Source organism: Melospiza melodia, chromosome 7 (genome assembly GCF_035770615.1).
Source record: "Melospiza melodia melodia isolate bMelMel2 chromosome 7, bMelMel2.pri, whole genome shotgun sequence".
Classification (NCBI taxonomy): domain Eukaryota; kingdom Metazoa; phylum Chordata; class Aves; order Passeriformes; family Passerellidae; genus Melospiza; species Melospiza melodia.
Window position 1 is genome coordinate 8000108 of NC_086200.1, and position 144179 is coordinate 8144286.

Genomic DNA, 144179 nt, shown 5'->3' on the forward strand with positions numbered 1-144179 from the left:
AAAAAGGAAACCAAATCCCCAGAGAAGAAAGAAGCCAAAGCATCAGAGAGGAAGAAAACCAAAATCCCAGAGAAGAAAGAAACCAAAGCATCAGAGAAGAAGGACACCAAAGCATCAGAGAGGAAGAAAACCAAAATCCCAGAGAAGAAAGAAACCAAAGCATCAGAGAAGAAGGACACCAAAGCATCAGAGAGGAAGGAAACCAAAATCCCAGAAAAGCAAACCACAATCCCAGAGAAGAAGGAAACCAAAGCCCCAAAGAAGGCGGAACCTAAAGCCTCAAAGAAGGGGGGGACTGAAATCCAAGAGGAACCACCTGAGCTGGAGAACTCTTTGGTTTTTATTCACACAACTAATTTTACACAGTTTGACAGACCTTGTATGCAACTTTAGTTAGTTCATAGATTTCTTTCCAGTTATTTTATTATTGGTTAATAAAATAGATTTTACTTGTGCATCAAATCTCTCTATTGTATTTTTTACCTCTTCACTGATTCTCATGGGACAAATCCCTTGTTGTTGCAGGTGCATTTGTTTTTCACCCTCAGAATAGATTGTTCACAAAGTCTCATTCTCAAAATAGCTTCACACGGGAACTTGTAACTGCTTAGCTGCACTCAGAAGAGATGACAGGCCACCTATTAATATGGCAGAACAAGGCCTGATTTCAAAAGGCCTTTCTTTTATCATTATTCTACCTGTCTATGACATCTCCCCCTTTTCGTTCATTTAAAAAAGGCTCCTATGTTCTGATGTTGAAACAGCTCACTCTTGTGAGGGTATTATCTCATCAAGGTTATCATTGGTTATCTGTTAGATATGGGATGAGACAGATAAAAGACCAATTACAATCAACAAAACCTACCAAATTCTATCAAGTCATTGACACAGGGTTTTGCAGCATGAGAAAACAAAAGAATAATGTCCAATGTCTCTTAGGGAAATGGAAAGAAATGACCATTGTTTCCAATGAGTTGAGAAGGATGAGAAAGTCTGTGAGCTGGAAATGTTAATCTTTGACATCACTGAATGTCCTCCTGGGAGCTGGAACAGGGAATAACTGCAGAAGGTTCATAGGAGCACTGTACCATGAGGATGCCATGAGGTTTTTGTTGGCAAATTGCCTCTGTCAGTTTGCAGCCACAGCCATGTCTTGGCAGTCCTCCTTCTGCTCCTGCTCTGGCCACAAAGGCTGCAAGGTGATGAGGTTATTTCTCCTTTCACTGGGCCTCAATTTTTCAGAGCTGATCAGTATCTGATGGAATGAACAGGTGACTGCTTTGAGCTGCTGATGATAAAACACAGGCACATCTTCTCCTGAAGTTAATGAATCAATTAGGCTTCACTGTGGTACAGCCAATTGGGATTTAGATGTGATGATCTTTTTTCCAAATTTCTAATGTAAATATTGCATTATTCAAAATGATTATTTGTCCAAACTTCTCTTGTACATATTGAATTACTTGAACGTTCTTATGGCGATCATTCCTCTTCTTTTTTGTTTTTTAAGAATGAGATGCATGTCTTTTGTTACAAGTATGATGAAACATCATAGCAAAATAATACATGCAGTGAACAAGAAACTTACAGCAATTAGGAATAATTTGGATACAACAATCAGGAATATTTCAAGTAGCAAACAAAGCTAACAACATAGGTAGAATTAGGTAAATAGCAATCTCTGCAATAACGTAACAACATCCCAGAGTCTGCAAACAGCTGACAAACCTCGATTCAGTGGAGACTTGGATCATTATTTCCAGATAATAATTCCCAAACTCCCTTTCAAAACAGTTCAACTGTCATGTCTAGAGGGTCAAATTGCCAAGTCAAAGCAACTCAAATCTAGCTTTGATGCAGAAAACATCTGGGTCTGTTGGCAAATTCCCATCCAGGTAGAGCTAAGGTCTGGCCACCACCCAAGCTCTAAGTGGGAGAGAATTCCTTAAACGTAATTTAAAACAAGGATCTTGGGAATAGCACTTAGGAGTAAAGGTCTAGGGGTGACAGACTAATGAACCATCCAAGAGCTGTCTCCTCCAAAATTTCCTCAGCACAGAGATGCTTTAAACCCAGCAAACTGTTGGAGTGGTTCTGTAATAATAATTGGGGCTGCATCTGATTACTGAGAGTAGATGTCACAATACCATCAGTTTAGAGGAGGCTTTCGACAAAGCTGAGATCTTATTTCTTGGAACTCTGAAAAATACTTAAAAATGATGAGACAGCACTGGATCAAAGCATAAAGCCACAGTGTGAAGCCCAGCTAGAGGGGTAGTCTGGTCTGAGAGATACATAAGCAGCTAGTGAACAAAAGGAGGATTCTGAAATGACACGTGTCTTGTAGATAATTACACCAAAAGGTGGTAAGGCATATGAAAAGCCGGCTATAAAAACAGTAATACAAACATTTATGTATTTATGACAGAATAAATGCATCAAAGGAAACCACTGAACAGCTCACTAGTAAAATTGATGATACTTCAGATTAAATAACACTCAAACCTGATAGAAATTTATTTGGACAGCGCTAGAGCTTAACAAGAGGAACTTAAACTCAGCCCTAAAAGGATTTCAAATTAATAAACATAATTTCATAATCACCTTGGTAGTACAAAAAACACACTCAAGAGAACTCAAAGTTAATTCCTATTTAATACCAAACATACCTGGATGCATAAAAACTGGAATAGAACATTGTTCAAACTTAGTAATACTGAAACTTAACAGAAATAAAATCTACCAAAATTAACCAAATAAAACTTTGCCTTATTTAATTTAACAGAAGGTAACTGAGCATCAAAATATTGGGCTTTAATTTAACAGAATTAAAATAAACATCCTTAAAAGTTATAGATTATGACATGATGTAATTTTGTCCAAGGTTATTAACACAAAAAGACTACTTGAAGGTGAATGAGCACAAAGTGAAATAACCGCATGATGATGTACTGGAGGGATTCAAGTTGTAACAAGCATATTAGAATTATAAGTAAATCATTTATGAGAAAAACCCATGGTAACTGCAAATTCCATGGAAAGAGAAATTCAGTAAGACTTTTTAAAGTGCAGGTTTACTGGAAAATAAACATAATAACATGCAATTTAGCATATTGCTTAACAGCCCAACAGCTTTTTGTGACTGCATCTGGCATCATTTTATATGGCAAACTTGTTAGCATTCTTGTTAAAGAAATCAGACCATGTTAAAATTTGATAGGTAATGAGGCATTGCATTTACCGCTTTTCAGTATAGTTGATAGTTATCCATAGGGATAGTTACAGGCTTTGTTAATTGCTGATATGTCTTTTTGGTATGTGTTTTGTGTCCGGTCAATTTCTGGCCAATTGTTTTTCAGATGTCTAAAGTAAAATTTGACATAGGATGTGGCCTTGGAGGACCCCAACAGGTCCAATTCTTCGGATTCCTCTACAGCATTGGGCAGTATTTTTGTCCACCTGTCCCAAGTATCTGCCAGGTTGGCTCTCTTACCTGTGGTGCAGAGGAGCTCTGAGTTATAGACGGGCCAGGCGTCTGCTAAAAAGGTGTCCCGGTTTGACGCTGACACAATGCCAGTGCCCCCATGAAAATACATTCTCCCTGGTGTCTGCTGTGAGACGTGACCAGGAATAGGGCAAAGCAGGCTCCAGCTTAGGAATAAAAGGGGAAAAAAACCACTTTATTAACTTGGAATATATAAAAGAAACACACAGAACTCAGGATTAAAACCTTCCAAACATTCCTCCTCCCCTGACCAAATTCCCAATACATCACAGTAAGCAACACCTTGGACTCTCAATTCAGTTACCACCCCTCAGATCGCCAACTCTCAGTCCATCACCACCCTTTAGATAATCAATTCTCAGTTCATCAAGAGGAGAGGAGTCCCTCTTGTGCCATAGGCTTCCCCTGGAAACACAGTTGAGACCTCTTGTGTTTCCATGTCACATGTAGCACCACCCAGAGATCATTTGCCATGGTGACATCTTCTTTCCATGCCCAGTGCTCTCACCACTGCACATGGACCAGAGCTGCTTCTAGGGCTCCTCTTTTAAGGATGCTTTGCCCAGTTCCAGAAAAAGCACAGTCTCTCACTTTGGGACACCTGCCCCCCCCCATCCCCAAATTCACCCCCCGGGGCTGAGGGGTCTTGAGAACAGAGATCTCTTCCCTGAAGACGGAGGGCACCACCACCCTCCTCACCCGTTGCCTCTGTTCACACACTCCTTCACATAACACCACCATACTCTCTTGGCTCCAAGGCATTCCCTCCCCCTAAATGCAGTCTCTGTGTCACAAGAAAAATGGTTCTGTCCATGGCTATACAAGAGAAGTCCAGCCAAAGGCCATTCCATCATCTCCTCCCACCTAGGATTCTTCTCAACTTTCCTGATATCTTTCACTTGCATGGACTTTCATCACACTTGTCTATTTCCTTCTATTTCATCTCAATCTCTCATCATTCAGATCCAGAAGGATCTGTATTTGTAAGGTTTCATCATCCAAGAAAAGGGTTCAAATCTCAGGCTCTGCCTGTCCAGGACTCCCACGCTGGCCCTGCCGGGCACCTGCTCCCCGCACCCTTGCTCCCCTTCTCCTTCAGCCTCACTGCCAGCACATGATATCAAATTTCAAGGTGGCACAAGCACAGGCACAGGCTCGCTCTTTCTCTGTCTCGGGGGCCAGGGGGCTGCCTGCTGCCTCTCAGTCCTCCTCCACCCTTCCATCCTGCAGGAGCATTCACCTCCTTTCTCTGTCCAAGGCCTCGGCCTACCTCACCCGGCCCCATGGCTTCCCCTTCCCCACCCAGCCTGCAGCTGGGCAGGGGAGCTCTGACCTCTTTCACCCACCGGAACCAAAAGAAAGTTTTCTTGGCAGTTCTCTGCTTTTAACCCCCTGTGTTCTCAGAGGCGTATCCATGCCCTCAGTGGCCACACCACGTGCCAATATTCAAATCTAAGCTCCTATTAGTTTGACCACAGCATCCCAAAATCTCACTTCCTTTTCAAACCAGGACACCAGGATAAACAACCCCAGTTCCCTCAGTTGCTACTCACAGGACTTGTGTTCCAGACCCCTCACCAGCCTTGTTGCCCTTCTCTGGACACAATCCAGCCCCTCCATGTCCTTCCTAAATTGGGGACCTAGAACTGGACACAGCACTCGAGGTGCTGCCCCAGCAGTGCTGAGCACAGGGAAAGAATCCCTGTCCTCCTCCTGCTGGCCACACCATTCCTGATCCATAGAAGTCCCAGAGCTTGGACGAGGGAAATGGTATGGAGGGGTTAGGCATAAAGTGTGATTCATTGTCAGCCATGAAGGGTTTTGATTTTCATGTCTATTCAGACTGCTTTAGGAGGTTCTGGAGGTCAATATCAATTGGACATTGCTGGCATCAGTCTATAAACTAGAAAAGAATACAGGACAAGACAATTCTCTCTGTATTGTTTTCCATAGTGTATTTTGCAGTGTCAAAATGGTCTCCTTGGTTCCACAAGGTCCTGCAGAGCCCCTTGGTTCAATGAGGCTTTGAAATGTCACAATGGGCTCCAGTATTCCATGAGGCCTTGCAATGTCACAATGATCCTTTTGTTCCTTGAGCCCCACATTGTTCCATCAATCCTTAGTTCCATGGAGCCCTGTAGTGTCACAATTTTCTCCTTGGTTCCAGGGTGCCACACAGTGCCACAATTGCCCTTTAGCCCAACCGGGCCGCATAGTGTCACAAGGATCTCCTTGGTTCCATGAGGCCTTGTACTGCCCCAATGGACTCCTTGGTTCCTTGGGGACACAAAGTGCCGCAATGCCCCTTTGGTTTCACAAGGCCTCAAAGTGTAAAAATGGCCTCCATGGTTTCACGGGGCTGTGCTGTGTCAAAATGGACCCTTGACTCCATGATGCCCCAGAGTGTCACAACGGTCTCCTTGGTTCTGCACTTTAAGAATGCTCCTTTGGTCCCTTGGAGCCCCACAGTGTCACTGTTGTGCCCTTCATTCCATGAGGCCCTGCAGTGCCAGAATGGTTCTTTGGTTCCACATGGCCTCATGTGTCACAATGGTCCTTTGGTTCACAAGGCCCCATGTGTCACAATGGCCTCCTTGGTTCCATGAGGCCCTGAAGCATAGCAATGGTCTCCTTGGTTCCATGGTGTCAGAATGGTCCCTTTGTTCCATGGAACCCCACAGTGTCACTGTGTTCCCCTTGGTTCCATGAGGCCCTGCTGTGCTACAATGGCCCCTTCGTTCCAATGGGGTCTGAAGGCTCATAATGGTCTCTGTAGTTCCATGAGGCCCTGCAATATCCCAATGGACCCTTGGTTTCAAAGGCTCTGCAGTGTCACAAGGCTGCCTTAGTTCAATGAGGCCCTGCAGTGTCGTAGTGGCCCCTTGATTCCATGAGGCAAAGCAGAATCAGAATGGCCCCTTGGTTCCATGAAGCCCCTTGGTTCCAAGGAGCACCACGGTGTCACCATGGTCCCTTTGTTCCATGCAGCACCTCTATTTGTAATACCAAATTTTATAATTAATTTATAAAGTCCATACCTTTATAGCAAGCAAAAAATTTATTGGTCATTGTTTCTAAGTAACACGATTCCCTTCATTAATTAATTGAGCAGTGTGGCTATTGATTTTTCCTTCTTTATGCTAATCAGTCCTATATTAAACCCTTTTGTTATCTTTTATATCATTTGAACAGACAGGGTAAAAGAGGCCACTTTGGGGTCCCTGGTGACATTTCTGGGGCCCATTTGGGGCAGTTCTGGGTCTGCCACCAGTTTTAAGAGACAGAAAAACTAAGATTAGTATTAATACCAATGAGAGATATGCAAAAAGTCCCCGTATTGAGTGGGACAGAAGAGGAAGAGCTCCTCAAAACAGGAGAGAAGAAAGATAATGAAGGGAAGTGGAGATTAGCAGATGGGAGCAAATGTTGAATAAACCCTTTGCCAGGAAAATGCTAGAAGGCATACATGGAACAACACATTGGAGTACAGAAGTGCTAAGTGATTGGTTTCTGAGAGACTGGGGATGCATAGGAATTTTCAGAATAGCTAAGCAAGTAACTGATCAGTGTGTGATAATCAACAAGAGAATAAGAAAATCATGAGGAAAACACCCAGAGGAGGGTGAGAACTGCCTTACAGCCCTTTCAAAACATCCAAGTAGACTTTACTGAGCTTCCCCAGGTACAACGGGGAAAGTTTTTGCCAGTGATAGTAGATCACGCGACTCATTGGGTAGAGGTGGCAGCCACTGTGAAAGCCAATGCCAGTGTTGTGAGTAAAACACTTCTAGAATCAATCATTCCCCAATATGGGATGGCAAACAGGATTGATTCAGACCGGGGAACTAATTTCATATCTACGATATTTCAAAAAGTTATTCAGGCCTTGGAAGAAAATTAGGAATTACACACTCCACGGCATCCACAGAGCTCTGGTTGGGTTGAGAGAATGAATCAAACTCTTAAAAGAGCTCTAGTTAAGCCAAAGATTGAAACCCAAATGTCATGGATAAAATGTCTCCCTTTGGCCTTATTAAGAATTAGAACCCAACCCCAGTCAGATCTGGGGGTGTCACCCTATGAAATGATGTTTGGGTTTCCCTTCCTGACCTCACCCCAGAAGGTTGCCACCTATGAGGAAAGGGAAGCCAACGCCAAGAAATAAGTGATGTCTATAGCACAAACCTTAGAAGGGCTAAGACATAAAGGGACAATTCCTCAAATTACCACCCTGGATTTCAGAATCCATAATATTAATCCTGGGACTGGGTGATGATTAAGCCATGGAGAGATCAGCCTCTAACTCCTCAGTGGGAAGGTCCCTTTCAGGTACTGCTCACCACCGAATTGGCCGTATGAACTGCAGAGTGGGGATGGACTCATGCCAACAGAGTCAAAGGCCCAGTAGAAGAACTCAAAGAATGGAGTATAACATCCAGGCTGGGTGAAACAAGATTGACTTTCAAGCAGAGACTGAAAGACAACCAGAAAAAAACACCAAGATGCCCAAAAAGTAGAGTTAAGCTTCCACCAAACAGCTCAAGAACTGTCTTCCTGTTTTAGTGGGTGAGAATTACCAGCATCTGTTGAGAAGTACACAAAGGACTGTAAAACATAATGGGGCAGCATCCTTAAGAAGTAAGACAAGGAATAGAGGGCAAGATCAGGTTGGCCCCTTTGTTCACTACCAAGAAGGCTCCATAGCCCTGCTGTGGGTAGGAACCCCTAAGGCATGGTAAGGAAGGGACTAAAGGCCATACCAGACCTCTATCATTGCTCAGTTGCCTTTTAATTCAACAGGGACTGGAGGGCAGGACCGAGTTGGCCTCTGTACTCACCCCTAAGATACACCAACTATGGGTAGCAGCCACATAGGCACGGTAGATGGGAGTCAAAGCCATACTGGACCTCTGTGATGCCCTTTTGTCCATTCCAAATAAGTGTGTCTAAGGAAAACCTGAGATTTTTTCTCCTGTCCCACTGTCCTTGCCCACATCAACAGATGCCGGTATGACTCATTCAAGAGAGAGAGAAAGTTTTTACCTAATTGTTCAAGCAAAAGGACTTACAGAAAAAGAAAAGGGGAGCTTGTTATAGATGAGTAATTCTATGGTTGACTATCACAATTAAGGGGTGAATATTAAATATATGTTAAGAAAAGTTTTTTAGATGTATAGTTATCCTTCCCCTCCCCCTTGCATTGTTATCACAGGATGGCCTCAGTAGTCGGGGCATTTGGGAAGGTTGGCTTGTTACTATGGCAGCCCCTGACCTCCAATCAAGATGTTAGACAGTGATCTCCACCACTGGACAGTGAAGAAGGAGTCGATAAAAAGACCTTGGGAGGGGCTAGGGGTGTAAAAGACAGAACATAGATTTTGTAGATGAGCACACAGTGACTGAATCCTTTGCTCCTGGTGCTGTATTCTTTTCTTTATTCAGTCTTCTGTTGTATTTTGATATGGCCTTGATAAACCATTTAAAATATTTGAAATTAAAAATTGTTTCTCACATGGGGTTGGGGAATGTGGGGCAAGGTTGTCCACACTCGGTCAGCTCCAAGGTACAACTTCCCTGATCTGGCCAGACCAACTTAGGAGGCACCCTGGATCAATATCAATCACAGAATGCTGCAATCACCTCTTGTATAGTAAGAACAGCAATAAAAGACACCCTTTAAGACAGGAATACATATTTCTTAGAAGCTGTTTAAAATAATTCTCCATAACTGTAAAAGGAATACTTCCTAAAGAACTGCTCCAGACCAGGAAAAAATCAAGGCAGAGCCATGGTTTGTCAGCACAGGCTCGATCCTAATGAGCCCCGTGGTGCATTTGGAGCTGAGCCCTTGAACATCAGGGCTTGAGAGGAGATTGCACGAACCTTTCCAGGAGTCAAAGTCAGAGAAAAACCCCAAAGTGTCTCAAAGCATGAATAGGTCTCATTGAGGTCCATCCCCAACACAGGCTCCTCATGGACTCATTGGAGGAGAGAATTGGAGGCCAGGATGGCAAAAAAATTCTCTGAGAAATTCAGTGTAGAAAGGAAAAATCCATACTACCTTAAAAACCTTGATTATCTCAAAGCATTAATGAGCCCCGCTGAGTGTCAGTACAAAGCTCTCAAGGGACTCGCTAAAGCAGATAATTGGGGCCATGATTGAACAAACCTCTCACAGAGTCTGTATCAAAAGGGAAACACCAAGTACCTTAAAAAAACTGAAGTACCTTGAAGCATTAATGAGCCCCACTGAGTGTTGTTACTCATAAAGCCTCTCCAGGGACTAATTACAGCAGATAATTGGAGGCCATGATTGCACAAACCTCTCAGAGACTCCAAGGCAAAAGCCAAACCCAAAGTCCTTTCAAAAACCTGCAGTCCCTACAGGGAGCATTCAGGAGCCCCCAGAGCAATTGCTGAGCAAGGCTCCCCAGGGACTCCTTCCAGCAGATCCTTGAGGCCACTGGGATGTGGGCTAGGGGGGAATGCTGAGGGCAGGACAAGGTGCTGACAGTGCCCAGCCTGGCTGGGGCAGTGCTAGGAGACCCCAGTGCCTCAGCACAGGGTGTCTCCTCCCAGCCCTTGGTGGCACAGACCCTGCTGTGCCCCAGGACACAAAGACTTGGCTTCTCCTTGTCCTCACCTGTCATCACTGCCTCCAGTGCTCTGCCTGGGGCCTGGGGACACTTTCTCAGTTGTGTCCCTCAGTGGGACCCATTAAAAGTCCATGGAACTTTGGAGTTGGATTCTGACTTGGAGTTCTGGTGAGGTTTCTTCAGCTCCCTCTCAGGGACTGATGTTTAGGGCCTGAGCACAAAGCCCCAGAGGCTCATTAAAGTCCTGGTTCTGTGTCTGTGCTGCTGAGCTGGGCTGGGCTCCTGGCACCTGGTAACCAAGAAGAGCTTCAAAAGCACATTTCTCTTGATGAGCAGCTCTTCTGCCAGCCCAGCAGGGCTGGGGCACTGCCTGCAGCCACCCGGGGCACAGCACAGAGGCACAGAGAGCTTCAATCAGTCAGGGCTGGGAAGGTGCTGAGAAGTGCCTGGGGCAGAATCACTGCCAGCCCTTGGCACAGGAACCTCTGGCTGCAGGACAATGCAGCTGCAGCTCCTGGAGCCATCTCCTGCAGCTGGAACATCCCAATCCCTGCAGACTCTGTGAGTCCATTCTCTGATTGCCTTTTGTGCAGAGCAGCCAGGGTGCCCAGAGCTGGGTCCTGCAGAGCAGGGTCCTGCAGCCCAGGGCGCTGTGCTGGGGCAGGGACTCTGCTGCCTGCCAGGGACAGCTCTCAGCCAGCCCTGGCAGCTGCTCCCAGCACTGGGGGACAAGATCTGGGTGGGAGGAGACAGCTGGTAAGGCTTGGAAGTGTTCTCCTTGTGTGTGGAGGTTGCTGCATTGTTCAGGACTGCTCCCATCCCGGCATTTAACTGCAGAACATTTCCAAGTCGATTATACAGGGAGCACAGCAAGGCAGGGGCTGCATAAAAGGGAAAAATTTATTAATCTACTGCTTTGGGTTGCTGGGATGGAAAATTGCACGTAGATAGTCATCTCTTGGTTCATGTTTAGAAAAAATAAATAATTTGACCTCAGCTCTGAATAAAGCAAGCAGTGACAGAAATCAGCACAGGACCCCTCACAGGCAGTGTCAATATCACTTCTCCAGCCTCCTCAGGGTTGCTCTGACGATGCCATCAGAGCCTGCAGAGCCAGAGCTGCCCCTGGGCAGTGCCAAAGCTGGCAGGGGTCTGCAGGGCAGAACTGAGCCCCCAGGGCTGGGCTGGGCTTTGGCAGCACTGGCAGGGCCCAGCCCTGGGCACAGGGCCCTGGCAGGGACTGCTCCAGACAGCAGCGCCCTGAGCAGGCAGAGGGGGAAAGTTCCCCCAGGCTGTGCTGGGATATTAAAAGTCCTCTCCAAACCAAACTATTCCATGGTTACTATTTTTACAGATCCCCATGCCAAGACACAGAAAATGTCCAACAGCAGCTCCATCAGCCACTTCCTCCTGCTGGCATTGGCAGACACGCGGCAGCTGCAGCTCCTGCACTTCTGCCTCTTGCTGGGTATCTCCCTGGCTGCCCTCCTGGCCAACGGCCTCATCATCAGCGCCGTAGCCTGTGGCCACCACCTGCACACGCCCATGTTCTTCTTCCTGCTCAACCTGGCCCTCACTGACCTGGGCTCCATCTTCACCACTGTCCCCAAAGCCATGCACAATTCCCTCTGGGACACCAGGAACATCTCCTACTCAGGATGTGCTGCTCAGCTCTTTTTCTTTATGTTCTTCATTGGAGCAGAGTTTTATCTGCTGACCGTCATGTGCTATGACCGCTACGTGTCCATCTGCAAACCCCTGCACTACGGGACCCTCCTGGGCAGCAGAGCTTGTGCCCACATGGCAGCAGCTGCCTGGGCCAGTGGCTTTTTCTCTGCTCTTCTGCTCACAGCCAATACATTTTTCCCTGCCCCTTTGCCATGGCAATGCCCTGGGCCAGTTCTTCTGTGAAATCCCTCAGATCCTCAAACTCTCCTGCTCCCAATCCTTCCTCAGGGAATATGGGCTCATTGTTATTAGTGCCTGCTTATCATTTGGCGGTTTTGTGTTCATTGTTTTCTCCTATGTGCAGATTTTCAGGGCCGTGCTGAGGATCCCCTCTGAACAGGGACGGCACAAAGCCTTTTCCACCTGCCTCCCTCACCTGGCCATGGTCACCGTGTTCATCAGCACTGGTACTTCTTTGTACTTGAAGCCCCCCTCCCTGTCCTCCCCATTGCTGGATCTGGCCCTGTCAGTTCTGTACTCGGTGGTGCCTCCAGCCCTGAACCCCCTCATCTACAGCCTGAGGAACCAGGAGCTGAAGGCTGCAGTGTGGACACTGATGACTGCATGGTTTCAGAAGCATTAAACTGCTGGCAAATTTCTGCAAATCACTTCTAATAAAATCATCTTTGATCCTTCGTGTTGGTTTCATTTTGGAGGTCATTTTATTTTTTTTTAGAGTTTTAATATTGTCAACCAAAAAATGTCATTCCTTGTGCCATTTCTCATTTTGTGTCTCTCACCATCCTTGTTCTCAAAGACTGTCAATAAAGGGCTGCGCTCCAATAAAGGGCTGCGCTCTCAGTAGCTTTAAAGGAACTAAAGGATCTCCCAGCCGAGTTTTCTGCAGAGATGCCCTTTTGTTGCCCTCTCTGGAGCTGCAGCAGCAATGTCTGTGTGCAGAGCTGGGGGCAGATCAGTGCTGGCCCAGCAGCTGTGCCCAGCAGCAGCAGCAGAACTTGGTGTTGCCAGTGCTGCTGCTGTGGCCCTGCCCCGCTGCCCTGGTGGCCCTGGTGTTGCTGCAGGGCCTGAGTGCTCTCGGGGCCGGGCACAGCCCTGGGGATGGCAGTGCCGGGGCTGCAGCAGGGACAGGCCATGGGCACTGCTGGGGCAGCGCTGACGCCTCAGGCCAGGCCCTGGGGGCTCCAGGCTCCTTGCCCAGGCTCTCTCAAGAACACACCCAGGCCAATGCTCAGCACAGAAAAACCCCCGTGAGCAGCCCCAGGCTGGCCGTGTGCAGGCTGGGGGCAAACAGCATGGCTGGGGCTCTGCAAGGGCCCTGGGGCAGACGGGAAGGAGCAGCAGAGCAGGGTCTGATCCATCCCCAGTGCACTGCACAGCCCAGGGCAGCGTCCCAGAGCATCCTGATGGAGCGGCCAACAACATCCCCCCTCTGAAGCCCTGGCCTCTCCCCCAGCTCACACAGGTGCCCCATCCTTGCAGGCACAGACACTGCAGCACTGGCTCAGCAGCCCCTGTTTGCATTGCACAGAGCAGGGGGAGCACCCCCATGCTGTTGGTGTGGGGACATGAAGCTGAGGGAGCACAAATGCCATCAGCCCCTGGGGCCAGCAAGGGCTGGGGGACACCAGGGAAACCACTCAGCTTTGTCCGGGCCTCTGCAGTGAGCCAGAAAGTTTGTTCCCATCAGCTGGGAGTTTCCTGTGCCACTGCAGACGCTGTTGCTCAGAGCCAGGGCTGCCTGGCAGCCACCCCCAAACTGCCCTGAGCATTTCCTCTGCTTCACATTTGCTTGCTTTATACCCCCTGCTTCACATTTCTTCTAATTGCTCACCCCAGGGGGCCCACAACTGGACACAGCACTCAGGGTGCTGCCCAACCAGTGCACAGCACAGGGGAAGAATCCCTGCCCTGCTCCTGCTGGCCACACCATTCCTGAGCCAGGCCAGCAGCCCTTGGCCTTCTTGCCCACCTGGGCACTCTGCTGGCTCATGCCCAACCTGCTGTCCATCAGTCCCTGCAGGTCCCTTTCTGCCTGGCTGCTCTCCAGCCACTCTGTCCCCAGCCTGTAGCACTGCAGGGGTTGTTGTTGCCAAAGTGCAGGACCTGACACCTGGATTTGTTAAACCTCACCTTGTTGGATTTGGGCCCTGTATCCAGCCTGTCCAGGGCCCTTTACAGAGCACTCCTACCCTCCAGCTGATCCACACTCCCAGATATCTTGGTGTCACCACGGTTGCATTGGGCCCCAGAGTGTCCCAATTGTCTCCACGATTTCATAAGGCCTCCCAGTGTCACAATGTCCCTTTGGTTCCATGGGACCCCATGGTGTCACAAAGTCCCTTGGATCCTTGAGCCCCACAGTGTCACAATTGCCCTTGGTCCCCCAAGGCCCTGCAGTGTCACAGTGGATCCTTGGTTCCACGAGATCTGGCAGTGCAGCAATGCTCTCCTTGGTTCCATAGTGTCACAATGGCCTCTTGGTCCCAAGGGCCACCACGGTGTCAAACATGTTTCCTTCATTCCAGGAGTCCCTGAGGAGCTGCACTGGCCCCTTGCTTCCATGGGGCCCTGCAGTGTCACAATGGCCTCATCATGACACCAGGTCCAGCTCCGTCACAATGCTCTGCATGGTTCCACAAGGCCCTGCAGGGTCACAGTGGCCTCTTGGTCTTACGAGGCCTCCGATTGCCACAATGAATTCCTTGGTGCTGCAGTGTCACAGTGGAGCCCTGGCGACACAAGATCCTGCAGTGTCACCAGGGACCCTTGGTCCATGGGGCATCACAGTGTCACAATTGTTCCCTCAGTTCCCAGAGTCCTTGCAATGCTGCAATGTCTACTTGATTCCATTGTCCCCACACTCCCCCAAGGGTCTCCTTGGTTCCACAGTGGCACAATGGCCCCTTGGTTCCACAAGGCCCCGCAGGATCACAGTGGTGTCTGTGGTTCCAGCAGGACCCAGACTGTCACCATGGACTCCTTGCTTCCATTCAGCCCCACAGTGTCACAGTAGCCCCTTGGCTCTGTGCTGCCATGTCACACACAGTGTCACCATTGTCCCCTTAGTGGTATCAAGCCCCTTGCTTAGGGTCACAATGGCCCCTTGCTTCCCCAGGGCCCTGCAGTGTCACAATCATCAGAGAATCAACCAGGCTGCGAAAGACCTTGGAGAGCATCAAGTCCAACCTGGAATCCAACATCACCTTGTCACCCAGACCATGGCACTGAGTGCCACATCCAGTCTTTCCTTAAACACTTCCAGGGATGGTGTCTTACCTGTTCCTGATCCATAGGATTCTCAGGGTTTGGATGAGGGAAATTGTGGATAAGTGGTGGGGACAAAGCATTACTGATCATCAGCTTTAAAGCTCTTGATTTTAATATTTATTCAGACTGCATTAGAAGGTGCTGGGGTCAATATCAATTGGACATTGCTGAAATCACTCTATAAACAGGAAAAGAAAATTTAACAGGATAAATCAGTTCTCTCTTCATTGTTTTCAATACAGTATATTCAGTTTGAATACACTTCAGAAATGTGTCTAATTAACCACGAAAGAATTGAAAACCTGGAGTATTCCCTGTGGCTTTTCTTGTTCAGGTGTTTTGAACAAATGTTTATGAGCCTTTTCCCTTGAACTGAGGAGCTCAAGAAAGAAGAGGCCTCTGCAGGAGGAAAATTCATCAACAAACTCTGAGTGGCTGAGAACCAATCCCCATCAGAGCAGCAATGAACAGAAATGGGCACAGCTTTGTAGCTGCCCCAGCTTTGGCATGGGCCCTGGGCCTGCGGCAGGACCAGCTCTTGAGGGCCCCAAGGCCGGGGCTCTTGTGCTGCCCTGGGCAGATGGGATGACAGCAGGGGCTGTAGAGCTCTCAGCACCTCAGCCCGAGGGGAGCAGGGCAGCCAGGGAGCCTCCTTTGGCCTTGGCCAAGCACCTTCCCCCATGGCTGGGGCTGAGTCCTGTGGCAGCTGCAGCTGCTGCTGTGCCCTTGCCAGGGCCTGAGGTCGTGGGGCAGCGCCCAGAGCAGACTGGCCTGAGCAGAACTGTGGGGCAGAGCCGGCTGGGCTGGGGAGAAGCCCTTGGTGCTGCCCAGAGCTCAGGGCAGCTGGCAGAGCTTGCAGGGAGCTGGGCTGGGCTCAGAGAGCCTGGCCCAGAAACCATCAGTGTCCATCTCAGCCTGGCTGAGCGTGCAGGGGCAGGACTCAGGCCAGGCCTTGTGGGGCAGGGCCAGCGCCTGTGCAAGGCATTGCAAACAGGCAAGTGGCCCAGAGAGGAGGCTACTCTGTGCCCTTGGTGGCATGGACAGAGCAGGGAGGGGGCCCAGGGCTTTTGTCAGAACAAACCTCTGTGCCCATGCATTGGCAGGCCTGGTTGCTGAGCCAGGCTTTGGCCTGGGCTGAGTTTGGCTGTGGCCCAGTTCCATCCTCCTGCAGGGCTCAGGGCCTGTTCCTGGCCATGGCCAGCCCTGGCTGCCTCTCTGCTGGCCCAGATGGTGGCAGAGCCCGGGGCAGGGCTGTCTGTGCAGCTCCACAGGTGCCACGGGCTCTGCAGGAGCTGGCAGAGGCTGCCCAGCAGGGAGGCCATGGGGCACAGACCCCCAAGGCTGCTGTGGGCACCACGGTACAGGGGCCGTTCCCAGCCGCAATGCTCCTGGCATGGGCTGGGCCTGCACAGGGCCTGGGCCACCATGGCTGGGCCAGCACAGGGCCACAAAGGGGCCACGCAGCCGCTGCCGGGGCTGACAGCAAGGCCAGACACACACAAGCAAATGCTGAGCATGGCTGAGCTAGAGAGCAGACCTCTGAGTATTTTAGATGATGCCATTGCTTTTTCTTCTCTTCTACACAGACAGGAAGGGTGAGTTTGGCTCACATCTCCACTGCATGGCTCACAAGGCGCACAAGACTTGTAGTTAGAAGAGTTTTGAAGGATTTCTTGACCAAGAAGACACTGCCAACAAGGATATTGATATTTTGCAGGGAGTCCTTCAATATTTCGTCTTATGGACTCATGCTACAGTGTAAGCTTCCTTAGCCAATCATGTTATGACACACAAACCTACAGCACTGCATCCTAAACTTCTTGTTTACCATTGTAACTACTTTTATATTTTCTAGATCTTGAGCCCTATAACTCTAAACTTTCCTCCACTTCAACCTTCCTCCCCGTGTCTCTGCTATAATGAACTAGAAATCCACATTCTCGTTTCTAGCACTTAAGTTTGGAAGCCCTTTCCAAGGTTTCCGATCAAATCCTGTGTTTAATTCTAAGCTTTGCTGACAAGACCAAAGCTCTGAGATTTCCCTACATTTGTGTTTCCCACAACACCGATGCTGTTAGTTCCACAGTGCCCAGGGTCCGTCTTGCAAGTCAACTCTGGTCGGAACAAGGCGGCTGCCAGTGGGCTGCTTGTGGCCTCGGACAGCCCATTGCCCAGGGCTTGCCAGTGCCCCAGCCCCTCAGGGGCTGCCCCAGCCCGGCCAAGCTGCTCAGCACCAGCACCGCAGCCTCAGAGCAGCTCCAGAGCAGCCCCATCCAGAGGCAGCTGGGAGCCCTCAGCAAGGCAGCCAGCAGCACATGGGCAGGAGGACACGGATGGCGCTTCCTGCCTGGCACAGGGCTTGTGGCCATCTCCAGGCACCGCTCTGGCAGGGATCCCCGCAGCCCTGGCCCCTGCCCACTCGCTCTGTCACAAGCACAAAGGCTTCAGCAGAACCACCAAAGGCCAAGGGGCCATTTTCCCTTGCCCACTGCACAGTGGGCAGCTGGCTGAGCACAAGCACCCTTCTCCCCCTTCAGGGCCTCACCTCCTCTCAGCCTGCTGTGCTGCTGAGCACAAGCTCCCTTTTCACCCTTTCCTGCCTCTTGCCCTGAAGACCCTGGGCAGCAAAGGAAAGCTGCTGGCAGTGTGTGTATCATAACGCATTCTAGAATTTATTTATTTACAGTAGTCTACAATATATATTAATTGATAGAATTATGTATACGCTGTAATTTATTTATTTACAATAGAGATAAAAAATTGAAAAAAGAAAAGAAAAATCTTAAGGAAAAGGCAAATTCCCGTCTGTCTCAGGTGTCCCCAGCAGACAGAGCCTGCAGGATCAGCTCTTTGCAGACCTCCAGCAGCACAGCTGGCCGATCCTCGACAGACAAGGCCATTGTCCTCCATGCCCTGCGGAGCTGATCTTGCAACCTCCGGAAGATGGAATATCACCCACACGGTATTGCCCATAGGACATGCAGTGTTTCAAGTACCAGCTGTGACATGTGTCAAATAGAAAGCTGTGTTTCCTATCAGGTACAAACAGGCAACGTGTGTATTTATGACTGCGATATGTGTAGAGACCAACAATGGGACACTTGGGAATTCTAATAATAACTGGGGAAAGTAAAGCATTGAAGAAGGCCTTTGAACCTATCTTTTGTATGCAATTAACCTTGGTATATTGAGGAGCATTTGAATTAAAGCGTTATGGATGTTACTCTTTGCTTGTAGTTAATCCATAAAGAGTTCTGGAATAATAACCTTTTGAAGTATAATTTTACAATATTGCTTGTATCCTTGAAACTATAGCTTTGGAATATAGATAAAGGAAACATGCTTATCCCACACCTTCACAAAACAGAGAAAAGGAGCTTGAGAAAGGAAGATGAACATCAACTCAAGGATTTATATTTTCAACCAAGGGCAGCTGGACATCATTGTTATGAAATTTATAGTCCTTGCAATTAAAAGGTGGACACACATCTGGGGAGCTGGATTTCACCAGATGGGATTCGTCTTTCTTCTTTTGGAAACCGGACCACCACTGCCTGGGGATACTCCTTTAGGGATACATCCTGAGAAAAACTAAATCACAATAGTGTATAGAATTGTGATGTAAAAAATTGGGAATAGAAACTGCTAATGAGTAAAAATTGGAATAGAAACTGCTGAGAAAGCTTATAAGGACCCCTATAAATACCTGTAACCCTCAACTGTTGGTGTGCAGTTGGAGGGAAAACTTCCCCCACTGTACCCAGTGCTGTATTGCTCATACATTACCATATTAAATAATAAATTGATTGCTGCTTAAATATTGGCCTAGTCAAACTTCCTATTTATAAGAGGAGCAGGGCATGGACACTGTAGCACAGCCTGGGCTGCACAGGGATGGGCAGCAGCTGCAAGACAGCCCTGCCAGAGCCAACTTGGGCAGCACTTTGGCCATGGCTGCTGGCCCTGGGCCTGAGGCAGGAGCAGGAGACAAGTGACCCTTGCAGGCCTGGGGCCTCATTGCCTCCTTGTCCTTGCTCAGCAGCCCGGCAGGGGCCGCCCCATGCTCCTGCCCTTGCCATTGCACATCCCCACATGCCAGTGCCCATCCCGGGAAGAGCCCTGAGCAAGGAGGGAGGGACAGGATCTGCCTGCCCAGGGGCTGGGGCTCAGGCCTTGGCCCTTGGCATTCCTCAAACACATCCAGCTTTGCTCAGCACCAGAGACACCTTTGCATTGCTTGTCCCCAGCTGTCATCACTGCTTTCAGTGTTCTGCTCTAACTGGAACCTGGGGACACTTTCTCAGTTGTGTCCATCTGTGGGAATCATTAAAACTTCAAGAAACTTTAGAGTTCCAATTTAAGTTTGAGTTCTTGAGAAATTTTTTAAACACTCTCTCAGGGACTGAGTCTGATGTAAACAACACCATAGTCCCAAGAGGCTCATTAAAGTCCTTGTGCTGTGTCTGTGCTGCTGAGCTTTAAAGGAACAGCTCTTCCCAGCACCAGCTCCTCTCCCAGCCCAGCAGGGCTGAGGGCTCTGCCTGCAGGCACTGAGGGAACAGGAGCCAGGCAGAGACAGGCTGAAGGCAATCAGGATTGGGAAGACATTGAGCTAAGACTTCACTTGGGGAAAGATCTTCAGAGCCCTGTGCATGGTGAGTGTGTGGGTGCAGGGCAATGTCCCCTGTGCTCCTGGAGTGATCTCCTGAAGGCAGCACATCCCACAGCCTGGGGGATGTGTCAGGAGGACTCTCCCAGTATCTTTGTGCCACAGGAGCAGGAGGAGGAGGATGTGCTGCAGGACGGGGCTGCCCTGGGTACCATCAGAGGGACAGGGCAGGACGGCTCCTGCTGCCAGGGACAGCTGCAGGGGGTGAAGTTGGGGCTGCAGCCAGGGCTGCCCAGGGCTGTCCTGCCTGGTAGCTCCTGCAGCCCTCCGGGCTCTTGGCCAGCCCAGGGCATGTGCCACCTTCCAAGGGCAGCTCTCAGCCTGCCTGGCAGCTCCCCATGGACACTGCAGGGGAGAAGTTGGAGGTGGAAGGAGCCACCCCCATGAGGGCAGATTCCTCCTGCTGTGGAGATGGTGCTGCATGGCCAGGGTTGCTCTCAGCTTTCTCCTAAAGGGAAGGGAAAGGGGCTGTCAGCTTTGGCTGTGTCACTGAGACTCCTGCACTGTCACCCTGGGCATCAGCAGATGGGCCTCAGATCTCCCTCAGAAAGTGCCTCCTCAGCCTCCTCTCCCTACAGACAGCAGCAGCAGCACCTTGGCTTGCAGCATCTCTGTTTGTCTGCCCTGCCCTTAAGGCCCTGCAGCCAGGGAGATGCCCCTGGGCAGTGCCCTGTGCTGGGAGGTGTCTGCAGGGCAGAGCTGAGCCCCCAGGGCAGGGCTGGGCTCTGGCAGCACTGGCAGGGACAGGGCTTGGATAGAGAGAAACAGCTCCCAGTAGGCACAACTCGAGGCAGCAGAGAGCCAGGCCAGCCCTTGGTCTCCCTCCATGTCCAGCTGCATAGGTAGAGAGAGAAGAGTTGGAAAGATTGATTTTGAAACTGGAGTCTTCAAAAAAAGCCACTTTTTGTTAAGTGCAATTTAAAATTGTACATCCTGTAGTAGAGTGAGGGGAAATGAGCAAAGGGCAATAGTGTTGGCCCAGCAGTTTTGAGTGCAGTGGGGCACTGGGAGCCTTGTTTTCCCTCGGGGCTCCCCAGTGTTCAGCCTGAGAGCAATGCTAAGAACAGGACTTCTGTCCCTTCTAAAAAACACACAGTTACTTTGTAGCCCAAAGCTACACAGAAAAAAAAAAAAGGTAAATGAAATTTCCCCAAAGAGAGAGAAGCAATTTTGAGTTCCTGTGTAAGAAAATAGCATAGCATTGACTCAAGGTATTGTGTCCAAATTGTCAATGTTGTATTTGAACAGCTCAAAATGTCCAGAATCAAGAAATGTGCAACAGCAGCTCCGTCAGGCACTTCCTCCTGCTGGCATTGGCAGACACGTGGCAGCTGCAGCTCCTGCACTTCTGTCTCTTGCTGGGCATCTCCCTGGCTGCCCTCCTGGGCAACGGCCTCATCATCAGCGCCGTAGCCTGCGGCCACCACCTGCACACGCCCATGTTCTTCTTCCTGCTCAACCTGGCCCTCACTGACCTGGGCTCCATCTGCACCACTGTCCCCAAAGCCATGCACAATTCCCTCTGGGACACCAGGGACATCTCCTACACTGGATGTGCTGCACAGCTGTTTCTGTTTTTGTTTTTCTTCTCAGCAGAGGTTTCCCTCCTGACCATCATGTGCTACGACCGCTACGTGTCCATCTGCAAACCCCTGCACTACGGGACCCTCCTGGGCAGCAGAGCTTGTGCCCACATGGCAGCAGCTGCCTGGGCCAGTGCCTTCCTCAATGCTCTGGTGCACACAGCCAATACATTTTCCCTGCCCCTGTGCCGTGGCAATTCCCTGGGCCAGTTCTGTGAAATCCCAGAGATTCTCACACTCTCCTGCTGCAAATCCTACCTCAGGGAACTTGGGCTCCTTGTGCTAAGTGCTCTTCTATTCTTTGCTTGTTTTGTTTTCATTGTTTTCTCCTATGTGCAGATCTTCAGGGCCGTGCTGAGGATCCCCTCTGAGCAGGGACGGCACAAAGCCTTTTCCACCTGCCTCCCTCACCTGGCTGTGGTCTCCCTGTTTCTCAGCACTGGGTTTTTTGCCTACCTGAAGCCCCCCTCCATCTCCTCCCCATCTCTGGATCTGGCCCTGTCAGTTCTGTACTCAGTGGTGCCTCCGGCCCTGAACCCACTCATCTACAGCCTGAGGAACCAGGAGCTCAAGGAGGCCCTGAGAAAATTGATTGTACTGTATTTTCAGAAGCATTTCAGAACCATTTTCTGATGCAGAGCCTTCAGAATGTAACTCTTTAGAATCTCATCCTTTTTTCCCCTATGTCTCTGTTTTTATTTTGTAACTATTTTCTATTGTTGGTATGTTTTTTACAAAATACTGCAGTATTGCACTTAGCATTTCTACATTAATATCTACCTTCTTTTGAAATATGAAGACTTGCAAGAGGCTTTTTCCCTTGAGATTTAAATAAAAACAAGTGCTTGCCCTGACCTGTGTGCCCGGAATTCTTCCTGAGCCCTTCTCTTTCCCTGCAGGGGCAGTGCCTGTGAGCAGAGGTGGAGGGTAGAGACTCCCAGCACAGCAGCACAGCCAGGGACAATGGCCCTGGCTCTTTCCACATCTGCTGTGCCCAACTCCAGCCTGTCCTTGCCAGCCCTGCTGTGGCTGTAAGGCCGGAGTGCTCTAGCAGCTTGGACACTGTCCTGATGCCTGTCCCTGCTGTGGCCACAGGCAGGGCCAGGTCGTGGGCACTGCTGGGACACAGCTGGGCTCCAGCACAGGCAGCTCCAGCAGCAAAGGGCATCTCCTGAGGGCAGGGCAGGGAGGCTTCACTGCCCTCCAAAGCTGCTGTCAGCAATGTGCTCCAGGAATGCCCTGGCACAGCAGAGCCCAGTGGCTGGGGCAGGGGGGGAGTGTGCAGGGGGGCTCACAGCAGTGTCCTGGCACAGCCAGAGCTCCTGGCATGGACCTGAGGCAGCAGCAGAGCAGGGCCTGGGCTGTGTCTTTGTTCTGGGGCAGCCTGGGAAGGTGGCCCAGGGCAATTGTCCCACACCAGCCCCTGCAACCACCATTGCCAGCACTGGCCTCTCCCCACCTGCAGGAGGTTGTTTGTCCCTGCATGGAGGGACACCAAGTGACCAGGCCAGCAGGCCATGTTTGCTCTGTGCTGAGGAGATCTCAGCAGTGCATCGTGTGTGTGTGTGGGGAGATGAACCCCAGTGAGCACAAACACCATCAGGAGCACCCGGGAGTGGCACAGTTCCCATGGCACAAACAGGGCCTTGAGGCCACTTCACTCTGAGAGTAACGGAAACCACCTGAATTCTTTGCTGGGTTGTGGTGAGGACTGCACAGAGAGAAATATCCCAGGCAGGGAGGCTCCCGGGAAAAAAATGCTCAGGGCAGCCATGGAGTGCACAAAGGGACATTGGATAGAGTGAGGGTCTGTGGGGAGAAATCAGAGCTGCCTCCCTTCTGAACCAGCCCGAGGACCTGACAGGGCTGTGCTGTTTTATGGGCACTGAGCTGGAACTGAGGGATGTGGAAAAGGCCTTTGGTGTCAGGGCTGTTGAGGAGGCTGGGCAGCGTCACTGTGGGACCTCTCTCAAACCCCTTGGAAAGGCCAGAGCCATCCCAGAGGTTCCTGAGCACTTGGGAAAGGGAGACATTGAACCAGTCTGCACACAGGGCAGGGAGGGGCACTGGGAGAGTCACAGCCTGGGCAGGCTCAGCAGGGAAGGGGATGTGGCAAATCCTCCTGCAGCCATTCCAGGCACTGGCAGGACAGGGCAGGGACAGCAGAACCCACGTGGGAGGGAAAAGGAGGGGATGTTGTGTGCCCAGACTTCAGCCAGTCTTGGGACACGGTCTGCTGTGGTCTCCTCAGAGCCAGACTGGAGAGAGCTGGGCTGAAGGAGTGGAACATGGGCTGAGTGGGAGTTTGGCTGAAAAATGAGGGTCAAATATCATCCATGGTACAGAGTCCTCTTGGCAGCCATGCCCTGGTGACATCCCTCAGTGGCCAGCCCTTGGCCGCCACTGTGGAATATTTCTATTGTCTCTACAATGCCATGAAATGTACTTTCAATTCCTTTGTGGATGCTGTGAAATTGCAGGGAGTCTGTGACTGAAGTCATCTAGTAAATGGTGACAGCAAAATGTAATTGGGCAAGCTGACTGAGTTGGGTAATTTTATCTTGCCATCAGGTGCCAAGCAAGCCACAAGAAATGGCAGAAAAAACTCATGCATCAGAAGAAAGGCAATTCAATAGGGAAAAACCCAAATCACACCAAAAACTAAAACCCCCAAACCTAATCAAAAAACCCAATGCAAGATCCAACCACAACAACAAAAAAACCTTACAAACAAACCAACCACTAAAAGAAAAAGGCCACAAAGAAAAGAAAAGCAAATTCACAGGAAATCTCCTATCAGCAGAAAGGCTGTTTAACCACCTTGTGGCAGGACAGGGTTCTGTAAGTGTAGGTGCTGTTTTGAAAGAAAAATGTCTGAAAAAAAAAATTAATCCCCTATTTCCCTTGTCCCCCTGCTTCTCTCAGTTGATTGCTGATCATGATGTGACATGGAATGGAACATCCCTTGGGTCCGTCCAGCCCAGCTGTCCCATCCCTGTTCCCCAGGAACACTTGTCCACCCCAGGCCCATAGGTTCGGGGAGTTGCAGACACCTCATGCAGGGCGAGCACTGAGACGGGGACAGGAGAACAGAACAACATTTACTCTTGCCAAGGACAGTAGAACAGAACAGCCCAGCCTTGGAGAAACTGATTAAGGATGTACCTCTGGCCAACAGAAGTCCCAAGAAATGCAAGCACAATGCCAGCTCAGCTCTGCAAGGCTGACAAAACAGAAGTTATGCAAAACAATAATATTGCCCTTACTCAAAAGGGGATCAAGGAACAGCCATCTAAAAATGACTCCAGATGTTGAAGACAAAACCCAAAGAACCATAAAAGGATTTGTGATAAGGGGTGCAACTATGTCAAATAAACGCAAAGGAAGTGGGGATAGCTAATGAATACATAATCAGTGTGTGAGATAAAAACTCTGTTCATTCAATGCTTAATGCACTCCAATGGAGGAGGGATGGCCCAAGTGATCACCATGCTGTAGTAAAGAATACCTGCTTTCAAATACTCAAAACTGTGTTCAGAAGTGTCTATCCAGTGGATTTCAGTATCAGTGGTGTCCTTGACTCCATTATGCCCCACACAATTGTCCCTTGGTTCCAGGAGGCCCTGCTGTAGAAGAATGGACCCTTGGTTCCATTGGGTTCCAAACTGTCAAAATGGCCTCCTTGTTTCTGCACTGCCACAATGCTCTCCTTGGTTCCACCAGGCCTTGGTGTGTCACAATGGACCCTGGGTTCCATGAAGTTCTTCAGTGTCACAATGGCCCCTTGGATCCATGAGATGCCACAGTGTCTCCATGGTCTCCTTGGATCCACACAGCAATAATGGACCATTGTTTCAGCTGGAATAGCTGCTAATAAAGCCCAGGGTAGGGAAGCAAAAAGGGCATTTGCATGGTATCCAAAAATGTTTAATTCAGCCGTGCAGTGAGATGTTCAGGGTCACAAGGCAGGACTCCTGAGGGGAATCCAGGTTTCTGTATCTCGAGAGGAAGGGGCTGATCAGTGCCATGGGGGCAGTACAAAGATGGGGCCAGTGGGAGAATAGGGAGGGAGTGGCTGAGGGACAGAGAACAAGGTGATGGAGCCAATGGGGTCAAACAGCTTTCGAGGGAAGCTTCTTGTGTCTCCCTAACCCAGGGAATGCCTCTCAGGGTCTCCACAGCTGCAGAGTGTCAAAATGGCCCCTTGGTTCTTTTGGGTTCCTCAGGATTCCAGTGGCCCCTTGGCTGCATGAGGCCCAACTGTGTCACACTGGCCCTTGCTTTCATTGGGCCCCACAGTGTCATAATTGTCCCTCCCCTTAGTTCCATGAGGCCTTGCAAAGTCACAATGGACCTCTGGTTCCATGAGTCTTACATTGTTCCATGAATCCTTAGTTCCATGGGGACGTAACATCCTTAGTTCCTGTAGTGTCACAATGGTTCCTTGGTTCCATGGTGCCACACAGTGCCACATTTGCCCAACAGGGCCTCATAGTGTCGCAATGGACTCCTTGGTTCCATGGAGACACAAAGTGCCACAATGGCCCTTTGGTTTCACAAGGCCTCAAGGTGTAGAAATGGCCTCCATGGTTTCCTGCAGCCATGCTGTGTCACAATGGACCTGTGGTTCCATGATGCCCCAGAGTGTCACAATGGTCTCCTTGATTCTGCACTTTAAGAATCTCCCCTTGGTCTCATGGAGCCCCACAGTGTCACTATTGTGCCCTTGGTTCAATGAGGCCTTGCTGTGTCACAATGGTCCTTTGGTTCCATGAGGTCCCCTGTGTCACCATGCTCCCTGGCTTCCATGAGGCCTGGCAGTGTCACAGGGGTCTCCTTGGTGCTGCAGTATCACAATGGACCCTTGGTTCCATGGGGCCTCACAATGTCAGAAGGGTCTCCTTGGTTCCATGAGGCCCTGGAGAGCCCCTTGATTCAACAAGGCCTCAAAGTGTCATCATGGCCTCCAGGATTCCATGAGGCTCCGCAATGTCCCAACGGACCTTTGGTTCCATGGGTTCCTGCACTGTTCCATGAATCCTTCTTTCCATGGGGCCCTGGAGTGTCACAATGGCCTCCTTGGTTCCATGGTGCCACACAGTGTGACAACTGCCCCTTGGCCTGCCAAGACCCCACAGTGTCACTATGGTTCCTTGCTTCCATGAGGCCTTGTAGTGTCAGAATGGTCTCCATGATCCCATAAGGCCTTGCAGTGTCACAACAGACCATTGGTTTCATGGAGCCCCACGATGTCACTATAGTCCTCTTGGCTTCACAAGGCTCTGAAGTGCCACAATGGCCCTTTGGTTCCACAAGGCCTCCAAGTATAAAATGGCCTCCATGGTTCCATGAGACCCTGCTGTGTCACAATAGACCTTTGGTTCCATGATGCCCAAGAGTGTCACAATGGTATCCTTGGTCCCACGGTGTCAGAATGGACCCTTCATCCCATGGACACCCACAGTGTTCCCTGCAGTCCCCTTGATTCCACCAGGCCCTGCCATGCTCTACAGGCCCCTTGGTTCCATGTGGGTCCCAGTGTCAGAACAGTCTCCATTATTCCATAAGGCCCCACAATGTCCCTATGCTCCCCTTGTTTCCACAGGGCCCTACAGTGGAACAATGGATTCTTCGTTCCATGAGGTTCCTCAGTCCCAATGGTCTCCTTGGATCCGCATGAGCTCTCACACTGCTAGCAGCAGTCTCCTTGGTTCTGCAGTGTCACCATGGACCCTTTGTTCCATGAGGTTCCGCCGTAGAACACAGTCACCTTGGTTCCGTGAGGTTCTGCAATTTAACAACGGACCCGTGGTTCCACCAGGCCGTGCTGTGTCACAATGGCTCCTTGGTTCCAAGAGGTTTCTCAGGGTCACAATGTTCTCCTTGGATCTGCAGTATCACAATGGACCATTGCTTCCATGTGGCACCAATGTGGCAAAATGGATTTTGGTTCCATGGGGTTCTGCTGTGTCACAATGAACCTTTTGTTCCATGAGTTTGCACAGTGTCACAGTTGACTCCTTGTTCTGTGAGGCCTCGCCATCACCAAATCTCCAAAATATCAGAATAAGACCCGTTAACACTAATTTGCTTTTTAAGAGGGGATCATTTTTTCAGGCCTGAGGTCTAGTGAGGGATAACTTCAAACCTTATGTGGACATGTGATTCTACCAGCATCAGTAAGTGTGTATTACAATTTACTCACTTCCATAAAACCCACCCCAAGTTCCCAGACTCAGTCCTTCGATTTTCTGTTGCTACATTTTTGACAGAGATGTCTTCTCTTCCAACCATCCTTGCTGTGAAAGCAGCCCCTGCATGCCTTGTTCCTGTGCTAAAAGTTCACAGGCACAGTAAAAATTGAACTAATCCTTTTGATATCAAGGCCAAGGCTTTGTGTGACGAGGCAGAGGCAAGCAGGAGGCAGAGCTGTCAGCACAGGAAGGGCCCAGCCAGGTGGGGCAGCCGGGGGATGCCGACAATCTGCAGGGACAGCGGCGCAGGGCAGGGACACCGTGGGACAGCCTGGGCTGCACAGGGCACAGGGATGGGCAGCAGCTGCAAGACAGCCCTGCCAGAGCCAACTTGGGCAGCACTTTGGCCATGGCTGCTGGCCCTGGGCCTGAGGCCACGAGGGCACAAGTGACCCTTGCAGGGCTGGGGCCTCATTGCCTCCTTGTCCCTCCTCAGCAGCCTGGCAAGGGCCGCCCCATGCTCCTGCCCTTGCCATTGCCCATCCCCACATGCCAGTGCCCATCCTGGAACGAGCCCTGAGCAAGGAGGGCGGGACAGGATCTGCCTGGCCAGGGGCCGGGGCTCAGGCCTTGGCCCCTTTGCATTCCTGAAACACATCCAGGTGTGCTCAGTACCAGAGACACCTTTGCCTTCTTTGTCCCCAGCTGTCATCACTGCCTCCAGTGTTCTGCTCTAACTGGAACATGGGGACACTTTGTCAGTCTTGTGCCTCACAGGGATCTATTTAAAGCACAAGAATCTTCAGTGTTTCAATCTCACTTTGAGTTCTTGAAAAAATTTTAGAGCCCTCTCTGAGGGACTGGGTCTGATGCAAAGAGCACCAAAGCCCCAGAGGGTCATTAAAGTCCATGTGCTGTGTCTGTGCTACTGAGCTGGGCCGGGCTCCTGGCCCAGAGGCAGCTTCTGGCAAGGGCAGCGCTGCAGAGAAAGCTCTGGCCAGGAGCAGCTCCTGTGCACAGCCCAGCAGGGCTGGGGCACTGTCAGGGCCCCTCAGGGACACCAGCAGGGCACAGACAGAGCTCACAGGGGCTCAGCCCTGGCAGGGGCTGTGGGATGGCCCAGAGGGGGCTGTGTCACAGCAGCACCTCTGTGGCTGTGTCATAGAGGCACAGAGCAGCTGGGATGTCAGCAAGGGGCTGTGTGACAGCGCAGAGTAGGCTGTGAGATCATGGTATGACTGTGTGGCATTAAAGAGTGGGCTTTGAGGCCAAAGTGTGTGCTGTGACATTACAGAGTGGCAGAATGACATCACAGAGAGGCTTTTGTGGCATCACTGAGAGGGTTGTGACATAGCAAAGTTGGCTGTGACATCATAGAGTAGGGTGTGAGGCCACAGAGCAGATCCTACCATTATGGAGGGTGCCTCTGTGATGTCAGAGAGTGGGTTGTGACATTACTGGGTAGCTGTGTAAAATCATAGAACAGGCTGTGACATCACAGAACAGACAGTGACATCACATTGTGATTTTTTGACATCAGCATCTTCTGTGTCGTCGCAGGATGCTGTGTGACATCACAGGGGCTGTGTGACATCACAGAGGCTGTGTGAGGTCACTGGGGAGGTCACTCTGCCCCGCCCCCCTCACAGTTCCCCCCAGAGCAGTCCAGCCCTGCTCGTGCACAGCAGGGTCCCCTGTCCCCCTGGGTTCCCCCACCCCCAGCCCCTCAGCCTCCCCCAGAGGATGTTCCATGAGATCGACCTCAGAGCCTGACACGGGGATGGGGGGCTGGGGCCCTGGGGGTGGGACAGGGGGATAGGGACCCTCCGGCAGTGTCCCTGTGTCCCCCAGGGCCAGAGCCTGGGCCAGGGCTCCTTCACCCTGTTAGGAACGAGGCCTTGAGAGCGCTGAAAAAATCCCCAGCAAGGGATCAGCAAAAACCGGATTTAATATTAAGGGACAGCAGCACAAAGTTCCTTGGCAAGAGTCACTCTGCTCCTGACTGGACACTTCAGGTACACCAAGGAAACAAAGCAACAACAAAACCAAACAAAACCCAGGCAATCAAGCCAGAAATTAACCCAGAACTGTCCCTGTGTGTGTGTGTGAGACCACAAGGACAGTGAGGGCAAGGATAAATGGAATATGGCCTAATAGCTTAACAGGACTTAACTGATACCTTAGACTTCAGCATTAAGCAAAAGAACAGCACTTAACACTATTTAACCTAACTTATAATCAATTACTTAATGATGTAAGAGTGGAATAACACTAAAAATTATTCAATTTCTTTTATAATTTATATTAAATTTAACAACTTAGCAAAAGAACAACTCTTCGGAACATTTAACTTAGCTTGCCACTTATGACTTAACCTCACTTATAGCACTAACTCAGCTATCCAAGGCACTCCAACCCCTCAGAGAGCAGCATTTCTGCCACATTTCCCCATCACAGGCACTCCTGTGTGCACACAGACACAAAGAGTCAGCGCAAGGCACCTGTGAGCAATTCCCCTGAGGGCAGGGAATGCTCCCTGTGGATCTTTGGTATCTCCCCAGCGGGCAAAGGGCTGAGCCTGGAGGAGTGGGGAGATCGGCCCAGGCTCCATCGTTGTTGGGAATCCCCAAGTGCAGCAAACGGGAGAGTTCCCGGCTGGGAGAGGCCCCACTCAGAGGGAGTCGCTGGCCCAGGAGAGCTCCAAGGGCTCCTGTTGGAGCGCTGTTTGCAGGGCCCCAAGAGAGGGGCTTCAGTCCCAGCAATGGCTCATCCTGGCCACACTTGGCACCAACAGCTTTCTTTGGCAGGGTAAGAACAGGGTGTGTTGTGCCACTGAGGGAACAAAAACAGTTCCCAGGGCTGCTGCTAAAGGAACCAGTAGCTGGTTGGGCAGCAGCAGTCGCTGGAGCAGACAGTGTTTGTGATGAGCTGCAGAGGAGCTGAGCCCAGGGGCTGCTGGCCAAGGCCGAGGCCCAAGGAGCATTTCTCAGCTGGCAGAGCGGCCTGAGAAGGGGAGGGGGGAATGCAGCAGTACAGGGCCCATGGAACCAAGGGACCATTTTGACACTGTGGGACCCTGTGAGACCAAGGGACCATTTTGACACTGTGGGGCCCTGTGAGACCACGGGACCGCTGTGACACTGTGGGACCTCATGGAATCATGGAGAGCACTGTGACATTGCTGAGCCTCATGGAACCAAGGGGACTGTCCTGACATTGTGTGGCTCCATGAAATGTAGGGTTCATTGTGACACTGAGAGGCGCCATCAAACCAAGGGTCCATTGTGGCACTGCGGGGAGTCCTCAAACTGTGGAGACCATTATGACACTTTGGGGTGTCATGGAACCAAGGGACCATTGTGACACTGCAAGACTCCATGGAGCCAAGGGTCCAAACTGTGACATTGCAGGGCCTCATGGAACCGTGGAGATACCATTAGGACACTTCACAGCCTCATGGAATGAAGGAGACCATTGTGACACTGAGGGGCACCATGGAATCATGGAGACCATTATGACACTTTGAGGCCCCATGGACTAACCAAAACATTGTGTCACTGTGAGGCCTCATGGAACCAGTGAGACCATTGTGACCCTGGTGGTCGCCACAGAACGAAGAGGACCATTGTGATACTGTGGGGCCTCGTGAAACCAAGAGGTCTTTGTGACATTGCAGGGCTGCCTGGAACCAAAGGTCCAGTGTGACATTGCAGGCCCTCATGTCATCAATGGTCCATTGTGACATTGCAGGCCTCGTGGAACAGAGGAGTCACACGACATTGTGGGGCCTGGGGAACCATGGAGACCACTGTGACACTGCAAGTCGTCATGGAATCAGTGGGACCATTGGGAGACTTCAGGGCCTTGTGGAGCCGAGGGGACATTGTGACACTGCTGGACCCCATGGAAACAAGACACCAATATGTCACTGACATTTTTTCATAAAAATCCTTTCTTTGGGATTTTTCCTCTTCTGGGAAGCTGAGGCCCCAGAAGAAGAATGTAAACAATTGTTATCTGCTGGTGTGGAATGTAGCAGGTGCACCTGTGATTGGCCCATGTTCCATGTTTACAATTAAGGGCCAATCAGGACCAAGCTCTCTGGGACAGATTCACAGAGAGCTCTCTTGTTTATTGCTATTCCTATTCTTTTCTTAGCTTAGCAGCTTCTCAACTTTTCTCTCTATTCCTTTTAGTATAGTCATAATGTACTATATATCATGAATTAATAAATCCAGCCTTCTGATCATGAAGCCAAGATTCTCGTCCATCTCTTCACCCCTGAGGAACCCTTGCAAAGCCATGTAACAGCATTATGGCACTGTGGGGCCTCATGGATCCAAGGCACCATTGTGACACTATGGGGCCCCACAAAACCAAGGGAAGATGGAACAGGTCTTGCTGGTTTGGCCTCCCAGGGGCCACCTGACTGGTCCAACTGACCTTGGAACATTAAGACTCTCTTGTCATCTGCTTCTGAAACACTGGTACTCCGTGCTTTCCTTCCCAATGGAAACGAACTGTTCTTTTCCGCCAGGCACCCATGGCCAGAATTGGGATTTCACCTTCAAATTTCCCTATATCCAGAGATTGTTCCAATAAGGAATATTGCCAGGACAAGTCTAGCTGCCAGTGATTTCATAAGGGTCACTTCCCATCTGTCCCCAAAATACTGGGGAAGGCTCCATGCTTTCCTTCCTGTGGAAAGAACTGTCCTGCTTCTCCAGGTGCCCATGGCCAAGACTGGCCTTCCACCTCCAAAATTCCTTCAATTCAAAGACTGCTCCCAGACAAAATCTGCCCTTATTGACAAGTCTGCCAGGCCTTGGCCTTGTGAGGCTCTCAGCTGCCTTCCAAACACTGGAGCCCTGTGTTTTCCTTCCTGTGGAATAGAACTGTCCTTCTCCTCCAGGCACCCAAGGACAGAATTGGGATTTCACCTCCAACATTCCCTGTTGTGAGAGACTGGAGGAGACTGTTGGCTCAAAATATTTTTGCACAGGGGAGGAAGGGGCAGATCCAGCCTTGCCCTGACCTGGAACTCCAATGCTGCTGTGCCCTGGAACCCCAATCGCCCCAGAGCCTCCATCCCAGCCCAGCAGTGTCTGCCAGTCCCTGGCACAGCACGGGCAATGCTCCACAGCCACCTCTGCAGCCCCAGCCCAGAGGGACCAAATGAGCCCAAGTCCCACCAGGGGGAAGGGCGCAGGGAAACCAAGGGGTATTGAAGGCTGACCACAAGGCAAGCACACATCTTGACCCTACCTCCTCTTGGAATTTCCATCTGAACACTCCCGGAATCCAGGAGTTGGTAGCAGTGTGGGTGCTTCTGTATATGTTTTTTGTTTTTCTCTTTCTGTGTATATTTCTTCTATTTCTGTTCTCTTGCAAATCTTGAGTAACTTAAAACTGCACAGGCTTAGAGTTTGTGAAGGTGAATGGTCCAATTTAAAGCTTTGATAAGTGTTTTTTTTTTTTTCATTGAATGTCGTATTAAACCATTTGCCAAGTTTCCATAATTTTCTAATATAACTAGTAAAAGCTGTCTTGTTCTTTTGAGCTCCTGATGATCTCTTGTCAGAATTTCTGCCCTGCGTCCAACTCAGAGGAAACAAACAATTGCAATTCCTTTTAAATCTCTCATTGAGAAAGTTTTTTAGTGGATGGGAGTCAGGGCTTGTGTGTCCTGATTGGCACAGCCCAGGCAGGGCTTTCCCAGCCACATTCCACACTCCATTTCCCAGCTGGAGCCGCTGCTGCCTCTGAGTTGTGCTGCCCCAGCCCCAGGGACGCTCTCCTTGTCTGCCCATTCCCCCACGGTCTCTGGGCAGGGATGGCCTCAGTGGGGGCTGCTGACATCCTCAGCAACTTGGAGGCTGCTGCTGAATTTTCCTGCTCCAGAGGCTTGTTCAGCCTTCAGCTCTTCAGTGCAGCAATTCAGTGTCCCAGGGCTCATTAACATCCAGAACACCTTAACAAGCCAAGCCTCTGGGAATAATTTGATTTCAGTTTCCAAATCTTGTGTGGTTAAAAAGAGAGATTTCAGAAGTGCATTCAACTGAATATGTTCTTTTTAAAAAGACAGTGAGAAAACATTTTTTAGGACCTGTTTATTTTTTTTTCCCTGTTAGTAGCAATCTCCACTTGACATTGAAACCAAGTACCTCCTCATGCAGTTCAAAGATATAAAAATCAACACTATTCATGGCTGACAATCAATCAGACTCTGTCCCTACCCCCACCCCACCATTTCCCCCATCCCAGCCCTGGCACTCAGAGCAGCCTTGTGCAAATCTGAGCTCCCTCCAGCCCAGGCTGCACCTGCAGCTTTCAGCTCCTTGGCTCCAACTCCCACCTGCTTTCCTTGGAGAAGGAGCTGCCCGAGACACAGAGGGATGTTCATTTGTTGCCAGCCAACAAAGCCAGGGGAAGGCACAGCTCCATCAAGTGCAAAAGCCATTCTTCTCCCTGGCTCTACCCTGCCCCTGATCCCCACAGCCTGTCCTGTTTCCATCATCCCTCCATTGCCAGGGACTTTCTGGGACAAGGGAGCTCTGCTCTGGCTACAGAGGGAGGTGGAAGTGCCACTACTGGAGTGGGAAGCACAGCTCATCAGGGTTTGTGCCCTTTGGGGGTCAGGAACTGATGAGACTCAGAGGCACAGAAAGTTTCTCTTCATGGCCAACAGACCATAGTTGAACAGGATACAATTTAATAACAATCACAGCTATGTGCAACCTCCCAGCAGTATCTGATGAGTCCACCATTCACAAGTGATTTCCATACTAAAATTATTTAGACAAACATGGTTCTATGATCAATGCAAACACAATCAAGTTCTTGGATCAGGATGCTCATCCTGGAGTGGGTGTAAAACAGCTCGAATGATTCCTGATTTGCAAAGCTGTCAGTGGTGGATGGAGAAGGGAGGTCAGGCTGATTTTGGTCTTGAGGAAATGCTGAAACCAGCCTGACTCATTTCATCTCCTCCTGTCCCAGGTGGGTGTCCTCTTTCCCCTTCCACCCATTGGCTTTTGTCTCCCCCCAGCCCCCAGTGAAGAGCCTGGCTCTGTGTTCTCCATCCCCTCCTTGCTGGCACTGCCAGGCTGGGATGAGGAGCCCCTCAGCCTTCCCTGCTCCAGGCTGGACAAGCCCAGCTCCCTCAGCCTCCACTCACAGCCCAAGGGCTCCAGCCCCACCTTGGAGGCCCTTCCCAGACCCTGCTCCAGCTGCCAGACATCTTTCCTGCCCTGGGCAACCCAATCCAGGCCACAGTGACTGGAGAACCCACGTCCTTGATGTCCTGGTCACACAGTCCTGGCCCCTTGTCCCCATGTCAGGCTCTGGGGTGGATCCTGTGGAACATCCTTTGGTGGAGGCTGTGGCCCCAGGTGGGCTGGGGGGATCCCGGGGGACAGGGACCCTGCTGGGCATGGACAGCATTGGACTTGTTGGGAGAAACTGTGAGGGGAAACTGGGGCAGAGTGACCAACCCAGTGACCTGACACAGCCCTGCTGGGATGTCACACAGCTCGTCTGTGACGTCACAGCCTGCTCTGTGATGGCACAGCCCATTCTCCAATGTCACACAGCTGATCTCTGATGGTTGGTCACAGTGGTCACAGCCAACTCTGTGATGTCACAGTCTGCTCTGTGATGTCAGACCTCTGCCCTCTGATGTCACAGATGGCTCTGTGATGTCACAGGGGCAGTATATGATGTCAGAGCTGCACAAACACCTCACATAACCCGCTCTGTGATGTCAAAGCCCACTCTGTGACCTCATGTTACAGATGATAAATTGTCTCTACCAGGTGAGCTGACACCTGGACCTTGTTCTCCAAAACCCCAGGCCTATGGAAGCCACACAATGCCCATTGTGTGAGAAAGGGAACTGGAAGTTCAGCAGCCTCAGTGTCCCCCCAGCTCAGCCAGGCCCTCTGGAACATTGGGGTCCATGACCACCAGGGAGCACCAGAGAGACCCCAAGACAGAACAACACTTGGGTGAAGGGGAGGGGAAACAACAACCCCTGCAGCAGTACAGGCTGGGGACAGAGTGGCTGGACAGCAGCCAGGCAGAAAGGGACCTGCAGGGACTGATGGACAGCAGGCTGGGCATGAGCCAGCAGTGTGCCCAGGTGGCCAAGAAGGCCAATGGCTCCTGGCCTGGATCAGGAATGGCGTGGCCAGCAGGAGCAGGGCAGGGATTCTTCCCCTGTGCTGGGCACTGGTTGGGCAGCACCTCGAGTGCTGTGTCTAGTTCTGCGTCCCCTGGGGTGGTGAATTAGAAGAAATTTGTATCAGGAAGAGTAAAGAAAGCAAAAGTAAAGCAAAGGAAATGCTCAGGGCAGTCTGAGGGTGGCTGCCAGGCAGCCCTGGCTCTGAGCAACAGTGTCTGCAGTGGCACAGGAAACTCCCGGATGATGGGAACAAACTTTCTGGCTCACTGCAGAGGCCAGGACAAAGCTGAGTGGTTTCCCTGGTGTCCCCCAGCCCTTGCTGGCCCCAGGGGCTGATGGCATTTTTGCTCCCTCAGGTTCATGTCCCCACACCAACAGCTTGGGGGTGCTCCCCCTGCTCTGTGCAATGCAAACAGGGGCTGCTGAGCCAGTGCTGCCATGTCTGTCCCTGTAAGGATGGGGCACCTGTGTGAGCTGGAGGAGAGGCCAGGGCTGCAGAGGGGGGATGTTGTTGGCAGCTCCATCAGGATGATCTGGGACGCTGCCCTGGGCTGTCCAGCACACTGGGGATGGATCAGCCCCTGCTCTGCTGCTCCTTCCCTTCTGCCCCAGGGCCCTTGCAGAGACCCAGCCATGCTGTTTGCCTCCAGCCTGCCCACGGCCAGCCTGGGGCTGCTCACAGGGGTTTCTGTGCTGACCATTGGCCTGGGTGTGTTCTTGAGAGAGCCTGGGCAAGGAGCCTGGAGCCCCCAGGCCCTCAGCTGAGGCGTCAGCACTGCCCCAGCAGTGCCCATGGCCTGTCCCTGCTGCAGCCCCGGCACTGCCACTCCCAGGACTGTGCCCGGCCCCGAGACCACTCAGGCCCTGCAGCAACACCAGGGCCACCAGGGCAGCGGGGCAGAGCCAGCACTGATCTGCCCCCAGCTCTGCACACAGACATTGCTGCTGCAGCTCCAAAGAAGGCAACAAAAGGGCATCTCTGCAGAAAACTCTGCTCACAGATCCTTTACTTCATTTAAAGCCACTGAGAGCACAGCCCCTCATTGACAGAGTCTGTGGTCACAGGGAGGGTGCAAAGAAACAAAAGGAGAAATGGCACAAAAAATGACGTTTATTTGTGGACAATATTTAAAAAGTAAAACAAAAAGAAATAACCCTCAAAATGATACCAAGAAGAACAATCAAAGATAAATTGTATTACAAATGGTTTGCAAAAATTTGTTAGCAGTTTAATGTTCCTGAAACCATCTAGTTATCAGTCTCCACACTGCAGCTTTGAGCTCCTGGTTCCTCAGGCTGTAGATGAGGGGGTTCAGGACTGGAGGCACCACCGAGTACAGAAATGACAGGGCCACATCCAGGGATGGCGACGAGATGGATGAGGACTTTAGGTTGGCAAATATGCCAGTGCTGATGAACAGGGAGACCACGGCAAGGTGAGGGAGGCAGGTGGAAAAGGTTTTGTGCCGTCCCTGCTCAGAGGGGATCCTCAGTACAGCCCTGAAGATCTGCACGTAGGAGAAAACAATGAACACAAAACAGCCAAATACCAAACAGGAACTTACAGTAATGAGCCCAAGTTCCCTGAGATAGGATTTGGAGCAGGAGAGCTTGAGGATATGTGGGATTTCACAGAAGAATTGGTGCAGGGCATTGCCATGGCACAGAGGCAGGGAAAATGTATTGGCTGTGTGCAACAGTGAATAGAGAAAGCCACTGGCCCAGGCAGCTGCTGCCATGTGGGCACAAGCTCTGCTGCCCAGGAGGGTCCCGTAGTGCAGGGGTTTGCAGATGGACACGTAGCGGTCGTAGCACATGACAGTCAGCAGATAAAACTCTGCTCCAATGAAGAACACAAAGAAAAAGAGCTGAGCAGCACATCCAGTGTAGGAGATGTTCCTGGTGTCCCAGAGGGAATTGTGCATGGCTTTGGGGACAGTGGTGCAGATGGAGCCCAGCTCAGTGAGGGCCAGGTTGAGCAGGAAGAAGAACATGGGCGTGTGCAGGTGGTGGCCGCAGGCTAAAGCGCTGATGATGAGGCCGTTGCCCAGGAGGGCAGCGAGGGAGATGCCCAGCAAGAGGCAGAAGTGCAGGAGCTGCAGCTGCCGCGTGTCTGCCAATGCCAGCAGGAGGAAGTGGCTGATGGAGCTGCTGTTGGACATTTTCTGTGTCTTGGCATGGGGATCTGTAAAAAAAGGAACCATGGAATAGTTGGGTTTGGAGAGGACTTGAAATATCCCAGCACAGCGTGGGACAGCTCTGCTCTGCAGGCTCTGATGGCAACATCACAGCAAGCCTGAGGAGGCTGGAAAAGTGACACTGATGCTGCCTCTAAGTGCTCCTGTGATTATTTCTGCATTGCCTGGTTTATTAAGATCTGAGTGAAAATATTTTGATTCTTCTCCGCATGAAATGAGAGATGAATACCTATGGGCAATTTCCTATAATGGCCACCCAGAGTAGTAGAATATAAAAGCAGGATTTTCCCTTTTATGCAGCCCCTGCCTTGCTGTGCTCCCTGTATAGTCTACTTGGAAATGTTCTGCAGTTAAATGTCAGGCTGGGAGCAGTCCTGAACAATGCATCAACCTCACCACACAAGGAGAACACTTCCAAGCTGCACCAGCTGTCTCCTCCCACCCAGATCTTGTCCCCCAGTGCTGGGAGCATCTGCCAGGGCTGGCTGAGAGCTGTCCCTGGCAGGCAGCAGAGTCCCTGCCCCAGCACAGCGCCCTGGGCTGCAGGACCCTGCTCTGCAGGACAGCCCTGGGCACCCCTGGCTGCTCTGCACAAGAGACAATCAGAGAATGTACTCACAGAGTCTGTAGGCATTGGGATGTTCCAGCTTTAGGAGATGGCTCCAGGGGCTGCCACTGCATTGTCCTGCAGCCAGAGGTTCCTGTGCCAAGGGCTGGCAGTGATTCTGTCCCAGTCACTTCTCAGCACCTTCCCAGCCCTGACTGATTGAAGCTCTCTGTGCCTCTGTGCTGTGCCCGGGGTGGCTGCAGGCAGTGCCCCAGCCCTCCTGGGCTGGTAGAAGAGCTGCTCATCAAGAGAAATGTGCTTTTGAAGCTCTTCTTGGTTACCAGGAGCTGCCTCTGTGCCAGGAGCCCAGCCCAGCTCAGCAGCACACACACAGCACAAGGACTTTAATGAGCCTCTGGGGCTTTGTGCTCAGGCCCTGAACATCAGTCCCTGAGAGGGAGCTGAAGAAACCTCTCCAGAACTCCAAGCCAGAATCCAATTCCAAAGTTTCTTGGACTTTTAATGAGTCCCACTGAGGAGCACAGCTGAGAAAGTGTCCCCAGGCCCCAGGCAGAGCAGAGAACTGGAGGCAGTGATGACAGGTGGGGACAAAGAGAAGCAAAGTCTTGGTGCCCTGGGGCACAGCAGCAGGATCTGTGCCACCAAGGGCTGTGAGGAGACACCTTGTCCTGAGGCCCTGGGGCCTCCCGGCACAGCCCCAGCCAGGCTGGGCACTGTCAGCCCCTTGTCCTGCCCTCAGCATCCCCCCCTAGCCCACATCCCAGTGGCCTCAAGGATGGGCTTGAAGGAGTCCCAAGGCTCCCTGGGGAGCCTTGCTCAGGAATGGCCCTGGGGGCTCCTTCATGCTCCAAGAGACTGCAGGTTTTTTAAAGAAGTTTGGGTTTGGCTTTTGCCTTGGAGTCTCTGAGAGGTTTGTGCAATCATGGCCTCCAATTATCTGCAGTAATTATTCCCTGTAGAGGCTTTGTCAGTAACAACACTCAGTGGGGCTCATTAATACTACAGGGTACTTCAGTTATTTTAAGGTACTTGGTGTTTCCCTTTTGATACACACTGTGTCAGAGGTTTTACAATCATGGCCCCAATTATCTGGTTTATTGAGTCCCTGGGGACCTTTGTACTGACACTCAGTGGGGCTCATTAATGGCTTGAGATACTCAAGGTTTTTAAGGTACTTTATGGATTTAAGTATGCTTTTAGGTAATTTTAAGGAATTTCCTTCCAAAATTGAGTGTCTGAGAGGTTTTTGTGCCATCCTGACCTCCAGTTCTCTCCTCCAAAGAGTCCATGAGGAGCCTGTTGGGTATCTTCCCTCTTTCTGTTTTACAACAATGACAAAACTGAAAGAATTTTGTAAGACTTTCTAAAAGCATCTAAACAAACATGAGACAATTAACAATACAACAACAACTGGGAAAATTAAATGTCCTGTTTTAGATAGACATCATCCAACCCTTTTATCCCTTAGATTGGAAGAGTTTATTGAACCAGTCTTTGTTTTCCACTTGAAGCTTCTTGTACTCTTCATTCAGTACTTGAATGCTCTTGTGGATTGACTCGCTGTAGCTGGAGAGGTTCATGCAACACATGCCCTCAGAGTCTACACAGCCATGCCCATGTGCCCAGAGTTAAAACTCTATCACTGTTCTGCAGGATGGCATGTCTGATGGTCTCTATGTCTGAGAGCAGGCCACTCAGTGTGAGGGAGTTAGCATTGGTTTGCTTACTTAACAGGCACCCAGGAAGGTCTGAGTGTCCTAAAGCTTTAGCTGCAGGCACCCAAGGTAGTCCAAATTGGGGGTGCTGCCATCGAATACCTGGATTAAAGCTTACAAAGCCATCTCTTTGATATCATCCAATACTTCTCTGGGGATTCCTGCTACTTGGTCATCTGGTAGGCTGTGTTGTCCTTCTCCAGCTAGATGGTTGATTGTCAATTCCGCCCTTGCCTCATTATTAGCATACTCATTGCTATTAGCATAATAAACACTTCCATCCCTCTTCCCACAGGGTGTATTCTGTAAATGACAACAACATAATATATTTTAAATCATAGGTTTCAGAATTTTGAAGCACCCTCGGGGTTCACGTCGGTGACCTGAGCCATACGTGCTGCCGGAAGCCTGGAAAGCTGCAAGAGCGCTCACGAAAGAGGTATGAAAAGGCAAGCAGCATATAAGTTATCCACCGCGCATCTAGAATGGCGAGGGGTAAAGGGGATAGATTTGTTATTAGCCTACGGATTCGCTGAAGAAACTTTCCTTAACCCACATGAACTCTCAGAATGGAGAAACTGGGGATATACTGTGGGAAGCAGTGTTAGAAGATGATAAGTCAGCAAAGAAACCGAGCAAGCCATGGCGGGTGATACACAATACACTTTAGCATGTCTCTGAGTGCACAGCAGCAGCTGCGGCTCGGGACGCCTGCGAGGCTGTGCTGCTCCGAACTCAGCATGGACGCTACGCCATGGGGAGCAGCCGTGGCGGCCTGAAATGCTGCGCTGTAGCGGCGGCAGCAGCGGCAGCCGCGGGGGGTTCGCCCCCTCCAACACAAGCGCCGCGGGACCGGAGCGCTTCTTCCAGCGGGAGCGCTCTCCCTCCGCCCTGCAGCCGGCAAAAGCTTCAGTGTGAGACCTAACAGCATAATAAATGTGACTCTTGTCAACAAAAGAAAGATTTCTACTGCAATTAAGAAGCCAGTGATAATAAACAAAGGACACCGAAGACCATTATGGTCAAGACGTTTTTCACCTAAGTTAAAAGGACTTTTTGTTTTTCCTAGCAGAGACTGTGAAAGAGACTTTAAATATCAGAAGCCCAACTAACTCAGTCAGTAGAACATTAAACTCTGAAATTATATTTTGAAAAAATTTAAAAATATTAAAAATGTGTTAAAGTGGTTGTAGAAGTAAGATGCAATGAGTGTGGTTTTTGTATTTTTCATGCTTTGTTTAGATGTAATAAAAGTAAAAGCAAGCACTGAATTTAAAAGCATTTTTCCACAGGTATACCTTGAACAAACTTCTTATGTCTAAGTGCATTCAAGTATAAAAATGCTGCAGCAAATATGTGAAGAAACTTGTTTAATTTAGTATTTTAACATCAGGCCTGTAAGTAAGTTATAGTAAATGCTATATTTTATTTCTATAGTAAGTATTATCGGTTGCTAAGTAGTTTAAGTTAAATTATCTATTAAGTGCCATTAAATGTTAAATACTGTTAAGGTTTAGTTTTGTTAAGTTTATCTCCTGTTAAGTTTAAGTGTTATTAAGTTTAAGTAGATCTAGATTCTGTTTAAATTATATTAGGTTTAAGTTATGTAGAATTTAAAGTCAGTTAAGTTTTGTTAAAGTTTTGTTAGATTTAAGTGATTTTACATGTAAATTCTGTTGATTTAAAAATCTGTTAAGTTTAAGTAAAGATAAGTTTAAGTAATGTTAAGTTCTATTAAGTTTAAATATTTTAGGTTTAAGTATTTTAAGTCTAGGTACTATTCAGTTTAAGTGATGTTAGATAGATTTATCCTTTTACGATAGGCGTTTATTTTTATGACTTGTGTGCAAAGTGTTGTTGTGAACATCAGAAAAACTCTAGTTAAAAAAGGACAATCAGAAGCATTTGTGAGTAGAGCCATTCCTGTTTGAAGTATATCTGCTGTTTGAGAATAGAAAGCAAACTGACCAGACAGTTGACATGGGTGAAACCTGCACACATGTTACTCCTTTGGCATAGTTTTGTAGGTTGTATTAGCACACCTGAGTTCTGTTTGAGCCTTGTAGCACATAGAATCCTTTTTGTATCTGTTATATAGCATATCCTATAAATAGTGACAGCCTTTTTGGTTTGTTTCCCTGGCTTAGATCTCTTGCAAGGGAGAAACTTTGCTAGCTGAGAATACTGTTTGAAATACTGTTTAGTTGTTAGAATTTCCTATTTTTTGTTGCAAAGAGTGTGACACAGTTAGCCCATAGAATTTTGCTTTTCATAAAAAATAAAAACAAGGGAAGTGTTGGGAAATTTAGGAGGCTGGAGACTGGAAAAGTACAAAGCCGTGGCTAATTCCAAGTCCTGCACCTGTGAGATAGTGTGTCCTTGGGCCTAGCTGTAGTAGGATAACAAATAGTAAAAGAGACATGAGAAAAGAGAGATGCAACCCCTAAGGAATGAGGAAGAGTTCATGGTATAGTTTAATCAATAGATTGCTTGGCTTACAGAATATTCATAAGCTTATTATTTGCTGTATAAGTGTTTGATGCTTTCTTCAATAAACTGGACCTGTGATGAACCACCTGGTGTCCTGGTCTCCTTCCTACGACACATGGTGACCCCTAACGCTGACCCCTCGTCTCGACTAAAAGAAAAAGGGGGAAAGAACGTCCCACGGTCGAGGAAGTTGGAGCTGGGTCCTGTTTGCAGCCGGGACGGTGCTGGAATTTTGAAGCACCCTTGGGGTTCACATCGGTGACTCAAGCCATTTTCGTGCTGCCGGAGCCTGGAAAGCTGCAAGAGCGCTCACGAAAGAGGTATGAAAAGGCAAGCAGCATATAAGTTATTCACCGGGTATCTAGAATGGCGAGGGGTAAAGGGGATAGATTTGTTATTAACCTATGGATACGCTGAAGGAATTTTCCTTAACCCGCATACGGTCTATGAACTCTCAGAATTGAGAAAATTTGGGGATATACTATGGGAAGCTGTGTTAGAAGATGATAAGTCAGCAAAGAAACCGAGCAAGCCATGGCGGGTGATATACAATACACTTCAGCAGGTTTCTGATTGCAAAGCAGCAGCTGTGGCTCAGGGCGGCTGCAGGGCTGTGCTACTCCGAACTCAGCATGGGCGCAGCGGCGGTAGCGGCGCCAGCTGCAGGGGGAACGACCCGACCAGTGGTGGCTGCAGCGGAGTCAGCCTGCCGGCGAGTAAACAAAGAGCCCAGCGCGGGGGGGTTCGCCCGCTCCGACACACCCGCCGCGGGACTGGAGCGCTTTTTCAAGCGGGAGCGCTTCTCCCTCCGCCCCGCAGCGGGCAAAAGCTACAGTTTGAGATCTAACAGCCATAATGAATCTGTCTCTCGTCAACAAAAGAAAGATTCCTACTACAATTAAGAGACCACTGATAATAAACAAACGACACCAAGGACCATTGCGCCAGCGTTTCTCACCTAAGTTAGAAAAACCCTTTTGTTTTTCCTAGCACAGACTGTGAAAGACAAATCAGCGAAGTGAATGCAGGAGTCAAATTTGGGCCGAATTGGCTCAGCATTCGTTATGCTGTCTTAAAATCACCTGTATTAACAGAGACTTTAAACATCAGAATCACAGACTTTAATCAGTGGAACATCAAACTCTGAAATTATATTTTGAAAAATTTAAAAATGTTAAAAATGTGTTAAAGTGGTTGTAGAAGTAAGATGTAATGAGTGTGCTTTTGTATTTTTTAAGCTTTGTTTAGATGTGATAAAGGTAAAAGCAAGCACTGAATTCCAAAGAATTTCTCCACAGGTATACCTTGAAAAAAAACTTCTTATGATTAAGTGCATTTAAGTATAAAAATGCTGCAGCAAATACGTGAAGAAACTTGTTTAATTTAGTATTTTAGAATCAGGCCTGTAAGTAAGTTATAGTAAATGCTATATTCTCTTTCTATAGTAAGTTTTATTTGTTACTAAGTAGTTAAGTTAAATTATCTATTAAGTGCCGCTAAATGTTAAATATTGTTAAGGTTTAGTTTTGTTAAGTTTAAATGTTTTAAGTATTTTAATTCTAGGTACTATTAAGTCATGTTAGATAGATTTATGCTTTTATGATAGACGTTTATTTTATGACTTGTGTGGAAAGTGTTCTTGTGTTAACATCAGAGAAACTTTAGTTAAAAGAGACAATCAGAAGCATTTGTGAGTAAAGCTGTTCCTGTTTGAACTATATCTGCTGTTTGAGAATAGAAAGCAAACTTACGAGACAATCAATGCAGGTGAAACCTGCGCACATGTTACTCCTTTAGCTTATTTTTGTAGGTTGTATTAGCACACCTGAGTTTGGTTTGAGCCTTGTAGCACATAGAATCCTTTTTGTATCTGTTCTATAGCATATCTTATAAATAGTGGTAGCCTTTTCTGTTTGTTTCCCTGGCTTAGATCCCTTGTAAGGGAGAAACCTTGCTAGCTGAGAATATTGTTTAGTTGTTAGAATTGCCTATTTTTGTGTTGCAAAGAGTGTGACACAGTTAGCCCATAGAATTTTGCTTTTCTAAAAAAATAAAAACAGGGGAGATGTTGGGAATTTAGCTGCTAGAGATTGGAAAATTACAAAGCTGTGGCTAATTCCAAGTCCTGCACCTGTGAGATAGTGTGTCCTTGGGCCTAGCTGTAGTAGGATAACAAATAGTAAAAGAGACTTGAGAAAAGAGAGATGCAACCCCTAAGGAATGAGGAAGAGTTCATGGTATAGTTTAACCAATAGATTGCTTGGCTTACAGAATATTCATAAGCTTATTATTTGCTGTATAAGTGCTTGATGCTTTCTTCAATAAACTGGACCAGTGATGAACCACCTGGTGTCCTGCTCCCCTTCCTATGACACCCCCAGACAGAAGAAGATCCCTCCCCCAGAGGTTGGGAGGAGTTGAAGTAACATGAGGCCTAACCCAGGCTGTCTGTCCCTCTGGGTTCGCCACCAGCATGGGCCGCAGGCTCACGTAGCATTGCGCTGTACCTCCCAGGCCCGTGACAGACGTCCCCACCGGATCCAGGGGCCACTCTGGAGGCCAGGCAGCAAGGGAGAGAACCATGACGTCAGCACCGCTATCGAGAAGCCGGCAGAGGTGGATTTCCGATGGTGTCGCACCAGGAACAGACAGGGTACACAGCATCTAGGGACAGTCCTTGGTCAGGACAGCAGTCCAGCAAACTTGAGGCAGCCCAGTGTATCCAAACCCACCAGCTACATGCAACCGGTCAGCTGTTCTGCGAACAGAGATCTTAAAAGGCACAAGTTGAGCAAGTTGCCTCCCTTTCGGGATCGTGACGGGAGGGGGTGGGTGTGGAGACCATGGCACTAATCTGCCCTGTGAAATCTGCATCAATGAGCCCCAGGGGCACAATGATGCCCTGAAGGGTGGCACTAGATCTCCCCATCAGGAGCACTCATGGCCCCACCCAAGGGATCAAAGGAATCCAGGGGAACCTTGTGTATTTTACAAGATTCTAAGACAACTGTTGCTGTGGTGCAGACATCCAGACCTGCTGATCCATGGGTGCTGGCTACAAGCTGGCAAAGGAGACCTCCATCATCTTCGGGGTCTGGAGAGAAGCTTGTGTCTGGGCACGTGCCTGCTGCGCGCTCTGCTTCACATTTGCCGAGCCTGGTAAAGCCTGGCCATTAACGTGAACAGTCCCCTTGCAGATATTGGACATGTGATTCGACCTACCACACCGACCACATAAGAACATGGGAAATCTGAACTTCTGTGCTTTCTTCCCCTGCTTCTTGCCAGCCTGCGCAGTCCCCTGCTGTGGCCGCCTGCCCTGCGGTGCTGCCCAGACTGGCTGCACAGTGGCAGCCACGGCAGCAAACTTCTGACCCGAGGGGATGATGTCCGCACAGGCCTCCGCCATCTGAGAGACAGTAGGAAAACCAGGCAGAGCCACTATGACCCTCCTACAAGCTTCATTCCAATTACACCTCACATGGTTTGCAAACACAATCCTCTTTGCCACAGGATCAGGAACCTGCCTCTCCACAGACGCAGTCAGCCTTGCTGCAAATGCCATGAAAGGCTCATCATCCCCTTGGACAATGGTCGCAAACGGCTGCCTCGGAGCAGCCATTTCCAGGGTCTGAACAATCGCTGCCATGCCCAGTGTGGGGCACTGGTCAAGCACAAGGGGATCGAAGCCAACGTGCCCCTGAGCATTTTCATAAAGCCCTGTGCCCAGCAGCATGTCAGTGACATCCACACGCCTGGGGTCCTGTGGCGCCAATGCAGCATTCGGCAGCACCGCTTGCGCCACCAAACGAGCCCACTTGGTCTCAAAAACATCAAACTACACAGAGTCAAAAAGCGAATGTGCTACACAACAGAGGTCATGAGGTGTCAGCACATCCATAACAACCCTCCCGAGAGTCTGCATAACCTCAGCAGACCCCAAACCATGCTGAGCGACCGCATCATGGACTTCCCTCTCCAGCTTATACAAAAGCAGTTCATGGGTGTTATGAGTAACACCCCTGAGCATAGGGAAAGCCTGGGGACCTTCCGACAAAGCCACAGCACCTGCTGTGTCCCAGTCCTTGAGCCCCACAGGGACAAAAGGAGATGATTGACTGGGAGCCAACTCAACACCACTCGCCCCTGCACCCCTTGCAGACAGAGGAGCCCCCTCCATGACCCTGCAGATGCTGTGAGGTGGCAGGCTCAGACATCTCATCAGACTTGGTTTTGGCTTCTTGCCAGAAACATTCGGGGTTTCTCGGACACACGGTCACCTGGAACGAGGAAAAGGTCCACAAATTCAGTGAGGAAGCACCACGGCCACGGGCACCAACCGGCCTCCCGCTGGCCGTGTTGGCATTCACACTAAAGGTAAATACCTCAGCGCCCTGTCGTGCCACAGCCCTGGCAGGGGGCGCCTTGGTGGGCACAGGTGCCAGGATGACCTGCAAACCCAGTGTGGACTGGGACAATGTGATGGTGGTCACAAGGGTTTTCAGGATGAGAGAGAGACAAGATTGTTGACTCCATGATCAGAAGGTTTGATTTATTATTTTATTATATATATACTACATTTTAACTGTACTAAAATGTAATATAAAGGAAAAGGTTTCTCGGAAGGCTATGCTAAGAATAGAATCGAAAAGAATGAATAACAAAGATCTGTGTCTCATCAGAGAGCAAGAGCAGCTCTGCCGTGAGTGGTCAGTAAATCCAAACATCCACAGGAGACTAATCATGGATCCACCTGTTGCATTCCACAGCAGCAGATAACCATTGTTTACAATTTGTTGCTGAAAGGTCTCAGCTTCGGGAGGAAAACTCCTAATGGAAGGATTTTAATGAAAAGATGCCTGCGACAGGACGAGACCAGCGTGGGGCCCTGTCCCCGACATGGAGGAGGGGAGGGGTGCCGAGAGAGGTGCAGCCTGTGGAGCCGCATCACTGCAGAGCAGCACAAGGGAGCCTGGCACAGCCAAATCCACCCCGTGGGAAACATCGCCATCCGCCGGGTTGGACCCGTCCCTCAGCACACCGTCCCAGGGTGAGGAGAGAGCTCCACATTGCACAGAAACTCAAACTTCCCCTTGACCATGTCCGAGACAGACAGGTTCCACTGGGAACTCCAAGGGGTACAAGAACCAGACCCCCGCCAAAGATCCTCACACTTTTTCCACTGCACCAGCAGTGATCCCACGTCTATGGTGCAATCATCAAAGAGGGCCTCCATGAGGCAGACCCCCACAAGAGACCACTCATCCTTGGAGAACGGCTTTGCAGAGTCTGAAAACAGCCCTCGCTCTCGGGCCCACAGAAGCAATCATTCAAATTCATTCCAGGAAATAGAAACCTGTTTCCACTCCAGGGCCCCCCCTCCAGAGATCCAAAATGAGGGAATCCTCCTTGAAACCCACAGCAGTTGCCATTACCCCAAGAACAGCAGGCAAAGCACCAAAGAGGGGTGACAATAAAACCTCACCGTCAATCCGGACTCTGTCTCAGCCTAGGCTGCAGTACACTTTGGCACTCCCCTGATGTCACTAGAGGACAGGAAAGAACAGAAGCACACATGGCTGTTCTCAAGGTGAAGAAAAAATGTGAAGTTTCTTTTCTGACTCCAACATTTATAGTTTTCCAAAAGTGACAGCGGATTGGAGGGTGACAGTGCCACCTCTCCAATGACACTGATCAAACCAACAGCCCTTCAACTCTCTCCTCCTCCATAAAGGAATGCGAAACAATGAGTTACTTACAGAAAGTGTGTGATAAAGTTCACTACAAGAATGTCAATATCAGAAGGCTTAGAAAATCTTAAAAAACCAGGATGAAACAAGTTGGGCTAAACTTGACCTCTGGTGACTGCTTCTCTGGTGACTGCCCCTGCACAACTGGGGCTCACTTGTGTCCTTCCTATGGAGACCATTTTGAAACTGCAGAGCATTGTGGAACCAATGGGCCATGGTGACACTTAGGGACTTGTGGAACCAAGAGGAACATTGTGACCCCGCAGGGTGCCATGGATCCCAGGGGCCACTGTGACACTCTGGGGCCTCGTGGAACCAAGAATATTTTTCTGTTCTCTTCGAACCAAGAACATGTGGCCCAGTTAGGCCTCACAGTCCCAAGGGGCCAGTGTGAAGCAGCAGGGCTTTGTGGAGCCAAGAGGCCATTGCTACATTTCAGGACCTTTTGGAGCCAAAGGGCCATTGTGATCCTGCAGGGCACTGTGGATCCATGGAGAACATTGTGGCATTGCAAGGCCCCATGGAATCAGGGAGACCATTGTGACCCTGCAGGGTCTCATGGAAGGAAGGGGCCATTGTGACACTATGGGAAGTTGTGGAACCAAGGGAATCATTGTTGCACTACTGGGCCCCAATGGAAACAAGGGGCCATTGGACACAGCGGGACTTCATGGAACCAATAGACCATTATGGCACTGTGGGGCCTTGTGGAACCATGGAGACCATTAAGATCCTTAAGGACTTGTGTAATCAAGTGACTGTTATGACACCTGGGGGCCTCATGGAAGCAAGGAGCCATTGTGACACTGCAGGGCCCTGCGGAACCAAGGGAACATGAAATAGGCCCGGCTGCCTTGGCTTCCCAGGGGTCACCTGACAGGTCTGCCTGACCTTGGAATGCTGAAGGCCATTCCCATCTGCCCCTGAAACATTGGGACTCTGGGCTTTTCTTTTTATGGAAAAGAACTGTCCATTTTTTCCAGGCATCCATGGCCAAAATTCCGATTCCACCTCCAAATATCTGTGTATTCAAGGATTGCTGCCAGACTAAAGTTGCCAGGACAGACAAGTCTGGCTGGTCATTGACTCCTGAGTGGCAGCACTCATCTATTTTCCAAACACTGGAAAGGGCTCGCTGCTTTTCTTTGTATGGAAAAAAAAATCCCTCTTTTCCAGGCACAAATGTGCTAAATTAGGACTCCGCATTTGTAATTTCAAATATCCAAGGGTTGCTCCAAGGAAACCTGACAGAACAGACAGGTCTGGCTTACCTTGGCCTCTGATGGCTTCCGTTCATCAGCTCCTGAAACACGGGGGCTCTGTGGTTTCCTTCCTATTGATGCCGAATTTTGCCCCAAAAGGCGAGAATAACTGCTTAAGAGACTCAGTCTAGGTCAGATAAGCAGGAGGTATTTATTACGATGCGTCGGAGAAATCACAAAATGGATTTCTGAGTTCACATAGCAAAAGCAAGCCTTATATACAATTTTGGGTATAGGATTACATCAGATCAGATACATAATCATGCATATTCATATGGGGCGTGGTGTAGGCGGAGCGTGGGCGGAGCGTAGGTGGAGGCATCTCTTTTGGGGGATTTTCAGGTGGTCGTTCCTGTTGCCTTCATCATAGACGGGGTCTTTCCGATGAGTCTTCCTTTTTAAACTTTTGAACTCCTTTCCTAATCTGGTCAATTCCCGGTGTACTTGGCTTAGATCCCGTGGCTTGGCAAAACCCTTAGGGTCATTTCGACATTGCTGGCCCTAAACCTGCTTAGCCCCTTAGTTTCTCCTATACTTATCTCTTCCCCTGTCATGATGCTCTACCTCTTATCTAATTTATTGCTCTGTTTTCCTAGTGCTGTGCTTTCTCTGTGTGTTCTAGTGCTAGGCCCTGCTTTACATGCCTCACATTCCATGTTTTAACCCATTACTTCTGGAAGGCTATCTGCTTTAGGGCTTCATTTCCCCCCTTTTCTTGTAACTTACGAATTCTTTCGTCAAGTTCTGGTCCCACAGGACGCTGATAGGCTCGTACCATTGCCCAAATCATTTGGGTCCTTTTCATTATGCTCCTTAGTCTCCACCACAAACAAATGTTTGTAAGAGTTAGTAATAACAAAGCTACAATTACTACTAGCATTGGGTGCACCAGGTAATGGAAGACCTGTGTAGCTGTTGGGGAATATCCTGTAAAGATGTCCCACCAGTGATGCTGGCCTACTTGTTCTACTTCGGTCAGGACATTCTTTATTCTTTCTGAATTGTGTTCTATCTGCCATACCATTCGTTTAGTTGTTTGATTCACCTTTTGCACCAATTTCTTTATTCAGGGTGTGCAAGCATTGCTTTGAGAATCTTGACGTCCATCCCTATTTGTCCATCTCTATTTGTAATTTCGGTATTTCTTGATATAGGTTGAAATTTGCGTTAATTAGCTGTTGGATAGTTATTGGGACAGTGTAATAAAAATCACAACCTACGATCTTGGTAAAGTTACATACACAAAAGTTAGTATTGTTAGTCTCTTCTTGGCAATTATCTATAGTGACGTTGTCACAAGCTGTCCTTACGCAAGCACACCCATTTCCTATATAGTAAACTTGTGATTGTGTTCTATCATGCGGAAGCATTTCTAAGGTACATACACTATTTTCAGCATCTAAGCATAAATCTTCGGCTTCTACTACAGCATTTTCGCAAACATAGCCTAATTGTCCTCTAGGGATACATGCTTCTGTGCTAACCAATTGCCACCTATTTTTGGTGTAATCATAACTGGCCCAGACGTTATGGTTTATTGGCCTGACAATGACATCTTGGTGTATTGTCCCTAGAGTGAGGATGGGAAAGATAGCTCTTTCCTCAGCCGCACTAATGGTGAGGACATAAGCTTCAATGTGTTCTTGTTGAGGCTCATAAGTGAAGTTCACTAATTGCCACCAAGCCTGATGGTCCTTCTCAAATTGTGTAGTATGATTGTCCTTTAATATTGTTTCCCTTATTTCTTGAGGTAATATACCTGACGTTCCTTCTCTCATTATTCCTGCCGCTACTGATTGTACCCATTGTTGCGTCTGAGAGCATTGGATAGCGAGTGCAATGTCTCTGCTAAGTTCCCCTGTGTAGTCAGTTAGTTTTACAAAATCCTCTGCAGTATGGTTTGCTACCATGGTTAGTAATTTCACCACTAGCGATTGTGTTTCAGCTAATGTAAGCATGGATGAACTGAGGGGCATCTTAAGCTTTCCTAAGCTCGACGTGACGGTACTTAATTTGTTTACTAATACCTCTTGATCTATTGTGTTTACTATGCCAAATCCGGTGCCAATCCACCCACTTAGATCTCTTCTTGTTCTTCTGTGATGAGACCTTGTCGCTAGCCATGCATTCCATCCCTTAAGGCTTTGCTGTATAAATGGTCGGCAATCCTTTTGCAAATAAGTAATATCGGTGTGAATGTTCATTTGCACCTTTTTCAGGGAATAAGTGGGGTCTAACAATAATTTTAGTTCGTTAGATTTTCTTATCACCTGAGGCCCTATAAAGGTTAGGTTATGTACCGCTTTACATTCCACTGGTAGGGTGGTTTCTTGGGGCAAGTCTAGATCTGGATACAATGGGATCACGTCTCCTAGTAATTCTATCCTATATTCGACAGCACGCCCGGGGAAGCTAAAACCCCGTATCAGTGTTTTCAACTCCCTTTCACATGTGAACGTCATTGACTGATCCAATCTAAATGCCATCTCACACTGTGCTTTTCCTTCCTCAGGACCACTAGATGCTACGATCTTTCCCACAGGGTAGAGAAGGGGGTGAGGGTTATAGGTTATGTTTTGAGGGTGTAGCTCCCCAAGTGAATCTTCTCTATAAATCACCGAGTTTCGGGGTTGTGATCCAGGTGGATCTTCCCTGAAGTCACTCCACTGACATGAAATTGGGCCCTTTTGCTGAGTCCAGGCAGTGGGCTTGCCCATTTTCACTAGACTAAAGGTAATTAGGTTATGTTCAGAGGCTGGCATCGAGGGTTGAATTGTTAATACCAGCCGCCTTGTTTTTTCTTTTCTTCCCTCTACTGGGTCAAGCTCTCGACACCCAATTTGGATTTGGTCTCCCTTGTATGCTATCATGGAGGGCTGATCCCATACTTCACTTGCGTATGGCTGATTATTACGTAAGGCATAAACCTCGAAATAGGGTCCGCTCATTCCCAACTCCGGGTGGATACACTGGTGTGCATGAGACCATGGGTCGATTGGGGCAGAATCTTGGGGAAGAGTTATACTTATCGAGAGTCCAATGATCAGAGTTGTAAAGGTTTGAGGTGGAGTCGGGGTCATGATGTCTGGCTGTCAATTTTGTTTCTTTTGGCGCTCTCGTTGCTTGATGTGAATTTGTTTTACCCGTAAAATAACTCTTTCTAGGTCAGTGTCTAAATCTCTTTGTTTTTTAAAGGGTCCAATTTGGTCATTTGTTAGTGGATGTCGAGGGACAGAGGAATGGCAACGGGTCGATAAAACCTTAGAACGACTAAGTTTCAAAAAATATTGTAACCAGCAGTGTATTTTCCAATAGCACCACCCTAATACAATTTGTTCGGGAGCTTCAAACAATTCCCTAGCCTCTAAAATGGGTCTGTTGGCGAATTTTTCTAAGGCCAAATAGTGGTCGTTTTCCCTTACTTCTTCGCAGCTACACTCATAGCATTGGAGGTCCTGTAAACAACTTTGTACGTTCCAAAATTTTCTATCACAACCTCCACAAAGAAATCCAATTAGTCCCACACAATTTCTTTTCCCACACCCAAAACACGGCTGATCGTGAATAGGGTCCTGTGGGTCAGGTCCTTGTTGACTGTACGTTTCAACCCACCCTATCCACTCTATTGGCGTGCTACGCAATGCAGCTCTAGCTTCGGCATTAAATTCTGCTATGAGAGATAAAGGTTTTGGCAAAGTCAATGTTAGTTTATGTTGGATTCTCACGTGATCCTGCGGAGACAGCTGGCTCAGAAGTCTGTACATCTAGAGCAGGTTTAAGCTCCTCTTGTTTGTTTTCCGGAACTTTCTTGACCCGTGAATAGTGGATCCACGTAGGTCGTTCCTTGATCCAAACCGCGGTGAAGGTAGTCAGCAGCACTTGGAAAGGTCCCTCCCACTTTTCTTGTAGGGGTTTTCCTAAAAGATTCTTAACATACACCCAATCACCGGGATTAAACGGATGCAACTTACAATCAGGTTGTTTAGGTTGGTGCCCTATCACCACAGTAGCATTCTTATCAAACTGTTTCCCCACCGTAATTATATAATCATAAATGTACTGATTACCGATTTGGTCTATTGCATCCCCATTTACAATTTGCATGGCATAGGGTCTACCATACAGAATTTCAAATGGACTTAACTTTTCTTTTGATCTTGGTTTGACTCTCAGTCTGAGCAGAGCAATAGGCAAAGCCTGATACCACTGCAAATTAGTCTCCTGGCATATTTTGGCAATTTGCTGTTTGATGAGATGATTCATCTTTTCCACTTGCCCACTGGCCTGTGGACGATAAGGTGTGTGTAGTTGCCATTTGATTTGTAATGCTTTGCTTATTGCTCTCACCACTTTTGCACAAAAATGTGTACCTCTATCCGAAGAAATGCTTTTCGGTACCCCAAACCGTGGAATAATTTCATTCAACAGTACTTTAGTCACCTCTCTTTCCTTATTTGTCCTACAAGGGAATGCTTCAGGCCACCCAGAAAATGTATCAGTTAATACCAACAAATACCGAAACCCCCCTTTTCTTGGGAGTTCAGAAAAATCAATTTGCCATACTTCACCTGGAAATTTACCTCGATTTATGGCTCCTTGGTGTACCTTGGTTCCCGTATTCGGGTTATTTTTCAGACACCGCTCGCACTGGGATGTAACGTGTTTTACAGTAGTAAATAATTTTGGTCCTGCTATCCTAGCTCGCAAATGTTGGTAAAGTGGATCTAGGCCCCAATGGCCTTTTCATGCTCTGTTTTCACAATCTGCCACATTAGGTTCCCTGGTATTATCAATTGTCCTGTCTCTAATTGTCTCCATCCACTGTCTAACAGTTTACCTTTATTCCTTTGGATCCATCTGTGATCTGATTCCTGGTATTCTGGCTTGATATCAGTATCCAGCTCTCCCGGTATTAGGGCTACTATTTCTACTTCTCTAGTCCTAGTGGCAGCCAATTTAGCTTCCGTATCTGCCTTCCTGTTCCCTATTTCTGGGATAGTGTTACCTTTCAGATGTCCTTTACAATGCATTATGGCCACTTGTGCTGGGAGTTGGACCGCCTCTAGCAATCGCAAAATCTCTTTAGCATGTTTGACCGTTTTTCCTTGTGTAGTCAATAGTCCTCTTTCTTTCCAGATGGCCCCATGAGCATGAACAATGGAGAAGGCATATTTAGAGTCTGTCCATATATTAATTTGCATGTTCTCCTCCAATTCCAGGGCTCGGGTCAGAGCTATCAGCTCTGCCTTTTGGGCTGAAGTCCCTGCAGGCAAGGGGTTTGACTCGATTACCCTTTCTGTAGTAGTGACTGCATTGCCAGCCATTCTTACTCCTTGCTTCACGAAGCTACTGCCATCTGAAAACCAGTTGTCCGCACCTTCGAGTGGCTCTTCTTTGAGATCTGGGCGACTGGAGTAGACGGCTTCAATTGTTTCCAGGCAGTCGTGTTCGATGGGTTCTGACGGGGCTCTCCCTTCTAAAAATGAAGCTGGGTTCACAATGTTAGTTACTTGAATGGTTACGTCATCTGATTCGGCCAGGATGGCCTGGTATTTTAAGAATCTGGAAGGCGACAACCAGTGGTTGCCTTTCTGTTCCAGCACGGCCGATACAGTGTGAGATACTAACACAGTCATCTTTTGGCCCAGCGTGAGCTTTCTGGCCTCTTCTATGTTAATTATCACTGCAGCCACTGCCCTCAGACAGCCTGGCCATCCTTTACTTACTTCATCCAATCGCTTGGAGAAGTAGGCCACAGCTCTCTTGTGTGGTCCCAACTGCTGTGCTAGGACTCCCAGGGCCATCCCTTGTCGTTCATGGGAGAACAGCCAGAATGGTTTTGATACATCTGGAAGACCTAAGGCCGGTGCTTTCATTAGCTCCAGCTTCAACTTTTTGAAGGCCCCTTCTGCCTCGGGGGTCCAAACTAGAATGTCCTTAGTTTCTTTCAACAAATCATACAGTGGTTTAGCGAGTATCCCGTACTGATAGATCCATAGCCGACACCAACCTGTCATCCCCAGAAAGGCGCGCAGATCTCTCACTGTCTCTGGTTTAGGCATCTGACAGATGGCCTCTTTTCTAGCTGCTCCCAGGGAACGCTGTCCTCTGGAGACTTCGTATCCCAGGTACACCACTTCTTTCTGCACCAGCTGTGCCTTCTGTTGAGAGACTCGATATCCACTTAAACCCAGAAAATTTAACAAGGAAATAGTCCATTCAATGCATTCTTCCTCTGTCACTGTTGCTATTAGGAGGTCGTCCACGTATTGCAGAAGGGTGCCATCTCCCAGCGGCCTTTCCCACTGTTCTAATTCTTTGGCTAACTGATTCCCAAATATTGTAGGAGAATTTGTCCATCCTTGGGGGAGTACCGTCCAGGTAAGTTGGGTCTTTCTCCCTCTATCTACAGATTCCCATTCAAAGGCAAAAATCTTTTGACTCTCGGGAGCTAAGGGAAGGCAGAAGAATGCGTCTTTCAAATCTAATACGGTGAACCAGGCCAAATTATCTTTGAGTCTAGTTAAAAGCGTGTATGGATTAGCAACTAAAGGATGTAATGTCTTGGTTATTTCGTTTACTGCTCTCAGATCCTGGACTAGCCTATATGTTCCATTAGGTTTCTTTACTGGCAGGATTGGTGTATTAAAATCTGATTCACATTCTACCAATAACCCCAGTTCCAGAAACCTTTTGATTATGGGCTCAATGCCCTTCCTATCTTCTGTTCTCAAAGGGTATTGTTTTCTTACCACTGGTCTTTCCCCGCTCTTGAGTTCCACAACAATCGGTGCTGCTTGTTTTGATTTTCCAGGTACATCAGTAGCCCATACTAATGGGTATGTCTCGCTCATGATTCGCTCAGAATTGTGATTCTCAAATTTAGGTTCCACACAACTGATTGTTAGGCTTAAGGCTGTAATCAGTTGTTCTTCTTTTACTTGAAATTCCAATCTGTCCTTATTGAATTTTATTGTGGCTCCCAAGTTTTCCAATAAATCTCTCCCTAATAGAGGCTTTGGTGAATTTGGCAAATACAGGAACTGGTGAATTCCCATTTGTTTCCCAATTTTGTATTTGATAGGTTTCAAAAAGTAAGCCTTTTCTGGTTGGCCTGTTGCTCCCACAACTTGTACAAATTCATCACTTTTAGGTACCATTTGTTGATTTAAAACCAAAAAAGTTGCTCCCGTATCAATCAAAAAGTCCAATTCCTGTTTACCTTCCCCTAGCTCCATTTTAACCAGTGGGTCTGCTAGGGTACGGCCCACCGGTCCCCCTCATTCACTTTCTTGCTGTGTGGTGGTAGTAGTGCCATTAGCCTTTTCTTTAACTGGGGGCATTCTTGTTTCCAGTGCCCAGTCTGTAGGCAGTATGCACATTGATCTGGCCCTATTCTAGCTGGGTGGGGTTGGAACCTCCCTCCCCCTCTCACTGGGTAACCTCTACCCCTACCCCTGGCTCCAGGTTCCGGGTAACCCGTCTTCTGAGCTGCTACTGCCACAGCCACTACTCGAGCTATCCTCCTGTCCTCTCTTTTCTTCTCCTCAACTTCTCTATTATTATATACCTTCCATGCCTCATTCAGCAAGGCCTCCAGGTTTTTATTTTCTGGATGTTCAAGTTTTTGCAATTTCTTCCTAATGTCTGGGTTACTCTGTCCCATCATTAATCCCAACAGGTGTTGTTTTCCTTCTTCCGTTGCTGGGTCCAGGGGTGTGTATTGTCTCATGGCTGCCCTAAGCCTATCCAAAAACTCTGACGGGGTCTCATCCTTTCCCTGCCTAATGTCATATAGCATCGACCAATTGATAGCCTTAGGGATCGCATTACGCAAGCCCATCGTGATCAGCTTTCTATACTGCACCAGTCGTCGATAGTGTTCTTCATTACCCGGGTCCCATTCTGGTTTACTGCTGGGGAAATTATCCTCTAGTATCCCTGACAATACTTGGGCATGTCGTTTTCCTGTTTCCAATACGAGTTCCCTTTCTGTATCTGTCAGTTCTGACAGCATCACCTCTATATCTTCCCAATCAATATCTAAATTCTTCGCCATTAACTCAAACCTCTTCGCTACTCCCTCTGGATTCCTCCTGAAGTTCCTTGCCTCGTCCCTCCAATTGTTCAGATCACTCGTGGAGAACGGCACCTTTACCCTAGTCCTTTCTCCTACCATTGGCATAAGTTGTCGGAGAGGAGCTATTGTATGATTCCCTTCTTTTTGCTTTGCTTCCCTCTGTGCCACAGATCTGGTATAATATGAATGACTGGTCCCTTCCCCGGGATCTTCCTCCTGTGCCTCAATGTCTTCTTTATTCTTTCTCTTCTTCTTTCTCTTTCCCTTTCCCTGTTCTTCATCTTCACCTTCTATTTCTGTTAATTCTTTTTCTACTACTCCCCTAACATGGTTTACACAGTCCAACCGCCTCTCACTCTGTATCTGTCGCCTCTCTTCCCGCATTTGCCGGCGCCTATCCTGTTCCGGGCTACTGTCCTCATCTTCTATTCCCCTTCCATCTCTCTTATCCTCTATCTGAATTACTATATTCAGCTTTTGTGAGTTACCCTCTGCCTCCCTTTCGCATATCTCATTGTCATTCTTCTCACTATACTTCAACTTAGAGACGTCGCCACCTAGTGAGTTACTTTTATCCCCAGTCCTCGGTGTGCTGGTTTCTATTCTACAGGTACCTGATTTCCTAAAACCCCCATTTCTGGGTGTGCTACTATCCCCATATGGACTTAGTTCGGGCAGGCTGCGTGTCTCCCCTCGACTCTCTGCTTCGTGTGGACTGTCTTCTTCCCTTCCCACTTCTAGTCTAGGTGGGCTGTCAGCATCCCTATAGGTCCCCAACCCCTGTGGACTATCTGGTCCCTGTGGACTGCTTTCCCTCTTGCCAATCCCCGATTTTAATGGGCTATCCTCCTCCCAAGTGTTGTCTAGTTTCTGAGGGCTGTGCCCAAACTTATATTTCCACCATCGTTCCAGCTCCTTTAATGGGCTAGGGTCCCCTTGTTCCTCCTTTGGCCTGGGAAGAGGCCCTTCCCGTCCTGGGGCGAATGGATGGTATTCCCATAGGCTTATTTCGCTCTCCTTTCCACTATCCCTTCTTGTTAATTTAAGACATTGTTGCCCAATGCTACATGCATCACAGCAATGTTCTTTAGGCTTTGAACCTTTATCTTTTTCCAGGGCTAGTACTAAGGGGTCCTGAGGTGCTACGTTTACCCCGCACTCTTTTTGCCACTCCGGTTTATTTCTTAGGGTAAAGAACATGTCAGCATACATCACTTCGTCCCATTTATTAAGTCGGCGGAGGAAAAGCATCAATTGCAAAATAGTGTTATAATTAGTTGTTCCCTCCGGCGGCCATTTCTCATTGTCATCTAACTTATACAGTGGCCACCACTGTGTACAATATTTAAGGAGTGCCTTTTTACTTATGTTTCCCCCCGGGATCCCTCCCAAGTCCTTCCAGTGCTTTAGGATACATCCTAAGGGGGTTTTCATATTTATGTCCTTACTCTGTTGGCCTCCCATTGCTATTCCCTGTGTTTGTCTAACCAGATCAGTCTCTGTTGTCTCGTATGTACTATTACTAATTTATTTTAACACTTTATACACACAATCTGCAAACGCTTCGTCTCATGCACTCTCACTCATACCCACACCTTTACGAAATAGTTCCTACCTTATAGTCTATATCAGAACGGACTGTTTTACCAGGTTTGGTCACGAGAGGTCGCCTACTGACCGCGAGATACCGGTTTGCCAGACTCATGCAATCACAACTGTAGACAGTATAACAATTGCAGGGGGTGACAAATTTCTTGCCGGACGTCTATCAACTTAGTCTTTTCTAAAAGATTACAGAGAGAGCGACAAGATATTTCCTGTAAGATTTTGCAACAAGCACATAGAACAGACACAAAAGGATCTCCGGCTGACAGACCTCTCAGAAAGCAATCTACAGTGTTATAACACAGTGCACAATGTTTAAAACAGTTCCCACACAGTAAAAACAGATCGAAGATACCAAGATAAACAAATACTTCCTCCAGCAGGACTTTAACCTGTGTTTTTTTTCCCAATCAATTTTAACCGAAGCTGGGATTTTTAACCCCAGCAAAACCAATGCTAGCAAACCAATGCTAGCTAACCAATGCTAGCAAACCAATGCTAGCAAACCAATGCTAGCTAACCAATGCTAGCAAACCAATGCTAGCAAACCAATGCTAGCTAACCAATGCTAGCAAACCAATGCTAGCAAACCAATGCTAGCAAACCAATGCTAGCTAACCAATGCTAGGATTTCAACCCAGCTGGGATTCTTTACTGGGGCGTCCCCCAGCTTTCCCTTCGGGCGGTCACGTGTGACCCCCGTTTCCCAATAAAAGCGCTTTATTCCAAAACCAATAAAGAATTTAAATACCTCTTAATTGGAGCAGGAGATGCAGGGTACTCTTCGTCCACCGAAAGCACTGGTCCGGGGGGGAGTCTCTTCTGACAAAAGTTAGTCAGGGGCGCCCGAGGGTCCCGACCCCGGACCCGGCTCGGGGAGGACCCCTCAAGTCCTGGATCTCCTGTCTGGTCCCATCTGGGTCACCAGAAATGATGCCGAATTTTGCTCCAAAAGGCGAGAATAACTGCTTAAGAGACTCAGTCTAGGTCAGATAAGCAGGAGGTATTTATTATGACGCGTCGGAGAAATCACAAAATGGATTTCTGAGTTCACATAGCAAAAGCAAGCCTTATATACAATTTTGGGTATAGGATTACATCAGATCAGATACATAATCATGCATATTCATATGGGGCGTGGTGTAGGCGGAGCGTGGGCGGAGCGTAGGTGGAGGCATCTCTTTTGGGGGATTTTCAGGTGGTCGTTCCTGTTGCCTTCATCATAGACGGGGTCTTTCCGATGAGTCTTCCTTTTTAAACTTTTGAACTCCTTTCCTAATCTGGTCAATTCCCGGTGTACTTGGCTTAGATCCCGTGGCTTGGCAAAACCCTTAGGGTCGTTTCGACATTGCTGGCCCTAAACCTGCTTAGCCCATTAGTTTCTCCTATACTTATCTCTTCCCCTGTCATGATGCTCTACCTCTTATCTAATTTATTGCTCTGTTTTCCTAGTGCTGTGCTTTCTCTGTGTGTTCTAGTGCTAGGCCCTGCTTTACATGCCTCACATTCCATGTTTTAACCCATTACTTCTGGAAGGCTATCAGCTTTAGGGCTCCACTATGGAGACCAATGTGACATTTGAGAGCCTTGTGAAAGGAAGGGCCATTGTGACACTGCAGAGCCTTGTGGAACCAAGGACAGCATTGTGGCTCTGTTTGGCCACATGGTCCCAAGGGGCCAGTGCAAAGCAGCGGTGTGGGAGTTAGCCCAGCTGTAACTCAGAGTCAGAAAGATTTTACCCTGGAAGATCTGGGCATGAGTTTCAAGTTCTAGGAATCTTTCCATTTACTTAGGGTGAGCTTGAGACTTTTCCCATAAGCCTTTATTGTTGTTATGCTAAGTTGTCCAAGTTCTACTCCTGTATTGGTTTATTGGTTACTTGTTTCTTCTATATGGTTATTGTTCTAGTTTTCTACCCCCAAGTGTCTATGTTGTGTCTTCCTCTTTGTCTCAGGTTTTAGGATACTGCCCTTCATACCGTGCTCAACTTCTCCATGTTTATTGTTTTTCACCCTGTAATTAAAGTTCTTTTTGGGAAACTCCATCGAACCCACTCCTTTTCATTTTTGCCACCCTCACCCTGCTGAAGTCAGGGACTCAGAGAGGTTTGTTGCAGCCACCCTCATTGTGACATTTGGCACCCGAACAGGCACCATGACATTCAGGCCTCCCTGTGTCAGTCACGTCAGCTGAGGTTAGCTGATGGACAGGTCAGTGCTCCCCGGGATTTTGGAATTTGCAGGCCTGGTGGATTCATTGTTGCTTCGAGGGACCTCGGCCCGGGATCGGTAGGGGCAAAAACTGTTTCACCTGCATAGGATTGCAGGTGGGTTTGGGGAAATGCAAGACATTTATTGCCCATTTTGCCACTGTGTTTTCACAATATGCACCCAAGTCCCATTATTGATTTGGTGTGCTCTGGTGGCTGTTGCCCCTAAGGTGGAGAAGGAGAAAAATGGGCAGCCAGATGTCCAAAGTAGAAAGGAGCATATATGGATGCTTTAAGTTAATTCTAACAGATCATGACAAAATATTTTCAAAGAACAAATTAAATCAATCATGAGGTGGATCATTAAAAATTTTCCAGATGCCTCTGCTGACAAAATCCATACCACTGAATTTTAGGACTCAGTGGGATTTAAACTGTACAACCTTTCGATCAAAAGGGAGCCCATTGCAGCCCACATGCTTCCCATCTTCCATACCATCCTTGAGACCCTTCACCAGCAAGCAATGTCTCAAAAACTCAATACGTTGGTAACTCCTAACTCAGGACCTCCCCTCAAACATGCCTTTCTCAGACCTTCCACAATGGTCCAAGTTGGCAATGGCCACACGGTCTTGGAGCATCATGCCCTGGAGACTCAAGATGGAAGGAGTCTGAATGTGGCCTGGGAACCGGATCATCCTCCCTCCATCTTGGCTCCTCCACTTCCTGCTACCACAACCTTCTCTTCTGCCCTGAACAAACCGCCAGACTCCATCCCCACAACTGTGGGTCATGTCCCTACTGTCAATCATTCCACTTTCACCCTGGGCAATGCCTCCAGAACTCTTCCCTGAAAGTCTGCCATCGTAAATCTAGGCCCTTCCTCCCCAACACATGACAAAATGGCAGTGCCCTTTGCCTCACCCTCCAGCAGTTATATAACCCCATGGTCACAGATACTAAGCCCAACTGTCACACTATTTCTAATCCAAATGTTTCTCCTACAAGTTATTCTTCCTCTCCAGAAGACAGTTTAGATTCCCCAGAGCCACCTTTCCCCTCAACCGCAGAAGGTCCCTAGGAAAGGATTCGGAAGGAAGCAGTTAAGGAAGAAGACTGGCAAAGAGTCTCGAAACCCCTCATTGCCCCCGTATGTTATGAAAGAAGGAGGCAGAATCCCAGGTATCAGCCGTTGGTTTACGGGGAAATCAAGGATCTGTGTAGGGCAACTAAAGTCCATAGGAAGGACTTACTTTGTTTTAATGGCCTAATGAGGGCCATGTTTACAGCACATCATGACTCCCTATGATTTAAAATGTATTATGACCATATTGTTGTCTCCTACAGAATACAACCTGTGGGAAGGGGTATGGAAGTGTTTACTAAATCAATTAATAGCAGACTATGCTAATAATGAGGCAAGGGCGGAATTGACAATCAACCATCTAGCTGGAGAAGGACAGCAAAGCCGACCAGATGATCAAGCAGCAGGTGTCCCCAGAGAAGTATTGGATGATATCAAAGAGATGGCTTTGAAAGCTTTAATCCAGGTATCGCATTGTAGTACCCCCAATTTGGACATCCTTGGGTGGCTGCAGCTAAAGCTTTAGGACAATCAGACCATCTTGGGTGCCTGTTAAGTAAGCAAACCAGTGCTACCTCCCTCACACTGAGTGGCCTGCTCTCAGACATAGAGACCATCAGATATGCCACCTTCCAGAACAGCGATAGAGTTTTTACTCTGGGCACATGGGCATGGCTGTGTAGACTCTGAGGGCATGTGTTGCATGAACCTCTCCAGCCACAGCGAGTCAATCCACAAAAGCATTCAAGTACTGAATGAAGAGTTCAAGAAGCTTCAAGTGGAAAAAAAAGACTGGTTCAATAAACTTTTCCAGTCCAACGGACTAAAGGGCTAAAGGGTTAGATAATGTCTAGCTAAAACAGGACTACTAATTTTCTTAGTGGTTGTTTTTGTATTGTTAATTTTCCCCTGATTGTCTGAATGCTTTTAGAAAGTCTTACAAAATTCTTTCAGTTCCATCTTTGTTGTAAAACAGAAAGGGGAAAGATACCCAACACAGGCTCCTCATGGACTCCTTGGACAAGAGAATCGGAGGACAGGATGGCACAAAAACTTCTCAGATACTCAGTGTGGGCAAGGAAATCCTTAAAAGTCCCTAAAAGTATTCTTAAATCCATAAAGTAAATTAAAAACCTTAAGTATCTAAAGCCATTAATGGGCCCCACTGAGTGTCAGTACAAAGCTCTCAAGGGACTCGTTAAAGCAGAAAATTGGGGCCATGATTGCACAAACTTCACACAGAGTCTGTATCAAAAGGGAAACACCGAGTACCTTAAAGTAAATGAAGTACCCTGAAGTATTAATGAGCCTCATTGTGTGTTGTTACTGACAAAGCCTCTCCAGGGACTAATTACAGCAGAGAATTGGAGGCCATGATTGCCCAGACCTCTCAGAGACTCCAAGGCAAAAGCCAAACCCAAAGTCCTTTGAAAAACCTGCAGTCCCTGCAGGGAGCATGAAGGAGCCCCCAGGGCCATTCCTGAGCAAAGCTCCCCAGGGACTCCTTCCAGCAGATCCTTGAGGCCACTGGGATGTGGGCTGGGGGGGATACTGAAGGCAGGACAAGGGGCTGACAGTGCCCAGCCTGGCTGAGGCTGTGCCAGGAGGCCCCAGGGCCTCAGCACAAGGTGTCTCCTCACAGCCCTTGGTGGCACAGAGCCTGCTGTGCCCCAGGGCACCAAGACTTTGCTTCTCTTTGTCCCCACCTGTCATCACTGCCTCCAATTCTCTGCTCTGCCTGGGGCCTGGGGACACTTTCTCAGTCGTGTCCCACAGTGGGACCCATTAAAAGTCCAAGAAACTTTGGAGTTGGATTCTGACTTGGAGTTCTGGAGACGTTTCTTCAGCTCTCTCTCAGGGACTGATGTTCAGAGCCTGAGCACAAAGCCCCAGAGGCTCATTAAAGTCATTGTGCTAAGTCTGTGCTGCTGAGCTGGGCTGGGCTCCTGGCACAGAGGCAGCTCCTGGTAACCCAGAAGAGCTTCAAAAGCACATTTCTCTTGATGAGCAGCTCTTCTGCCAGCCCAGCAGGGCTGCGGCACTGCCTGAAGCCACCCGGGGCACAGCACAGAGGCACAGAGAGCTTCAATCAGTTCGGGCTGGGAATGTGCTGAGAAGTGCTTGGGGCAGAATCACTGCCAGCCCTTGGCACAGTAACCTCTGGCTGCAGGACAATGCAGCTGCAGCTCCTGGAGCCATCTCCTGAAGCTGCTACAACCCAATGCCTACAGACTCTGTGAGTACAACTCTGAGCATTTCTGGTGCAGGGGAGGTGAAATGCTTATTAAGGTCTGGCATGCTGAGGGGTTCTGATCAGTCATAGAATATTTCCAAAATAATGAATTTAACAAAAATGTGGATTTATACAATAACTAAGTAGGCATTCAGTTTCCTACTATTGGAGAATGGTAGCCAAGAGGAGATAAATATTAAAGCTTGCTTATGAATTACTATTAATTCTGACAAACGCCAGAAACATCTGAAGTGTTACTTTTAGTGATCAATAGGTTCACAGGAGATCCCTAATGTGCTTGCAGCCACTCTGCCCATGGACAGTACCAGCACCACCTTTGATGGAGCCATCAGGCTCAGTCTGAGCTGTCCTTTCTCCAAGCTGCAAATAGAACCTGCCCCAGCCAGTGCCCTGCAAACAGGCAGGATTCTGTCAGGCCAAGGAGAGTGCACAGATATTTGGGGTCTGTGAGTGCTGGCAGGGAGAGATCAGGCACAGGGAAACACCTGCAGGAAGAAAATCTGCAGGAAGCAGAGAGAAGATCAGGCAATGAGAGAAAACAATACCCCGAGATGCTGTGGCAGGGAGAGTTTAGAGATGTCCACAGGATCCCCTCCAGTGCAGCCCCTCCCTCTGAACAAGCCCCCTCCCTCCTGTCCCCCCAGCCAAGCCTCTGCTCTCAGGGCTGGGGCTCCAAGGCGTGCAGCCCCTCCAGTGCAGGCAGAGCTGCAGCAGAGCCGTGGGGCAGCTCTGCAGCCCCGGGCCCAGTTCCCTCTGCAGAGCACAGGGCTGGGAGCAGCTGCCCGGCCCTGGGGGCTCTGGCAGGGGGCACAGCTGGCTCAGGGTGACGCTATCCCCAGTGCCCGGCTCTGGGCAATGCTGTCAGTGCAGCCAGGGAAGGAGCTGCATCTTCCTCCATCCAATGCCATCATAAGGACACTTGCAAGTGTCCCTGAGATTTCCGTCCAAGCTGGGAGCTTCAATCCAGGGCGCAAACCTGTCCTGGAGCATCTCTGAGTTATAAGATTGGTGGGGAAAGGCAGAGGTGTTGTGACACTGAAAATGCTGTTGGGTTGGTGAAATGAGCAAAGAGAGCCCTTGGCCAAAAATGTGGAGCTGGGCTGTGGGGGATCCATCTGCACTCAGCAGTACCTAAGGCATTTTTGGCAAAAAACATGGGAAGTTGATCACCCTCCACCTGCTAAAGTTTAGACCCCTGAGAAAATGTGAACAGTTTAGAATGACAGACCACCTTCCCTTAGTCTTCACTCATCAGTTTGTCTCAGAGAAATCACTCTATTCTCCCTGGGGGCAGCAAAAATGATTTATGATTTATGGTTTATGATATCCAAGAATACCAGGACAGACATGGAGGGAGCTTTAAAAGAAAACTGCAGAACTCTTGAACACAAAAGGACGTCTGTGTCAGTTACAGGGGACAGTGTATGGGAAATTCCTTTGTTTTTGCTTACGGGTGTCTCCTCTATCTCTACACTGTGTTTTTCTCCATGAACAGGTCCCCATGCCAAGGATCAGCAAATGTCCAACAGCAGCTCCATCAGACAATTCTTCCTGCTGGCATTGGCAGACACGTGGCAGCTGCAGCTCCTGCACTTCTGCCTCTTGCTGGGTATCACCCTGGTTGCCCTCCTGGGCAACGGCCTCATCATCAGCGCCATAGCCTGCGGCCACCACCTGCACACGCCCATGTTCTTCTTCCTGCTCAACCTGGCCCACACTGACCTGGGCTCCATTTGCACCACTGTCCCCAAAGCCATGCACAATTCCCTCTGGGACACCAGCACCATCTCCTACTCAGGATGTGCTGCACAGGTGTTTTTCTTTCTGTTCTTCATCTCAGCAGAGCTTTTCCTCCTGACCATCATGTGCTACGACTGCTATGTGTCCATCTGCAAACCCCTGCACTACGGGACCCTCCTGGGCAGCAGAGCTTGTGCCCACATGGCAGCAACTGCCTGGGCCAGTGCCTTTCTCTATGCTCTCATGCACACGGCCAATACATTTTCCCTGCCCCTGTGCCATGGCAATGCCCTGGGCCAGTTCTTCTGTGATGTGCCCCCGATCCTCAAACTCTCCTGCTCACACACCAACGACCTAAGAAAGCTGGGACTCATTGCTGTTAGTACCTCTTTAGCATTTGGTTGTTTTGTGTTCATTGTTTTCTCCTATGTGCAGATCTTCAGGGCTGTGCTGAGGATCTCCTCTGAGCAGGGACGGCACAAAGCCTTTTCCACCTGCCTCCCTCACCTGGCCACTGTCTCTCTGTTTGTAAGCACAGCATTGCTCGCCTATCTGAAGCCCCCATCCATGTCCTCCTCATCCCTGGATCTGGCCCTGTCAGTTCTGTACTCGGTGGTGCTTCCAGCCCTGAACCCCTTCATCTACAGCCTGAGGAACCAGGAGCTCAAGGCTGCCGTGTGGAGACTGATGGCTGGATGCATTCAGAAAGACTAAATTAGATGACAGTTTTTGTAAAGCACTTGCAATAAAAGTCATCTTAGATAGCTCTTGTTGGTTTTCTTGCTGGTGTTTTTTCCCCTTGATTATAGCTTTTTCATATTTTCCAAAAGAAAAGCCACAGTTCGTTCCATTTCACATTTTGTGTAGCTCAAGCGTTCCTGTGGCCACAGACATTGTCAAGGAGGAGCTGCAATCTTGGTGGCTTTAAAGGAACTAAAGAATCTCCCAGCCAAGTTTTCTGCAGAGATGCCCTTTTGTTGCCTTCTCTGGAGCTGCAGCAGCAAGTCTGTGTGCAGAGCTGGGGGCAGATCAGTGCTGGCACAGCAGCTGTGCCCAGCAGCAGCAGCAGCACTTGGTGTTGCCAGTGCTGCTGCCGTGGCCCTGCCCCGCTGCCCTGGTGGCCCTGGTGTTGCTGCAGGTCCTGAGTGCTCTCGGGGCCGGGCACAGCCCTGGGGATGGCAGTGCCGGGGCTGCAGCAGGGACAGGCCATGGGCACTGCTGGGGCAGCGCTGACGCCTTAGCCTAGGGCCTGGGGGCTCCAGGCTCCTTGCCCAGGCTCTCTCAAGAACATGCTCAGACCAATGCTCAGCACAGAAAAGCCCTGTGAGCACCTGGCCGTGGGCAGGCTGGGGGCAAACAGCATGGCTGGGGCTCTGCAAGGGCCCTGGGGCAGACGGGAAGGAGCAGCAGAGCAGGGGCTGATCCATCCCCAGTGCGCTGCACAGCTCAGGGCAGTGTCCCAGGGTGTCCTCATGGAGCTGCCAACAACATCCCCCCTCTGAAGCCCTGGCCTCTCCCCCAGCTCACACAGGTGCCCCATCCTTGCAGGCACTCACACGGCAGCACTGGCTCAGCAGCCCCTGTTTGCATTGCACAGAGCAGGGGAGCACCCCCATGCTGTTGCTGTTGGGACATGAACCTGAGGGAGCACAAATGCCATCAGCCCCTGGTGCCAGCAAGGGCTGGGGGACACCAGGGAAACCACTCAGCTTTGTCCTGGCATCTGCAGTCAGCCAGAAAGTTTGTTCCCATCAGCTGGGAGTTTCCTGTCCCACTGCAGATGCTGTTGCTCAGAGCCAGGGCTGCCTGGCAGCCACCCCCAAACTGCCCTGAGCATTTCCTCTGCTTTGCATTTGCTTTCTTTATACCCCCTGGTTCACATTTCTTCCTATTGCTCACCCCAGGGGGTCCACAACTGGACACAGCACTCGAGGTGCTGCCCAACCAGTGCCCAGCACAGGGGAAGAATCCCTGCCCTGATCCTGCTGGCCACACCATTCCTGATCCAGGCCAGGAGCCATTGGCCTTCTTGCCCACCTGGGCACACTGCTGCCTCATGTCCAGCCTGCTGTCCATCAGTCCCTGCAGGTCCCTTACTGCCTGGCTGCTGTCCAGCCACTCTGTCCCCAGCCTGTAGCACTCCAGGGGTTGTTGCGGCCAAAGTGCAGAACCCAGCACTCGGTCTTCCTAAACCTCACCTTTTTGGATTTGGGCCCTGGATCCAGCTGTTCCAGGCACTGTGCAGAGCCCTCCTACCCTCCAGCAGATCAACACTCACACCCAGTTTGGTGACATCTGCAAAGATGTCCTTGGTTCCATGGGGCCCCACAGTGTCACAAAGGCCTCTTGGTCACACCAGGCCCTACACTGTCACACTGGTCTCCTTAGATCCATGTGACCATGCAGAGCAATTGGTGTCCTTGGTTCCATGGGGCCCCAAACTATGACAATGGTCTCCTTGGTTCCATGGGGCTACACACTGTCACAATGTTCTCGTTGGTGCTGCAGTTTCACAGGAGCTCCTTGGTTCCATGGGCCCCCGCAGTGTCAGAAAGGCCGTGGAGTGTCCCTATGATCTCCTTGATTTTGCAGTGTCAAAATGGTGAAACCCCTTGGTTACACAAGGCCATGCAGTGTCACAATGGCCTCTGTGGTTCCACGAGGACCCAGAGATTCACGATGCACTCCCTGGCTCCATTTGGCCCCAGAGCACCACAGTGGACCCATGGTTCTGTGGGCCTGCACGGTGTCACCATGGTCCTCTTAGTTCTATGAGGCCCTTCAGTGTCACGATGGCCCCAGCGCGTCCCAATTATCACAAAATGACAGAATCAAATAGGCTGGAAAAGACCTTTGGGATCATCAGGCCCAACCAATACCCTAATACTGCCTTGTCACCCAGATCATGGCACTAAGTGCCACTGGAGAGGGACAGTGACTCTGCCACTTCCCCCCCTGGCCAGCCCATTCCAATGCCCACTCACCCTTTCTGTGAAGAACTTCTTCCTATTGTCCAGCCTGAACCTCGCCTGGTACAGGTTAAGGCTGTGTCTTCTTTACCTGCCCTCCAGCAGATCCACACTCACACCCAGCTTGGTGCCATCTGCAATTTGTGAATGGTGGACTCGATCCCCTCACCCAGATCATCAGTGAAGATATTAAACAGGACTGGGCCCAGCACAGATCCCTGGGGGACACCACCAGTGCCTGGACACCAGCTGGGTGCAGCACCATCCCCACCACCCTCTGGGCCCAGCCTAGATCCCTGGGGGACACCACCAGTGCCTGGACACCAGCTGGGTGCAGCACCATCCCCACCACTCTCTGGGCCCAGCCTCCAGCCAGCTCTTTACCCTAGGAGGGGTGAACATGTCCAAGCCATGGGCTGCAGCTTTTCCAGGGAATTCTGTGGCTCATGGTTTTAAAGGCTTTGAAGTCCAGGCACACAACATCCACAGCCTTTCCTGCATCCATAGGTGGGTCACCTGGTCATAAAAGGAGATCAGGTTGGCCAGGCATGACTTGCCACCCCTAAATCCACGCTGGCTGGCTCTGACCCCTCGGCCATCCTGTGGGTGCCCTGTGATGGCACTCAAGGTGATCTGTTCCATAACCTTGCTGGGCACCCAGGTCAGGCTGACAGGCCTGGAGTTCCCCAGATCCTTCTTCCAGCCCTTCTTGGGGATGGGCTCACACTGGCACCTCCAGTGCTCTGGAACCTCCCCACTGAGCCAGGACTGATGGTAAATGTTGGAGAGCAGCCTGGGGAGCTCATCCACCAGCTCGTTCATCCACCTAGGATGGATTCCATCCGATCCCATACACCTGGGAGCATCTGATTGGCTCAGCAGGTCAGCAGCTGCTTCCTCCTGGAGTACAGGGGTCTGTTCTGCTCCCTGTGCCCACCTACCAGCTCAGGAGAGCACTTGTCCTGAGGACAGCCTGTCCTAATATTGAACATTGAGACATACAAGGTATTAAGCAGCTCAGCCTTTCCTTATCTTTAGTTACTATATTCTACACTGTGTCAAAAAAAAAAGAGTAGAGGTTCTCCTTATCCCATATTTTGCTAAAAATTTATTTCTAGAAACATTCTACTATTTTTCACAGAAGTGGCCAGGTTAAGCTCTAATTGATCTTTCACCTCTCAGCTTTTCTTTCTGCATGACCTAGCAAGATCCTTAAACATTTCCTAAGTTGCCTGACCTTTCATCCAAAGTTGATGCTCTCTCTTTTTGCCCCTGAGTTCCCACAAAAGCTCCATGGACAGCCAGGCCAGTCATTTTCCTCACCAGCTCATCTTCTGCCACACTGGGACAGGCTGCTCCTTCCCCCTTAAGATTACTTCCTTGAAATGTGTCCATCCTTCCTGGACCCCTTTGTTTTTAACGGATGTTTTCCTTAAAAAAAATCAGTGCATGATTCAGTACTCCCCAAATCAGCATCCTAAATAGGCCAAAGTCTGCCCTTCCTAATTCCAGTGTAGAAGTTTTTTTTTCCTGTCCCTCCTTCTTTCACAGAACATTGAACACTTGATTATTTCATGGTCACTGTGCCCCAGGCAACCTCAAAGCCCCACATCTGCCACCAGCCCTTCTCTGTTTGTGAAGAGCAGTAGCAGACAGAGCTTTCCTTGGCAGTGGGAGTGTTACCAAAAATTCAGCAAAACAGAAAACTCCTTAACCCCAGTATAGCATTAAGAAGCAGCATTCTTTATTCAGCTGGATGCATGGGGGATAGCTCCTCCCAAAGCCCTGCAGGCTGAGTGCAGGAAAGTTTCTGTTTATATTCTGTATATTGCACACATATTCATTGATTTTCCCAGACTAAACATAAATATGATAATAATTTCCCCAAAATCATTAACATATTTCCCCTCCCCTTTTCCTATGTATTCTTCTGTCCTGGTGTCCCTCTGGTGGTCCCTGGTGGTCGTGGACCACAATGTTCCAGTGGGGCAGGCTGAGCTGGCAGGAGGCTGGTAAACTTTTAGTTCCTCTTCTCACACAATAGGCATTGTGTGGTTTCCATCTGTGACATCAGAGACCATCTGTGTGACATTAGAGAATGGGCTGTGACATCACAGAGAAGGCTGTGACATGACAGAGCAGGCTGTGACATCACAGAGCGTTGCCGCCACTACAGGGGCTATGGTGTGGTGTCCCGGGTCGAGCACGGCTCTGTGGCAGCACCCGTGCCACATGGACCAAGACACGCTGACACCAATGTGGTGGACAGTGAAATGGCGTTTATTAACTGCCAACAGGGGTAATTTATAACGGGGGTAACGGCAGGGCAACAGTAAAGGGAGAGGGGTTATGTATAATATCGCGAGATCTCCCAGATAACATGATATATTAAACCCACATTCCCCCCCCCCTTCATGACCTATTAAAAACATAGGAAATGGTAATGTTAAAACTGCCTCATGGGACAGTAACAAACTTGTAATTGCAACAAAACAAACAACTGTAGCAACTTTTAACAAACTTGTGAGTGTAAATATTTAACAAATGAAAAGTTAAACAATGTAACGCACACAAAATCTAATTACCTCTAACTGGTTTTCTACGAAAAAAAAATATGAACTTATTTAAAACACAGGGCGATCTGTCAGGGGGCTGATTGAACTGTGACTTCGGGCATTCTTGCAGGACTTGCTCAGCTTATGTGTTGTCATCATAGCACCAAATTGTCCTCCCAGAATCTGTAATCTGTTTGACTTTAAAACTAGGCTGTTTTGGAGAGCCCATGTCTGGACTCATGTTCTCCCCAAAACACCCTTTGGACCCCTTGGCGCAGGAAAAGTTCTGGGTTGACTGGTATTCCATCTAAGTAGAGTCAGAACTTGGCCAGAGTTCCAACTCCACTTGGCGGATACTGTTGGGAAATTTAGGAGACTAGAGAATGGAAAATACAAAACCGTGGCTAATTCCAAGTCCTGCACCTGTGAGATAAAGTGTCCTTGGGCCTAGCTGTAGTAGGATAACAAATAGTGAAAGAGACATGAGAAAAGAGAGATGTAACCCCTAAGGAATGAGGAAGAGTTCATGGTATAGTTTAACCAATAGATTGCTTGGCTTACAGAATATTCATAAGCTTATTATTTGCTGTATAAGTGTTTGATACTTTCTTCAATAAACTGGACCTGTGATGAACTATCTGGTGTCCTGGTCTCCTTCCTGTGACAAATGGTTGACCCCGAACACTGACCCCTCGTCTCAACTAAAAGAAAAAGGGGGAGAACACGCCACGGTCGAGGAAGTTGGAGCTGGGTCCTGTTTGCAGCCAGAATGGTGCCAGAATTTTGAAGCACCCTTGGGGTTCACATCGGTGACTCAAGCCATTTACGTGCTGACGGAGCCTGGAAAGCTGCAAGAGTGCGCACGAAAGAGGTATGAAAAGGCAAGCAGCATATAAGTTATCCGCCGCGTATCTAGAATGGCGAGGGATAAAGGGGATAGATTTGTTATTAGCCTACGGATACGCTGAAGAAACTTTCCTTAACGCACATGAACTTTCAGAATGGAGAAAATCTGGGGATATACTGTGGGAAGCAGTGTTAGAAGATGATAAGTCAGCAAAGAAACCGAGCAAGCCATGGCGGGTGATATACAATACACTTCAGCATGTCTCGGAGTGCACAGCAGCAGCTGCGGCTCGGGACGCCTGCGAGGCTGTGCTGCTCTGAACTCAGCATGGGCGCTCCCTCCGACACAAGCGCCGCGGGACCGGAGCGCTTCTTCCAGCGGGAGCGCTCTCCCTCTGCCCCGCAGCCGACAAAAGCTTCAGTGTGAGACCTAACAGCTTAATAAATATGACTCTTGTCAACAAAAGAAGGATTTCTACTGCAATTAAGAAGCCAGTGATAATAAACAAAGGACACCGAGGAGATTACGGTCAAGATGTTTTTCACCTAAGTTAAAAGGACATTTTGTTTTTCCAAGCAGAGACTTTAAATATCAGAAGCCCAACTAACTCAGTCAGTAGAACATTAAACTCTGGAATTATATTTTGAAAAAATTTAAAAATGTTAAAAATGTGTAAAAGTGGTTGTAGAAGTAAGATGTAATGAGTGTGGTTTTTGTATATTTTAAGCTTTGTTTAGATGTGGTAAAAATAAAAGCAAGCACTGAATTTAAAAGCATTTTTCCACAGGTGTACCTTGAACAAACTTCTTGTGTTTAAGTGCATTCAAGTATAAAAATGCTGCAGCAAATACATGAAGAAACTTGTTTTAGTTTAGTATTTTAGAATCAGGCCTGTAAGTTATAGTAAATGCTATATTTTATTTCTATAGTAAGTATTATCCGTTGCTAAGTAGTTTAAGTTAAATTATCTATTAAGTGCCATTAAATGTTAAATACTGTTAAGGTTTAGTTTTGTTAAGTTTATCTCCTGTTAAGTTTAAGTGTTATTAAGTTTAAGTAGATCTAGATTCTGTTTAAATTATATTAGGTTTAAGTTATGTAGAATTTAAAGTCAGTTAAGTTTTGTTAAAGTTTTGTTAGATTTAAGTGATTTTACATGTAAGTTCTGTTGATTTAAAAATCTGTTAAGTTTAAGTAAAGATAAGTTTAAGTAATGTTAAATTCTATTAAATTTAAATATTTTAAGTTTAAGTATTTTAAGTCTAGGTACTATTAAGTGATGTTAGATAGATTTATCCTTTTACGATAGGCGTTTATTTTTATGACTTGTGTGTAAAGTGTTGTTGTGAACATCAGAGAAACTCTAGTTAAAAAAGGACAATCAGAAGCATTTGTGAGTAGAGCCATTCCTGTTTGAAGTATATCTGCTGTTTGAGAATAGAAAGCAAACGTACCAGACAATTGACATGGGTGAAACCTGCGCACATGTTACTCCTTTAGCTTATTTTTGTAGGTTGTATTAGCACACCTGAGTTTCGTTTGAGCCTTGTAGCACATAGAATTCTTTTTGTATCTGTTATATAGCATATCCTACAAAAAGTGACAGCCTTTTTGGTTTGTTTCCCTGGCTTAGATCACTTGTAAGAGAGAAACCTTGCTAGCTGAGAATACTGTTTGAAATACTGTTTAGTTGTTAGAATTGCCTATTTTTGTGTTGCAAAGAGTGTGACACAGTTAGCCCATAGAATTTTGCTTTTCATAAAAAATAAAAACAGGGGAAGTGTTGGGAGATTTAGGAGGCTGGAGATTGAAAAATTACAAAGCCGTGGCTAATTCCAAGTCCTGCACCTGTGAGATAGTGTGTCCTTGGGCCTGGCTGCAGTAGGATAACAAATAGTGAAAGAGACATGAGAAAAGAGAGATGCAACCCCTAAGGAATGAGGAAGAGTTCATGGTATAGTTTAACCAATAGATTGCTTGGCTTACAGAATATTCATGAGTTTATTATTTGCTGTATAAGTGCTTGATGCTTTCTTCAATAAACTGGACCAGTGATGAACCACCTGGTGTCCTGGTCTCCTTCCTACGACCGAACCCCATAACCACATGACCGTGATGGACCTCCATAACCCCATAACCTTGATGGACCTCCATAACCACATCACCCTGATGGACCCCCATAACCACATGGCCTTGATGGACCTCCATGACCCCATGACCTTGATGGACCCCGAGGACCTTGATGGACCCCCATGACCCTGATTGACCCCCATAACCACATAACCTTGATGGATCCCCATAACCCCATGACCCTGATGGAACTCCATAACCCCATGATCCTGCTGAGCCACCATGACCTTGATGGACCCTCATGACCCTGATGGAGCCCCATGACCCTGATGGACCTCCATAACCACATAACCATGATGGACCCCCATAACCACATAACCATGATGGACCCCCATAACCACATGGCCCCATGACCTTGATGGTCCTCCATAACCACATAACCATGATGGACCCCCATAACCACATGGCCCCATGACCTTGATGGTCCTCCATAACCTCATAACCATGATGGACCCCCATAACCACATGGCCCCATAACCCTGATGGACCCCCATAACCACATGTCCCTGTGCGGGATGTCCATGTGCAGGATGTCCACGAGCGGGATGTCCCTGTGCGGGATGTCCACGTGCAGGATGTCCCCGTGCGGGATGTCCCCGTGTGGGATGTCCCTGTGCGGGATGTCTGCGTGCGGTGCGAAGCCACCTGCCCCCCACAGGAACACCCGGGGCAGCTGGGCCACCACCAGGAGCATCGCGTCACCCGCCAGGATGGGGTGGCAGGACACCGGGGACGAGCCTGGGGGAGAGGGGACACGAGTGAGGAGACCTTGGAGACCTTGGGGACCTTGGAGATGTTGGAGATGTTGGGGTGATGGGGATCTTGGGGACCTTGGGGAGCTTGGGGACACTGGGGACCTTGGAGATGTTGGAGACCTTGGGAATCTTGAGGACGTTGGGGACTTTGGGAATATGGAGGTTGTTGGGCACATTGGAGATGTTGGGGACCTTTGGGACCTTGGGGACAATGGAGATGTTGGGGACATTGGAGATGTTGGGGTGATGGGGATATTGGAGACTTTGGGGACCTTTGGGACCTTGGGGACAATGGAGATGTTGGGGACATTGGAGATGTTGGGGTGATGGGGACATTGGAGACTTTGGGGACATTGGGGTGATGGGGACCTTGGGCATACTGGAGATGTTGGGGTGATGGGACATTGGAGACATTGGAAAACACTGGGGACATTGGAGATGTTGGGGCAATGGGGACCTTGGGGACCTTGGGGACATCGGAGATGTTGGAGACCTTTGGGACCTTGGGGACATTGGGGGCACTGGGGACATCAGGTGCACTGGGGTGATGGGGCCTTGGGGACCTTGGGGACATTGGAGAGCGTTGGGGACACTGGAGATGTTGGGGTGATGGGACCTTGGGGATACTGAGGACATTGGAGACCTTGGGGACACTGGAGATGTTGGGGACCTTGAGGACCTTGGGAGTATGGAGGACACTGGGGACATTGGGGATGTTGGAGCAATGGGGACCTTGAGGACCCTGGGGACATTGGGATGATGGGGACCTTGGGGACACTGGAGATGTTTGGGACCTTGGAGACCTTGGGGACCTTGCGAATATGGAGGGTGTTGGGGCCGTTGGGGACATTGGGGTCATTGGAGATGTTGGGGTGATGGGGACCTTGGGGACATTGGAAACCTTGGGGACCTTGGAGATGTTGGGGTGATGGGGCCGTTGGGGACATTGGAGATGTTGGGGTGATGGGACACTGGGGGCATTGGAAAACCTGGGGGACATTGGAGATGTTTGGACATTGGGGACATTGGGGACCCTGGAGATGTTGGGGTGATTAAACACTGGGGACATTGGAGATGTTGGGGTGAGGGCACCTTGGGGACATTGGGGACATTGGAGATGTTGGGGTGATGGGACCTTGGGGACATCTGAGGACCTTGGGGACCTTGGGGACATCTGAGGACATTGGGGACCTTGCAGACCTTGGGGACATCTGAGGAGACCTCGGGGCCATCGTTCTCCCCGAGGCCACTTTGGTGTCCCTCAGCCCATCCTGGTGTCCCCAAGGCCGTTCCTGGGGGGGCATTGTCACCCTCGGTGTCCCCAAGGCCGTTCCTGGGGTGGCATTGCCACCCTCGGTGTCCTCGGGCTCCATCTTGATGTCCCTCACCCATTTTCACCATTTTAACCCATTTTCACCCATTTTTCACCATTTTTCACCCAATTTTCACCATTTTAACCCATTTTAATCCATTTTTCACCCATTTTCACCATTTCCCGCCCATTTTTCACCATTTCCATCCATTTTCACCATTTTTAACCCAATTTTCACCATTTCCCACCCCAATTTTCACCATTTTCCACCAAATATTCACCATTTTTAACCCATTTTTCACCATTTCCCCCCAATATTTTCACCACTTTCCACCCAGTTTTCCCCATTTTTTCACTATTTTTCCATTTTCACCATTTTTTCCTATTTTTCCCTCTTTTCCCCTCCCTTTTTCCCCCATTCTTTCCCCTAATTTTTTTTCTCATTTTTCCCTATTTCTTCCCATTTCCCCAATTTTTCCATTTCCCCCCGATTTTCCCTGGTTTCCCCCATTTTTCCCTGTTTTCCCCCAATTTCCCCATTTTTCTGCAGTTCTTTCCATTTCTTCACCATTTTTTCCAATTTCCCTCCATTTTTCCCCATTTTTCCCTGGGTTTTTCCTCTTTTTCCCCATTTTCCCCACATTTTTCCCTGTTTTCTTTCCTGTTTTTTCCCCACTTTTCCCTGGTTTTTTCCTATTTTTTCCCCATTTCCCCCCATTTTTCCCACATTTTTTCCTGTTTTTTTTCCTATTTTTCCTCCCATTTTCCCCTGTTTTTTTCCTATTTTTTCCCCATTTGTCCCACATTTTTTCCTCCCATTTCCCCTCTGAAGTCTCAATTTTTAACCCTTAAATCTCCATTTAGTAACCCTAAAATCCCCGGAATTTTCCCCCCAGTCCCTCCCAGTACAAACCAGTATAACCCAGTCCTATTTTCCCCTATAAAATCCCCATTTTTAACCCTTCAATCCCCATTTTTCCCCTGTAAAATCCCCATTTTTAACCCTAAAATGCCCAGTTTTTAACCCCAAAATCCCTCGATTTTTTCCCTCCCAGTCCCTCCCAGTTTGTCCCAGTCCCTCCCAGTATAACCCAGTCCCGTTTTCCCCTCTAAAACCCCAATTTTTAACCCTTAAATCTCCATTATTAACCCCTAAATCCCCATTTTTTAACCCTTAAATCCCCGGATTTTTTCCCCCAGTCCCTCCCAGTACAAACCAGTATAACCCAGTCCCATTTTCCCCTATAAAATCCCCATTTTTAACCCGAAAATCCCCATTTTTTCCCCGTAAAATCCCCAAATTTTAACCTTAAAATCCCCGGATTTTTTTCCCTTTAGTCCCTCCCAGTTTGTCCCAGTCCCTCCCAGTATAAACCAGTATAACCCAGTCCCACTTTCCCCTCTAAGGCCCCAATTATTAACCCCAAAATCCCCATTTTAACCCTAAAATCCCCATTTTAACCCTAAAATCACCATTTTTAACCCTAAAATCCCCGGATTTTCTCCCTCCCGTCCCTCCCAATCCCCCCCAGTACAAACCAGTACAACCCAGTCCCTCCCAGTCCCATTTTCCCCCTAAAATCCCAATTTTAACCCTTCAATCCCCATTTTTACCCTCCAATCCCTGGAGTTCCCCCCCCTCCAGTACAAACCAGTATAACCCAGTCCCTTCCAGTGCCTCCCAGTCCAAACCAGTCCCGTTTTTAACCCCTAAATCCACGTTATTAACCCTAAAAAAAAAAATCGCCATTTTTAACCCTGAAAAAATCACCACTTTTAACCCTGAAATTCCCTTTTTTTTTTTCCAAAAATCCCCGGATTTTTCCCCCAGTCTCTCCCAGTTTGTCCCAGTTTGTCCCAGTCCCTCCCAGTCCCTGCGCCTGCGCGCTGGAGCCGCGGGGGGCGGGGCCTCGCCAGGGCCACGCCCAGCTGGGGGAGGGGCACCAAACGGGGGCGAAATGGCACCAAATGGCACCGAAATGGCACCAAATGGCACCAAAGTGGCACTAAGTGACAAAAAATGGCACCAGAGTGGCACCAAATGGCACCAAGTGGCACCAGAGTGGCGCCAGATGGCGCCAAAGTGACAAAAAGTGGCACCAAAGTGGCACTAAAGAGACATCAAATGGCACCAGGTGGCACCAAAATGGCACGAAATGGCATCAAAGTGACAAAAAATGGCACCAGGTGGCACCAGGTGGCACCAAAGTGGCACCAAAGTGACAAAAAATGGCAGCAGATGGCACCAGAGTGGCACCAGGTGTCACTGCAGGGCATTAAAGTGGCACTGAGTGGCACCAGAGTGACAAAAAGTGGCACCAAGTGGCACCAAAGTGACATCAAATGGCACCCAGGTGGCACCGGGTGGCACTGAATGGCACCAGAGTGGCACCGAGTGGCACCAAAGTGGCCAAAAGTGGCACTAAAGGGACATCAAGTGGCAGCAGGTGGCACCAAAGTAGCATTAGAGCAGCACTGAGTGGCATCAAATGGCACCGAAATGGCGCCAAAGTGGCACGAAATGGCACCAGGGGGCGCCAGGTGGCACCAAAGTGGCAAAAAGTCACAAAAAGTGGCACCGATTGGCATCAAATCAGCAAAAAGTGGCACCAAAGTGGCACCGAAGTGGCCGAAAGTGGCACTGAACGGGCGTCAAGTGGCACCAGGTGGCACCAAATGGCACCAGAGTGGCACTGAGTGGCACCAAAGTGACAAAAAGTGGCATTAAAGTGGCACCAAAGTGGCATCAGCGGCATCAAAGGGACATCAGATGGCACCCAGGTGGCACCAGGTGGCACTGAATGGCACAGAGTGGCACTAAAGGGACATCAAGTGGCACCAAATGTCACCAAAGTGTCACCCGGGGGGTGCCAGGTGGCATCAAAGTGGCACCAAATGGCATCAGAGTGGCAAAAAATGGCACCAAATGGCACCGAATTGGCACTAAGTGGCACCAAGTGGCATAAAAGTGACAAAAAGTGGCACCAGGTGGCACCAAGTGGCATTACAGTGGCACCAAGTGGCATCAAATTGGCACCAGGTGGCACCAAGTGGCACCAGAGTGGCACTAAAGGGACATCAAATGGAACCGGATGGCACCAAAGTGACAAAAAATGGCACCAGATGGCACCAGGTGGCACCAAATTGCAGCAAATTAGAAAAGAGGGGCACTGAATGGCACCAGAGGGGCACCAAAGTGACAAAAAGTGGCATCAGGTGGCACCAAGTAACACCAAGTGGCGCTGAGTGGCACTAAAGGGACAAAAATGGCACCAAGTGGCACCAAAGTGGCACCAACCCCCCCCCAATGTCCCCAATGTCCCCAATGTCCCCCCAATGTCCCCAATGTCCCCAAAGTGTCCCCAAATGTCCCCAAATGGCCACCAAATTTTAGGGACAATTTTGGGGACAATTTGGGGACATTTTCAGGATATTTGGGGACATTTTGGGGACAATTTTGGAGCAGGATTTGGGGCATTTTAGGGACAATTCTTGGTTATTTTGGGGAAAATTTGGGGACAGTTTGGGACATTTTAGGGACAATTTTGGGGCATTTTGGGACATTTTGGGACAATTTGGGGAAAATTTGGGGACATTTTGGGACATTTTGGGACACTTTAGGGACAATTTGGGGACAGCTTGGGACAATTTTGGGACATTTTGGGGACAATTTTGGGATAATTTTGGGACAATTTTGGGACATTTTGGGGACATTTCAGGACCAATTTTGGGGTCAATGACGGGGAAAATTTGGGGACATTTTAGGGACAATTTTGGGACATTTTGGGGACAATTTGGGGAAGATTTGGGGACAGTTTGGGACATTTTAGGGACAATTTGGGACAATTTTGGGGACATTTTAGGGACAATTTTGGGACACTTTTGGGAACAATTTTGGGACATTTAGGGGACAAATTTGGGACATTTTAGGGACAATTTTGGGACATTTTGGGAACAATTTTGGGACATTTTGGGGACAATTTTGGGACATTTAGGGGACATTTTAGGGACAATTTTGGGACATTTTTGGGACATTTTGGGACATTTTGGGGACAATTTTGGGGACTTTTTAGGGAAAATTTGGGACAATTTTGGGACATTTTGGGACAATTTTGGGACATTTTGGGGTCAATTGGAGGCAAATTTTGGGACATTTGGGAGTGAAACTTTGGGGCAAATTTGGGGACAATTTCGGACACTTTGGGGACATTTGGGGACATTTCAGAACCAATTTCGGGGTCAATGATGGGGAAAATTTGGGGACATTTTGGGGACAAATTGGGGGAATTTGAGGAAAATTTGGGGACAATTTTGGGACATTTTAGGGACAATTTTGGGGACAAATTGGGGTAATTTGGGGGATTTGAGGACAATCCGGGGACATTTGGGGACATTTTGGGGACAATTTTGGGACATTTTGGGGTAAAATTTGGGGGAAATTTGGGGGTTTTGGGGACATTTTCAGGATATTTGGGGACATTTTAGGGACAATTTTGGAGCAGAATTTGGGGCAAATTTGGGGACAATTTTGGGGACAAGTTTGGGACATTTTAGGGAAAATTTGGGACAATTTTGGGGACATTTTGGGGAAAATTTTGGGACATTTTGGGGACATTTTAAGGACAATTTTGGGGACAATTTTGGGGACAATTTAGGGACAATTTGGGACAATTTTGGGACATTTTGGGGACAATTTTGGGGACAATTTGGGACCAGTTTTGGGGTCAATGACGGGGAAAATTTGGGGACATTTTGGGGACATTTTGGGGACAATTGAGGACATTTGAGGGCAATTTTGGGATATTTTGGGGTCAATTGGGGACATTTTGGGGTTAATTTTGGGGAAACTTGGGGGCATTTCAGGGTCATTGCAGGAATTCGGGTGACTTTGGGACATTTTGGGACATTTGGGATTTTTTGGGGGAATTTTGGGATTTTTTGGGTTCACGCACAGCAGGGTCAGTGCCAGGAGTTCGATTTGGGGTTTTTGGGGAATTTCTGGGACTTTTTGGGGTAAATCTTGGGGCTTTGGGGGTCATTTGGGGACATTTTTGGGTCACTCCCTGCAGGTTCAGCATCAGGGGGGGAATTTGGGATATTTTGGGGTAAATTTTGGGGTGAATTTTGGGATGTTTTATGACATTTTTGGGGTGAATTTTTGGGTAAATTTTGTGGTTTTATGGGGGTGAATTTGGGACATTTTGGGGTAAATTTGGGGGGTTTTGGGGTGAATTTGGGGGTTTTTGGGTCACTCACAACACGGTCAGCGCTGGGAGGTGAATTTGGGGTGCATTTGGGATTTTTGGGGTGAATTTTGGGGTGAATTCGGGATATTATGGGGTGAATTTTGGGGTGAATTTGGGATTTTTGGAGATAATTTTGGGGTAAATTTTGCGGTGAAATTCGGATTTTTTTGGGGGTAATTTTGGGGTGAATTTCAGGGTAAATTTGGGATTTTTGGGGTGAATCTTGGGGTGAATTTTTGGGGAAATTTTGAGGGCTTTGGGGATATTTTGGGGTGAATTTTGGGGGTTTTGATCACTCACAGCAGGTTCAGCATCAGGAGGTGAATTTGGAAATTTTGGGGTAAATCTTGGGGTGAATGTTGGGATTTTTTGGAGATAATTTTGGGGGGAATTTGGGAATTTTGGGGGTAATTTTGGGGTGAATTTGGGATATTTTGTGGTAACTTTGGGGGTACTTTTGGGATTTTTAGGGTGGATTTTGGGGTAAATTTGGGCCATTTTTGGGTTGGATTTTGGCGTGAATTTGGGACTTTTTGGGACATTTTGGGGTAAATTCTGAGGTGAAATTCAGATCAGGGAGCTGGAATGGGGCAAAAACCGGGGAAATTGGGAAAAATGGGGAAAAAATTGGGGAATTTTGGATGAATATTGAGGAAAAATTGGGGAATTTGGGAGAAAATGGGAAAATTAGGGAAATTTTGAGGGAAATTTGGGGAGAAAATGGGGAATTTTGTAGGGAAATGGGAAATTTGGGGGATTTTGAGGGAGGAAAATTTGAGGGAAATTTGGGAGAATTTGGGGCAAAATTGGGGAAAAGTGGGAGAATTTGGGGGAAATTGGGGAAAAATTTTGGGGAAAAGTGGGAGATTTTGGAGGAATTTGAGGGGAATCGGGGAGAAAATGGGAAATCTTGAGGAAATTTGTGGAGGAAATGAGAATTTTGGGGAAATTTAGGGGAATTTTGGGAAGAAAATGGGGAATTTGTGGGGTAAATTTGTGGGGAAAATTTGGGGGATTTGGGGGGAAATTTTGGGGATTTTTGGGGGCAAAATTGGGAAAATGGAAAAAATTGGGGGGAATTTGGGGGATTTTTTTTGAAAATGAGGAATTTGGGGAATTTGAGAAATTTGAAGAAATTTGGGGGAATTTTGAGGAATTTGGGGCAATTTGGAGTAAAATGGGAAAATTGATGGATTTTGGGGAAAATTGGGGCAAATTGGGGTAAATGGGAAAATTGGGGGAATTTTGGGCAAAAAATTGGGAGAATTTTGGGGGAATTTGGAGGGAAATGAAAAAATTGGGAGGAATTTGGGAAAATTTGGTAATTTTGGATGAATTTTGGGCAGAAATTGAGGGAAAATTGGGAGAATTTGGAGGGAAATGGGAAAATTCAGGAATTTTGGGGAAGTTTTGGGGAAAACGGAAAAATTTGAAACTTTTGGGTGGAATTTTGGGGGAAAATGGGAAAAATGGGGGAATTTTGGGGAAGAATGGGGGAAATTTGGAGGGAAAGGGGGAAAATTTATGAAGTTTAGGAAATTTGGGGGAGAAATGGGGGAAATTTGGGGATTTTGGGGAATTTTAGGGGAAATTTGGGGGGAATTTGGGAAATTTTGGGATTATTTGGGAAATTTGGGGAATTTTTTTGAATTTGGGGGAAAATGGGAAAATTGGTAAAATTGGGAAAAATGGGAGGGGAAATGGGAGGAACTGGGACCAAACTGGTCCAAACTGGCACTAAACTGGTCTAATCTGGTTTAAACTGGGATCAAATTAGTCCAAACTGGTCCAAACTGGTTCCAGTTGCCCTCAGGCTGTGAAGGGGGCAGGGCCATAGGGGTGACGTCATTGGGGCGGGGCTGGAAGGAACCATTGGGGGTCCCGGGGGGGTTGGGGGGTCCCAAATTTGGGGGATTTTGGGGGGGTCCCGGGGGGGTTTGGGGTCCCAAATTTGGGGTTCAAGGGGGGATTTTGGGGGTCCCGATTTTGGGGAATTTTGGGGTTTTGGGAGATCCCAAATTTGGGGGAATTTTTGGATTTTGGCACCTCAGATTTGGGCGATTTTGGGTTTTTGGGGAGTCCCAAATTTGGGAATTTTGGGGGGTCCCGGGGAGGTTTGAGGGTTTCCAATTTTGGGGAATTTTGGGGGTCCCAGGAGGATTTTGGGGTCCCAAATTTGGGGTTCCAGGGCAGTTTTTGGTGGGGGATTTTGGAGGTATTTGGCGTTTTGGGGTCCCAAATTTGGGGCGATTTTGGGGGGTCCAGGGGATGCCAAATTTGGGGTTCGGGGCGGTTTTGGGGGGTTCCAAATTTGGGGGTTTTAGGGTGTCCCAAAGGGGGATTTGGGCTCCCAAATTTTGGGGGTTTTGGGGTTCCCAGGGGGTCCTGAATTTGGGGGATTTTGGGGTTTTGTGGTCTCAAATTTGGGGATTTTGGGGGTTCAAATTTGGGGGATTTTGGGGGGGGGTCTCAATTTTGGGGGGATTTTGGGGGCGTTTAGGAAGTCCCAAATCTGGGGGATTTTTGGGGTCCCGGGGGGGCTTGGAATTCCCAATTTCAGGGGATTTTTGGGTCCCAAATTTGCGGATTTTGGGGAATTTTGGGGTCCCAAAATTGGGGTAATTTTTGAGTTTTGGGGCCGGAAATTTAGGGGATTTTAGGTTTTTGGGGGGTTCCCAAATTGGGGAAAGTTTGGGGGTTTTGAGGTCCAAAATTTGGGGGATTTTGGGGGGTCCGGGGGTGGTTTTGGGGGTCCCAAATTCGGGGATTTTAGGGGGTCCCAAAGGGGATTTTGGGGTCCAAAATTTAGGGGATTTTGGGATCCGAAATTTGGGGAATTTTGGGGTTTTGGGGGGTCCCAAATTTCGGGGAATTTTTGAGTTTTGGGGTCCCAAATTTGGGGAATCTTTAGGGGGTCCCGGGGAGGATTTGGGCCCTAAATTTGGGGGTTTTGGGGACTCAAATTTGGGGGATTTTGGGGTTTTTGGGGTCCCAAATTTGGGGTTGAAGGAGAGGTTTTAGGGTCCCAATTTTGGGGAATTTTGGGGGTCCCAGGAGGGTTTTGGGGATTTCTAATTTTGGGGCATTTTTGGGGGTTCCGGGGGAATTTAAAGCCCCAAATTTGGGGGATTTTGGGGGTTTTGGGGAAATTTGGGAGTTCCCAATTTTAGGGGATTTTGGGGTCCCAGATTTGGGCAATTATGGGGGGTCCCCAGGGGGTTTGGGGCTCCCAAATTTGGGGATTTTTGGGGTTCCCGTGGGGGATTTGGAGTCCCAAATTTGGGGATTTTTGGGGGCTTTGGGATTCCCAAATTTGGGGCATTTTTTGGGGAATTTGGAGTGCCCTAATTTGGGGTTCAAGGGGGGATTTTGGGGGGTCCCGGGGGTGTTTTGTGGTCCCAAATTTGGGGATTTTTGCTTTTTGGGGAGATCCAAAATTTGGCATTTGGGGGTTTTGGGGGTCCCAAGTTCTGGGGATTTTGGGGGATCCAAATGTGGGGAAATTTTGGGTGCCAAATTTGGGGGATTTTTGGGGAACCCGGGGAGGATTTGGGAGATCCCCCATTTGGGGCATTTTGGGTTTTTGGGGGATTCCAAATCTGGGGGATTTTGGGGTCCCAAATTTGGGGTTCACAGAGGGGATTTGGGGTCCAAGATTTGGGGGGATTTGGGGTTTTGAAGGTCCCAATTTTTGGGAATTTTGGGGTCTGAAATTTGGGGGATTTTGGGGTTTTGGGGGGGGTCCCAAATTTGGGGGAATTTTTGAGTTTTGGGGTCCCAAATTTGGGGATTTTGGAGGGTCCCGGGAGGGTTTTGGGGGGTCCCAATTTTGGGGGATTTTGGGGTTTTCGGGGCTCCCAAATTTGGGGGATTTGGGGGTCCCAGGAGGGTTTTGGGGTTTCAAATTTGAAGGGGTTTTGGGGATTTTGGGGTCTCAAATTTGAGGGGTTTTGGGGGGTCCCGGGGGGGTTTTGGGGTCCCAATTTTGGGGGATTTGGGGTTTTAGGGGTCTCAAATTTCGGGGAATTTTTGAGTTTTGGGGTCCCAAATTTGGGGAATCTTTAGGGGGTCCCGGGGAGGATTTGGGCCCTAAATTTGGGGGTTTTGGGGACTCAAATTTGGGGGATTTTGGGGTTTTTGGGGTCCCAAATTTGGGGTTGAAGGAGAGGTTTTAGGGTCCCAATTTTGGGGAATTTTGGGGGTCCCAGGAGGGTTTTGGGGATTTCTAATTTTGGGGCATTTTTGGGGGTTCCGGGGGAATTTAAAGCCCCAAATTTGGGGGATTTTGGGGGTTTTGGGGAAATTTGGGAGTTCCCAATTTTAGGGGATTTTGGGGTCCCAGATTTGGGCAATTATGGGGGGTCCCCAGGGGGTTTGGGGCTCCCAAATTTGGGGATTTTTGGGGTTCCCGTGGGGGATTTGGAGTCCCAAATTTGGGGATTTTTGGGGGCTTTGGGATTCCCAAATTTGGGGCATTTTTGGGGAATTTGGAGTGCCCTAATTTGGGGTTCAAGGGGGGATTTTGGGGGGTCCCGGGGGTGTTTTGTGGTCCCAAATTTGGGGATTTTTGCTTTTTGGGGAGATCCAAAATTTGGCATTTGGGGGTTTTGGGGTCCCAAGTTCTGGGGATTTTGGGGGATCCAAATGTGGGGAAATTTTGGGTGCCAAATTTGGGGGATTTTTGGGGAACCCGGGGAGGATTTGGGAGATCCCCCATTTGGGGCATTTTGGGTTTTTGGGGGATTCCAAATCTGGGGGATTTTGGGGTCCCAAATTTGGGGTTCACAGAGGGGATTTGGGGTCCAAGATTTGGGGGGATTTGGGGTTTTGAGGTCCCAATTTTTGGGAATTTTGGGGTCTGAAATTTGGGGGATTTTGGGGTTTTGGGGGGGGTCCCAAATTTGGGGGAATTTTTGAGTTTTGGGGTCCCAAATTTGGGGATTTTGGAGGGTCCCGGGAGGGTTTTGGGGGGGTCCCAATTTTGGGGGATTTTGGGGTTTTCGGGGCTCCCAAATTTGGGGGATTTAGGGGTCCCAGGAGGGTTTTGGGGTTTCAAATTTGAAGGGGTTTTGGGGATTTTGGGGTCTCAAATTTGAGGGGTTTTGGGGGGTCCCGGGGGGGTTTTGGGGTCCCAATTTTGGGGGATTTGGGGTTTTAGGGGTCTCAAATTTGGGGCATTTTTGGGGGGTCCCGGGGAGGATTTGGAGTCCCAATTTTGGTGGATTTTGGGTTTTTGGGGGCTCCCAAATTTGGGGATTTTGAGGTTTTTGAGGGGTCCCAACTTTGAGGATTTTGGGGGTCCCGGGGAGGTTTGGGAGTTCCAAATTTTAGGGGATTTTGGTGTCCCAAATTTTGGGGATTTTGGGGTTTTGGACTCCCAAATTTGGGGTTCAAGGAGAGGTTTTGGGATCCCAAATTTGGGGGATTTTAAGGGTCCTGAGGAGGTTTTGGGGTCCCAATTTTATGGGATTTTTGGGTTTTAGGATCCCGAATTTGGGAGATTTTGGGGTCCCAAATTTGGGGGATTTTTGGGTTTTGGAGGGTCCCAAATTTGGGGAATTTTGGAAGGTCCTGGGGGGGTTTTGGGGAGTCCAATATTTGGCGATTTTGGGGGGGTCCTGGGGAGGATTTTGGGGCCCAAATTTGGGATTCAAGGGGGGATTTTGGGGTCACGGGGTGGGGGAGGGGTCCCAAATTGGGGGGAGGGGTCAGGGGTGGGGGTGGGGCCAAATTTGGGGGATTTGGGAGTTTTGGGGGATCCCAAATTTGGGGGATTTTGGGAGGTCCAGGGGAAATTTGGGGGGGTCCCAATTTTAGGGGATTTTGGGGTCCCAAATTTGGGGGATTTAATTATTTAAAAAATAACCCTGAGAAGTTCCCCAAAATGCCCAGAAAATTGAGAATTTAAAACAAAAAATTCTCACAAAACCCATAAAATACCCAAAAAATCCTAAATACAACCAAACAAAAAATGCCCAAAAAACTCAACTAAAACCTCAACTAAAACCTCAAAAAAACCCCTAAAAAAATAAACGGGAAAAAAAAAACCCCTAAAAATGCCTAAAAAACCCTACAAAAATCCCTGAAAAACCCCAAAAAATCCTAAAAAACAAACAGAAAAAATACCCTAAAAAACCTCAATAAAAGTCCTAAAAAAACCGCACAAAAACCCCTAAAAAATCCTAAAAGCAATCGGAAAAGAAGCCTAAAAATGCCAGAAAAGGCCTAAAAACAACCCCAAAAACACCTCAAAAAAACCTTAAAAAACCCTAAAAAAACCCCAAAACCCTAAAAAAAATCCTAAAAAAAAAAAGAAACGGAAAAAAAAAAAAACTAAAAAACCCCTAAAAAGTCCTAAAAATACCTAAAAAAACCCCCAAAAACCTCAAAAAAAACCCCTAAAAACAAATAGAAAAAAAAAAACGTAAAAAAGGGGATTTGGGGCTGAATTCAGGGACTTTGGAGCCGATTTTGGGGCTGATTCGGGGATTTTAGAGCCGATTTTGGTGCTGATTTGGGGGATTTTAGAGCTGATTTTAGGGCAGATTTTGGGATTTTAGAGCCGATTTTGGGGCTGATTTTAGGGCTAAACCTGGAGGATTTGTGACCAAATTTTGGTGATTTTGAGGCCTATTTTGGGGGCTGATTTTGGGGATTTGATAGCCAATTTTGGGGTCAAATTTGGGGCCAAACTTGGGGATTTTGGGCCTGAATTCAGAGACTTTGGAGCTGATTTTGGGGCCAAATTTTGGTATTTTTGGGGGCTAATTTGGGGCCGATTATGGGGCTGAATTTGGAGACAAACTTGGGGATTTTGGGGCCAAATTTGGGGATTTTGAGACCCAATTTTGGGGATTTTCGAGCAGAATTTGGGGCCGGCTGTTAGGGTGGAATCTGAGGATTTTAGAGCCAAATTTTGGGGTTTTGGGACAGACTCTTGAGGATTTTGGGGCCAAATTTTGGGGATTTTAGAGCCAAATTCGGGGATTTCGGAGTCAAATATTGGGCTGATTTAGGGGATTTTAGAGCCAATTTTGGGGGTTATTTTGGAATTTTAGAGCCGATTTTGAGGCTGATTTTGGAGATTTAGAGCCAATTTTGGGGCTGATTTTAGGGCTAAACCTGGAGAATTTGTGGCCAAATTTTGGGGATTTTGGGACCAGATTTTGGGGCCAAATTTGGGGATTTGAGAGCCAATTTTGGGGTCAAATTTGGGGCCAAACTTGGGTATTTTGGGGCCAAATTTGGGGCTGAATTTGGGAACAAACTTGGGGATTTTGGGGTATTTTAGGATGGATTTGGGACATTTTAGGTTATTTTGGGATATTTTAGGGATATTTTAGGATGGATTTCGGATAATTTAAGATGGATTTGAGACATTTTAGGATCATTTGGGACATTTTAAATATATTTTGAAAATATTTTAGGAAGGATTAAGGATATTTTAGGGCGGATTTTGGGGACTTCAGGATAATTTTGAATATTTTTGGCTCCTTCTATGGGCCGCTCTCTTCTCAGCGGCCGAGTGATCCAGTCCCATTCTGTCATCCATTGCAGGACCCTGGGCACTGACTTGCTTGTCTCCACCTTTGCAGATGATGTCAATAATGCTTCCTGTAAGTCCATTGAATTAACCAGGTACCAGTCCAGCGTCTCTTTTTCCACGGGCAGCCTAATGGTGGCAGGCTCTTGACCGTCCACTTCAGTAATTCTGAGACGGCCTTTTTTAATCAACGCAGCCAACTGTTCGATTTTTGAGAATATTGTTCTTTTATGTTGTAGCGGTGGTGACAGCCATTCCAACACCCGTATCTCCCCCGTTTTGTTTTCGCATTGGGAGAGAGCGCCAAGCAGGTGACAAGGGCTATTCCAAATGGTGAAGTCAGCAGGGCAATCTAGCTGTCGACAGGACACATATCCTTGTTGTACACAATTACTGATTTGCTGTAGGGCGGTATGCTGTTCCTTGGTGAGGCACACAGGGGTAGTGGGATCAGTACCCTTTAACAAGGGTCGTAGGGTCTCCAACAAGTGATTTGGTACTCCCACAATGGGTTTTAGCCACTGCAAGTTTCCTAGCAACTTTTGAGCATCATGTAAAGTCTTCATGTCCAAGTGCAGTTCTAATTTTTGGGGTACCACTGTTTGGTCCATTAGAGTCCATCCCAAATACTTCCATGGTTTCGTGGTCTGAATTTTCTCTGTGGCAATAACAAGTGAAGATGCTGCAAGAGTGTCTCTGATGCTGTCAGCCTGCAAAGGGGAAAATGGTTGTTGCTGCGCAAACAAGATATCATCCATGCAATGATATATTATGGTAGCTGGCCACTGCTGACGCAATGGCTGTAATGCAGCATCAACATAAAGCTGGCACAATGTGGGGGAATTGCGCATCCCCTGCGGCAATGACGTCCACTCAAATATTTTGTCTGGTTCTCCACGATTTATTGCTGGTGGGGTAAAGGCGAACCTCTTCATGTCATCGGGATGCAGCCCAATAGTGAAAAAGCAATCCTTTAGGTCAATGAATAGAAGTGGCCAACCTTGTGGGATCATGGCTGGATTCGGAAGACCAGGCTGCAAGGCCCCCATCGGTTCCATCTGGTCATTCACAGCTCGTAGATCGTGTACCAGGCGGTATTTTCCTGACTTCTTCTTAATCACAAAAATAAGCGTGTTCCACGGACTCGTTGAGAGTCGCAAATGTCCTTGGGTGTATTGTTCCTTCACCAATTCATGGGCATGCATAAGACTCTCCCCTTTCAAGAGCCATTGCTTAACCAACACCGGTGTATCTGTTTTCCAGGTGAGTGGAATGGGGAAAGTCCAAGCAATGGCAATTACCCCAAAGGGTGGTGATTGGTCAATGCCACCCCCAACTGTGTTAAAATGTCCCTGCCTATCAGGCAAGAGACTGTAGGAGGCAACTGAACAACTGAAAACACAACAGATACCTGTTGCCCATCAATGCGCACTGACACAGGCCAAGGTAAGTCCTCCTACTCCTGTGAGCATATTTGTTGATGGGAGCAAGGGCCAATGTAGTGGCCATGCTTCTGGAGATATAATGCTGGTGTCTGCTCCCGTATCCAATGGTCCATAAAGGGTTATACTCTGATGTCCATGGGTGATCTCAACTCTCTGTTTTGGCCTCTCCTGTAGATCTACAGTCAGGACTGTAATGCCGGTGGAGCCAAAACCCTTTCCATCACGCTTCTGTCCAGTAAGCGATGGAATACCCGATGTCATCTGCGGTAACGGTACCAATTGCGCAACGCGTTGACCTTATGTTATCTTTAGCGGGGAATAAGGGGTGTAAGCCATGATTTGTATTTCTCCTGTATAGTCTGCATCTATGACCCCTGGCAATACAAATAGTCCCAGCATGGATGTCGAGGAGCATCCTAGTAATATTGCTCCACATTTTTGTCCTTGTAGTGAGAGAGGACCGTTTACTCTAGTTGGTATCCTTTCAGGCCGGTTCGTCATTAATGTGACATCTACTGCTGCTGATATGTCCAAGCCGAGGCTCCCTGCTGTTGCTGGCTGCAGACAGGAGGTGGCGCTGATGTCACGGCGGCAACTTGTGTCTGGGCTCGGCCGGCGATCGGCGCCGACAAGCCGTGGTGTTTTGGGAGCTGGATTGGCAGCTTTGGCACCACAAGCCAGTCACTCTGCATTCTCGGTGCATGTGTCCCCCACTGCCGCATCAGTAGCATTTGAGGTGTGATCTCGAGCCTCCCTGTGTGACTGCCATTGAGCCGTTTCGGAGAGGAGCAAGGGCAGCTAACACCTGATTTTGAGTGGATTCTGCTTGCTTTTGCAGCCCTAATACTAATTCCTTTAAGGCATCTACTAAAAATGCCTGTGAGCCTGCTGGCTGTAATGCCATTCGCTCTAGTGCTTCCTCAATGGTCCAATTTGCTCCCAGAGTGGCTAGCACCCTTTGCATGGCCAGATTGCTATTTTGTAAGGTGCACTGCTTTAATAGTGCCCCCTTCATGTATTCTGCGACTCCGGCCCGGTCTATGGCCGCAGCTGCTTTGTCAATAAAACTCCCAAATGATTCCTCTCTGCCTTGTTTTATGCCCATGTACGCCGGCAGCCCTCCTGGCTCTTTAACCCTCTCTATGGCAGCACATACCAACCGCATGTCTTCTCTAAGCTTATCTGCTCCTGATATCATCTGTGCCTCCGTGTGCAAATATGCCCCTAAGCCCATGAGCTCATCTATCATCACTCCACGCAGCGGATTCCCCTGAGCTCGCTGTGTCGCAACCGACTCATTAACCAAGGCTTGCCAATGCACATTAAACAACAATTGCTGATGCTGAGTAAATATTAAAAGTACTATTCCCCTCAAATCATTTGGGCACAAAATCTGCGTATTAAAGAGATAATCCAGCATCTGCCTAACAGGTTTGCTTTTTACACCAAACTGACAAACTGTGGGCCGCAACTGGGATAACAACTTCCAGTCTAAAGGGGTATACTCCGCCAGATCCTGTGTGTGGTTCCCCTGAGCATCCTACTGTGGCGTGTATGTAACCGGACAGGCAAGAGCAGAAGCGGCCTCCATTGCCTCACCATCCCCCACTTGCATTGCCTCTTTTGCCAGAGCAGCCCAAGCCTCCCTCCTCTGTTTAGCCATCTCCTCCCACAGGTCACTGAGTGCCCCGGGATAGGATCTGACTCTCCGAGAGCTCTGCGCTGTTGGCGCTTCTGCGCAGGCCATTCGGGTGGGGGAGGCGACAGGCTCAGCTCGCCCTCTCTGCGGGGAGGCAGCGGGCTTAGCTCGCTCTCTCTGTGGGGGGGCGGCGGGCTTAGCTCGCTCTCTCTGTGGGGGGGCGGTGGGCTTAGCTCGCTCTCTCTGCCATCCTCCACCTCGTCCTCCTCCTCCGACAGAGGACGTGCTGATGGCCCCCCTGCGCCTGTAACAAGATCCTCCATATCACACTGTTGTGAGCCCTTTGGTATTAACACCTTGTTTACCGAAGTCGCAAGAGGATCGTCCTCACGACCATACCCTATATTTCTCTTATGAGCTTCTGTCGCCCTTTCTGCTGCCTTGTGCTCAGAGACATGTTGAAGCAGTGTATTGTGCACCACCCACCACGGCTTGCCCAATTTCTTTGCTGTCTTATCATCTTCTAACACCGCTTCCCACAGTATATCCCCAAATTTTCTCCATTCCGCGAGCTCATTGACCGTATATGGGTTAAGGAAAACCCCCTTAGCATAGCCTGGTAGCTCCTTTTTTAGATCTATCCCCTTTACTCCTAGCCTTTCTAAATACGCAGTGAAAAGATCATATGCTCCTTGCCTATCCATACCTATTCGTATACGTCAGCGCTGTTGGACTTTCCAGGCTCTGGCAGACATGTATGGCCCGAGTCACCGATGTGAACTTCGAGGGTGCTTCAAAATTCCGGCACCATTCCGGCTGCGATCAGGACCCAACTCCAACTTCCCTCAACCGTGGCGTGCCCTCCCCCGTTTTCTTTTTCAGCAAGACACGGAGGCAGACGTCGGGGTCACCATTTTTTGAAAGAAAGAGACCAGTACACCAGATGGTCATCAACAGGTCTAATTTATTGATTGATTTGGCAACCTAAATACAGTACATAATGAGCATCATACATATTGCAAAAGCTGAGCTCAGGGTTGGCTATTCAGCTACATGTCAACCCCGCCTAATTTAGCCTTTGGCTACATTCCTGTGGTTAGCAAGAATAGCAACTTCTGCATTCCACACCCCGTTCTTGTATAACTTCAGCATCTTCTTTGTGAACAAGGACACCCTGCCCGCGAAAGGGCCTCTGCCCTAGTTAGGACATCTTTACCAAATTGATTCGGCTGTGTCCCCTCCCCTTGAGCCACTCTTTGACAAAACTCTCCACAGGATTCCACCTCCAAAATTCTGTATATCCAAGGGTTGCTCAAAGGTAAATCTGTCAGTACCATCAAGTCCGGCTGGCCTTGGCCTCTGGTGGATGCCCCTGCAACACTGGGGCTGGGTTCTTTCCTTGGGAAAGAAGGAAGATCCCTGGGACACTGCGGGGACCTCATGGAACCAAGGGGATCCTTGTGGCACCATTGGAGCCCATGGAACCAAGGGGCCATGGTGACACATCAAAGCTTCATGGAACACAGAGACCATTATGACTCTGTGGGCCCTGATGGAACCATGAAGACCAGTGTGACCCTTCAGGGCCTCGTGTCACCAAGGGGGCATTATGACACCTCAGGTCCTCATGGAAGCAAGGGACCATTGGGACACTGTGGGGCCCCATGGAACCAAGGGAACAGGGAGCAGGTCTGGCTGCAAGTACTGAGCCCAGCTGGGGTCACGGAACCATCTGCAGGCCCCAGGTGAGATATGAACTCTTTCAGTGCTTCCATCCTCCCTCGAGTGAAAGAAAAGGACAAAGTGCAGGCACATAGAGGAATAACATGAAGACACCGAGGTCAGTGAAGAGGAAGTTGAGTCCCAGATGGGAGGGATGAGGAGATGTCCTGATCTTGGGGCTGAAATCCTCTTGTAAAGCTATGGAGAAGGATGTAACTAATACATCAGACTCTTTTTTTCCCTGTATTGCATTGAAAAGTATGGGGACATGACTTGTTCAGCAAAGGCCTCCATGCTAAAGTAGCAAATGTCAAAGTAGCTGTGATCCCATGAGAAGTTTGAACATGGAAAAAGGGAAGTGTGATGAGATCCTGTGCCTTCACAGGGAGAAGAAAAAGATGTACTCAGAGATGAAGATGATTTCAGAAATAGATGAGGAGAACCTTTGCTCTTACACAGCTCATCTTTTAACTAATACCCCATAAGTTGACATGGCCCATAAACACAACTGTAAAAGAGCTTTGAACAACTGGGAGGGATGTCACAATTGCAGATTTTTCTGGGCAGTTGCTATTCATGGAAATTGAGAGCGGCAAGAGAAGTGTCTCTTCTGGAGAAGTCTCCATAGCATGAAAGAGAGACTCCTCTCCTTATGTGAACTCAAGAAAGACTGTTCTGGTTGGGGTAAACTGACTGAAAATTCTAGGTTTGTCTCTTTATATTGTCAGTAAGAAAGAAAAGGTTGTAGGGAGAGTAGAAGTCTTCTGAAAGTTTTGTTCTTATTACTCTTTATTTTAGTTGCTATTAATGAACTTTTCTTTATACCCTCTTAAAGATTTGAGCCTGCTTTGCCGTTCTCCTAATCTTATCACACAGGAGGAAATGAGTATATTCTAGTGAGTGCACTGGTAATTAGCCAACACTAAACCCACTACAATAATTGCTGCATTCTCCAAGAAATCTCAAATAGGTGAACGAAAACCACTACAGAAATATTTCTGATGAACTGAACTAGAGCAGAGGGAAATCAAGACAGAGCCGTGGTTTGTCAGGACTTGTTTGATCCTAATGAGCCACGTGGTGCATTTGCAGCTGAGTCCTGTAATCTTAGGGCCTGAGAGGAGATTGCACAAACCTTTCAAGGAGTCAAACTCAGAAAAAAAACCCAAAGTGTCTCAAATCATGGATGTGTCCCACTGAGGTCCATCTGCTACACAGGCTCCTCATGGACTTCTTGGAGGAGAGATTTGGAGGCCAGGATGGCACAAAAACTTCTCAGAGATTCAGTGTGGAAAGGAAAATCCAAAGTACATTAAAAAACCTTGAGTATCCTAAAGTATTAATGAGCCCCACTGAGTGTCAGTACAAAGCTCTCAAGGGACTCGTTAAAGTAGATAATTAGGGCCATGATTGCACAAACCTCTCACAGAGTCTCTATCTAAAGGGAAACACCAAGTACCTTAAAATAATTGAAGTACCCTGAAGCATTAATGACCCCACAAAGTGTAGTTACTGACAAAGCCTCTCCAGGGAATAATTACAGCAGAAAATTGAAGGCCATGATTGCACAAACCTCTCAGAGACTCCAAGGCAAAAACCAAACCCAAAGTACTTTCAAAAACTCTGTGAGCATGAAGGAGCCCCCAGGACCATTCCTGAGCAAGGCTCCCCAGGGACTCCTTCCAGCAGATCCTTGAGGCCACTGGGATGTGGTCTAGGGGGGGATGCTGAGGGCAGGACAAGGGGCTGACAGTGCCCAGCCTGGCTGAGGCTGTGCCAGGAGGCCCCAGGGCCTCAGGACAAGGCATCTCCTCACAGCCCTTGGTGGCACAGACCCTGCTGTGCCCCAGGGCACAAAGACTTGGCTTCTCCTTGTTCCCACCTGTCGTAACTGCCTCCAGTTCTCTGCTCTGCCTGGGGCCTGGGGACATTTTCTCTGTCCTGTCCCTCTCTGGGACCCATTAAAAGTCCAAGAAAGTTTAGAGCTGGATTCTGACTTGGAGTTCTGGAGAGGTTTCTTAGCTCCCTCTCAGGGACTGATGTTCAGGGCCTGAGCACAAAGCCCCAGAGGCTCATTAAAGTCCTTGTGCTGTGTCTGTGCTGCTGAGCTGGGCTGGGCTCCTGGCACAAAGGCAACTCCTGATAACCAAGAAGAACTTCAAAAGCACATTTCTCTTGATGAGCAGCTCTTCTGCCAGCCCAGCAGGGCTGGGGCACTGCCTGCAGCCACCCCGGGCACAGCACAGAGGCATAGAGAGCTTCAATCAGTCAGGGCTGGGAAGGTGCTGAGAAGTGCCTGGGGCAGAATCACTGCCAGCCCTTGGCACAGGAACCCCTGGCTGTAGGACAATGCAGCTGCAGCTCCTGGAGCCATCTCCTAAAGCTGGAACATCGCAATGCCTGAAGACCCTGTGAGTACATTCTCTGATTGTCTCTTGTGCAGAGCAGCCAGGGGTGCCCAGGGCTGTCCTGCAGAGCAGGGTCCTGCAGCCCAGGGTGCTGTGCTGGGGCAGGGACTCTGCTGTCTGCCAGGGACGGCTCTCAGCCAGCCCTGGCAGCTGCTCCCGGCACTAGGGGAGAAGATCTGGGTGGGAGGAGACAGCTGGTCAGGCTTGGAAGTGTTCTCCTTGCGTGGGGAGGATGCTGCATTGTTCAGGACTGCTTCCAGGATGGCATTTAATGTCAGAACAAATAGATTATACAGGGAGCACAGCAAGGCAGGGGCTGCATGAAAGGGAATTTCCTGCTTTTTGAATATACTGTTCTGGGTTGCCTGGATAGGAAAGTGCACATAGATATTCATCTCAAGGTTCAGGTTGAGAAAAAAAAACCCAAAAAACCCCCAAAATTCTCTCAGATGTTAATAAACCAGGCAGTGACAGAAATCCTTGCAGGGCCCCTTAGAGGCAGCATTAGTGTTGCTTTCCCAGTCTCCTCAGGGTTCCTGAGATGTTGCCATCAGAGCCTGCAGAGCCAGAGCTGCCCCTGGGCAGTGCCTGAGCTGGGAGTGGTCTGCAGGGCAGAGCTGAGCCCCCAGGGCTGGGCTGGGCTCTGGCAGCACTGGCAGAGCCCAGCCCTGGGCACAGGGAAGCAGCTGCTGACAGGGACAGCTCCAGGCAGCAGAGCCCTGGGCAGGCAGTGCAGGGAAAGTGCCCTAAGGCTGTGCTGCGATATTTAAAGTCCTCTCCAAACCCAACTATTCCATGGTTACTTTTTTACAGATCCCCATGCCAAGGCACAGTAAATATCCAACAGCAGCTCCATCAGCCACTTCCTCCTGCTGGCATTGGCAGACACATGGCAGCTGCAGCTCCTGCACTTCTGCCTCTTGCTGGCCATCTCCCTGGCTGCCCTCCTGGGCCACGGCCTCATCATCAGCGCCGTAGCCTGCGGCCACCACCTGCACACGCCCATGTTCTTCTTCCTGCTCAACCTGGCCCTCAGCGACCTGGGCATGATCTGCACCACTGTCCCCAAAGCCATGCACAATTCCCTCTGGGACACCAGGAATATCTCCTACGCAGGATGTGCTGCACAGCTCTTTTTCTTTCTGTTCTTCATCTCAGCAGAGTTTTATATTCTGATGATCATGTGCTACGACCGCTACGTGTCCATCTGCAAACCCCTGCACTACGGGACCCTCCTGGGCAGCAGAGCTTGTGCTCACATGGCAGCAGCTGCCTGGGCCAGTGCCTTTCTCAATGCTCTGCTGCTCACAGCCAATACATTTTCCTTGCCCCTGTGCCATGGCAATGCCCTGGGCCAGTTCTTCTGTGAAATTCCTCTGATCCTCAAGCTCTCCTGCTCACACTCTTACATTAGAGAATTTGGGCCTCTTATGGGGACTGCTTTTCTTTTATTTGGTTGTTTTGTGTTCATTGTTTTCTCCTATGTGCAGATCTTCAGGTCTGTGCTAAGGATCCCCTCTGAGCAGGGACGGCACAAAGTCTTTTCCATCTGCCTCCCTCACCTGGCCGTGGTTTCTCTGTACATCAGCACCTCATTTTTTACTTACCTTAAGCCACTTTCAATGTCGTCTGCATCCCGTGATCTGGCCCTGTCAGTTCTGTATTCGGTGGTGCCTCCATCGCTGAACCCCCTCATCTACAGCCTGAGGAACCAGGAGCTCAAGGCTGAGGTGTGGAGACTGATGACTGGATGCTTTCAGAAACATTAAACTGCTGGTCAATTTCTGCAAATCACTTGTAATAAAAGCCATCTTTGATACTCCTTGTTGTTTTCATATTGGGGGTTCTTTTATTTTTTTTAATTCTTTTTAATATTTTCCACAAAAAAAATGTCATTCCTTATGCCATTTCTCTTTTTGTTTCTCTCCATCTTCCTTCTGGCCACAGACTGTGTCAATGAGGGGCTGCTCTCTCGGTGCCTTTAAAGGAACTTAAGGATCACCCGGCAAAGATTTCTGCAGAGATGTCCTTTTGTTGCCTTCTCTGGAGCTGCAGCATAAATGTCTGTGTGAAGAGCTGGGGACAGATCAGTGCTGGCACAGCAGCTCTGGTCCTGCTGGCTACACCATTCCTGATCCAGGCCAGGAGCCATTGGCCTTCTTGCCCACCTGGGCACACTGCTGCCTCATGTCCAGCCTGCTGTCCCTCAGTCCCTGCAGGTGCCTTTCTGCCTGGCTGCTCTCCAGCCACTCTGTCCCCAGCCTGTAGAGCTGCAGGGGTTGCTGTGGCCAAAGTGCACGACCCAGCACTTGGTCTTGTTCAACCTCACCTTGTTGGATTTGGGCCCTGGATCCAGCCTGTCCAGGGCCCTGTGCAGAGCTCTCCCACCCTCCAGCAGATCCACACTCACGCTCAGCTTGGTGTCATCTGCAAAGATGTCCTTGGTTCCATGGGGACCCTCAGCGTCACAAAGGCCTCTTGGTTACCCCAGGCCCTGCACTGTCACACTGGTCTCCTTGGATCCATGAGACCATGCAGAGAAACAATGGTCTCCTTGGTTCCATGGTGGTCCAAAATGTGACAATGGACTCCTTGGTTCCATGGGACTTCACAGTGTCACAATGTTCTCATTGGTGTTGCAATTTCACAGTGGCCCCTTGGTTCAATGGGGCCCAAGAGTGTTACAATGGTCCCATGGTCACATGAGGTCCCACACTGTCACCATGGTGCCTGTGGTTCCACAAGTCTCCTCAGTGTCACAATGGACTCCTTGTTTCCACGAGGCCACACAGTGTCACACCGTTCTTGCAGATTCCTTGAGGCTCCATCGTGTCTTAGTGGTCCCTTGGTTACACAGGATCTGGCAGTGTCACAATGTCCCCTTCGTTCCATGGGCCCCTGCAGTGTCAGAAAGGCCCCTTCGTTTCGCTGGGCCGTGGAGTGTCCCAATGATCTCCTTGATTTTGAAGTTGAAGCCCTAAAGCAGATAGCCTTCCAGAAATAATGGGTTAAAACATGGAATGAGAGGCATGTAAAGAAGGGCCTAGCACTAGAACACACGGAGAAAGCACAGCACTAGGAAAACAGAGCAACAAATTAGATAAGAGGTAGAGCATCATGACAGGGGAAGAGATAGGTATAGGAGAAACTAATGGGCTAAGCAGGTTTAGAGCCAGCAATGTTGAAACGACCCTAAGGGTTTTGCCAAGCCACGGGATCTAAGCCAAATACACCGGGAATTGACCAAATTAGGAAAGGAGTTCAAAAGTTTAAAGAGGAAGACTCATCGGAAAGACCCCGTCTAGGATGAAGGCAACAGGGACGACCACCTGAAGATTCCCCAAAAGAGATGTCTCCACCTACGCTCCGCCCACGCTCCGCCTACACCACGCCCCATATGAATATGCATGATTATGTATCTGATCTGATGTAATCCTATACCCAAAATTGTATATAAGGCTTGCTTTTGCTATGTGAACTCAGAAATCCATTTTGTGATTTCTCCGACGCGTCGTTAATAAAAATACCTCCTGCTTAATTGACTTAAGCTGAGTCTGATTAGGCAGTCACTCTGCCTGTTTGGGGCAAAATTCGGCATCATTTCTGGCGAGCCAGCCAGGAGATATGGCACCAGACAGGAGATCCAAGCCTTAAGGGTCCTCTCCCGAGCCGGGTCCGGGGCTGGGGTCTTCTGGGCGCCCCTGACGGCTTTTCGTCGGGAGAAGCTCCTTCCCTGGACCAGTGCTCTCGGATGGACGCTGGCTGCATCTCCTGCTCAATTAAAGAGGTATTTTAATTGCCTATTGGCTTTAAGAGGTATTTAAATTGTTTGTTGGTTTTGGGATAAAGCGCTTTGTTTGGAAAACGAGGGTCAGACGTGACCGCTCGCAGGGTAAGCCGGAGGGACGCCTCGGTAAAAATCCCTGATTATACGGGTTAAAGTCCCGTAAATACGGGTTAAAGTCCCGTAGACGCAGGTTAAAGTCCTGCTACTGGGTTAGAGTCCCAGCTACTGGGTTAGAGTCCCAGCATTCTGATTATACGGGTTAAAGTCCCGTAGACGCAGGTTAAAGTCCTGCTACTGGGTTAGAGTCCCAGCATTTGGTTTTGTGAACGTAAAAAAAAAAAAAAAAAAAAAAAAAAAAAAAAAAAAAAAAAAAAAAAGCAAGGAAAAGAGAAAACGCAGGTTAAAGTCCTGCTGGAAGGAGTATTTGTTTATCTTGGTATCTTTGGTTTGTTTTGCTGTATGGGAGATTGCCTACTGTTCTTTGAGAACGGGAGAAAGATGTGTTAATTGGTGGTTTTATGTGTTTGTTTTATGTGTCCATTGTAAAATCTTATAGGGGACGCTTTTATTACTTTCTATGTAAACAGATTGGAAATGTATGTGCATGAACTTGAGAACCCGGTATTTCACGGTCTATCGGCGACCTCTTGTGACCAAACCCGGTAAAACAGTCTGTTCTGACATAAGACCATAAGGTAGGAACCTTTCACTGTACGGGTGTGTGTGTGGAGTGAGTGAGACGCAGCATCGCTGCGAAACGAGAGCGGAGTTCCGATCCGCATTTCCTGGACGAAGCGAATGGAAATTGTGTGAGTGAAGTGTTAAGGGATATTGGCATATAGTACTTGTGGAAGAGGACACGAATACAGATAATAGCCATGGGAAGCCAACAGAGTAAAGATATAAATATGAAAACCCCTTTAGGATGTATCCTAAAACACTGGAAGGACCTGGGAGGGATTCCAGGGGGAAACATAAGTAAGAAGACACTTCTTAAGTATTGCACACAATGGTGGCCCCTGTACCGTCTTGATGACGGAGAAAAATGGCCACCGGAGGGGACAACTAACTATAATACCATTTTACAACTTATGCTCTTCCTCCGGCGGCTCAATAAATGGGATGAGGTAATATATGCAGACATGTTTTTCACCCTAAGGAATAAACCTGAGTGGCAAAAGGAATGTGGAATTAATGTAGCCCCTCAGGACCCCCTAGTATTGGCTTTGGAAAGAGATAAGAAGGGTCCGAAGTCAAAAGACCGTTGCTGTGATGCATGCAGTATTGGACAGCAGTGTCTCAAGTTAACAAGGAGAGATAGTGGAAAGGAGAGCGAAATAAGCTTGTGGGAATACCATCCATTCGCTCCCGGGCGGGAAGGACCCCTTCCCAGACCAAAAGAGGAACAAGGGGATCCTAGCCCATTAAAGGAATTGGAGCAGTGGTGGAAATCTAAGTTTGGATGCAGCCCTCAGAAGCTAGACAACGGCTGGGAGGAGGGTAGCCCATCAAAATCGGGGATTAGCGAGGGAAAGGGCAGCCCTCAGGAACCAGGTAGCCCACAGGGGTCGGGGAGCTATGCTGACAGCCCACCCAGACTGGAACTCGAAAGGGAAGAAGGCAGTCCGTCGGGAGTAGAGAGCCGGGGGGAGACACGCAGCCCGCCCGAGCTTAGTCCATATGGGGATAGTAACACATCCAGAAATGGGGGTGACTGTAGAATAGAAACTAGCACACCAAGGACTGGAGTTTGCAGGATGGAAACCAGCACGCCAAAGGCTGGGGACAAGAGCGGCTCATTGGGGGGCGACGTCTCTGAATTAAAATATAGTAAGGGGAGTGGTAATGTGACATGTGAAAAGGAGACAGAGAACAACTCGCAGAGACTGAGTATAATAATACAGATAGAGGACAAAAGAGATGGGAAAGCAGCAGAGGACGAGAGGGGTAGTAGCCCGGGGCAGGATAGGAGTCGACAGATGTTAGGGGGACGACAGACCCAGGACGGGAGTCGGACGGACTGTGTAATAGAGATAGGAGGTGAAAATGAGGAACTGGACATAGAGGCACAGGAAGAGGACCCCGGGGCAAGGACCAGTCACTCGTATTATACCAGATCTGTGGCACGAGGGGAGGCAAAGCGAAGAGAGGAGGGGAACCATACGATAGCTCCTCTCCGACAAATTATGCCAATGGTAGGGGAAAAGACTAGAGTAAAGGTGCCGTTCTCAACAAGTGATTTGAACAATTGGAGAGATGAAGCAAGAAACTTCAGGAGGAATCCAGAGGGAGTAGCAAAGAGGTTTGAGCTAATGGCAAAGAATTTAGATATTGACTGGGAAGATATAGAGGTGATGCTGTCAGAACTGACAGATACAGAAAGGGAACTCGTATTGGAAACAGGAAAACGACATGCCCAAGTATTGTCAGGGAGACTAGAGGATAATTTCCCCAGCAGTAAACCAGAATGGGACCCGGGCAACGAAGAACACTATCGACGACTGGTGCAGTATAGAAAGCTGATCGCGATGGGCCTGCGTAATGCGATCCCTAAGGCTATCAATTGGTCGATGCTATATGACATCAGGCAGGGAAAGGATGAGACCCCGTCAGAGTTTTTGGATAGACTTAGGGCAGCCATGAGACAATACACACCCCTGGACCCAGCAACGGAAGAAGGGAAACAACACCTGTTGGGATTAATGATGGGACAGAGTAACCCAGACATTAGGAAGAAATTGCAAAAACTTGAGCATCCAGAAAATAAAAACCTGGAGGCCTTGCTGAATGAGGCATGGAAGGTATATAATAATAGAGAAGTTGAGGAGAAGAAAAGAGAGGACAAGAGGATAGCTCGAGTAGTGGCTGTGGCAGTAGCAGCTCAGAAGACAGGTTACCCGGAACCTGGAGCCAGGGGTAGGGGTAGAGGCTACCCAGTGAGAGGGGGAGGGAGGTTCCAACCCCACCCAGCTAGAGTAGGGCCAGATCAATGTGCATACTGCCTACAGACTGGGCACTGGAAACAAGAATGCCCCCAATTAAAGAAAAGGCTAATGGCCACTACTACCACCACACGGCAAGAAAGTGAATGAGGGGGACCGGTGGGCCGTACCCTAGCAGACCCACTGGTTAAAATGGAGCTAGGGGAAGGTAAACAGGAATTGGACTTTTTGATTGATACGGGAGCGACTTTTTTGGTTTTAAATCAACAACTGGTACCTAAAAGTGATGAATTTGTACAAGTTATGGGAGCAACAGGCCAACCAGAAAAAGCTTACTTTTTGAAACCTATCAAATACAAAATTGGGAAACAAATGGGAATTCACCAGTTCCTGTATTTGCCAAATTCACCAAAGCCTCTATTAGGGAGAGATTTATTGGAGAACTTGGGAGCCACAATAAAATTCAATAAAGACAGATTGGAATTTCAAGTAAACGATGAACAACTGATTACAGCCCTAAGCCTAACAATCAGTTGTGTGGAACCCAAACCTGAGAACCACAACTTCGAGCGAATCCTGAGCAAGACTTATCCGTTGGTATGGGCCACGGATATACCTGGAAAATCAAAACGAGCGACACCGATTGTTGTCGAACTTAAGGTCGGGGCAAGACCAGTGGTAAGAAAACAATACCCTCTGATGATAGAAGACAGAAAGGGAATTGAGCCCATAATACAAAGGTTTTTAGAACTGGGGTTATTGGTAGAATGTGAATCGGATTTTAATACACCGATCTTGCCAGTAAAGAAACCTAATGGAACGTATAGGCTCGTTCAGGATCTGAGGGCAGTAAACGAAATAACCAAGACATTACACCCGGTGGTTGCTAATCCATATACACTTTTAACTAGGCTAAAGGATAGCCTGGCTTGGTTCACCGTATTAGATTTGAAAGACGCATTCTTCTGCCTTCCCTTAGCCCCCGAGAGTCAAAGGGTTTTTGCCTTTGAGTGGGAATCAGTAGATAGGGGGAGAAAGACCCAACTTACCTGGACACGGTTGCCCCAAGGCTGGTCTAACTCGCCCACGATCTTTGGGAATCAGTTAGCCAAAGAATTAGAACAATGGGAAGGGCCACCGGGAGATGGCGCCCTCCTGCAGTACGTAGACGACCTCCTAATAGCGACAGTGACGGAGGAAGAATGCATTGAATGGACTATTTCCTTGTTGAATTTCCTGGGTTTAAGTGGATATCGAGTCTCTCAACAGAAAGCACAACTGGTACAAAAGGAAGTGGTGTACCTGGGATACGAAATCTCCAGAGGGCAGCGATCCCTGGGAGCAGCCAGGAAAGAGGCCATCTGCCAGATGCCCAAACCAGAGACGGTGAGAGACCTGCGCGCCTTTCTGGGGATGACAGGTTGGTGTCGGCTATGGATCTATCAGTATGGGATACTCGCTAAACCACTATATGATTTGCTGAAGGAAACCAAGAATGTCCTAGTTTGGACTCCTGAGGCGGAAGGGGCCTTCAAGAGACTGAAGCGGGAGCTGATGAGAGCACCAGCCTTAGGTCTCCCAGATGTGTCAAAACCATTCTGGCTATTTTCCCATGAGCGGCAAGGGATGGCCCTGGGAGTCCTAGCCCAGCAGCTGGGACCACACAAGAGAGCTGTGGCCTACTTCTCCAAGCGATTGGATGAAGTAAGTAAAGGATGGCCAGGCTGTCTGAGGGCAGTGGCCGCAGTGATAATTAACATAGAAGAGGCCAGGAAGCTCACGCTGGGCCAAAAGGTGACTGTGTTAGTATCCCACACTGTGTCAGCTGTGCTGGAACAGAAAGGCAACCATTGGTTGTCGCCTTCCAGATTCTTAAAGTACCAGGCCATCCTGGCTGAATCAGATGATGTAACCATTCAGGTAACTAATATTGTGAACCCAGCTTCATTCTTAGAAGGAAGAGCCCCAGCAGAACCCATCGAGCATGACTGCCTGGAAACAATTGAAGCCGTCTACTCCAGTCGCCCAGATCTCAAAGAGGAGCCGTTCGAAGGCGCGGACAACTGGTTTTCGGATGGCAGCAGCTTCGTGAAGCAAGGAGTAAGAATGGCTGGCTATGCAGTCACCACTACAGAAAGGGTAATTGAGTCAAACCCCCTGCCTGCAGGGACTTCAGCTCAAAAGGCAGAGCTGATAGCTCTGACCCGAGCCCTGGAATTAGCAGAGAACATGCAAATTAATATATGGACAGACTCTAAATATGCCTTTTCTGTCGTACATGCTCATGGAGCCATCTGGAAAGAAAGAGGACTGTTGACTACACAAGGAAAACAGTCAAACATGCAGAAGAGGTTCTGCGACTGCTGGAGGCGGTCCAACTCCCAACACAGGTGGCCATAATGCATTGCAAGGGGCATTTGAAAGGCAATACTATTCCAGAAATAGGGAACAGGAAGGCAGATACAGAAGCTAAATTGGCGGCCACAAGAAATAGGGAAGCGGAAATAGCGGCCCTAATACCAGGGGAGCTGGATATCAATATCCAGCCAGATTACCAAGAGTCAGATCATAGATGGATTCAAAGGAATAAGGGCAAACTACTAGAAAATGGTTGGGGTCAATTAGAAACAGGACAGTTAGTGATACCAGGAAACGTGATGTGGCAGTTTGTGAAGGCAGAACATAAGAAGGCCCATTGGGGCCTAGATTCGCTTTACCAATATTTGCAGACCAGAATAGCAGGACCAAAATTATTTACTACTATAAAACACGTTACGTCCCAGTGTGAACGGTGTCTGAAGAACAACCCGAATACAGGAACCAAAGTACACCAAGGAGCCATAAGCCGAGGTAAATTCCCAGGTGAGGTATGGCAAATTGATTTTTCTGAACTCCCAAGAAAAGGGGGGTTTCAGTACTTGTTAATACCGAAAAGGGGGGTTTCGGTACTTGTTGGTATTAACTGACACATTTTCTGGGTGGCCTGAAGCATTCCCCTATAGGACAAATAAGGAAAGAGAGGTAACTAGAGTACTGTTGAATGAAATTATTCCACGGTTTGGGGTACCGAAGAGCATTTCTTCGGATAGAGGTACACATTTCTGTGCAAAGTAGTGAGAGCAATAAGCAAAGCATTACAAATCAAATGGCAATTGCACACACCCTACCGTCCACAGGCCAGTGGGCAAGTGGAAAAGATGAATCATCTTATCAAACAACAAATTGCTAAAATATGCCAAGAGACTAATTTGCAGTGGTATCAAGCTTTGCCTATTGCTCTGCTGAGACTGAGAGTCAAGCCAAGATCGAAGGAAAAATTAAGTCCTTTTGAAATTCTATATGGTAGACCTTATGCTATGCAAGCTGTAAATGGGGATGTCATAGACCAGATCGGTAATCAATACATTTACGATTATGTAATTGCGGTGGGGAAACAGTTTGATAAGAATGCTACTGTGATGATCGAGCACCAACCTAAGCAACCTGATTGTAAATTGCATCCGTCTAACCCCGGTGATTGGGTGTATGTTAAGAATCTTTTAGGAAAAACCCCTACAAGAAAAGTGGGAGGGACCTTTCCAAGTGCTGCTGACTACCTCCACCGTGGTTCGGAGTCGACGTCCCTGGATTCCCGGTTGGCTCGTGATCCGCGGATGCACCACGCCCACGCCGGAGTGAAGGTCAAGCGGAAAGGGCTAGATGATGATAAAGAGGACTCGGAGAGGGAGCTAAGGGAACGAGCTTTCCTCATTCCCTTAGAGCCTCTGCCGGGCGTTACGTTACGAGATCCCCGCTCCCAGCGGCGGCAGTTTAGCCACATTAAGATAGATGTGACCCTGATGAAACCCAACTTTGCCAAGCACATTGTGTGGGACTAACTGGATTTCTTTGCAGAGGTTGTGATACTAGACCTCCAATGTTATGAGTGTAGCTACAAAGAAGCAAGGAAAAACGACCACTATTTGGCCTTAAAGAAATTCGCCAACAGACCCATTCTAGAAGCTAGGGAATTGTTTGAAGCTTCCGAACAAATTGTATTAAGGTACACCGCTGGTTACCAAATTAGACCCTTAGAGATTTAGACACTAAACTAAAAAAAAAAAAAAAAAAAAAAAAAAAGGTTATTTTACGGGTAGAACAAATTCACATCAAACAATGAGAGGCACAAAGGGTGTCTGCAACTCGAATGATTACACGGGGAAAACCATTTTCCTCCTAAATCTGTTGTTGGCTATGGGCAAACCATTGACCTCATGTGCTGCTGATGTGATTGTTACCCCTGAAAGACCTGTGGTTGGGGTGATGCAGGATATGGATATTAACCTTACTTGTATTGTTACGAATAACCAGAGCAAAAGAGCTGAGAAAATCAGGGTTACCTGGGGAGGAAATGCCGCCGAAGGTAAAGTGGTGACTTATTGGAATAAGGATGAACAGCATGGAAACTCTACCTTATGTCTGAAAAAGATAAGCCAATCAGACATGGGAAGATATTGGTGCAACGTGACAATTGGTCAGGAGCAGAAACAGGGAATGGTTAAACTGAGGGTTGTTCCTTGGAGATTTGGAAATAGACAAGATCCAGAGTCTATCGAAGTAGTCCCGTATAAACAGGTGCGAGATAAATGGGCAGGTCATCGGGGAAAAATGAACTGTGAGTTCACATTTAAACCAACTTGTACAGGAGAACATCAGGTGAAATGGTGGAAAAAGGAAAATAGATGCGTGCAACAAGAGGCAGGAATTCAGAGAGATGAGTCTGAACACAATTGGATTGAGGGATTGTTTAACTCATGGGGGTTGAATATCTCGGGTTGGCTGTCGTCATTAATTCAATATGTGTTAATGTTTGGAATTGTGATTCTGTTAGTTTGGTGTTTTTACAAATGTTTGTTGAGTTTGATACAGAAAGAAGTGGTTCACACCAGGATGATTATCAAGGCTTTAACTCGACCCCGGATCGGTGATGGGGACCCCTAGTGGCACCCTATAGGATTACAACTTGACGAAAGAATTGGTAAGTTACAAGAAAAAGGGGGGAAATGAAGCCCTAAAGCAGATAGCCTTCTAGAAGTAATGGGTTAAAACATGGAATGTGAGGCCTGTAAAGCAGGGCCTAGCACTAGAACACACGGAGAAAGCACAGCACTAGGAAAACAGAGCAACAAATTAGATAAGGGGTAGAGCATCATGACAGGGGAAGAGATAGGTATAGGAGAAACTAATGGACTAAGCAGGTTTAGAGCCAGCAATGTCGAAACGATCCTAAGGGTTTTGCCAAACCACGGGATCTAAGCCAAACACACCGGGAATTGACCAAATTAGGAAATGAGTTCAAAAGTTTAAAGAGGAAGACTCATCGGAAAGACCCCGTCTATGATGAAGGCAACAGGAACGACCACCTGAAAATTCCCCAAAAGAGATGTCTCCACCTGCGCTCCGCCCACGCTCCGCCTACACCACGCCCCATATGAATATGCATGATTATGTACCTGATCTGATGTAATCCTATACCCAAAATTGTATATAAGGCTTGCTTTTGCTATGTGAACTTAGAAATCCATTTTGTGATTTCTCCGACGCGTCGTTAATAAAAATACCTCCTGCTTAATTGACTTAAGCTGAGTCTGATTAGGCAGTCACTCTGCCTGTTTGGGGCAAAATTCGGCATCACTTTCTTGTGTAATCCCGTGTTTTATTTTACCAGCATAGTCCAGAAGATATAAGTAGAAAAAAAATATTGCTCAAGCCAAATGATTTACAAAGAATAAGAGTGGGGATTGTGAAAAATGCATGTATTTTATGATTGGCTTTTCGCAAATATTAAAATGAATATTATATGTGTTGTGTGAGAAAGCAATGCTGTATTAATTTTCTTAAGCACTGTGTTAAATATAGTTTTAGGTTATAAAAATAGAAACTATGCTATGTAAGATGCTTTGTTTAACAGAAAGGGCTTGCAGCGAGATAGCAGCCACAGGACATCTAAATCTTTCAGAGAAAGGGAATTTCTTGCCTTCTTATCAGAAAAAATGAACTTCTTCTATCCTTGGAGGCACTGTTAGGATTAGAAGGAAAGAAGTTGACAATGACCAGACAGAATCCTGTATTTGAATGGAATTTATGCATCATGTATGAAGTATATGAATATGTAACAGGCTATTGTTCTTAAGGGTTAATCCTTTGTTAATGGGTGTCCTTTTTCAGGCTCCTGATGCCCAGAAAAAGGTACCCGGACATCCGTAACTCTTTGTTTTTATTGTCTCATATTGTCTTAATTCAATTTATCCAAATTGTTATTACTCTAATTGTGTTACTATTTTTATAACTATTTTATTACTATGAAACTTTTTAAAATTTTAAAAACAAGTGATTGGTGTTTTTCACACTGACTGTTCACCGCTGCCAATGCTCACAGTATTCTCCTAACACACTTGAGCTTCCTGTCTTTCAGTGAGAGAAAGATTCAGCTAAAGTCAAGGAAAGAGGGCAGGGGAGATGGAAACCTTCCCTTGGGATGCTTTTAGGAAGGCCTGAAGGGACCCTGCCTTTCCTTGGAACAGAGGTGGTCACCATGCATGGTGTTGCCTGACCTGCCCTAGGTGCTCCTCTATTCCAGAAGGACTTTTGCCCACTTCATCACTTGTCTGTCCCTCCAATTCCAGGGCCTCAAACCTGCTCTGTGAGATACTAAACCTGTAAGTCAGCTGTAAGTTTTCAGAATATGGCACTGACCATGGCTCTAAGTAAGTTTTTTTAATCAGGCTTACAATATATTTTGAGAAGAAGAAGGAACAGAAGGGGTAGATACCACACAAGAATCCAGCAGAGTCTTCCCAGCTTTTTTGTCTGGGTTCTATGAAGCACAATGCCCAGTGCTTGCATTATGCTGTCTTTTCATGTGTTCTGGTGACCAGAACCATCCCATGGCCAGGCCCAGGATAATTTGGGTGCCAAAGTCCCATTGCCTGCAAACATCACACTCTTTTTTACCCAGCTGGTGCTCAGCTCAGCATATTTGCTGAGACAACTTTAGGACTGTTTTCCTTAACTTGGCAGTTCTAGCAGATGTCCTTATGGCCCCTAAATTCTGCATCCTTTGTGTCCACTATCAATGGGCATCCTTCTTCCCAAGCTTTGTCAACCTCCCTCTGGGTCTGAGATCAGTGAAACGGGCCCAGCCCTGAGTCTTAAAGACAATTCTAGCAACAACTACTTTGCTTTTCTAATACCTGGCCATCACTTCGAGCTTGTAGGCTGCTATGTGTGTCACAGGTTAAATGTCTCTTCCTGTTGATCAGGCTTGGAAGTGCGGACAGCCCAGGCATGACAGGATATGTTTTCTTCAGGAAATGGGACGTAGGGCCCAGCTTGCACCAGGTCCAGGCCCGCGCCTTCCAGAGCGCCAGAAGGTTCGCGGCGCCATTGCAGGGCTCAGGGCGCCTCCTTGTGGGCAAGAGTCGCCTCGACAGCGCGGGCGCTGCGCGGCGGGGCCAGAGGGCGGGAAAGGGCGGGCGGGTGTGAGGGGCGGGGCGGTTCGTGCCTAGAGCCGAGCCCGCGCTGTACCTCGGCGCCTTCCCGGCTCGGTGTTGGGAGCGAGCCGCCGCTGCTCGGGCTCTGGGAGAAGCGTGCGGCCGCTGCGGAGTCCCAGCCCGCAGATCTGGCTGCTGGCCGAGGCTGCAGTGCAGAGCTGCCATGCCAGAGCTGCCGTGCGCCGTGGCACTGCCAGAGCCCCTGGCAGAGCCGGGCTGGAAGTGCCGACAGCTGAGGGAAGCCCTGCCATGGCAGCGCCCCAAGGTCTTGTTTATCCCACAGAAAGAGAGGATCAGCACCTGGAGGTGACTGCGTCATTCCTGGAAAGGGACTATCTGCTTACAGTTGCGATGTCTGGCAGCAAGCAGGACGGCGCTGGTGCCAGGGAGCCAAGTGAGGGCAAAGCAGCCCTGTGACAGCCTGGCCCAGGGGCTCTTGTGGCAGCAGGCAGCGTGGGGATCAGAACAGAGGCAGGGGGAGGCAGGAGCTGCTCGGCCATGCCAGGGCTGGGAGCCTCCTTCCTGCCCAAGTGGGGCCCAGCTGGGCCAGGGGGCAGCTCCTGGGACAGCCGTGCCCGCAATGGCCCCTGCTCTGCAAGGCCTCCAGCGCTGCCCATCAGCCAGGCAGGGACAGAGCAGCCTTGGGGCCGATGCTGCTGCAGGCTCAGAGCCCCGCACAGCTGCTCATGCCCGGTGCCATTGGCTCTGTCCCCTGCAGCCTGCATGCTGTGTCACCGTGCAGAGGCTGAGCCCTGTGCCTCCCCTGGCCCTGGCAACTGTTCCTGTGCTGCTCCTGCACTGCCCAGGGCACCCACGGGCCCTGCTTGGGCCGCACGCAGACCAGAACCAGCTGGGGCTGTGACAGCTCTGCTGCTCTGGGCCCAGCCCTTGGGCAAAGCACCCGCCTGTCCCTGGGCTGGGGGCAGTGCCCAGGCTGGGCTTGGCAGAGCCCGTCCGCTCCTGGAGGGCTGGGGGCACTGCTCTGGCCTGGCCTGGCCCGGCCCTGGGCTTGGCAGAGCCCGTCCGCTCCTGGAGGGCTGGGGGCACTGCTCTGGCCTGGCCTGGCCGGGCCCTGGGGTCCCTTGGCATTCCTGCTTGCCCTTGCATCCACCAGGGATGGGCTGCAGCTCAATGGCCCCGGCCTGGCCGCACACTCAGGCCTGGAGCCTTCCCATGGCTCCCCAGGGCACGAGAGCCTCAGCCCCAGCTCCCAAACACGACCTAACAGGGTTTGCTGATATTGATCCCTGTTAGACCTTTGAAAGCATGTTGAAAGTAACCTTGTTTGGCAACTCCTTCAAGGAACAAACGTGATTCGCTTCTAATCAGTAAAAACTTTATTGGTTTGCTTGCACTTCCTATAGGGTATCCTAATGCTTCCTTTGGCGTTCCAGAAAATAATGAAAATCTAACAAATTCTAAAGAGAAGTTCTTGAATCCACTATGAGGAGAAGTCTCTACATTCACTATCCTTACATACACTTAAGTAGCTGCTCCTGTAACACACAAAGATGTAGTGGTTTACCTGACTGGACCACACAACAGGATGTTATACACACCGCTACACTAAAAAACTTCTCTTCCCTGTTCATCACAAATTTAAAGCTCTTCTCGAGGTCCTGACTTAATTTTACATGCACATTCATACCTGCAATCCCTCCCCATGCTCAGTTTTCACCTAGACTTACCAGGGAACAGATGTTCCATACTCACCTCAAGCAATAATCTACGTCTGTCTTCCTAACCCTCTTTTTCTTCACTGACTTCTACTAATCTACAAAATAACTTGGACCCTCTGCACAAAAGAAACATCCAATTAATAGCCTTAAACACTTGTGAATGTGCTGCTACTTCTAACAATCTTGACCACCACAGCACTAAAATCAGAAATCAATTCTTCACATCCTTCCTGTTCTCCTGCCCCCACCACGCCTTGGCTCCAGCAGAAATGTTCCCTACTGCAGCCTGGTGTGCTAAGAACAATCAAAGGCAGCAGCACTTTTCCTCAACATGCTGCAATCTGAATTGCAGTGAAATTGCAGCTGTTGCATTAGAAGCTCAGCACCAGCACCCCACATCTTCCCCCAGAACTGAGGCCTGCTGAGGCCTGAGCTCTCCATTTCAACACACCCTGTAAATCAGGCTGCCTGGAAGATTGCAGGCTGGTAACTGTGTGAACACAGCAGTGCATTTCAGCAGAGTTATGGAATCAGTCTCATGGAAGGCACATCCTTTAAGCTTAAGACTCTATTCTACAAAATCTAGCCAGCAATTGTTTTGGTGGCCTGTGCAGGTTTTGGGGACTGTGCATGTTTCCTTTGGATGTTGTTTTCTTTGTTTCTAAATACAAAATTCACTGGATTCAGAAGCAAAACCCCAGCTTCATTAGAACAAAGAACCACAGGGACATATGTGGCTGACAAGAACACTCCTCATTTCTAATAGTAACACCAGAAAGAGAGGAAAAAGATAAAGATGATTTAAATACCCGAAAGGATCCGAAATGTCTACATAAGCTGTCAAGTGACTAAGTTTTTGGTAAACTCTAAAAGTCCAGATTCCTATTCGGTAATTGTCTGAAAGAAAAGAAAGCCAGAAAATCTGGTTGACCTTTATTTTGCCAGGACTTTCTCACGGGATTCTACCACAACGTGGATCACAAGTGAGGGTGGCAAATTTTGACTAGAAAACTTTGATAACTAGGCAGCATTTTTTCCTCCTCACTGAATTACAGGAAGGGTTTAAAAGGAAAAAAAAATATAAAAGAGCGTAAAGAAATTCTATCATACCTCTTAGGCGTTCATCATCTTTGGAGAACAAAAAAAAAAAACTCTAGCACTTCCTGTGCATGGTAAAGAAAGAAACCTAGAAAAGGACAAAGGGATTTGAGCATCCTAAATTGTACTATCAAATTTCATGAACACAAGTTAATCCTGTAGTGCTTCAGAGAAATGCCATACATTGAAAAGCTTTATTCCCTAGAAACCAAATAAATCTTTTTATTTTCCAAATCCTCTTTTAAAGAGAAAACTGACTGTGTCTTTGGCTTTTGGCCAAACTCAGTTTGGAGTTGGTCAAACCAAAATGACCCAGTTAATTTCCTGTGCTCTGCTCTTTCTTTCCATATTCCCATTCACATCCAATGGGTTGCTGGGAGTTTTGACTCTGTGCAGCACAAACGGTTTTCTAAGATGACTTTCATTGCTCAGAGGTGTGCAATGTCAGTTTCCCATTCCCTGAGTGCTGCTATTAATATTCCCACAGCATCCAACTACTACAGCCAAGTAGACAACAAAGAGAAATGGAACTTGCATTTCTTGGTCCTGTTCAATTTCTGACATCTCAGGCTCATCGTCACCCTCAGAACTGCTGTCCTGGAAACGTGGATCCTCTTGCCATGTGGCTTTTACTGGCTTTATTGTCCCAAGCGCGTGAGGCTCTGCAATGACAGCACCAATAGAGAAAAAAAGCCAAAACCAGATTATTCCTCTAATCATCAGGAAGAATTCCTCCTTTCACGTGAAATACTTACAGTGGAGAAGAGAGATTTAGGAAGGACAGAATCTGACCCTGCCAGATTTTCTAAGCTACATTTCTGCTCCACTTTGTATTTTCCACTTTGTTCCAGGGATCCCTTATGTATTCTTAAACATTTCTCATTGCATTCAGAAGACACTGAATACCTTTTCAGTTCAGCACAAGTCTGGGGGGCTCATTGCTTTGTGCTGTTGCGTTGGGTTTTTTAATATTTTGGGTAACTTCACGGGGTTTCTTTTCTCTCCTACATGACTGGGACTTGAGTTAATGTTGTTTCATCTTCATTTCAGACGGCCTCATTTTATCTAAGGTTAGGACACCCCAATGATCATGTGTCATTCCATTTCCTTTTTCTAAAGGTCCAAGAGTAGAATTCAGTAACAAACAGAATGTTCATGGATCTTGGGGCCAGCTCTCGGACTTTGCTCCTCCCTCTACATTAACGCACATTTCCTTAAAAGCCTTGTGAGTTCCTATGAAACTTGATATGACTGGTGTGTCACCTTTTTCCCTGTTTGAGGAATTCAGGGCATGAGAACAAGCTTTTTCACCACTCAGCAAAAACCCCCAATGCCTTCTCAAAGCATGCCTTTCAGAATTCCTGAGATGCAAGCATGAGGCACCTCTCAATAATCTACCACAACCCTAGCAAGCAGAAATGAAGATCAAAATGCTTCTGCCTAATTACTGACTTCTGTTGCTGAAAATCCCCTGCATCCTGACCTTTTTTACACCATATTGCCCTACAGTGCCTGCCAGAAGCTCTTCCTTAGCAATGGCACTGTTAGAAGGGTTCTGCTGTTACCTTCTTTGATGCCCAACTCCTCTGTGCCTCCAAAGAAAGAAAACTTGAAGTAACTCGTCTCCTGAGCTGCATCATCCTCAGGCAAAGGTCCCAAATGGTCATCTGGGGCAGAGTCCTGTGCATCCTCTTTGTCCCAGGGTATTTCCTCAGTCTAGTTTGCTCTTTGAAGGTCTTTCAAAGAATAAACCAGAATAGACGGAGGAAATACCGTCTATTCTGGTTTGTTCTTTGAAAGGCCTCTTTCAAATCCTCAGCAATGGTGTAGGAGTTGTCTTCAGACAGTGAGGCAGTGTCTCATCTCTTTCTTCTCTTTTTGGCTTTACTGAAATGAGATTGTTCAAGGATAGCAACACAGCACACGTCCTTTTCGGACACAGCTTCCCTAAGAGCCACCTTGCTCTGAATGTCTCCCTAAGCATATCCAAGCCCATTAAGGAGTGGTTCATTATCAAGGGTAAGCAGTGGGGAAACATCTGAGGTTGAAGTCTAAAGGCAGGAACAAGAGTCCTTTTTAATTAGCCACATCCTTAAGTGACTTTTCACTGAATACACAGTTACACAGAAATCAAGGTATTTAGCCCAGACTTCTTCCTGCCAGTAGAAACATCAAGAGCTAATAGGGTTTGCCCACAGAGCTGCACATCTCAGGGTCCCTGCACTGACCGTTCTCACCTTCACTTCTGGCAAGGAACACACGGCCTAGAAAGAAAAGATGACGGCGCTACGTGCTGCTGTTGGAGGTCCCAGTTGAGGTCCGACGTCGCTGGTGGGAGCGGCTGCTCCTGCAGGATGTCCCCGACCATGTCCCCCTACGCCTGGGCCTCTCAGCACTCACTGCTGTCCTCCTGCTCCTGTCCTGGCGACTCCTGGACCGCACAGTTTGAGTCGAGGTCCGGCGCTGCTGGCGGGAGCGCCTGCGTCTGGGGGATGGCCTGGACCATGTCTCCCTTCGCCTGGGCCTCTCAGCCCTTGTCCCTGTCCCACTGCTGCTGCCGCGGCGACTCCTGGAGCGGACAGGTGGACTCTGGGCCCAGCCTTGCTGGCGGGAGCGCCTGCGTCTGGGGGATGGCCCGGACCATGTCTCCCTTCGCCTGGGCCTCTCAGCCCTTGTCCCTGTCCCACTGCTCCTGTCACAGCAGCTCCTGGAGCGGACAGGTGGACTCTGGGCCCAGCCTTGCTGGCGGGAGCGCCTGCGTCTGGGGGATGGCCCTGACCATGTCTCCCTTCGCCTGGGCCTCTCAGCCCTTGTCCCTGTCCCACTGCTCCTGTCACAGCAGCTCCTGGAGCGGACAGGTGGACTCTGGGCCCAGCCTTGCTGGCGGGAGCGCCTCCGTCTGGGGGATGGCCCTGACCATGTCTCCCTTCGCCTGGGCCTCTCAGCCCTTGTCCCTGTCCCTCTGTTCCTGTCATGGCAACTCCTGGAGCGGACAGGTGGACTCTGGGCACGACCTTGCTGGCGGGAGCACCTGCGTCTGGGGGATGTCCGTGATGGTGTCTCCCTTTGCTTGGGCCTCTCAGCCCTTGGCCCTGTCCTACTGTTCCTGTCACGGTGACTCCTGGACCGGACAGGTGGACTCTGGGCGCGACTTTGCCGGCGAGAGGAGCTTCGCCTGCGGCTGGGCCCAGCACGTCTGGAATGGACCCTGCCCTCAGGGTCAGGGGACATGCTGCGTGTTGCCCTTGATCTGCTGATGCTGCTGGTGTCCAGTGAGGAAGATGGCAGCGCCTGCTGCCATGCTGTGTGTTGGGGCCTGCTGTGGCTGCCCGTCTCTGGAGATGGAGGTGGGGAAACCAGCACCAATGGCACAGGGCTGTGGGAGCTGGGGCTGATGGCCTCAGATTCTGACCAGCCACGAGCAGATTGTAATCCTGACTGTCTGGCCGGCCTGGGGCCATTGAGCTCTGTCTCATCCCTGGAGGCTGTAAGGGCAAGCAGGAATGTCAAAGATCACCCAGGCCCCGGCCAGGCCAGGCCAGAGCAGTGCCTCCAGCCCTCCAGTAGTGGATGCTGCGCTCTGCCAAGCCCGGCCTGGGCACTGCCCCCAGCCCAGGGACACCGGGGACTTTGACTCATACATGTTCCGAGCCCAGCACAGCTGTCACACTCCCATCTCTGTGTGCTGTTCCTCAGGCCAGAGCAGCGCCTGTGGGTGCCCTCAGCAGCACAGGAGGAGCACAGGAGCAATTGCCAGGGCCTGGGGAGGCAAACAAGCTCATAGCACTGAGAACAAAAAGTGTACCAGCACGTGGTTGTCTAGCCAAGCGCTTCTGCTTCTTCCTGCTTTGAGCCCTTGTCGAGACACAGGTTCCCTGCAGAGCCCCAGGTGCAGCTTCCCAACTTACCCCTGTTCCTCTGCCTCCTCCCTGCCCCCAGGGTAAAGGCAATCCCTGGCATTGCATTGGCCGTGCCTCACTCCTAGATCTGCGAAGGCATCGTTGTCCTCCCACGTTGGCTGTCTGATGGAGAAAGGAAGAGATGATGAATTTCTTCTGTTCTCCCTCACAGATGTCCAGGGTGTCCCAGCTCTTTCTCCAGCGCTTTTCCAAGTTGGGGGTGAAGCTGAAGCCCAGACTCACAGGACAGGGCAGGGCCAGGGCTCCTGGGGCAGGGCCTGGCACAGCACAGCACTTGCACCCTCCTGGCTGGTGGGCCAGGCAGAAGGACACCAACCTGAAGGGGACTCGGATCCCCAAGATGAACATTTCAACAGGGAATTCCCCACTGTCTCTGCACAGGGGGCACTGGAAATAGAAAGCACCAGCGCGCAAGGCCTGTCCCTGCAGGGCAAACACAGGCAGGGTGAGCGAGGCCCTGCTGCTGCTGCTGCTGCTGCTGCTGCTGCTGCTGCTGCTGCTGCTGCTGCTCCTGCTGCTGCTGCTGCTGCTGCTGCTGCTGCTGCTGCTGAGCACCTGCTGTGCCCCAGGGCTCAGGGGAGGGCTCCTACCTGGATGCAGTCCCTGTGGAACCAGGCCTTTTTGCACGCTGGGCACACCAATGTTGTGAAGGTCTTTCTGTCCTCCACAGGTTCCATGCAGATGGGGCAAACGGTGTCCGGCTCAGGAGTCGCATCCACCTCCTGCTCTGGACGGTGCTCAGGGCAGAAAGAGCTGGGGGCAAAGGGATGGGGAAAGTGAGAAATGCTGGATCATTCCCCAGGGGTGGCCATAAAGAGAGATGAGGTACCTGAACGGAGTAACGTATAGATTGACACAGCCGCCCTCCTTGGTACAGGGCAAGTGGAACCATCTGTCACAGTTCTCCCTGCAGCACATGATGGTTGCCCCGCTCTGGCCGCAGACGCAGCAGCGCTGGAAAGAGCCAAGCAGCTGCATCAGCAGCAGCAGCAGCAGCAGCAGCCTCGAGGCCTCCCCAGGCAGCCCCAGGGCTAAGGGCAGGGCGCAGGACGTGGCCGCTGCCGGCTCCCAGCCCACAGAGCCGCCAGCTGGAGGAGGGAGGCTGCTGTGCCAGGGCCTCTGTGCCAGAGCTGCTGGGAGCCAGACTTTGTCCCGACTGTTGGGCCGGCCTTTCTTTCCTGCAGTCTGGGCTAAGCTCTGGCAAACCTCGCCAGGCACAAATCTCCCTGCTCTTGTCAGGCTCTCACCTTCTGTGCCGCCCGCCGCACTGCAATTAGGAGACCTCGAGGGAGAAAGTCCATGAGTCCCCCGCGGTCCGTCTCTTGCCGAAATAGTAGAGTGGCGAAGAACTGCAGCCAAGGGGAGAAGCTGATGAGGAGGGGGTGGGAGGAGCTGCCCATTGCAAAGGTGGAGGGAGCGCCCGGAGCCAGTCACCATGCAGAACACGTGGGCACAGAGCCCACCCTTCTGCAGTTTGTCACCGCACATGTCCGGGTCAGCCTCGGCACGGCGACACAGCATGCAGGCTGCAGGGGACAGAGCCAATGGCACCGGGCATGAGCAGCTGTGCGGGGCTCTGAGCCTGCAGCAGCATCGGCCCCAAGGCTGCTCTGTCCCTGCCTGGCTGATGGGCAGCGCTGGAGGCCTTGCAGAGCAGGGGCCATTGCGGGCACGGCTGCCCCAGGAGCTGCCCCCTGGCCCAGCTGGGCCCCACTTGGGCAGGAAGGAGGCTCCCAGCCCTGGCATGGCTGGGCAGCTCCTGCCTCCCCCTGCCTCTGTTCTGATCCCCACGCTGCCTGCTACCACAAGAGCCCCTGGGCCAAGCTATCAGAGAGCTGCTTTGCCTTCACCTGGCTCCCTGGCACCAGGACCCTCCTGCTTTCTGTCAGACATGGCGGCTGTCTACGCTGAGTCTATCTCCTCGAAGGACGTGGTCACTTCGAGGTGCTGTTCCTCTCTGTCTATGGGAGAAAGAAGGGGGGGGGGGGGAGTTTGCAGAACAGGCCCAGAACCACGAGGCTCTACTCCCTGCTCAGCCCTGCGTGAGCCCTGCTCCTGTCTGTTTCTCCTCCCGTCGTCGCCTTGAGTAACACTGCAGTGTCCTCTGGCTGTTCCTCTGCTGATTCTGTGATTTTGGGAAGGGAGAGGCAGGTGAGCCTGCAGCACAGGCCCAGAGCCCCGAGGTGTGGGGCCCCTCTGGTCCCTGGGCAGCCACATCCCTGCCCTACCTTCTCCTCCCGTTGTCAGGTCGCACTGACACTCGGCTTGAGCCCCGCGTTCCCTTTTGTGGCCTTGGTGGCACAGGTCACAATGGCCACTCTGACATCAGCGCCGTGTATCCAAAATCGGGGCAGCCATGGCCCCAGGTCCCTGGCAACCACTTGTGGCGGCCCCCTTGGGCACCGAGCTTCTAAAATGGTCCGAGCGTTTGCTCAGGGTGGAAGCAGGGCCAGGACTCCTGCAGCAAGTGCAGGGTCAAATGCCAGGCCCTGGGGCAGCCATCCAGGGTGGCACTGTAGGCAGGGAGGTGCTGTTCAGGCACTGCCACACTAGGGCTCCGGCCCCGGCCAAGGGAAATTTCTGCTCCTGCCCCTGGCAGGCGGTGGCCCAGAGAGCCCGTGCGGAGTCAGCTGCACTACAGGGATTCAAACCCTGCTCTAGGTGAACTGATGTTTTCATCAAGACCTGTCTGCAGAAAACTAAGATGAACCTGATTTGATGCTGCTGCTGATCACCATTGGGTACAGGAGATAAACCTGGACACCACCACAGCTGCCTCCGTTATCCTGCCATCATATGAACTAACAACTTTGACTTTCCATATAAATGGAAAAATTAGTATTAAGCTTCTGAGAAGCGTCATCTTTTATACTGACTCAGCAGAAAGACAGAAAATTCACTGAGAATTTTCTGTGTACATTTGACAGGAGAGCTTGCAACTGTCCTCCACTCAAGTCAAATACAGGAGGATGCTTTTCCTACATTATAGGAACTTTGCCAGTTTGGTCCATGCTTTCCTACTAGAAAATACATTGGAAAAAATTAGGAAGAGAAGCACAAACAATTCTTGTCAATTTTTCTCTTTCGTGTCTTTGCAAACATGCTCCTGGAAATGCAGATCCATGACTTCTGGAACAATCAGTGGCATCTCTGGGAAGCAGGGCAGGGACTGACAGGCAAGGACACACTGCACCTGCCTGATGCTGGGGCAGCAGGAGTTTGCCCATTTTCCTGTCTCCATGGGAGAGCCACCTTGGCTGGGAAACGATCCCTTCACTGCTCTAGGAGGGAGGCACAGCCAGTGCAATGCCAGGGAGCGCCTTTACCCTGGAGGCAGGAAGGAGGCAGAGGAAGAGGGGGGAAGTTAGGAAGCTGCACCCGGGGCTCTGCAGGGCTCCCGGCTAGGTCTCGAAGCACAAGGAGCCAGAAGAGCTTGGCCGGACAATCCCGAGCTCTGGACACCTTGTCCTCAGCACCGGGAACCCGTTTGCTTCTCCAGGCCCTGGGCACTGCTCCCGTGCTGCTCATGCAATTACACACAGACACAGAGCTACCTGCTCTGTCTCAACCCTCTTCAGCACTGAACAGCACAACACAGTAACATGTTCTCTTCAGTACATGGTCTAATTATTAATAGTCCTGCAAAGACTCACATTCAAAGCACACACAAAAACCCCAAACCCTGGTACAAACCTTGCATCAACACAAAATGCATGTTGCTGTTCAGAAACACAGGGCAGCACTTTTGGCCAATGCTTTTTTCTATAAGATCTTTCAAAGGATTGCAAAAGTGACATTGTTTGGCAACTTCTTCAAGGAACAGACAGGAGAGGCTTCTGAGTTTTTAAAGATTTATTGGTTTGCTTTCACTTTCCTTTTGGCATCCTTACACTTCACCCAGCATTCCAGAAAATCGTGAAAATCCAAAATAATATCAGGGGAAGTTTCTGAATTCATTCATGTTTCTCCCAAAGACTTTCTTGACATACATACAAGTGACTGGTCCTATGACATACAGAGACGCAGTGGTTTCCCTGACTGGACATTACAAGACAACGTTATAGACTCCACTATACTAAAACACTTCTGTTGCCTGGTAATTACAAAGCCTGAAGCTCTTCTAGAGGCTTTTCCCAGTGCAACTTCATTAGGTTCCTCTCTGCCCAACTCTCGAGCCTCTCCAGGTCTCACTGAAGGGCAGCAGAGCCTTGTGGTGCCTCAGGCCCTGCTCCCAATTCTGTCCCATCAGCAAACACTGAGGGAACACTCTGTCCCTTCTGCCAGGTCACTGGGGAATAAGGCAAACAAGGCTGGGCCCAGCACGGCGCCCTGAGCTCACAGCTACCTGAGTTTGGAGCTCCCCTGTCCACTTCTCTGCCCCACTGTCCCTGAGCTGCCTCAGGGGCCTGTTATGGGAGGCAGGGACAAAGCCTTGCTGAAGTCCCAGCTGGCAACAACCACTGCTCTCCCCTCACAAGCCCAGCCAGTCACTGCAGCACAGGTGCCTATGGGATTGGTCAAGCATGGTTTCCATTCCTGTTATTCCACAGGCTTAGAGATGGCATCCAAGAGGAGCTGTTCTGTCACCTTTCTGGGGATGGAGCTGAGGCTGATGGCCCTGCAGTTTCCTGGCTCTTTCTTGGTGCCCTTTTGCAAGACTGCAATGATGTTGGCTTTCCTCCACTGCTCATGCCTCTCTCCAGGGCTGTCTCCTTCCCTGACCTGCTGGCAGAGCACCCTGTGCCAGAGGCAGGAGCAGAGATTTCCCTTGGCCCCAAAAGGGAACACTGGGCTCAGGCCGAGTGTCAGTGTGACCTGACAACGGGAGGAGAAGGCATGAAGGAGCAGAGCTCACACAGGGCTGAGCAGGCAGTAGAGCCCTCGTGGCTCTGGGCTTGCTCTGCAAGCTCCTTGGCCTCTACTTTCTCCACAGAGAGAGAGGAACAGCACCTCAAAGTGACCAGGAAACCCGGCCATGGAGCGAGGCTGGGGCTGTGACACCTCAGGGAAACACGGAGCGGGGCTGGGGCTGTCAGCCCTCAGGGAAACTGGCAATGGAGTGGGGCTGGGGCTGTGACACCTCAGGGAAAGCGGCCATTGAGTGGGGCTGGGGCTGTGACACCTCAGGAAACCCGGCCATGGAGCGGGGCTGGGGCTGGACACCTCAGGGAAACCGGCCATGGAGCGGGACTGGGGCTGTCAGCCCTCAGGGAAACCGGCCATGGAGTGGGGCTGGGGCTGAGACACCTCAGGAAACCAGCAATGGAGCGGGACTGGGACTGTGACACCTCAGGAAACCAGCCATGGAGCGAGACTGGGACTGCCAGCCCTCAGGAAACCCGGCCATGGGGCTGGGGCTGCAGCTGTGACACCTCAGGGAAAGCAGCCATGGGTGTGGCTTGGCCTTTGACACCTCAGGGAACTCACCATGGCAGCCACCTCCAGGGGTTTTGAAGTACTTGTTTCTTGGTTTAATGCCCTTCCAAGATCAATTTTCCTGATCCTTATCCATGTTTTGGACAAGTATTGCCTCCTGAACAGGCCACCTCCTGGATGTGCAATGATTCCATCTGATCCAGCTGTGCCTCTTCCTTTCTCAAGGGATGGACAGAGGGGCTCTATTGAAGGTGGCATTTCCTGCAGGAAGGGAGGCGATGCCAGACACAGCCACAGGAGGTAGTTGCTCTGCTTCTGGGCCTGAGCCCTGCTGAGGCTTGAGCTGCCCTCTCTGCTGCTTGGCACTGCGGGCACAGCCCAGATAAGATGGGCACAGCCCAGAGGAATTGTCCCGAGCAGGCTCAGGGCACTCGGGTACTGAGCTGTCCTGCTGGGCTCCCTCCGTGGGAGACATGTCCCGAAACCTGGGAGCAGCTGCACAGGGTGCCCGTGGTGGGGAAAGGGCAGAGGGGGAGAGCAAGGCTCCAGTGTGTCCTGAGAGGGCCTGGCTATATGCCCATGTGATGTGGGAGCTGTTCCATGGGCAGGTGGGCAAGCAGGAGGGAGGGACGGAGGTTGGGAGCGACAGCTGTGGCACTGCAGATTTCCCCAAGCATTTAGTGAGGGTTTCCTGTGTGGCAGGGAGAGAGCCCCAGGGCCCTGGGCTGCTCCAGCTGCCCCTCCAGGCATGTTGCACAGCACCTGCAAAGGGCGTGGAGAGTGACCAGGAGCCACAGGCTCCCGCAGCCTTACCCCACCCCCTTGCAGTCCCCAATTCCCCAAGGGAGAAGGGGATCCCAACACACCATGGAAATGGTTCTGTAGCATCTGTGCTCCCTTCTCGACTGGGATCATGACTTGGATTACTTGGAAATGCTGGTGAATGGTGCTTTGAAGACCTTGTCAGATGTTGGAGGCATGTTCTGAATGTACCTTTCCTGACAGAATAATCTGTGTCAGTATGCCAAGAGCTTACCATGAGCCAGTTCCCTTAAATTTCACTGAAGGTAGATCAGTTCTGGAAACCTTACCCTGCTCCCTTCTGGAGCCCTGAGGGATCCCACAGGATCACTGTCAGTGGGAGGAAGGGGCATTTAGCTGTCCATCCTCCTCCCGTGTGCAATGCCACTGTGTCCTTCTGTGTGCTCTGTGCAGCCACAGAGAAGAGCAGAGAGGGAAGGGGCTGGGCCCAGGGCTGTGCCCCAGGGCTGAGCCTTTCTCAGCTCCTTTGCAGCCCCCAGGGAGCCCGAGCTGCTTCTGCTGCCACTGCTAAGCCCTGGCCCTGCCTGGGGCTGGGTTTCAAGCTGCTGGCTGCTCCAGGGAGCCCTTTCTGCCCCGACTGCCCCGCAAGGGGCTCCTTCCATCCCAGTGTGGGGCCACTGCAGGCACGAGGTCCCCCTGGCCCTGCTCCTGAGTGGAAGGCAGAGCCAAGGGAGTGCCTTGGAGGGCACCAATCACCCAGGTGCCCTCACTGCCACTCGGGCCTGAAGGAGAATCTTCAGCAGTGCCATTGGAGCTGTTGTGTCCTGCCTTTCTTTGCAGCTGAGCCTGTTGCTAAAGGTGATCTGGCTTCCCAGCCCATGTTCAGGATTGAGCCTCTGGGAGATGGTGAGGGTACGCCAAGGCCTTTCCCCTGTGAGACCTGCCAGCTCAGAGCCCAAAGCTCAGCCATGGGGGCATCGCTGCAGGTGCCAGGACAGAGCCATGCATGTGTGTGCCCTCACCCTGCACAATCCACTCACAACTTCTGCTCAGCACTGGCAGGTGTTTGAAGGACGGTGGGCCATGGCCCAGTTGAAAAAGCCCAGATGATTTGTTGGTTTTATCCGATTTTGCATAAGCATGACGTTCTGAACATGCCATTAAAGAAATGGAGAATTTCTCCATCTTTTAAGGTGTACTTTTTGTTTCTCAAGTGATGGGCCAAAAGTTAGGACAGAAGGAGGTGTTTCCCCAACAAAGCAGAGGCCGATTGGCAGCCCCTGCTGCAGGAAGGAAGTCCAAGCCAAACACAGGCATGGGCACAGGCACAGAAGGTAATTGCTGTGCCAGGCTCAGCAGGGCTCAGCCATTGGCAGAGCTGTGTGGCTGCAGCTCTTCTTCTTCTACCAGGGCCTCCCTTGCACAGCCCGGCAAAGCTGGAGGTGCCTTTGGAGCTCGTTCAGAGCCCTGGGAAAAGGGGACTCGTGCACCAACGTCCCTCCCGCTGCAGCTGCTCTGGAGCTGGCCCTGAGTGCCCAGAGGCCCAAGGCACAGGAGCAGCCCCGAGCGGGAGCCCTGCCGCGAGCCCAGGGCCAGAGCCAGCCTTGGCTCCCGTTTGGGCAGGGGCTGCACTGGGTCCTGACAGGGCCTGACTCTGTGCCCTGGGGCGGGGGGAGCTGTCACGGGGCAGGGAGGGCCAGGGCTGGCAGGGGCTGCTCAGGGATGGGTGTGGCCCGTGTCCCTCCAAGCAGCGACTGCCCAAAAAGCTGCGCTGCGCCCGGGCTCTCCTCCCGGCCTGCTGGGCTTTGTTGGGTGGCACAGCCTGTGCCAAGGGGCGGCAAGGTCCCTGCAGGCCCCAGCTCTGGGGGAAACGGAGAATGTCCTGCCCGCATCCACCGTGCTGCCAGCTCAGCAGTGCAGCACAGCATGGGCTGACGATCCCCATCGCTCCCACAGGTGCAGCTGGAACCACAGCACATGTTCCTGATTCCCAGAAGGGCCTTGGAAGGGGTTTCTATCAGGGAACAGGCTTCTGGCTAGGGTTACTGGCAGGCCTGCTTGTCTTGGAGCTGATCTTCATCTTATGCTCTGTCCGAAGTTGGACTTGCTGGAAGAGAAAAGAGTGAGTGTTTAGTTCACCTTTCCCTCAAACAGCTGCTTTTGAAAGTCTACGTCAGACAGCAAACATTCCCAGTGAGGTTGCAGTGTAGGGGTGGCCAGTCCTTGATTGTCCAAAGAACTCTGCTGAGGGTTCTGCTGCTGCCCAGAGCTTTCATTGGCCTCCTAATTGCTGGGCCCTGTCCTGGGGGCCCACTGGGGCTGCAGCCAGTGCTGGCTCCCACTGAGGCTGCCTGGCCAAGAGCAGCCCCAGGGGCACTGGGCAGAGGCAAAGCACGGTGGGGAGGAGAAAGAGCAGGGACGAGATTGCCCTTGAAAGGCAGGGGAAGGGAGAATGTTGCTTATCGGAAGAAGCCCCAAAGAGCAGCTGGAAGGGGTGCTGCCTGATCAAGGACCCCCGAGAAGCGGAGGGAGGGCGTATCGGCTGATGGGGTGTCTTGAGGAGCGGCTGGGGAGAGTGGGGGTGTCCCTTAGTGGGGAGGAGCAGCCGGAGCGCTTGCACGGTCTGGTGGTGGGGAGGCCGGCGGGGCAGTCGGAGTAGGCTCAGCCCGGCCGGTGGGCACGGCTAACCCCGCCCGCCCGCAGGACCACGGTGCAGTTCCTGTTCGAGGCGGACCTGCACGGGCTGCTGAAGCTGGACACGCTGATCCCGAACGCGCCGCCTGCGCCATGGCAGCGCAAGGCCAAGGAGAGCGGCCCCGGGCCCAGCCCTGTCGGCGTGTCCCCCATAAAGCCGGCATGTCGCTCCCACAGCCCCAGCAAGACGCCGTCCAAGACACCCGGTGAGCGCCGGCCACCGGCGGCAGAGGTTGAGTGCGGGAGCCTGGCCCAGGCTGCTTGTCCGTAGCCACAGGGCTCTGGGCTCCCTGCCACGCTGCCCTACCGGCTGCTGCTCAGGCAGGAGGAGGTGGGCTGTGCTCCTGACAGCCACCCACCTCCTTGCCAGCATGAGGGGCAGAGCTCTGAGCACTGGGGCTGGCGAGCTGCTGTTCGCCCAGCTGAGCCTTGCTGGCACAGCTGTATGCTAGGACGAGTGTGGGCAGGACTGTCAGCTGACAGCTTTACATCCTGTGACCGTTTTTGTATCTTCCCCTTATCTCTGGACTCTGGAATTGTTGCACTAGACCCAAGGAGTTGCACCACACAGTCCCTAACCAACTTGGTGGCAGGGAGGAAAATATAAGTTAGTTGGGACTGGGTGGCGTGAGACCTCAGAGTCCTACTTGTCTGGTGGGTGTGATGTGGAAGAGTGTTGGGTTTGCTCCCGTGAAAACTCTACTACAGGCTGTTAAATAGCTGTAAGACAATATTTTCATATGTGAATGCAGGTAAATCTGGATCCAAAATTCAAAGCACCCCCACAAAGGCTGGGGGGGATCGCTACATTCCCAAACGCAGCACTATGCAGATGGAGATGGCAAATTTCCTCCTAACCAAAGAGAATGACCCTGCTGAGGATTCCCCTACCAAGAAGGTGAGCATGTTGCTAAGTTACAATTACTTCAATAACTGCTACGCCTTCCTGCCCCTTTACAGAGCAGTGAACAATAGGTTCTATCAAGGGGGCACACGGCACTGACAAGTCCCAGCCATCACTACTTGCAGCTCTGGGCTTCAGGAGCCTAGGATGAGACTGAAGCTGTAGAGACTGCCATGCACTCGAAGCCTATGCTGCTTCTGGTAGCAAAATTTAGCTTTTGACTAACGAGGCTTTAAAATGTAGCAGGCAACAAAAACACAAAGCTGTAAGCCTATGCAAAGTGAAACTGCTGGTGGTAGCTATTCTAGGACAAGGTCTCCACAGGGAACACTTCTGGAATGTTTTACACTGTGTTCTGAAATCTGTTTGTGAAGCATTTGGTCGCTTTGTGGCTGTGGCTTTTCCCTCTGGCAATGACACTGAATTTGCCATTGTTTGAAAATGTGAGCAGGACAATGTATGAAAGTCTGAGGAAAACTGCTTTGACCTGCCTCTGTGTGACTGATCCTTGCAGCACAGTCAAACATCTTCAGATTCTAAGAGAAGGGGACTTAGGTGTCTGTTTAAATTGTAGTGTGGGAATTGTTTTAAATGCATTGCACTGAGGGTGATTTGTCTCTGTAGGAGCAACAGAAAGCCTGGGCAGTGAATCTGAATGGTTTTGATGTGGAAGAGGCAAAGATCCTCCACCTCAGAGGAAAACCACAGAATGCTCCAGAAGGTATGATACAGGCTCCGTGTGAGCTGAATCAGCAGGAGGGATCAGGTCAGGGGAACAGCAACACAGAGGCTCTGTGTGTGGTCACAGGAGAAATCAACTGGTTTCTGAGAGCTGTACAGGCTGGAGTCTCCTTTCTTAAGGTTCCTGAGGTCGAGGGAGGGCATAACAGTTAAAGTGAATTTATTTAGGAGAGTTGCTATGACTGCCAGTTGGTCACCTGTTACAGGGCTTGCAAGGGTCTTCAGGGTGGAGAGAGAGATGAGAATCTTGACCTCATGTTCAGAAGGCTTGATTTAATATTTTATGATATATATTACATTATTACTATACTAAAAGAAATAGAAGGGAAGTTCTCAGAAGCTAGCTAAGCTAAGAATAGGAAAAGAATGAATAAACAAAGGGCTGTTTCTCAGCAGAGGGTGAGACCCAGCTCCGCTGTGAGTGGTCAGTAAATCCAAACATTCACCCAAGACTGATCACGCATCCACCTGTTGCATTCCCCAGCAGCAGATAACCATTGTTTACCTTTTGTTGCTGAGGCCACAGCTTCTCAGAAGGGGGAAAAATCCTAAAGAAAGGATTTTTATGGAAAGATGTCGGTGACAGTTACCGGTACTGCAGGTTCCAAATGTTCATGAAGTCTGTAAGAGCATCAAAGCCTCTGCTGTGCACTTTCTAGCTTAAACTGCAACTAAATATAATGGGATTCAAAAACCCAAGTATTTGTTAAATTTGTTTCCATGAATGAGGAAATTGTAGCTCACCCCTGCTCAGCAGTTCATTCTGCCAGTGATTTTAGTGCACTGCAGGCTTGTGAGTGTTTTTCTTAGGACTTTATTTTCACTCCAAGGGATTCCTAGTTGGGTGAGCAGCACTCAGCTGGGAGGAAACTAACTCAGGTTAACAAACCTGTTCCCCTGCACACAGACTATCAGAATAACCTGAAAGTGCTCTACAGTCAGAAAATGGCACCTGGATTGAGCAGGAAGAAGAGCAGATATATTCCCTCAAAGCCAGAACGGGTCTTGGATGCACCAGAGATATTCAACGACTACTGTAAGTAGGCTACAGGTGTGGAGAGTATTATTAATAATTGGTTAGCTGAGAAAGGCCACACTGATATAATGCCGCTGGTTAAGCTGAAGGAGAAAAGTCAGCAGTCAGCAAGCTGAAAGGAAGAGTCAGCAGTGACCTTGCTGCAACATGAGGATAGGGAGTTGAGATTAGTCCTGAATATATCCTAAGAATATGTAGAAAGTATCAAAAGTAGAACCATAGGAATGTAGAAGTAGGCGTAGGTGCTGATATGTAACTGACCAATCCTGAGCTCAACTTTTGCAATATGTATGAAGCTCATTATTAACTGTATTTAACCCACCGTACTGATCAATAAAATCGAGCCTGTGATGATCAAATTTATGTCCTGGTTCCCTTCCGCCGACAAGCAAAATATTAGGAAGGTTAAAGCTTAAGAATGGAGCTCTGTGTGTTGTGTTTTAAGGCTTACAAGCAGGTATTGTATTCGAAATAAGCAAGCATTGTTTTAAGCAAAGGTACGTGTGCTTATGGTGTGTGAAAAATTGTAAAAGTTTAGTAGTAATAAAATGGTTCTAAAAATAGTAATACAATTAGAGTAATAATAATTTGGACAATTTGAATTAGGACAATACGAGACAACAAATACAAAGAGTTGCGGACCTCTGGGTACCTTTTTCTGGGCAGCATGAGCCCGAAAAAGGACCCCCGCTAACAAAGATTAACCCTTAAAAACAATAGCCCATTGCATATTCATGCACTTCATACATGATGCATAAATTCCGTTCAAACACAGGATTCTGTCTGGTCAGTGTCAGCTTCTTCCTCTGAATCCTAACAGCACCTTCGAGGCCGGAAGAAGTTCGTTTCTTCTGGTAAGAGAGCAATAAATTATTTTTCTCTGAAAGATTCAGGTGTCCTGTGGCTGCTATCTCGCTGGAAGTCCTTTCTTTAAAAAAGTATCCTACGTGGCATCGTTTCTATTTTAACAATTTTTATAACCTAAAACTATATTTAACATGGTACTTAAGAGAATTAATACAGCATTACTTTCTAACACAACACGTATAATATTCATTTAATATTTGCGAAAAGCCAATCATAAAATACAGGCATTTTCACATTTACCATATGTATTTTGGTGTATTGATTAGTAGTGCTGTATTAACAGTTTAATAATAAATGTAGTCTTGTAATTAAAAGGTAACATTTGTAGTTAAAAGAAGAACTATGTCAGTGAGGTTTTTTTAAAGGAAGGAATGAGGCACTCGCATCAGATAGCAGCCACAGGACACCTGAATCTTTCAGAAAAAAGAATTTTTTGCTCTCTTACCAGAAGAAACGAACTTCTTCCCGCCTCAAAGGGGCTGTTAGGATTAGAAGGAAGAAGTTGATGATGGCCAGACAGAATCCTGTGTTTGAATGGAATTTATGCATCATGTATGAGGTGTATGAATATGCAACGGGTTATTGTTTTTAAGGGTTAATCTTTGTTAACCGGTGCCCTTTTTCCGGCTCGTGCTGCCCAGAAAAAGGTACCCGGACATCCATAATTCTTTGTATTTGTTGTCTCGTATTGTCCTAATTCAAATTGTCCAAATTATTATTACTCTCATTGTATTACTGTTTTTAGAACCATTTTATTACTATTAAACTTTTAAAATTTTAAAAACAAGTGATTGGCGTTTTTCACAGGAGTTGAGTCCCAAATATATTTTGGTGTCGCTGAGAGAGGTATTTTTAATTTATTTGATGAAGGGGGTACTTTTGGATCTCTCAGGAGTGCAAAGGGGAGCAGGGGAAGCGCTGAGTGCCTAGAGTGGGGGGATGCTGGAGAAAGGGGACCCTGGAACACCTGATGTAAAATTTCAATAGCGAATGTGAATTTTCCTTCTATACCTTTTATTTTAAAGCAAGCACGCAGCGCTGGGTGGCTGGGGAGTCACTGCTCCACTCATAGCACACACAGCTCAGTAAATTATATATACCGTTTTTAAGCCTACAAAGCATTTTCCAATATGCTTGGTTAGTCCAAATTAGCAAATATCAATAAGCTGGGAGCAGTAATTTCACAATATTTCTAGGTGGTCATTGATTGCTATCCTTCTTGTGATTGTCTGGAGGGAGGCCTTGCACTGGTGTCTGCTACATGATTTGTCAAGTGCATCAAGCTTTTTATTATACCTAGGCTTTTAATTGCTTTGTTACAATATCTCTTAGCTTTACCCCAACTTCCTCTATTTTATTCTAAGCATCAGTCGTCTTGCTGCCTCATCTCTTTTGCTCTACTATACTTCTTTGATTTTGATGCTTTATTTGTGTGTTTGGTCAGAAAGTTTCAAAACCTTTCTTTGTGTCTTGTTTTGGACACAGCAGATGGAAGCATTTGCTGATTCCATTCCCAATTGGCACGTGTCACAAAAACAATTTCCACAGAATCAGGGGAGGGTGAGCCCTGGGACCCCCAAAACCCCCTCAGCATGCCTGAGCAGGACCCGGGAGAGGGGGAATGCCCAGGACCCACAGGCCCCCCATCAGCTGGGAGAAGAGGGACCCCCATAAGCCCAAAATAAGGACACTGGAAACGGGGCACTCCTGGGAGAGGTTTTTGGAATTCCTGATTTTTGGAGGTATTTCTGGCCACCAGACACTCAGTGACTTCTAGAGATGGACTTGGCCAGTGGGACCTTCAAAGCCAATGTCCTGGCTTAGGGCAATTTTGGGAGGAAAAACTCTAAAGGTGTTTCCTGTAGAAGAGCAAAGTCAAGTGGCCCCTCCTCCAGCTGGTTCTGGAAAAGTATTTTCTTTGAGAGAAGTGGAAAAAACTGTTTATTGAACAGGCAAAGCACTTACCAGCCCCAAAAATGAACAGTATTAAACAATAAAATCTCTTGCTGCTCCAAAAGAGATGACAAACTCACAAAGTCCCTCCGTGAGCTGTAGCATGGCTTGCTCAGTCTCTTATCAGTCTCTTATCAGTCTCTCTGGTGCTGGAAATGCCGTGGCCCAGCCCCGGTGGGGCACAGGTGTGAGCACCTGGTGCTCTTCTGGGTGTTCAATCCAGAGCAGGTTTAGACAGGTCCAAAGAAAAGGATAAACCAAAAACCACAGTCCAGGGAGCTTCTCTTCCTCTGCTAGCTCAAACTGACTAACAGCAAAGGAGGGCTCTGTCCCGCTGTCTGTCCATCTGCAGACAAGAGAGGAGCAGGAATGTTGAGGAGTGAGAGAGGTTCTGAAAACAAACTCCGTGCTTCTTCTTCCTCCCTCTCTGCTCTCAGAACCAGTGTTAAAGGTGCAAAGCTTATTTCAGACAAATGGGGATACGAGCATCATAATTTCACCCCTGGGACCCCCAAAAGACCCTCAGCCTGTGTAAGCAGGACCCGGGAGAGGGGGAATGCCCAGGCCCCACAGCCCCCCCAGCAGCTCTGAGAAGAGGGACCCCCATAAGCCCAAAGTGAGGACACTGGAAACAGGGAACTCCTGGGAGAGGTTTTTGGACTCCTTGATTTTTGGAGGTATTTCTGGCCACCAGACGTCCGGTGACTTCTAGAGATGGACTTGGCCAGTGGGACCTCCGAAGGCAATGCACTCACATCTTGTTTTTCCCCCAAATCAGGATTTCCCATTCCCAAACCTCATCTGGATGGAGAAGGCTGTGAGGAAGAGGAAGATGCCCCAGGGCACTGAGGCAGGTGAGAAGGAAGTCAGTGCCCCTTTTCCCCTCTGTCCTGCTCCGTCTCCCAGCCCAGCACGGCCCCAGCTGCAGCACAGCCCCACTGCTGATGCTGTCCAGCCAGGGATGCACTGGGGGGATCTCCTTCCCCTTCCCTGTGGCACGGAGGCAAATCCCAGCCTCTCCTTGTCCTTCCTCCCCCAGGGAAGGAGCTGAGGATGGAGACCAGGGAGGACAAATCCTCACAGCAGAACCTGGTGGAAGAGGCCATTTTGAGTGGCTCCAGGGCACAGGAATCCACTGGGGAGGAAAAGCCCCGGAGATCCCTCAAGAGGAGGGGCTGCAAACCCAGCCCAGGGTGCTCCGAGGAGGAGAGACTCAGCCTGTGCCTGGAAGGCAGCCAGAGATCTGGCCAGAGCGCTGAAGTGGTGGTCCATCAGCAGCTTGATGATGGCAAGAAGCCCCACCAGTGCTTGGAATGTGGGAAGAGTTTCGGCAGGAGCGACCACCTGCTCATCCACCAGAGGACCCACACCGGGGAACGGCCCTATGAGTGTAGGGAATGTGGGAAGAGCTTCAGGATCAGCTCCCACCTGACTGTCCACCAGAGGATCCACACCAATGAACGGCCCCACAAGTGTGGGGAATGTGGGAAGAGCTTCAGGATCAACTCCAACCTGATCTCCCACCAGAGGATCCCCACCAATGAACGGCCCTATAAATGTGGAGAATGTGGGAAGGGCTTCAGGAGGAGCTCCAGCTTGGAACTCCACCAGATGATCCACACTGGGATACGACCCTTTGTGTGTGGGGAGTGTGGGAAGGGCTTCCGTGACAGCTCCCGCCTGATCATCCACCAGACAATGCACACTGGGGAGTGCCCCTACACGTGCTCAGAGTGTGGGAAGAGCTTCATTGAGAACTCCAGCCTGATTCTGCACCAGAGGATCCACACTGGGGAGAGGCCCTACAAGTGCAGGGAATGTGGGAAAAGCTTTAGGCAGAGCTGCCATCTGAATGCCCACCAGAGGATCCACACTGGGGAGAGGCCCTATAAGTGCAGGGAATGTGGGAAAAGCTTCATCGACCCCTCCGGCCTGAGTGTCCACCAGAGGATCCACACTGGGGAGAGGCCTTACAGGTGTGGGGAATGTGGGAAAAGCTTCAGTCAGAGCACTAGGCTGATTCTGCACCAGACGATCCACACCAGGGAGAGGCCTTACAGGTGTGGGGAATGTGGGAAATGCTTCAGGCAGAACTCTAGGCTGATTGCCCACCAGAGAATCCACACTGGGGAGAGATCCTATGAGTGTTCTGAGTGTGGGGAGAGGTTTCAGAGCCGATACCGTCTCCTCAAGCATCAGCAGATTCACACAGAATAGAGGCCCTTCTGCTGCCCTGACTGCAGGAAGGGCTTTTAGAAAAACTGCACTCTCGTCACCCACCAGTGGATCCACACTGGGGAGAGGCTCTGACAGTGTCCCAAGTGTGGGAAGAACTTCTCCCAGAACTCTGCCGTGACCCAACACCAAGGGAGGCAGCAGTAAGGGATGCCCAACAAGTGCCCTGTGTGCAGGAAGAGTGTTGCCTTGATTTTTAAAGATTTTCTGAGCCTTCTAATGTTTACATTCTTGTAGCAAACTTTCTCAAACACTTTCTGTAAATAACTTCTTGTTTGGCATTCTTTTATAGAAGAAGAAAAATATGATGGACTGTTAGTTTGTCCAGTGTCATTGGAGAGGTGGCACTTTCACCCTCCAATCCATGGTCGCTTTTAGAAAACTGTAAATGTTGGAGTCAGGAAATAAACTTCCCTTTTCTTCCCCTTGAGAGCAGCAGTGTGTGCGCTCGTGTTGTTTTGTGTCCTACAGTGACAGGAAGAGCTTTGAGTGCTGCTTCAACTCCATCGCCCATTGGGGACCCGCACTGGATGGTCCACAGTGACCCTCGCTGGGCGGAGACTTGGTCATCCATGATCCTGGTGATCCATGTTGGGAAGACACCTGGCTGGTTGTCCCCACATCTTCCTGGCTCTCCTTGGGCACTTGGACACGGCCAGAGAAAAATCCATTGGGATGCAAACAGACATCAGAATTTCATAGTGGACAGCACAGTTTTTTACTTTCGACCCCAAAACAGTCTCACCTTTTGCATCCAGTCATTGCTTCGAGTGGCATCCAGAATTCCAAATGGTGTTGGAGGTCTTTTCCAACCTGAATCATTCCATGAGTCTAATTCTCTCTGGCCCACCAGCATCTTCCACAGCCAAATGGTGATTGACTGGGGCAAAACCCAGGATTTTGGAGACAATGGAGTGGAAATCTTTCTAGAAAAGGTCCTTTCTACCCGCCCAGGCACACGGATACTCAGCCAGCATGGACACATAAATGCTTTTATTTTGGCCTTTATTTTCTTTCATTTTTCATTATCCTTCACCCAACATTGGGGTAAATATAAAGACATTCAACTAAGACATGGATGGTGACATTGTGGGACTTGGGTGGGGACATGGTAGGGATGGGGACAAGGACGTGGGTGGGGATATGGTGGGGATGGGGACAAGGACCTGGGTGGGGATGTGGTGGGGATGGGGACAAGGACCTGGGTGGGGATATGGTGGGGATGGGGACAAGGACATGGCTGTGGATGGCGATATTGGGCATGGGGGGTGTCACAGATAGAGATGGTGACATGGGGCTCTATGGCCATGGATGAGGAAATGGGGGACATGGCCATGGATGGTGACACAAGTGGCCTAGAGACAAGTCCATGGGTTGACATGTCCATGCCATGGGGTGTCCCATGGCCAAGGACAACACATCCCCACCACCACCATGATACTGTCCCTTTCATGCTGCCATTTATTCCCTGCTCCTCCCCATTGTCACCCCACTGTGAACCCAGCCAGGGACAGGGGTGACATTTGGGGACACTCCTGTCCCCACTCCAGCACATACCTGGGGCCAGCAGAGAAGGGGATGAAGGACGACGGGGACCGTTCCTTGCTGTTTTCCAGACTGAACCTCAGAGGACTGAACACCTGGGGTGACACCAACACAGTCACACCGAGGGCACACAGCTGTCACCACCATGGTGACAGGGACACCTCATAGGGTGGCCCTACCTCACGCTTGGGCCAGAGGTCTGGGTTGTGGTGGGTCCCATAGATGCTCATCAGGCAGATGACCCCTGCTGGGATGGGAATGGCCACTTTAGGGACAGCAGATGAGGATGGGTGGTGACACTGGGGACACCCTGGCCATGCCATACCCTTGGGGATGACACAGCCATCACACAGGGGGATGTCCTCGGTGCAGCGCCAGGACACAGCAGTGACAGGAGGGTGCAGCCGCAGGCTCTCCTTGATGCACATGATGGTGAAGGGCAGCTGGGACAGGTCGTCCCTGGGGACAAGCGGGGGTGGCATCGTGTCCCCAAGCCACATGACCGGGGTGGCCCTGGGGACATCTCACCATTCAATGTCTGCAGTGTCCCGGCCAGCCAGGAGCTCCTGTACCTGCTGGCGGCATCGCTCCTGGTGCTCAGGATGGCCGGCCAGGTTGTAGAAGAGCCATGCCAGGCCACTGGCCGTGGTGTCATGGCCTGTGGGGACACTGGGTGAGTGAGGAGACACTGGAGTGGCTCCTCCCCAGTGGCACCTGGGAGCTCGTGCTCGCCCTCAAACATGAAGGTGTCAGCCTCAGCCGCGATGTCCTCGTCCGACAGGGTGCGGCCATTCTCGTCCTGCAGAGGCAAGATGAGCCACGGGCCACTGGGGCCACCAGTCTGTGGGCCACCTGGGGCCAAATCCCATCCATGGCCACCACCCTATGGCACCACCATCCCACTGGCCACCAGCTCTATGGTCAATGCTGCCCATGGCCACCACTGTTCCCCTGTAGCCACCAGTCTATGTCCAAGCCTCCCATGGCCACCAGCATCCTACTGGCCTCTATGGTCAATCCTTCCATGGCCACCACCACTCTCTTGACCACTTTCATGCCCCATGGCCACCACCCCAGCTCCACCTTGGTGAGCAGCAGGATGTACTCGCTGGGCTGCCTGTACCAGGGACGATGTGGGGACACTGTGGCCACCAGCATGGATGATAGCAGGACCATTGGGGCCACCAGAATGGCCAACAGGGACAGTGATTGGACAGGATGGCCAGTGGGGACCATGGCAGAGCCAGCACAGCCACCAGGATGGCCAGCAGGGACAATGGTAGGGCCACAAGGATGGTGTCATGATCCGCTCGTACAAGCGAGGGTCATGATGGTTTGTTAACTGATCTGAGTGCAAAAGCAACACGGAAGGGGATTTTGGTATTAATCAAAACAAATGCACCTCTTGTTGAGTGCCCACAGCAGATGTGATGGAAGGATTAGAAAGGAGAATAAAGGAGAGAGAGAGAGAGAGAGAGAGAAAGAGGGGAGGAATAGCTGCCAGTGGAGAGATGAAACCCTCGTGGTCCAGCCAATAGATCCGTCTTGTCACGTCAGGGAGAATCTCAAAGTCTTGGTTCTGTTATAGTCCTCCACCAAGGGGGGGAGCAGGTAAGTCTATTGAAACCACCGAGAGGGAACAGGTGAGTTTACAGACAGTCCATGTTCTCAGCAGTGAGTGAGACCAATTGTTTTCTTGGTCCAGGGAACACACCTGCAGGCAACACTTGGCAAACATCTGCCTTCAGTTCGGCCAGCCCCCTGTGTTAGAGTTATAGGGGTCTCAGTCTCAGCCCTTGGGAGGGGGCTTCAGTCTCCGTCACAGCGGTCGTGAGGCAGCTGAGGGAAACCTCAGAGTGTCTCTTACAGATGATCAGTGGGGACAGGTGTCAATCACTCCTGGCCGTGGGTCTCATAGCTGAAGATGCACTTCTGGAGCGTGTCCAGGGTGAGGAGGCTCAGGGGCTGCAGCTCCTCCAACTCCACCGGCCCCCACCAGCTGCCACTACTGCTGCCGCCCACTTGGCCTGCGGGCAAGGGCTGGGTTGGGGAGGGAACAGGGAGGGGATCAGGGACATGGGATAAATTTGGGGGTGGGACAGGGGTGGGAGAGGGGGAGGAGTTGAAGAGAAGGTGTGGAACAGGAATGTGGTGATAAATGAGGGGTGGGGTTGGGGTTTGGGGGCAGCTTTGAGTTTGGGGTATGGGACAGTACAGATTTTGGGTACAGGACGGGGCTCGGGGTGCAGGACAGGACTCAGGATGCAGCAGTGGGTGCAGGACAGAATTTTGGGTGCAGGACTGTCCTATGGTGACGTTATGATGCCTGTATCCCCATCCATGTGTTCTGTTTATGCTGGATATTATGTTCTGTGCCTTCAAGACTGGCTCTGAAGAGCGAAGTTTTGTTTTGGTTTTGTTATCAGCCGCTCCCCCACGGCTGGCGGGACACAGAGACAGGGCAGTGCATGGTGCTGCTTTTGCTTTTTGCTTGGCTTTTTGCTTTGCTCTTGCTTTTGTTTCTGCTCATTACTTAGTTTAGCTAAGCACTCCGAATTTTTCCCTGGACTGTTTTTCCTTTCTCTTTTTTGGAACCACTCAAACCTGCTCCGGACTGGGACCTGGGCAACACTGAGAGTTTGCACCTTGTGGCTGCAGCAGCTGCCCCAGCACCGGAGGGACTGATAACAGAGTGACCACTCCCAAGAGAGACTTTCTGAATTTGTCATCTTTTTCAGAGTGGTGAAAGAGTGTTGTCACCTGGTATTGTTCATTTTGTGTGCTGGGGGTGCTTTGCCTGTTAAATAAACAGGTTCTTTCCACTTCTCTCCAGGGAATCCTTCCTGACCCAGTTGTGGGGAGGGGCAATGTGCGTTTGCTTTCTGGAGGAGCCCCTTTGGAGGTTTTCTCCCAAATTTGCCCTAAACCAGGACAAAATTTGGTGCCCAATGTGTGGGGCTTGAGAGAGAGTGGAAAAAACCCTGTTCTGACTGCATTTTGGTTGCCATTACTCTGTGTTGGTATGAAGCAGTTAATGGCCATGTTTTTTGAATTCATAATGTCTCTTGGGGTGGAGGCTTGCATGCATTTCTGGTCCCTAGGTGCAGAGGATCATTAATGGGACATCACACCATGATTAATATGATAAGGGAAACCAATTTATTACAAAAAGCAAGCCATATTTATACTGTTCTCTATTGTTCACCCCTCAAGCTGATACATGATTGGTTAAATCCTTTTTACGCACGCATTTTGATATTTCAGTTAATTTTAGTTAGTCTTTCTTCTTCATGCATCTCGCTGTGGTTTTCTTGTCTGCCTTTGCATCCTGAACCGTCTGCTGCTGAGCGTGTTCTCCTTCTTTTGTGTCCTTCAAGGGCATGGTGACCTCACTCAGGTTCTATGAAGGCTGGATTGTGAACATGTTGCATATGTCCATTGTCCTCCAAAAAATCCTCAGCAATCCTCCCGGTGCTTTCTGGTCATTCAAGTGCCCTTCAGCTGACTGGTTTCATGCTTTGAGCTTCAGGGAATTGCCCAATCTTTCTGAAGCTGAAATAAATATCATATTAGTCAACATCTTAATTGTGTTTATATCTCACAGAATTGCCTTTTCTTTTGCCTTTGTCTAAAACTGTTCCTGTGCGGAAATCTCTGGGGGATGGTGGACATGTCAGATGCTGCTGGGACATCCCAGAGCACTTGGACCTTGGCTCTGCACAGGAGAGCTCTTCATCCCCTTTCTCTCTTTTCCTCCCTCTGGGCATGGAGGGAGCTCCTGACTTCAGTGTGTGACTCGTGTGTGCAAAGAGCAAATCTGGGCAGAATTGGGGCAGGGAGGGTTTGGGGGGACCTTGGGATCTGTGCTGGGCACAGAAGGTGCTTTCCATTTCTCTGAGGCTGTCTGCTGTGGAAAGTGGATTTAATATCCAGCAGAGGAATGACTTTTGCATTTGATGGAACTGTGCCTTCCCTTGGCTTTGTTGGCTGAAAAGATACAGAGGAGCACACACAGAGTTACCAACTGCTGGATTCCAGCAGTGTTCAGATAGAAATTACAAAAGGAGGCAGGGTCAAGATGTGTGCTTGCCTTGTGGTCAGTCTTCAATACCCCTTGGTCTCTCTGGGCCCTTCCCCCAGGTGGGGCTTGGGCTCATTTGGTCCCTCAGGAGCTGGGCTGGGGCTGCAGAGGTGGCTGTGGAGCATTGCCTGTGCTGTGCCAGGGACTGGCAGCCACTGCTGGGCTGGGATAGAGGCTCTGGGGGGATTGGGGCTCCAGGGCAGGGCAAGGCTGGACCTGCCCCTTCCTCCCTCCCACACAAAATGTTTAGAGCCAACAATCTCCTCCAGTCTGTCACAACAGGGAATGCTGGAAGTGAAATCCCAGTTGTGGCCGTGGGCACCTGGCTGAGAAGGACAGTTTTGTTCCATAGGAAGGAAAGCACAGAGCCTCAGTGTTTGGAAGGCAGGTGAGAGTCTCACTAGGCCAAGGCCAGCCAGACTTGTCAGGAATGGCAGATTTTTTTTGGGAGCAGTCTTTGGATTTAGGGAATTCTGGAGGTGGAAGACCAATCTCAGCCATGCATGCCTGGAGAAGTAGGACAGTTCTTTCTCATAGGGAGGAAAGCACGGAGCCTTCCCCAGTGTTTTGGGGACAGATGGGAGGTGACTCTCCTGAAACCATTGCCTGCCACACTTGTCCTGGCAATATTCCTATGGGAAAAATTTGGAGTTGAAATCCCAGTTCTGGCCATGAGTAATTAGAAGAGATTGACAGTTCCTTTCCTAGCAAGGAAAGCACAGAGCCGCAGTGCTCCAGGAGCTGATGAAAGGCAGCCTTTGACATTCCAACATCAGCCAGAGCTGTCCAGTGGCCCCTGGGAGGCCAAGCCAGCCAGGCCTGTTCCATGTTCCCTCAGTTCCATGAGACCCAATGGTCCCTTGCTTCCATGTGTCCCTGAGGTGCCATAATGCCCCCTTGGTGACACCAGGCCCTGAAGGGTCCCAATGGTCTCCATGGTTCCATCAGGCCCCACAGAACCATAATGGTCTCTGAGTCCATGAAGCCCCGCTGTGTCACCAAGGCCCCTTGGTTCCATGGGCTCCAGGGGTGCCACAATGATCCCCTTGGTTCCATGAGGTTCCATAGTGCCACCACGGTGTCCTTGGACCTGCTGGGACTCTCGGTGTGTTCCCAGACACCCCCAGCATGGTTACAGACACTCCCAGTATATCCCAGTTGCCTTCAGCATACTCACAGTCATTCCCAGTCACATCCACTTGGCCCAGTAAGATTCCACTTTCCACCAGTATGATCCCAGTCACTCCCAGTGAAGGGAACGGACCGGGATGGACTGGGACAGGCTGGGATGGACTGGGACACCGGGATACACCAGGCAGGATACACTGGGACACACTGGGATACACTGGGACACACTGGGATATACTGGGATACACCGGGACATACCAAGACACACCAGGATACTCCAGGATACACCAGGACACCCTGGGATTCACCGTGCCCAGCACTGGGATCCACTGGGAGCAGGATCAGAGCACACTGGGACTCAGCAGGGCCAGAACTGGGGCAAAAGGGATCACAGTGGGACCCACTGGGATATACTGGGAGTGACTGCAACCATACTGGGGATGACTGGGAACACACTGAGAGTGACTGGAGTCACTGAGTCTACATTGGGGGCAACTGGGAAGACTGGGATCACAGTGGATTCCTACCGGGGTCATACTGGGAGTGACTGGGTCTGTGCTAGGGTGTCGTGGTTTTGGTTTGCTAATATAAGATCTCTTTAATTTTGAGATTTTTTTTGGCTAATGCACTAAAGAATGTGGTGGGTTTGGTGTTGGTTAATTACTAATACACTTATTTTTGGTTGTGAGATAGGATTAGGAGAAAGGTAAAGCAGGCTCAAAACTTTAAAAGGGTAGAAAGAAAAATTTTAATAATAGTAAGTAAAAAGAAAAAAAAAAGGTAGTAAGAATCAAAGCAAACTTTTTAGAATACTTCTCCCCACAACTTTTTCTTTCTCACTGACAATGTAAAGAAACTAAACTTAAGATTTCTAGTCAGTTTACTACCTCTCAAAGAGTCTTTTTTTAATTCACTTAGGGAGAGAAGTCCCTCTTGATAAAGTTATGGAGACTTTTCTACAAAAGGAAAAAAACAGTTTTCTCGTGGTTCTCAATTTTGTCATGAATAACAACTGCCAGGGGAACCTTGCTATCGTAAAATCTTTCTTATTTCTACAAACCTTCCCACAGCTTGGAGACGGGCTATGTTGATTGATGGGGTATTGTTTTAAAGATGAACTGTTCAAAGGCAAAAGTTCTCATTATCTATCTCTAAAATCATCTTCATCTCTGGGAGCACAGATCTTCATTTTTAGAAGCACAAGACTGTGCTCTTTCTTTGTGCAAACTTCTCATGAGATTACAGCTATTTCAACATCTGCTTACTTTAACATAGAAGCCTTTACCTAATATCAATTCAAACACTTTCATTTCCTTATAGTTTTATGTGTTATAAGGGAAAAGAGTCTTTTCTTTATAGCTTACAAGAGGATTTCAGCTCTAAAAACAAAGCATCTTCTCCCCCTCCCATCTGGGCCTTACTTACCTTCTTCTTTATTACCTTTAATATCTTCATCTTGTTTTTAATATACGTGCATGTTGTTCTTTTCTCTCACTCAGAAGAAGACTGAAGCACTGAAAAAGTTAACATCACGCCTGAAGCCTACCTAACCCACCAATAACTACTAACAGAAAGCTGTGGCTCAGTTGTGTTCAGATCAGCTTTGTAGTTAGTGTTTAGTTTTCTACACCAGCCACAGAAGTCTCTGGTCTCAGCCAGGCTAAGAAGAAGAAGAAGCAGCAGCCTGACAGCGAGATCTTCGCAGCCACAGCCAGCCCTGCTCTGGCTAAAGCTCCGCAGCCTCCCCTGTCTCCTTGCCCGGCAGCTGCTGAAGCCCAGCCCGGCCAAACCAGAGCCCATGGAGAGAGAAGCCAGCAAGCAGCCCAGGAAATAGAGAAGAAGCCCAGCCTGCAGCAAGACGGCCCAGCCCAGCCCAGACACAGAGCTGAAGCCCAAACCGAAACCCAGCACCTCCCTGCCGACCAACAAAGAAAAGAAAAGTTTCTGAATTTTTTGGTCTTTACCATGTGTGTTTCACAAAAGCGTGTCTAGCTTTTCAGCAGCTCAACAGACTGTCAGATACACAAAAAACTTTGCATCACTTCCCTACATTTCCTCCCATTCCCAAACGTAACACAGGGGCCACTGGGAACAACTGGGATCAGACTGGGAGCAACTGGGAGCAGCTAGGACCAAGCTGGGAGCAACTGGGATCATCATGGCATCAGAGTAGGATCATACTGGGAGGGACTGGGTCTGTGCTAGAGGCAACTGGGATCACACTGGGAGGAAATGGGGACATGCTGGGGACCAATGGGATCATACTGGGAGCAACTGGCACCACACTGAGGGTGACTGGGATCCTTCTGGAATCATACTGGAAGTGACTAGGGGCAGGCTGAGGGCAATTGGGACCATGTTGGGGCAACTGGGATATACAGGAAATGACAGGAATCATGCTGGAGGTGACTGGGAGTGGCTGTGAGCAAATGGAATCATACCGGAAGCTACTGGGAGCAACTGGGAGTGAGTGGAAACACATTAGGGACAACTGGGATGTACTGGGAGAGACCAGGAGTGACTGGAATCACAAAAGAACCATAAAGGAAGTCACTGGAATAATACTGGGAGTATCTGGGATTGACTGGAATCCTACTGGGCGTGACTGGAATCCTACTGGGTGACTTGGAGTGACTGGGACCATACTGGGGGCAAATGGCACTGTACTGAGAGTGACTGGGTTCATCC

The 144179-nt window shown here is 49.3% G+C and overlaps 1 protein-coding gene across 1 annotated transcript; it reads left to right on the plus strand.

Annotated features, from left to right (window-relative positions):
* Positions 1-20997: 20997 nt before the first annotated feature.
* Positions 20998-21942, plus strand: LOC134420871 (olfactory receptor 14A16-like). The gene has a single exon (XM_063161281.1). It carries the CDS (start codon positions 20998-21000, stop codon positions 21940-21942), a length of 945 nt encoding a protein of 314 aa, XP_063017351.1.
* Positions 21943-144179: the final 122237 nt, after the last annotated feature.

Bases quoted from the DNA above. Each gene is read 5' to 3' on its own strand.
- LOC134420871 (XM_063161281.1), top strand. From the start codon at position 20,998: ATGTGCAACAGCAGCTCCGTCAGGCACTTCCTCCTGCTGGCATTGGCA.